Raw genomic sequence first — 140786 nt, forward strand, 5'->3', positions numbered from 1 at the left:
GTTGTTCATGCAGCTAATGGCCAAAGTACCACTATTTTCTATCGAGACAATTTGCAGCAAGCAGAGCATCTTCTCACTCCCCAGCCAAGAGCAGCATTGCGTGAAATCTTCAAAAACAAATATATTATCAGAAGTCTCAAGAGCAGAGCTCAGAGGGGGTTGTAACAGCCTTGATAGTTTTTAATTCTTCTCACCCCACCGCCTTTCCTTTCTGTCCCAAGTAGCTTCTACTTCAAGCTTTGACTGCACGTTGCTGCAGCTGAGTTGTGTATCTCGCACTTAATGGCATAAAAACTTCTGCTGACTACCATCTTTGGAGAAAAATCTGCTCTAAGTTTGTTTACTAAAAATCAAAATCAACTGTCCATCTCCATTCCCTGTCCTAGAAGCCTTCAGTCTCACATCCAGAGTCTCATTTCCCAGGAGGAAGCCAGGATACGCTCAAACCGTACACAGAATCTGTGCCACTGTTACCAAAGTTTCGTCATTGGTAAAGACCTCTGGGTCCAGGTCCACCCAGTCTCTCACGCAACAAAAGCTCAATGCTGCAGCAGGTCCAGCACAGTCCCAAACCTCTGGCCCATCATGGTCAACTTCTCTCCCTCCTTTTATCCATGGGTCTTCTCCAAAAAGCCAAGCACCTGCCTTCTAAAGCCTGCCCAAGTTTGAGCTAGAAGGCACTCTCCTGTGCTGTGCCCTTAGAAATAACGGATCTAACACAGTAATTAGCGCAGCCAAACCAAGAGGGAGATTACTTTAATGGCAGATGGTCCCATGGGGTAGGAAGGAAATACCAGAACTTTTTCTAGAGAGATGACGAATCTCGGGCTGGGGGCTGATAAGCAGCTTGTACCAATGATGGAGAAGACAGGGTGCAGCAACTGTGGGGAAGGAAGTGATGAAGCTTTGGAAGTAAGGGAACAGGAATGCTGGTGCCCTTGATAGCTCTCCCTCCAAGGTTGATGGAGCTGCCAGGAGGTACAGCATGTTCTCTCCTATTGATCTATCAATGTCTGCTTTACGGAGAAGGGATTACTCACTTCTGATAACATAGCAAGGTTGCCACTGATGAAAATCAATGGATCTGAGCTACCCAGCCTTCATTTAATTAGATCACACTGTAAATACGTCGGGAGCAGAGGAGAGACATTCTCCACGACCACCTCTGCTCTGTGTTCCTCTCATCAGTTTTAGACAAGTATCTTCCTGGGATTATCAAGATAAACGGACTTGATCAACAGACTTTTACTGTCTGTTCTGTAGCCAAAGAAAGGAAAAGTGTACTTCCCCGTCACCTTGGTCCACAGCTCGTAAAGCCAGCCAGGAAGAGAAGGACACTAGAGATCTGCAAGCAAATTACTGGCAATTAGCTTTGTGGGAAGGCGGATTGGATTAAGACTGAGTGCGAGATCAGGCAGCTTTTTACAAGCTAAATAAGCAACAAGCAGTTTGAGAGATTTTTTCCCCCTGTTTGCAAGGCCAACCAAGGCCAGGTTAATTAATCTCTCTTTCCAGTTGCCCTTCTCACTAGGGCTTGTTCTCCACTTTGAGCAAAGCACCCGAGACAGCTGCTCAGATCTCTCACATTGCAGGGTGATGAAAACAAAGGCACACATGAAAATTGCTTTAGAGCTTAGCCTCTCAGAGAAAACAAACGTGCCCATGCTGTAATTAGGACTAGGCATGCAAAAAAGAACCAGATCTTTGACTGGTGCTTAACCAGAAATAGTAAACAAAAATAACAGCAATCCCTTCCCACATACGCACACGCGCAAAAAAACAGGCAAAGAAAAGGCAGGCCTATTTTTCTGAAGCTCACATAAGGGGTTGGTTCATCTCTCTTGATCCTCACACAAAGGCAGATCCCAGGCACAGACTGGTTCTGTGCATGCTAAAAACCAGCAGCAATGCCCTATCAAAACAAGACATTCAAACACACACTTCTCCCCCTGGGGAGAGCTTATACACAGCACAGACACACAGTTATAGCGTTTCATGAATTGCTCAGAGCTATTCAGATCCAACAACCAGGGCTGCAACACAGAACATCATCTTAAAGTGGTGGCACAGCCCCCTGCAATGCTCCCAGCCAGCAGCAAGCAGCTGGGTTAGCGACACACTAACGCTTCCATTTGGAAGCTGCCCTTCCCACTCCTCCTCCAGACACGTTTTAAGGCATTTAGTAACAGTGATAAATTCTCACGTGTTTGTTTTAACGAAAAGGTTTCTAGCAATGTTTAACTTGCCATTAACAGCACAATTAGAGCTGCAAGGCTGAGCTGAACAGTGCCTCGGCCAGTCCCCTCTGCACAAACACTGCCTCCATCCTCTTCTCTTGAAAAGGCGGCACATCTCAGCTCCTTTCCTAGTACTTACGCAGAAAACAGAAGGCAAAAGTTCAGCAGGCACCAGCACCAAACATTTCCATAGCCCTGCAGTAGGCCATGAGTTAAACCGATGAGCTGTGGTGCTCTTTTAACACAGCTGGTAAACATGTATGTGCAAGTCTCCCATCGACGGAGGACTCTAGAGAGCTAAAAGTCTCTGAGTTTGCTGGTGGTTTGGTAATAGAGTCGGTGGGCAGCGTGATCTACCTGGCTGCCCAGAAACATCAGTCAGCATCAGGATTTGCCCTGTCCCAAAAGAACGTCTCTGCTCTCACAAACCCCCCAAAGGACATAATCTGCAGAAGGCCAAACAAAACAAGCAGCGGGGCAGAGGGTTGCAAGAGCTCTCCTGGCACAGCTGCCTCGGCGGTAGGAGAGTCTGCAGATACGGCACGGCTGGCAAACCTTTTCTCACAAGAGACAGGCGACCAACCCTGCTGTCTTCCACCTCTTTCAAGGTCTCCCTTCCAAGCATGTCTTATCTGTCAGCCCCAGCACAGCTCCGCAGCACTGTGCAGTCAGTCTTTGTGCAAGAGGCAGGTGCCAAAGTCTTGAGTCACCAGGCTCACATCCCTGCCGCAGCCTGGCAGGTCCCTGCGAGCTGGGGACGCAGGGAAGGAGCACAGTCTTCATGTGTGTGTGCTGCTCCTCAGGATCTGGGCATGATCTCCAACCCACTTGCTGAAAGACTGATGCATTCCAGGGAGGAATAAGACACCCTCAGGAACAGCTCTTCCTCCTCAGCAGGGGTGACCTAGAGGAATTGCTAAAATATGCTTTTCTCTGGGTTTTTGTGAGGGCTCTGCTGGCAAAAGGACAGGCTGCAACTCCAGGGAAAAAGGCTGTGGAGTGAGGCATTCATCCTACAAACAAGGGGGCCGAAGGCAAGGGCTGCTTGATCAGGAGCTGTCAGCAGTTTTTAGTTGGAAAGATTATGGCAGTGATTCTCACGGTAGAGAGCCTAAGGGCTCTCTAAGAAAAAAGGACGGGGTGGGGGGGAATACCCTTATTTCTAGATTAACTTATTTCTTAGACCCCTTGTTATCAATTGCTTTGAGATATGGCCATGGATGTCAGCAGGCAACTAGTAGTCCTGGCTGCAGAACAACTCTAGAACAGGAAAACTGTTCCTGTCCCAGCGACCTCAGCGATTGACTCCTCTTTTTCTATTGTCAACACAAAGACTGAGTTAAGTTACAAAATAGCACGTCTCCAAGACCTTGATTCTTTTCTCAAATGTGGTTCAAATTGGCTAATGTGTTAAAAGATTACTGGGGTAGAAAGGGTAGCATAGATGGACAGAATGCAATCACAAGTGACTCATTTCTCTCAGAAGCTCTATTAATGGACAAGAAGCCCTTTTGCACGTAGATAAGCCCAAAGCAAAGGGTAGCAGTAAGGAAGGCAGAAGGAAAATGCCTTCCAGGGTCGATGCCTTCCTGTTTCACTGGCAGCTTGTCCCAGGCCTTCACTAGGCTTCCCTGCACCAGCATGCACACAGCCCTCTGCAACAAAGACAACATCCCTGTCACACACACATAGCAACAGCTGATCTGTAGTTAATCATAATGCCAACTCAGCCCTGAACTTTTTCCACTCCTTCCATGTTAATTTCTTTAATTTATTTCTGTAATATTGCTCGTCTCATGACTTAACTTTTCTCCATGCGATTGTAAAGGGGAAAGATCTGGAAATAATTGCACAGCCATGTAAGACAGGAAATCGTTTCACACATCAAGTCCCAAAGCCCACTTTGATCTGGGGCTGCTCATGTAAACGAACACAAATCAATTGGCTGTGGTATTGACACCATAGGTGGGCGACAGGTATTCTCCTCCTGTTTCAGGCAACGTCAGGACCCACAGCCACAGTTCCTGGAGCCTCTGTACTGGGAAACACGTCCCTTGTCCTCGCTGACTTTGATGGAGGTATGCCAGCAGGCATCAGGGAAAGATTTATGCCTTGTCACACAAGCCCGTCCTGTGCAGAGCTTGACAGTAGCACTGGGAACACTAACACCCAGGAGCAGAGTTTCCTTAAGTGGATTCAGCAGACCTGGGCTCAGTTCTCAGCTTTAACAGCCTCTGGGCTGGCCCAAAACGTGACACAACCCAGTCTGACTAGATTTAATTCAGGGCTCCACACTAGCACCCTCTGCGATGCTGCTTTCTTCCTCTGAGCTCTTCCAGCCAATGCTTGTTAAGCCTCATCACAAATTGTAAACCTCAACCCAGAGTTCCCATCACCGCCTCAAGCATGCCACCCAAGCGTTGTTATATCTCCTGCACGACGCAAGCAAATCATTTCATCTCGGTACCTCGTTTCCTCTAAGGGATCGTTTCTCCATCTCTGGGATAAAGACTATCCCCAGCTTTAGGTACAGCGTCTGGCACCGAGGGTCCCTGGCCATGCAGATGGGGTCTAGCTGCGATGGCGATTCAAATGCTCTCCCTGCTCCCAAGCCTAGACAAGCCAAGATGCAACAGCCATCTCCCCACAGGAGCTGCACCAGCAGCCGATTCATTCCCAAGTGACTTTTACATGAGATACAGCTTCCAAAGGCTAATGACAGAACACGTGCTGCTGCAGCACGCGGAGCTGACCAAATAGCTTATCACCTTCCTCTCAGCTTATTACACCTCGGCAGCTTTGTATCTGGGAAAAAGGAGCACCGAGAAACCTTTTCACTCCGAGCTCTCTAGCAGGGCCCGGCATGGCTTTGAAAGCAGAAAGCTCAGATAGACACAGGCACAATTTCCTCTGGGTCAGGTGGCTGCTTTATCTCCCCAAGAGGTCTGTGCAGGCAGTGGCAGCACAGGAGCCCCACACACATCTTGCCAGTGCAGTCACCGGTCCATTCAGTTCGGCTTTTCACAGGGAAAATGCAGGGCCTTTGAAAGATTTCTGATTACCAGCAAAACGGTCAGGCAGCCCATCAATACTTTGAGCAGGCATGATCCAGGGAGCCATGCAGATGCTCCCCCATGCACCCCAGGAGAAGAGCCAGCATCCCCACTTGCACAGAGTGGACATCGACAAGGAGTCCGACTTTACCCCTCAACTGCTTCTGATTTCCCTGAAGTACCATCACCCGGTTTTGGGGAGGTGCATGCACAAGGGGAGACTCTTTGCCCTGGGCAGGGGGAATAATAGGGGTGCAAAGCTGGGGCACAGCAGTTTGGCTCAGGCCACTGAGCAGGGGAGTCAGAAGCGGGACCAGGTCCCTCCATCACCCGCAGGGCACCACGCAGGGAGCGAAGCCCGGCCTGTCGCATCCAGAGCGGCTCCTCCGTGCAGCAGAGCTGTGCTCTCTCAGGCGGAAGAGACTGCAGCTCCCCTCCGCACACTGAAACCAGCTCTGTTGCCAGTTCCTTCCACTATGTAAAACAAAGAGATGTCAGCTCCCGGTGACAATGAAATTACAGTTTAGGGGAGCCCTGTACCTGTCAGGAAACAAAGCCCTGACCCTCCAGGCTGTCTCCAGAGCTCTGCAGATTGCTCAAGCACCATCGTTACAGATTTTGTTTCTTCTTGCAAATGTGGGAAGAGAGAATCATCCTCAGCCACCAGCAGCAGTAGACACAGACGTGGTGGAAACAGCCTGTGAAATTAATGGAAATGGCTTCTTTCCTCTGCGAGGAGTAGAGGAGCCTTCAGCAAAAGGGCTGGAAACTTGAAGAGTCTCCTGCCTTCTTCAGCTAGAGTGCCATGACCTCCAGCATGTCGGGAGAGGAGAGAAGAGGCTGAGCTGACGCAGCATCAGCCCTACGTCCTGATCTCCAGCTCTGCAGGTCCCCACAGGACATGGCATACACCCCAAAGGAGAAAAAGGTGAGAAATGCAACGCCATGGCAGGCGGGGCCAAGAGCCCTCCCTGGTCCAGGGCAGCCCTGAGAAATCATCTGGGTCTGGTGCAGCAGCAGGGATGGCCGGGAAAGCGAGCTGGGGAGACAAAGGACTTGGATTTAACTCAGGTGGGCATCGAAAGTTCAATCCCATTCAGTCCTCAAAGGGGGTGAACTCCAGTTGCCAGCTCAAATTAAGCCCAGGGTGCCTGGCTTTCCTCTTCTTTTAGCTCAAACTCAGTACAGACGGTTTTTTTTTTCTTCCCCTAGTGCAGATCAATCTATGGAAATGAGCTCAAAGACAGGATTGCGTTGTTTGCGTGTGCTTTAGAGATGCAATATAAGGCAACTAATGGTATCCTGGAGCCTCAGGCAAACTCCCTGCAGAGAAAACACCGACGTGTTGTAAAGCAGCTTATTCATTTCGCGACGTGGACCCCCCTCGGGCTGAAGGAAAGCAGTGAGGACGGGCCGGGCAGCGGCTGCAGGTGGCACCATGCGGGTGGGCTCCCCTGCTTCACGCTAGCAAAATGGCTGCAGCGTCAGCATGCAGGTAGGCTTCCCTGCTTTGACAGCAAGAAGCTGGGCTGCTGTGGAGCACGCAGAGGGAGTTTCTAATTAAAATCCCCCAGGAAACCGCTTTGGAAAGAAAGAAAAAAAAAAAAAATCACAATTGCAGAATTCCTGACTGAACCATTTCATTTATACTACAATAGGAGGAACGCAAACAATAGCTGAAAGGAAACACTCTGATTGTCATGAAGCAAAGTGCCACGTTCATTTTTCATCAAACGCGGATGAACCCTATTAAAAAAAAAAATAATCTATTTCCTCACTTCATTATCTTCCCCCCACAGAAAAACCATCCCCTCAGAAAAGCTCATTGCCGGCTCCAGTCCCAGCCCTACCATCCTTATCCGCGGTCCCAGAGCTGCTCTGGCTTCTTTCGTCCTGCCTGCCTTCCTCCCCAGACCCGAGAGATTTGGGAAGGAAAGGTGCAAGAAAGGGCAGGTCCCCACCCAAGGAGTGCACCAGGCTGCCATTCCCTCAGTGCCAGCACCACCACAAAATGGCTGCCTCCCCTCATGAGGCCCGGCCACGGCGCCACAGCTTCTCCCTGTCAGCCCAGCCACGTCCAGCTACCAACAAAACGCTCGTCCCCCTCCACAGTGGCAAAGAAGAGGAAAATGAAGAAAATTTTGGCTGGCATCACTGCCATGAGGACCAGGAGAGCCTCCCTTCCCACCATGGCGCCTGCCTGGGGCAGTCCCTCGCAGGGTGACAGGGCTGGGTGACACTCGTTCGAGGGGGATTCGCCCGGCCGTGCTCGCTTACACTGTTACCGTGGTAACACCCACTCTGTACAGCGTGTGAAACACTCCATTCGCTTATTGATTGAGCTGCCGTCAAATTCAATCACAAGTGAAAATGGATTTTTTAATGCGACTATTAGCTGCTTTTGAAAGGCAAATTGAGTTCAGTTATACCGAGTCAGCCATCAAAAAACAATTTGCCGTCAGCCAGACGGTCCGGCGAGGTGCGCAGCCCAGGGAGAGCCGCGGAGGGGAGGAGAGGCCGCTTGCCCACGTTTAGGGAGGCCCGAGCCAGGAATGGAGGGGAAATAAGGCTTTTTTCGCCCCTCAATAATGCACTAGATGAGGAAGATGAGGTGCAAAGCTGGGCTTTGAGGACCTAGCATGGACACTGCCTCACATCTCTGCGATGCAACAGGGCTGGAAAGCCGTCACCTGCCCCGGGGGGTTCAAAGACGGCAATATGAATCATAGAATCATTTAGGTTGGAAAAGACCTTTAAGATCATCGAGTCCAACTGTTAACCTAACACCGCCAAGTCCACCATTAAACCATGTCCCTAAGGACCACATCTACACGTCTTTTAAATACCTGCAGGGATAGTGACTCAACCACTTCCCTGGGCAGCCTGTTCCAATGCTTGACAACCATTTCGTTGAAGAAATTTTTCCTAATATCCAATCTAAACCTCCCCTGGCACAACTTGAGGCCATTTCCTCTTGTCCTATCACTTGTTACTTGGGAGAAGAGACCAACACCCGCCTCGCTACAACCTCCTTTCGGGTAGCTGTAGAGAGTGATAAGGTCTCTCCTGATCCTCCTTTTCTCCAGGCTAAACAACCCCAGTTCCCTCAGCTGCTCCTCACAAGACTTGTGCTCTAGACCCTTCACCAGCTTCATTGCCCTTTGGACACACTCCAGCACCTCAATGTCTTTCTTGGACCTCACTAGGGGCCCAAAACCAATCACAGTATTCAGCCTTTTCCTCATCCTTTGTCACTTTGTTTCCTCCCGCATCCAATAAAGGATGGACAGTCTCCTTAGCCCTCCTTTTGTTGCTAATGTATTTATAGAAATGTTTTTTATTGTCTTTTACAGCAGTAGCCAGATTAAGTTCTAGATGGTCTTGGCCCTTCTAATTTTCTCCCTGCGTAACCTCATGACATCCTTGTAGTCGTCCTGAGTTGCGTGCCCCTTCTTCCAAAGGTCATAAACTGTCTTTTTTTTTTTTTTCCCTGAGTTCCAGCCAAAGCTCTCTGTTCAGCCAGGCCGGTTGTCTTCCCTGCCAGCTCGTCTTTTGGCACATGGGGACAGCCTGCTCCCGCACCTTTAAGATTTCCTTCTTGAGCAATGTCCAGCCTTCCTGGACTTCCTTGCCCTTCAGGACTGCCTCCCATGGGACTCTGTCATCCAGTCTCCTAAACAGGCCAAAGTCTGCCCTCTGGAAGTCCAAGGTAGCAGTTCTGCTGGCTCCCCTCCTTACTTCTCCAAGAATCAAAAACTCTATCATTTTGTGATCGCTATGCCCAAGACGGCCTCCAACCATCACAACACCCACAAGTCCTTCTCGCAAACAACAGGTCCAGCGGGGCACCTTCCCTAGTTGGCTCCCTCACCAGCTGTGTCAGGAAGTTCTCTTCCGCACACTATAGGAACCTCCTAGACTGATTCCTCTCTGCTGTATTGTATTTCCAGCAGACACCTGGTAAGTTGAAGTCCCCCATGAGAACAAGGGCTAGCGATCGTGAGACTTCTCCCAGCTGCTTATACAATATTTTGTCTGCCTCTTCATCCTGGTTGGGTGGTCTGTAAGACTCCCGCCATGATATCTGCCTTGTTGGCCTTCCCCCTGATTCTTGCCCATAAACAGTCAACCCTATGGTCACCATCATTAAGCTGTAGACAATCAAAACACTCCCTAACATACAGGGCCTATGCATGTTAGGGCCTCTCCTTCCTTGCCTATCCCTTCTGAAGAGTTTATAGTCATCCATTGCAGCACTCCAGTTGTGCAAGTCATCCCACCATGTTTCTGTGATGGCAACTATATTATAGTTTTCCTGCTGCACAATGGCTTCCAGCTCCTCCTGTTTGTTGCCCATGCTGCAGGCATTGGTGTAGATGGGGAGATGATGGGGCAATTGGTGATCATGGGGTTCATCATAAAAACCTAAGCTGGGCTTCAGGATAAGCAAGATGGAGGCTCTCCCCAAACATCAGGGTGTATGAGAGAAGCCAAAATGAGAAGGACACATGACCCAAGCGATCACAACAGGCTCCTGTCCACACTGAGAAGACCAAAGCAAAGCCAAGCCGGCATCACCCACCTCCGTACCACTCCACATCCAACACGATTCAACAAAGCTCATTTCCTTCTAGCAGCTGGAAAATAAGATTTTTCCCTCACTGATTAGGGAAGCAGATTCTCATTACTATGTTAAGTGAGGATCAATATTGCAGCCAAGTCTGAAATCAGCCCTGTCTGGCGAGGTGCTGAGCGCACCAGTTTCCCCAGTTCGGGGTTGAGCACCATCCCTGGGTAGCACAGACAGCATTGCTCCAGGACAGCTTCACAGGGACCAAGAGGTGGAAATGGAGGAAGGTGGCAGGACAGGACAGAGCAGCTTTTTTACAAAAACTTGAAGTTCAGACAAAACTATGCTAGATGTAGCTAGATTTGCCTGTATACACATATCTATATGTAAGAAACCTCTATATGTAAAACCCACTTAAATATATATACCTTTTTTTTTCCTACAGAGCTCAGGAACTATAATATAGTTCATTACTTATAAATGCAATTTTTCAGAAGCCCTGAGAACGTAAAAAAGCAGAACTCAAATAAACAAAAATCCAGCTTCACTTTGGGGTGTTAGCCTTTCCGATTGCCCTCTCAATCCCGTGAGCAAATGCTCACAGGCATTATTACACACTCGCAAAAGCAGTCCAGGAATTTCTATAGTGGCATAATCCAAAGAGATTCTGCTTTCAAAAAGTCTGTGCTTCCTGCAAAGCTTGTAGTCTCAGCTAATGAGAGCTTAACCACATGTTTGTGGTGGATGAAATAGTATCATTTTGCAATTATTATCATTCAAACATTATTTATTTAACCTGCAGCCACATTATATTGACTGCAGAATTGCTGTCATTTTTACTTTTGATGGCTCTCTTATTGAGCTGAGCTTGAGAAATTGTGCTTGGTGTTCCCAGCACGGGAGACATGTTTTCCCTACGCGCTCATCCTCCCCGCGGCCAAACCTAAGTCTCTGCTCCAAAGCTGGTGGTATTTGGTGCTGGCATCCCCGAACAGAGGGCCATTTACAGGTCTTTTCACGTCTTTTCCTCTGCCCCACCTTCCTCTACTGATCATATTTGGGGAGTTAATCCATTCTTACCATCAATACAAAGCACCATGCAGCAAAGAGTTCCAGGTGCTGAAGGACAGAAAGTGGACTTTATCAGAGAATCATAGAACAGTTTGGGTTGGAAAGGACCTTTAAAGGTCATCTAGTCCAACTCCCCCTGCGATGAGTAAGGGACATCTTCAACTAGATCAGGTTGCTCAGAGTCCCCTCCAACCTGGCCTGGAATGTTTCCAGACGTGGGGCAGATGCCACCTTTGCAACCTCCCCAGCTGCTCTGCAAGCTCACATACAAGAGCTGCGGAGGTGTGGCAGCAGCTGAGGGGCTCTGTGCACCCCAGAAAGTCAAAATGCGGAGGTAATAGCCTGCCTTGTGCTAAAAACCCTTCTCCAGGGGAGGCTGTAGGGAAGCAGCAAGGTGGGTCCCAGCCACCGTTCCTGGTTTTTGCAGCAAAATAAGTACCAAGGGGTGCTTTTCTCAAGATCTGAATGCCAGCAGGGTAAAAAAAAAAAAATCTGCCCGCCCTCCCTCTCCTGGCCCTGGTTCTTCTCTCACACGTCCCTCCCCTGAAGCCTAGTGAGATGTATTCACACAACAGGAAATTCAACATTCTCCTTCGCCTTTTTCTTTTTTCCTCTCTTTTAATTTTCCCCAAATGTAAAGGATGAAGTCATCTCTCCTCCGGTGATGAAACATCTGCCTGGAGAAGCTTGCAGTGCAATGCAACACATTTTGATCACTGCTACATCTAATTACAGAGAAGAGAAAAATCACAAAGCAGGGTTTGGAATTTTTTTCCCCCCCAAAACACAAGGCATCTGAAAACTAATAGAAAAGCAGCAGCACTGACAATCAGACCAGAGGCAGCTTCCCCATCAGCCTTGAAAAACAGCACCAGAATACAGAGCCCACTTGGAAAGAGAGGGATTTCAAAGAGTGAGAACAGGGAAAGATTAATTGCTCATGCCAAGGTCACATGAGAATCAAATCAGAATCTCAGTATCCTCAAAGCCAAAGATCACTCAAGCCAGGACATGGCAATAGGCCTACACGTCCATCCTTTTGGGTTCACCAACATTTATTCAAGGTCAAGTTCTTGCAGATCCCTCACACCTACTCCAATGCACAAGGAAAGGAAGGACGGTGGGGGGGGAAGAGACATCTGCAAGAACAACATTAAGCCTTAATGACTGACTCATGTTCACAAGTTTCAAGACCAACCAAATACTTGATCTTCAGGAGCCAACATGCAGAGGGAGCAAAGGCTTGCTCTCAAAACTGAGAAACACTGGCTTACCCTAGACAGAGGCAGCAATACTGCTCCAGAAGGAAGTCCAGGTTGTTGCAGGGAAGCTCTGAAGGCATTCAGATACAGCTTAAAGCAGGCAACAGCAGTGGCAGAGCCCTCACGTTGGCCTCGATTCCTGAAGAAAACATGCTGACACAACGGGAGAGGCCTCAAAGGCACAGTAGGCATCACCACCCACATTCCCTTGATATTCAGGAGGGGCTGATTGCTTCCCTTGTTTATCTCTGAAAATTTCACTGTGAAACATTAGTGGGGTGCAGCCTCCAGCCACTCTAGGATGTTGTTCGCCGCAGGAAATAGAGATTTTAGAAGTTCAAAATAAAGCCCTAATCACAATTGTTGCTATTTCCCTGTCTTGCTCTTCAAGCTCAAAGGGAGTCCATGGCTAACCAGAAACAAACACCACCTCTAACAAGACCTTGCATGGCAAGGAACCAAACACAGACACCTGGGGAGCCTGCTCAACTGCTTCACTGGAGATATGATGACAGGTTGTTTATAGCAGCTTACAGAAAGGCAGTGCAAAATAAACAGAAGGCTACCTTCCTTCCACCCCTCTCCCCACTGAATTTCAAGGGAAAACTTGATTTCTTTCTAAACGTTTCAAGTTTCTAGAAGAGGAAAACAAAACACTGTCTGTGATGAATGGAGGTTGGCAGCTGTTCGGGACAGGTATGGTGCTTAAAGCCATGGGAAACTGGCCCAAAACCTTCAGACGCCGCAAGGAAACAAACGGTTGATGGGAAAGATGCCCGCAGACAGGCAGGGAGGTCCCAAGTCCCCATTTACCCTTCACAGATATTTGTCACCAGCGTTCTGCTGGCAAACCAGCCCCCATCCATTTTGCCAGCAAGCTCTCTTCTAAAACAATTGCTCAAAGGATCACATTTACCGCTTCTTATCTTGCTTGAGTGTGAAGACACATGAGTGAGCAGCAGGTGCCTGTCTCAAGCAAACAACGCACGCTGATTTAATCCAAGTCCACGTACACGTGAAGAACAGGCTGAAATAGCTGGAGCATACAGACCTCATCACCACTGTGACGGGAAAAAAAAACCCAACAGATACACTTAGAAATCATGCCTGCCATAGGTGTTCTGGGCTGCTCCTGAAAGGTCACGTCCCTTCTATGTTGTAGGTTTCCATCAAATCATGTCTGTCAGGGAGAGAGAAAAGCATGACCCTGGGGCTCTCCAAGATGGAATTAGTCCTCCGAATTCTCCCCTTTGGGCATGTGCGTGGAGGGAGCGTGTAGTCATGTCTGCAGAGCACCATGCGCTCCCATTCCTCAAGCAGCCCAGATCTAGTGTTGACAAGGTCAAATGCAAGAAGAAAGCTCACCCAGGGCTAATGGGAGGCAGAGAGTTGGAAGATTAGTCACCATCCAGATGTCTGCGTTTGCAGGGAAAGAGAGAAGTGCTGGAAAAAAAGACCAGCTGACAAGGGGTGGGGGACATGAGAGATGCAAGATGGTGTGAGACTCAGACTCTGGTATTCAGTCCCTGGGTCTGAATCCAACCCACACAGTGTCTGCTTTCCTCTCTGCATGTCTCCAATTCACCTCTTGGTCTCTGTCTCCTCTCAGGGCACTGGAAACTCTCTAGGGCTTGCAAAGGCAAGTTCTTCCAAGCACGACCAAAATCCCCAAGTCCCAAATAAGCAGAGTCAAAGGGAGAACTGGTCCTAACCCTTAGCAGGACAGCCCTGAAAGAACGAGGTTTCTTCTCAGCTGTTTCTGCTGTTTTGCAGGACACAGGAGAGTGTTCCCAAGCTGATCTGCCAGTCTATTTGGAGCATCGATGTTTGCCTAAGCAAATAGCTCGGAAAGCTCCACAAATAGCAGGAGAGTTGGCTAATTGGGAAGAAGTCGGAGAATCATAGAGAAAAAACACGCATGCAGGCAGCACCGAAGGCAGCAAAGAGTATGGCTGAAGGGGTCTAGACACCCCAAGAGCACATTTGCCCTCCATAAATTGTTATTCTTGGTCCCAGTGCCTCTGTCAACAACACTTTCTGCATATGCAAATAGGACCATACTCCTGCAATTACATGGCAATCAGAGGCAAATTACATTCTTGCTGTTTACTTTCAGTGTCCTTAATTAATCCGGTTATTAGACGATTAATGAAGCTTGTTTGGTGAAAAACTCATAGCATTTACAGCAAGAGCTCACACATGCACCCGGCTGGCATCTGGCTCTGCAAAACCGGCACGCTGGGCTGGAGGCAGCAAGTCCAACCCCAATCCGCGAGGCCAGCAGAGCCGGGGTGACACCGCAACCTGCCCCATGGCTCAGAGGGGCTCAGGGCTTCGGTTTTCCAGCCAGCCCTCCACTCCACCACTGCCCCACAGCGAGACAAGGAGCTCGGTCCTTCTGCTCAAGCTAACCATGCAATCTCAGCCTGCTGCACGTGCAACCACGCTGCTGAGACCCCAGCATTGTGACAGCCCTCTCCAGGAAGGCTGGGGCAGTCTGGAGACACAGACCCACCCTCGCTTGCTGCTCCTCTCCAAAGGCAACAGAAACCACCCCAGCAGCTCCCGCCAGTATGAAAGCTGCTAGAGAAGATTCCCAGCTCCGTGCAGCCGCTGGCCTCCATCTTCCCTCCGCCGCCAGCCAGCTCCCAAGACACCCTGCCCTCCCCAAAGGTCACCCCAGCTTGTGTTTGGTTAAGCTGCCGATAATTAAGTGGCATGTTCATCTAATGATCAAATTGCTGCACCAGGAGCATGAAAGACTGAGGAGAACTAATTAAGAAGCTCATTTGCATACTCCAGCATTTCCGGTGCATGTATGGGGTTCCCATAGCAACCAGTACAAAAGCTGATGATGGTGTGTGGGTTTTATTGGGTTTTAAGTGCTGTTCCTTCCTTTTGTTATCCCCAGCAGATAACAAAGGCTCTGCAAGGAAGGTGGCGTGACACCTGGCTCAGGAAGGGGATTTCTGAACAGCAAGGAGGAATGCGAACGTGCTGCAAGCGTAGCGGGGGACTGATCCTACTCACGATGCCATTCAATTCAGACACCTGGAGAGCAGGTATTTTGGGGGCGGATGCACAGCCTGAGGACACACTTGAACATAAATCCCTGACCTGATACTGCTCTATCAAAGAGACTTTCATGAGTCATTTTGGCCCCAGCTTCATAAAAGGCAGACAGCTCCAGAGAGAAGTTTTGCAGGGGATTACACCGAATTTCCCAGCATACAAGTACCCTGCGTTAGGGACTGGCTGCAGGGACCCCAGCTTGCCACCTGCAGCATCCAGGACATGTCAAGCACTGTGGGACTGGGCAAGAGCCCCTAAAGACTGCATCCCAGTATGGGCAAGAAGGCAACTGGGCATGTGCCAGTGAGGATGTCAGCTTAAGTCGCAGCAGGTTCCCAGCGCTAGAACGCAGTCCAGCGCCATGCTCCTTTCATCATGTCACTTTTCCTAAGCATCAGGATTTTTTTTCTGCTCTGTATTTCTGGCAAGAAACCTTTGCATTTAGATAAGGAATAAAGCCCGGGATCAGATCTGAACTCTGCAGCAGAGAAGATCAACATTTTAATGAATTAAATATATTCTAAACTAAATGTAACCTCTTAGCGCTCAAAAATTTGAGCAAGAATAACTTAAAGAAAAAGCCAACAATCCAACTCATTTCAGCTCTCTCTGGCTGTGAACTGGCCACAGGCCAATCAATTATCTTGAATTTATTCGTTATTCAGCTTCCCTCCAACAGCCAATTTCCAGGCTGTGAATTGTCGGTGAGCAGTTCCTCCTGCAATGGCCACACTCTCATTTCAGACCAGTTTGCAAGGAAGCAGCTTCGCTGGGCTGCCCAGGAACAACGCTTGGCCCAGGGCCATGCACAGCATTACACGGGCTGGAGCAAGGCAGGATGCTGTAGCTGGCACGTTCAGCGTTAGACAGTGCCGGGAGGATTTGGAGGGACCTGAGTTGTTTGACATCCAGCAGCAGCATTTACAGATGCAAAATACAGCCCAAGCTGCAAGGAGCATCCCCCAAAGGCTGCGCAGTCCTGCCAGGCCTGGGAAGATACATTTAATTCCTCCCCATTAATTTGTTATTGTGCAGGGAGGACGTATAGTGGGAGCTACGTAGCCCTGCATCAGCAAAACACGTTTTGTTACGGAGACCAGATGCCTGCAATTGAAACACGAAGACCCAGCATGCATGCAGATGTTCGCTAGGCTTGGCAGGACAGTCTTGGGAGCGGGGGGCTGCAGGGATGAGACCTCAGCTGTTCTGCTCCAGGCTAAGCCCATCCTGGGCTGCCCCCACTTCAGCTGCCCCAGAGCCTGCAGGCTGGGGTGCAGACAGAGCAGGGCTGCCCCCCTCTCCCAGGGCACTGGAAGGAGAATGATGCTGAAGACCACAAACAAGGCGGCAGAGGAAGCAGCGTTGGTACTTCATGCAGCCCACACACACACACACCCCGGTTATGCTGCAGCTAAAACACGTGCAGGCACGATCAGGGCTTGTGGACAGCCGAAGCCCTCACACCTCCACTTGAAACACTGCACCTTGCTATTACCCACGCTAATACAGAAGGAGCCCTTCCTCTGTCTCCAGTCTACCCAGCATCCTGGAAAGATCTCCTAAGCCTTCAAGCTGGAAGAAATCCCCCTTGCCCATCCAAAGCCTTCTCCTCCCCTAACATTGTTTTCATTTCCCCCTCCCCCCCCTTTTTTATTCTCAATAAAAACATAATTACAGGCTTTTAAAAAAAGCAAATTATAGTGACATACTTTAATTATCTCCAAGCAATGGAGGACTAAATTACACAGTCAGGGAATCAGAGGTTACCTAAAAATAAAAGCAAGAAGCTTCATTAAATGCTAATTGCAGCTTTCGCCGCTGAAGTGAGATTTCAACACAATCTGCCATTGACTCGCTCGGCCATACAGGAGAACATTGGTGCTGGGGAAGAGACCCTCGCATACATGCCACACGCACACCTCCATCCACAGCTGCGGGCTCCAGCCGCACAGACCGCTTCGCCGAGGGGAAACCAGGCAGTCGGCATGCCCAGCTCCACTCCACCACCGGTCCTTCCCCAACCGCAGGGCTGGGGTGCTTCCACCTCCCTCTGGGGCACCCACTGACCCCCTGAGACCACTCAGAGGCATCACCCGTCTTCTCAGCAGCACTGATATGCTCATCACAGCTCTCCAGCCTCCATGCTGGCTTCCCACAGCCCAGGAAAATTAAGTTCAAGGTCTCCATTTGCATCTTCAAAGCTCTCAGTGGCCCAACAAGGGCCCAATGCTCCAGGCCAAAGGTTTCAGCTGGCAGCGGGTCTCGTTGGGAGAAACGCTTCGTAGCGTAGAAATTAGCTCAGCTTGCTCGCTGCAGAGCTGGTCCCCCACTGCGTAATGAACCGCAACATCTGTCACAGGCTTTGCTGCCTTCTGCTCTAAATGCAAGTCGCACCTTGCTCTGAGCAGTGCTCGGCTCTCCTGCGGCTAAAACGGGACTCTGGGGCTCTCCCTGTGGGAGAGGAGCTGGATAGAGACCCGTCTCAGAGCAAGGAACAAGCCACTTTCTACTCCAGCCCTGCTCTTTCCGTCCCCTTCCTCCAGATTTGCTTACTAAGGAGCTTTGCTGTGGCTTCAACACGTCTCCAGACCTAGGTGGCAGAGGAGTGATTTTTCCCAACTCGGTGCTACAGAGAAGCAAGGGACGAGGTGGCAGGCAGACAGAGAAATTCGCAGAGAAATTATTTTGTTTTTCCATTTCCTATCGAGTTGGCCTAATTGTGCTGCTAAAGTCTGTAATTTGCCTCTCACAGAAGAGAGTTAATGACAGGTTCCACAGTGCTGCTGCTCCGTGTGGGGCTGGGGAGATGAGCCCGCACACAGCTCCCTGCTCCAGTCCCGGGCCGTGCTGTGGAAAGGGCAGTAGGACCCCAAAAGCTCCTGCTTGTCCCTGGAGAAGGGAGCTCAGGAGGAGAGCTGGGGATTGGGAACGGCAGCCAAGGCCAACAGAAAGTTCGAGGAGGGGGAGATACGAGCAGGCGATGGAGGGAGACGGCACCAGCCTGGGTTTCTCCCCCCCACTTCTCACATTCCCAGAAAAAGTGAAAAACATGCAGGTCAACCCCTCAGAGAACTCAGGCAATTATTGCTATTTAAATTCAACAACTCTTCACAGAAATAAGGGGAAAATCAGATAAGTGCTTTTAATCTGTAAGGGAGGCGAGCAGGAGAAACAACAGCACAGATTTCAGGACAGGTGCCTCATTTAAAAAAAATAAATAAATAAATACACAGAGTACCAAAACATAGGAGTCTAGTCTCTAGAAATCAGTATCTACTCTGCTCTTCTTCTGCTCAGCCACAGGCAGCAGAACTGCCCTCAAAACTGCTAAGCAAAGCAGAAACCCGATCCTAACATACACTAGCCAGCTCCCCAAACTGCCCCAGCAGCAGCTATCACCTCTCTGCAGATATCAGCACCAGAGCCTGCCTAGATCCACGTCGCTCTACATCCATCTCAATTGCTTATAGGCTGCTCCCTTTTAATTAGCTTTCATAATCAAATAAGTGTCTAGAATTAAACAGCACCGTATCATGAAATGCCATATAAAATTAACCAGCCATGTTTGGAGGTCACTGCATCCGCCGCTGAAACACACCCGGCACTGGGAGGGATACTGGTCTAGTTAGCAGCACAGAGTAATGGTGCCAGTAAGTGTAGGTTTTAGCTGATAAAAAACAGGACCCATTAAAATTCTGTTTCGGGACCAGTGAGGTTAGATTTAAACAGATATGCAAAATATTTGCACAAGAGCATCTTTATGTCATTTAAGCGAAAATCTGTAAGGAATAAGACTGAATCACTGTAAAGCACACTTACACCAAAATAAGTACCCACATGAGGACTCTTTTGATTTAACACTCCACCAGATCCATCAAGAAATCGGGGTAGCTATTGTGTTTAAATAGGGTCTGATGCAGGAGGGGAACACGAATCTACTTGAAACCACGTTCAAAGTCTAGCCAAGTGACTTCTTCCCCGAGCACCAAGCAAGCATCAAAAGCACTCCTTTGGGATGTGCCATCCCAGCCATGGAAGCCCAGACCCCACCGCCCAAAGCAACAGCTTTTGGAGCTGCTGTGCATTGGTGGCTGCCAACAGCGGGAGCACAACTCTCATTTCTGCACACCTTTCTGCTATAACACCCCGCAGCAGCACAGCCCGAGCGGCTAGCAGGACGCACTCCAGGGCTGGCTGCATTTCTAGGGAAGCAGTTTGAAGGCAGAAATGTTTGAGAACAAGAGAAACGCGGAGCAACACCTTGACGAAGTATTTGCACGTGAAAAAAATAGTTCATTCAGCTACTGAAGCAGAGCAGTTAGATCAGCACCGCTCTCTGCATCCTGCCTGGGTAGGAAGCATCAACCCAGGTAGACCACCTCGCTAGCACAGGTCTTCTCTTTCCCACACCCTGACCAGCTCCGGTGTCTGCACCATGCCCTGCAGAACTCCCTGGACCATCACAGGACAGATGAGCCTGGAAGATCTGCTCGGTGGCCACATGGTCAGTGCCCAGCCACAGCCTCTCTGGAGGACTCAGAGCATCCCTCTTCACAGATACTGCAAGAGGAGGGAGGGGGATGCTGTAATTAAGGTAGAATCAGCCTTTCCAGGCATTATCAGGCAGAATTTGGGGTGGAAAGCTGCTTGTAAAAACAGTAGAGCAGTATCTCAGAGCTAGAAACAGCACCAGAGACTTCAACTCGGGTTTTCTGGGAGCCCTCTGAACCAGGCAGCCTTTCACATCCGATTCGACAGTGATGGATGCGGTGGGAACAGAGCAGTTGTTTTCTCCTGAGAAGCTCTTTTGACAAGTATGATCTTATCAAAGTTTCAAGCTTTTCATTACACTTCTTTTTTCTTTTTTTAACTCCTGCCTTCAAGCCATGCTCTGTCCTCTCCGTGCCGGCAGGGAACAATTGCGTTTCCCTTCTGGCACTGATCAATGGCTGAAGCTCCCAGCAGCGCTCAGCACAGCACCGAGGCCTCCCCTCCCCAGGGCACGCAGCCTGGGTGACCCACTGGAGCGAGAGCAGAGCTGCGATTAATACACCAATAGGTCTAGAAACACGCAAAACACGGGTGTAAGTTCACTCAGGCTCAGAGAAGGGAATACATGGGCACCTTTGGGCCGGGAGGAACACATGCAAAGGGATGGGGAGACATCCCAGCACCCTCATTGCCTCTGCGAGGTCAAGACACCACCGCCAGCTCCAGCGCTTTTGCTGGGCACCTAAAGCAACAACCTGCCCAAAAGCTGGAGGCAGCTGGGGTGGGCAGTAGCCCCTTCCTCTGCCTCCTTTCCCCACCTCCCATCTGCTCTCCAGAAGAAAGACAAGCCTGGCCCATCCTCTCCTTAGCCAGCAGTAAACCAGCACAGCCACCCGCTTTCCAAGGGCCTTTCCCAAACCACAGGGACAGAGACACCGGCAGCAAACACACCAAACCGCCCCAAAACAGGCAAAACCAAGACTCTTTGAACAGCCACATACCTTGCACACCAGGCTGTGCTATCCCAAGGAGCAGGCTGGAGTCGGGAAGAGGAACCCTCCCTCCAGGAAGGGCAGAGCTGCTTTTGTTAGCTGGCAACTCCCTAATTAGCCCAGGTTGGTCCTGATGGGGAGGGTGGAGCTGGCCCTGCTTCTGAAGCAGGTGGGAAGCCCTGGAAAATCCCTTCCTCTCTGCTCCATCCCTCCAGCCTCAGTCCACACCTTGGGGAAGAGCAAACGAGGAGGAATCAGCCCTTTCCACCCCGGATCCTGCCCCAACCCCTGAGCACTGGTGCAGCGGCAGGCTACAGCGTGCGCCCCGATGCACTGTGCCAGGGTGTGCCACGCTGAGCTCTCCTTTCCCTGTCCCATCCCCTCTCACAAGGACCCCGTTCGCAGCAGGATGGCCTGGAGAGGGAGGACACCAAGCCCCATGTTGTCCTGGAGCGCTTGGCCACCCAAAACCTTCCCCGTCAGCCAAAACCAAGTCACCTCCTGGAGCCTGGAACGAACAGTCACCAAGAGACAGCAAACGCTGAGTGCAAAACCATGGTCTTTTATTAGAAATCTCCTCGTATAAAAATGATCATGCTCTACACAGTCATCGAATAATTCATAAACATCCAGGCACTGAACTTTGTTTTTTTTGTGTGTTTTTGTTTTTTGACTGGTCAGTACATAAAGCAGACATATTTCAATCCATATGGTCATCACATACATTAATTAACCACCTATAGAAATCAGCACTTTGAACACAGTCTAGGTTTTATTTTATTTTATTTTGTTGTCTGTTTTTTATTTAAATTTTATGTATTTTTATTTATTTTTCCTTTTTGCAACATATAGAATTTGGTAGGATACGGGAGAGTGAAGAGGGACGGAGGAAGACAGGAACAAAAGAAAATGGAGGATTAAAAAAAACGAAAGAGAAAACAGAAGGTTCTGCACAACCACAAACAATCTCACAAATTCCAGAAAAGGGAAAATGTTGGGTCTCTTTTTTTTTTTGCCAAGATACAGAAAAAAAACCCCAAAGACTTGCCGAAGTCCGTCACCTCTTCCCCGCGCTACGTCCCCCTTGCTCAACTGTTCCTCTTCCTCCGTGGGGAGGCATGCATTGTCACGGTGGTCGGTTGGTCGGTGGTTTATTTTTATTGATTCTTTATAGGTTTTTTTGCTGCTGTTGATCGCCATCTTCCCCGAGAGCTCTGCCCAGCGGCCCCACCAGGAGCGTGTGTCCCCCCCGCTGCCACCTCCCCGTCCCATCCGGCTCCCCCTCCAGCGTCCTGCGACGAGCGATGCGACTCAGCTCCCTCCCATGTCGTGGCATCTGCAGCCTCCCTCTGTGCCAGGCAGTTGCGATCGCTGGAGCTAAATCGCGTGGTTGCTATAGCTGACGTAGGTCTGTTTGGTAGCCAGTGCTGGAAAGAGAGACAAACTTCACATGTATCATTAATGAAGTCCACCCCCCCTTTCTGGCTCCCGTCCCGTCCCCCTGACCTGACCGTCATGCAAGGAGATGCTGGTGGGGATGTGACATGGGGTTTGCTCACGGATCCGGCCAGCACCGGCACTCGGGATCGTTCCCTGCGAGGGCACTGAGCCGTGGCAGAGGGGCTGAGCCCCACGGCAGCCCTTGGGGGCTCACTAAAGACAGTTCATCCCAAAGAGAGACCCCAGGACGTGACATGAGCCACAGGGAATGTGCTCTCAGGCTCCCGTTCACTTCCCTCAGCAACCTCTTACAGACAAACCCGCAAGTGCTCCATGTTCTCAAAAGCTCAGCTTGCCCCAGCCCTGCCAGAGCACGATTTGGGGTCCAAGCTGGGTGCCCCGCACCCCTGCACGCCGCTCCATGGCAGCTGGGAGCTGAGCAGCAGGGCACTGCCAGCGCCGGCAGCGGGTGGCACGAAGGCTGCATCCCTCAGTCAAGGATCCCTGTGCCCGTGCTCGGGTGCTGGAGGAGCAGAGCACGTAGGCAAACCTGCTGCCACCTTCCAGCTTCCCCAGCCCTCGGGACGGGGTTGAACACACGAGGAGAGGAGGCAGCAATGGCTACAAAGCCACCACGCGTCCCAGACTGATGCTGGGGGAGCCGCAGCAAGGCCCAGCGCCAGGAAAATGCCAGATAGCAATAAATCCTCCTGCTCCCCACAGGGTTGCACCGCTGTCTTTGGGCTCGGAGGCTGCAGCACATCACTTGCTTTTAGCAGCAGCCACAGCTCAGGGAGAGGTGGAAGCGGCAGCTTGCAACGCCCTGGCTTGTCTCAGCGCTTCAGCTGGGCACGATGTTCTGCAGAGATCCCACCATGAGGTCCCCAGGTACCATGGGGCTCAGCAGACACACGGACACCCTCCAGCCAAGGACATGGATGAGCGCTGGGACACAGAGCAAAGCCCAAGACACCACAAGCAGCACAAACGTGTCCTCTGCAGAGACCGGCACCACGCAGAGGGGACGCCCGGCAGCTCTCCCTCCATCTCGGTGCCTCGCTGACAAATGAACCTTGCTGCAGATTTCCGACTCGTATTCCCAGATAACAATTAGATAGGCCATAAGAAATTAGAGCTGACAGAGCTATTTGTTAGCCGCAATGTTTTCATAGCCAATCTGCCCATATCAAAGCCTTGCGAATTATTTATTCTGTTGTTTATTTAAGGATACGTGACCCGCCAGTGACAGAGTGAAAAATGGCCCCTCGGTCCTGCGCTGACAACCCCACCGTGCCTCCTGCCCCTGCTGCCGTGCCCAGCTCCCCGCCTTGGCACACCTCGGGAGCGCGCTGCCAGCCCCGTTCACACCGAGCTCCCGTATTCCCCATGCGAGACACATCGGAGCCGGAGATGCGGCAGACAGGAGGCTCAGCTCTCCCTGCTCCCAGCACGTACGATCCTCGGAGGCTCCTGCTGCGAGTCCCACGGGGGAGAAGGATGCTCAGCACAGCGGAGAGCATATGGAATGTTTGGGTTCAGGTCCCGGATGAGGTGCTCGCTGCATCCAGGCCTCCAAGCCCCGCTGCGAAGGGGTATTGGCCCTTTGTGCCAGCAGAGCCCCGGCCAGGAGCTGTGTGTGGCTGGAGGGAGACAAGGTAACGCATGCACTGCATCACAGCCTGTGACACCAATGCCATGGGGAGTCTGGCACCAGGTGGCTCCCCAGGACAGGGCTGGCATGTTCCCGGCGAGCCCTTACTGCGGGGAGCCCACAGATATCCCCAGCCTTGCATGGAGTAACTCTGCACAGACAAAAGGGGGGTGAAAGAGGGACCCCTACCAACTGCCACGTTGGGGTAGGACCGCAGACCACACGGATCTGCGATAGCGGCTGACAAAAGCCACCTCCAGCACGGGCGGCGAGGGGGGTCTGACCGTGTAGCTGCCCTTCACAATGCAGATATAGGTAGATGAAAGAGTCGATTATGCAGAGAGACTGCCTACAGAGAGACATCGCGTACAGAGCTACTGCCAGCGAGAGCCATTACACAGAGCGATGTGGACACGGAGGTTATACAGAGATGCCAAGGGATATTAAATAGCTCAGGCTGGAAAGACAGCAAGCGTGGGATTACAAAGACAATCACGGCTTTCCATGGAAATGCTGTTTGGTCTCCATCCCACTGATGCTGGAACCCAGAAACTCTGCTGGTACATGAGGAACATTTGTATTTCACGGGGTTTCTTCAGATTTAGCCCAAATGGGATTTCCCTTCTCAAAGGACCCCAGCAGCATTGGCTCCAACCATTTCTTCCTCCTGCAAGGCTCTGTTTTTGGAAATCCAAACACAGAACAGGCACGCACCCACTTTCCCAGCGTTTTCTGAGCCCCCAGCCTCTCTTCCCAGGGGAGACCGGTGGCTCTGTCCCTGTGTCAGCCTTAGCTCCCGCCTGGCCCCCAGGAACAGCCCACAGGCAGACACCGAACGCCTTTCCCTATCAGCCACACGAGAGTCTTCCCGGGAGCAGCTCTGGGCCCCAGGGTGGGCTGACATTAGGATCCTTCTCCAGGTGTTCGAGCAGATTTCCGTACGCCCCAGCCAGCATCTCACCCAGCAGTAGCACGAGCGTGTCTCCAGCATCATTTCCCCTGCCACCCACCCAGTAGCATTTCCCACGGGATAATGCCAACAGGCCTGTGGAGGGATGGGAGCGCCAGGAGCAATCCCGATCAGAGGGAGGCAGGACACCTGTCTCACTCACGTGGCTGCGGTGATGGAAAACAGCTTTTCTTGGGTTAAATTAAGGAAGGGGGAATCTTGCCTGCCCGCAGACAGGAGATGAGCCTGTCTCCCCTTGCTGAGAGCCAGGAATCCCTGCTCGTGTCCTGGCTGGAGTGCAGATAACCGGAGCACACCTCCCTCCTTGGGGTGGCCTTGGGCACGGCGGGGAGCAGAGTGGCCCCCAGCCTGCGAGATGCATCCCTTCCCACGCTGCCCTTGCTGCTGCGGGATGGTGGGCCAAGCCATGGGGCAGGAGGGACCTGAGATGTCCCTTTGCCAAGGAGCAGCGCTGCCGGCATTGCTTGTGCCCATGGAGAACAGCATGGCTACGGCCCACCAGCGAGCCAGGGCTTTGGGCTCCCCAGCACCATGTTGGTCCCTGGCAGGACCAGCTCCCCAACCCCATGAGGAGCCACGTTACCTTGTGTTTCCAGATTTTCACAGAGCTCCGATTTGGCCTCTCCATTGGGGCGGAAACCTCCCTTCTGAGAGAACTTGTTGGACATGGTGGCTGCCGTCACCACTGCCTTGAGGCTCCGCTTGCGCTTGGGGACGTTCTGCTCCGGGTGGAAGAGGATGATGTACACCTTGGGCATGTAGAGCATGCCCAGGGACACCGAGGCACTCAGACTCACCGAGATGGTGAGCGTCGTGGTCTGGATGTACATCTGCAAGACACAAGGGCACGAGCTGAGACCCACCACGGCTCTGTAGGATCCAGAAAGGGTCAGCTGGGAAAGGAGGAGAGGAAACAGGGGAACATGGAAATGCTGAGGTTAAATAAATGAAGGGGTGGGCAGCCAGGGTTGGAAATGTTGGCAGTATTGGATCTTAAACATCAGACTCAACTTGTAGCATGGGCCAAGGTGCACCCGGAGAGGCCTTCGGCTCACTTTTGCTGTTTCCCCACCTGCAAACACAGGGAGGCTGTGCGGTGCCCTCACCCGCATTTCGGGGCCCTGGCACAGCCTCCCTGTGCCAAGCCCTCCCAGCACTCACGCATGCTCCGGCAGCAATCTGCCAGCACCCCAACTCAAAACCATCACCAGAGACGGAGCCCCCATGCCCTCTTCACCCTCCCTCTCTCCTCCCCAGCACTCGCAGCGCGCTCCTCTAGCCGCAGGGCCGAAGCTCCGATGCTGCGGTGATGGGCACAGCAAGGACACCCACTGCCAGGGCCTGGCCCGGGGCACCCCCCGCTCCCCCCTCTCCCTTCAACAGGTAATTCCCATTCCCCAGCTGGCTCCCTGGGCCGTTGTCATGTAAGTCACATATTACACACCGACGTTGCCTTTCTGCAGTCAAAACTAATTTCACGCTCACTGTCCAGGACTAACAGTGACAGATGTTTTGCAAAATGAAAGCCCATTAATCTGACTGTAGAATAATCCATTTTTCTATGGAAAGCGTTTGGCAGGCTCTTCACAAGCCGGGGGCATCTGAAGCAGGCGGCAACGAGAGGCAAAGAGACCCCCTCCCTCCGCCCATCCCCACCTCTCACCCCTGAGCAACACGAGAGGCCGGGCAGGCAAACCCCTCCATGAGCATCCCTGCTCCATCAGCATCCCTGCTCCCAGCACAGGGCTCCGTCCTCTCCAGCATCCTCTTCTCTACCGCTTAGCTCACGTGCTGGGTCTCCCTGGGCTGAGCAGGGAGAGGGCTCTGGGTCTTTGGGTGCCTTTGCACGCACCTTTTTTTCCTTTTCCAGCTGTGCTCAGATGCCGGGGCTGTTTTGCAGGTTGCTAACAAGGTTTCAGAAGGAGGCTTAAGGCAGTTTCTGAACTTTATCCTATGGCTCAGTCACAGCGTGGTGTCTGGGGTTTCTTCTGCAGTTGTTTCATGCGTGGGATTTAGTGCCGTGCAAGGTGGCAGGACCTGGAGGAGCCAGGGGAAGCCCGGGGGCTGCAGCATCAGTGAGGGCAGGGGGTCCCCACCTCCCCAGCTGCACACTCTTAGCCTAGGGGCTCATTTTCTGGAGTCAACAGAGGAAAAAGGTGATTGAGGACAGAAGCTGAGCACAGAGGCTCTACACAGCTCCCTAGGGAGAAGGAGCATGGAGGCAGCTCCATCCCACGAGGGAGAGCTGGCGGGAGGCAACGGCTCCCGGCCGGGGCTGTCATCCCACCCTGTGGGTCCCAGCTGTGACCGTGCAAAGAAAACAAATACATGGGCCCAAAGCGTTCCAACTCAGCCCAAAAGGAAAAAAGCAACAAAACTTGTTCTGAGTCAACTGAAAAGTTTTGTTTGAACCCAGAATAAAACCTCTTGCTGTCACATGCGCTCGTTTGTTTATTCCACCTTCTCTCTATATGCACGCAGAGTCAATCTAGGCAGTTTTTGGAAATAAAAATGTCATTTCATCAAGGAAAGTCAAAACATATCTCTGTGCCAGAATATCTGCCTTTTTTTTTTTTTTTTTCTTCCTTCCCGGCCCCGAAACTCTCCAGACTTTGCCGCAGGTGCCCTGGACTTGCTGGGAATGAGGGCAGCACTGGGACGCCAACTGCAGGCACCCCAACCCCTGTCCAGGGGACAGGTACAACTCTGCTCGGCACCGGCGTGACACCCCGTGGGGCACGGCTGAGGCTCAGCAGCCCTTCACCTCCCCGGCTCCCTGCCTGCCCGCCCTCCTGGTCCTCAGCAGATGCCTTTTGGAGGAGCCTCACTTTGCAATCCAGCAATTTCCATATTTCCTGCCTCTGCAGCGACTCCCACCCGTGCCTCGGGACTCGGAGGCGTTTTGGTGAAGAGGGAGAGAGCAGCTGAGCTCGAGCTCAGACAAGACGTCTCCGTGCACGCTTCCCCCTACGCGCCTGGGTCGGGGCTCCATCCCCCAGCACCGCCGGGGACTCCCCTCCACCGAGAGCAGCCCCAGCGGCACCAGCTCCAGGCTCCCCATGCTCCCCCCATCTCTTAGCCCTCCTTAAACCCCTGCAGCACTTTACGGGTCTCACAGGGCCACCGTGGCTACCTTCACCCTAACGATGCCTTTGCCAGAAACAGCCCCATTTTCTGCAGCCCGCGCTGACCTCAACAGCTTTGCATCACGCCGCAGCAAGCCCCTTTTCAGCTCAGAGAGAAATACGTTTAGCCTGGCGTCTAAGCACAGCCATGAAGCACAGCACGGTTAACCTTTTGCCACCTCAAAAAATGACCATTTCTCACGATTTTGGTTCCTACTCGCTTAATTGGTTTCCAACCCAGGACCCCATTTTGCCCCTCCGTTAATGACACTTGAGCTTCCTCCAGAGCCCTTTGAGGTGCGCGCTGCAGTTATGAAAGAAGTTACAGCTCCCGGTTCAGCAGCATCCGCTGCTTCGTGGATAGGATCAAAGAACACAGCCTGTCTCTGACTCAGGACGATGACGCTGCATCGAGGGACCGCAGCAACCCTAAATGACCCAGCGCAAGTTCCCAAGCCCAACGCTGCGCTCAGCCTTTGCCCCAGGGCTGGATGAGCTCGTCCTGCCCCGAGGGAGCAGCCCAGGCTCAAGGCACAGCCCTGCACAGCTTGTGTTTGTCCCAAAGCAAATCTCTGCCATTAATTGGCAACCCCCTGCCTCTAAATCCAGGCCTGGCCCATGTACAAGAGATTTTGCACCACCATGGGTGCCGGGGAAGGGAAAACCCACTCAACCCTCATCCAGTGCTGCTAAACAAATCACTGGACAGTCCTTCTCATTCCTTCCTCTCTCCCTCTTTTCCCTCGCTGAAAGCAAATGTGATAAACAGAGAACCAGACAATGACACCGCTGTTCAGCTGCCGCCTTATCAGCGCAGGAAATTGTCTCTTTCTTTAGATCCTCTGTTATTGCTATTTCTGTAATCCACTGGGATCGGCAGGGATAAGAGGTTCTTTTGAGAAAAGGCTTGGGGGACTTGTTATAATAATATGCCGCCTCCATGCAAAGTTGTAGGCACGAGGTAAAGCAAAATAAAATAAAAATGGAGATTTTTATCCAACTCCTCCGGACCATGAGGCAGCCTTGGCCACAGGCTCAGATGGGGTCGGAGCAGAGGTGCCGGGCAGCGTTTGGAGGTGTGGGTCTGCCCCGTGGCATCCTCAGGACTCGAGTGAAACTCCAACCGTGCTCTATGGGGAGAACAACGGCCTGGTCGACGCTCCTGGCTTTTCTTTTCCCAGGTGTGCTGATCCTCCATGGAGCCCAACGGGGCCTCGATCCCAGCAGCAACGGGGCGAAGGCAAGGGGATCCCTCCTCGCACGGCCTGGGGATGTCCCGCCGAGCATCCCGGGCAGCACCAGCACCACCACGGGGTGATGCCAATGCCAACAGCCCCAGTTTTCATCCCAGGGACACGCTCAGAGCCAGATCCTCTGTGCAGGCTGCATAACAACACCTTTTTGACCTTTTTCTCCCCAAGACTGCAAACCAGCAGCTAAAGCATCAAGGCGGTACCGAGCACCCGATTCCTCCGGCTGCTCCTTTGAGCGCATCCGTCGCCCTTCAGCCACAGCCTGGAGACGCTCAGAGCTCACATCCCACGGCGGCACGGCCGAGCGCCAAGCTGAAACACCACAAACCCCTCCTGGGATTGCTCAACGGACGCCGTGGCAGTGGCAGGCTTTGAGAAAGAGAGCTGTGTCCAAGGGGAGTTGGGAACATCACTTTTTCTGCCTCTAATCAGCTTGTTAGCAGCCTAATAACAGAGAAGCCCTGCACATTACAAGCCCCTGAAGTGAGGCACAGCCTATTGTCGAATTGCTGCTTGACAGCCAGCTTTCGGCAGCCCTAAATTATCCCATGACAAGCTGCAGTGAAGAGGTGAGCAACCTTGCGCATAATCTACAATCATTATCATTTCCATCTTTATTACCCACAGTATGCCGAGCACATTAAGGAGGCTTTAAGGGAGCTTTTGTTTTGCAATAATTTCTTAAAAAACCTGCTTTCTTGTTAGTATCTCCCCTGCCATCTCATCAAAATGGAAATGCTGCAAAAGGCTCCATTTATTTCCTTTAATTCTCCTTCACACTTCCAGCCAGTGCCAGCTAGCTTGGTAGAGACTTTTTGGTTGAGTCAAGGTTAAAGGTGTCTGTGCAGACCCGGCCTCCTCGAGCTCCGGGGTTTGATGCTCTGAGCAGAGACAGCTCTCCAGGACACATCGGAAACTCTGGTGTCCACAGCAAAAGATGTCTCAGCAAACCACCCCTGGCCCTTTTCCAAAAGGAAAACCCCTGGTTTCCAAAAGCCGTGGCGTCGGCAGCTCAGCATCGTGGGGGACACGCTCAGGGGAAATTATCCCAGTCGTGATGGGTCCAGAGAGGGAATCCGGGCGGTGGGTCAGCCCGGGGATTTCCAGGGAATAGCAACACTGAGGTTTATTTGTCACAGGCAGCTCTGGGCTGGCAGGCGTGAGCTGTTTGCATCTAACATAAATGCGATTCTTGTTTTGGCTGGCAGGCAAAGGGGATTTGGGTCTCATTCATGAGACTTTTTCTTCTTTGTTCTCGCTCCCGCTCACTTGAGCACAGAGCTTCATCCTCGGCGCCGGGACCACCCTCCAGGAACCGAGGACGGGGAGAAGGACAGACAAACGGGTTGTTTCACAGCACAAATCCACCTCTGGGATTATCTGGCCTGGCCTCGTCTACACTGTGTGCAAAGTCACATTCGGAGTCGCAGGGGATGCTCCCTCCCCAAACCCCTCAGCGAGACGGAGCCGCTCTGCTCCCCCGCAGCTCTGTGCCACCCTGCCCACCGCAGCCCACCCGAGCAATTTGTTCTCGGTGCCGTGTTGCCAAACACACAGGTGTTAATTAAAATCACAGCAAAACGGTAATCGAGTGAGAAGCCGCAAGCTGCCACACGCCCTGGCAAGGGAGGGGACGCGCTGAGGGGTTGCTCTGCTCCCTCTGCTTTGACCTTGCCCTCTGCTGCTTCCAGCTCTCGGGGATTTCGGAGGGCAGGTCCGTCTCTCCAGCCTCCATCACTGACTCAGCACCAGGAAAAGGTGCCGGCTGGGCAGCGCTCGGTCCCTTCTCCAATGGTGCTCATGACACCGGGGACCTGGATCTGCCCTGGGGACTCATCCTGCCCCAGCCCACGCAGCAGCAGCCTGTGCTGCCCACTGCTGCCCCATCCGGAGAGGGGCAGCGGGGCCAACAGGGCACAGAAAACCAGAGGGAGAGGGAGGAAATAAAACAGGAAAGTCTCTGTTCCCCAGTAGAGCAAGAGGTTTGCAAACCAGCTCTTCCCACCACGATTCCCAAGCTGGCAGGACCGCAGAGAAGCACCCCTCCTTGCTTAGGACATGTCAGCCTCTCTCAGCCCCCTTCCTTGCAGCCCACAGGGCCACCAGCCAGACCTCTCCCCTCCTCCCTTACCTTTTCCGCCGACTGCGACGTCCCAAAAAATATAGGGATGAAGGCTAACCACACAATGCAAGTAGTGTACATGGTGAACCCGATGGGTTTGGCTTCGTTAAAGGTCTCCGGGACCCCGCGGGTCTTAATAGCATACACAGTGCAGGTGACCATGAGAAGCATGCTGTACCCAAGCAAACAGATGAGGGAGAGGTCCGAAATGTCACATTTGAGGATGCCCCGGGCAAAGTGGGGGTTTGTAGTCCGCTGGTCCTCGTAGTCAATGACAGAGTGGGACGGGTCCACGATGAACCAGACGCAGACACCCACGAGCTGCAGCGAGATGAGGCTGAAGGTGATGACCAGCTGGGAAGCAGGGCTGATGAACCGGGGGGCACTCACCGACTTCTTGCCCTGCTCGAAGATGCGGTAGATGCGGTTGGTCTTGGTGAGCAGGGCGGCGTAGCTGATGCTCATGCCGAGCCCGAGGAAGATGCGTCGCAAGGAGCACGTGCTCAAGTCGGGCTCGGCGATCATGAGGAAGGTGGTGGCGTAGCAGAGGAAGATGCCCGTCAGCAGTACGTAGCTCAGCTCCCGCCCCGACGCCTTGACGATGGGCGTATCGTTGTAGCGCACGAAGGTGACCACCACAAAGAGGGTGGCGATGATGCCCACGATGGCGATGAAGACAGGCACCACGGCCCAGGGCGAGCTCCACTCCAGCTTGATGATGGGGATGGGGGTGCAGCTGGTGTGGTTCTCGTTGGGCCGCTCGTTGAAGTGGCACCGCTTGCAGTGGAACTCGTCCAGCTGGTACTGGTAGCCATCGCAGCGCTCGCAGTGCCAGCAGCAGGGAATGCCCTTCACCAACTTCTTCCTCTCGCCCGGCTTGCAGGGCAGGCTGCAGATGGAGCTGGGGAGCTGGCTCCCGCCCCCCGGCCACAGCATGCTCTCCACCTGCGGGGTGAGACGGCACCAGCCCCACTCATGCTCGAGCAGGGCATCTGCCAAGCATCCCTGGGGCACGGGGGGATGCCCTGCCTCTGCTCACAGCAGTGTTGCCCCAATCTGGCCCCTCGCCCCATCAGTACACCCCATGAAGGACCCGAGCCCTACCCAGCACGGGGACAGGGAGGCAGTGAAGCTCTCCATCGGCCTTTTGGGAAGATTCAACACCAGAAACCCAAAACAAAGTTCCTCCTTGCCTGGGAAAACGCCCTCTGCTCTGTTCTGGCTTCTTCTTCCCTTATCAGAGCCGCGAAGTCGGATGCCCAGAGCCCGTGGGATGCTGTCACACACGCAGATGGTGGGTTACCGTGGCTGAACCACAAGTGTGTACTCGAGGGACACCCTCCCCTCTGACCTCCCCCATGTTTGGTTGCCTAACTTTGCACCCATGGTCTCTGTGGCTCTCAGCCGGGTTTGCTACACCCTACGTGGCCTCGATGGGCGCAAGAGAAATCTGCAGGACCTTCCCCTGGGCACGGACCATGCACGGCCACGCCGCAGGCACCAGCCAGCCCCCAGCCTTACTTTTAGGTGGAGGTGGTCAGTCCATTGCCCGATGACTTTGTACTCAGGAGTGGAGTTCCTGATCTGATATTGGTAGATGTCGTAACGCCCCGGCGCGTCTCCGTTCTCGTTGAATGTCACAGGAGTCCCAGCAATGCCTGCAAGAGAGGGAGGGCTCAGCACCTGCAGCACCCAGCAGCATGGGGTGCCCTGGGTGATGGTGTTGAAGGGGGCTCTGGTTTGATGCTTCCATCTTGGCGTGGGGTTTCTCACTGCTGCGAGTGCCGCAAGCTGCCAGGACGATGCCAGCATGGGCACAGGGCGGAGGAAGCAATCGGGGAAAAGAAAACCAACCCCAAACCCAAGCTGGTGCAGGGACCTCAGGGTATCGACCCACCGACCCCCCCAGGAGCCGGAGCTCACTGAGCGATGCCAGGCACCAAGCGCTGTTACACCAGCCGGTTTACTGCTTCTTTTAAGAAAGAGGAGAGAAGCAGCTTTAAAGTTAAATCAAGTGAACTATGCAGATAAACACTAATGAAAGGAAGGAAGAGAAAAATCAAGCAAGAGGGAAAAATAAATAAAAGAGACACTGCAGAGGAGATCACAGAGTGGAGATAAATAGAAGTAATAAGGAGGACAAGACAGGAAATGTTTATTAAGGAGATAGAGCAGAGGAAAAGATGCATTTCCAGAGGAGATCTGAAGACAGACAAGGACACAGCAGCGTGATTCAGCGGGACCTCTGCCAGCCGCGATGCGAGGAGGCGGCAGGGGGGAGCGGGTGAGGGGAAAGGCCAGGCAGGCAGGACAGCAGGGTGAGGGCAGGATTGCTGCCGGGTTACTCTCCAAAGGCTCCCAGGAGATGTGGAAGCTCAGATCTCCTCATCTGCTGATCTGCTGCAAAACCACCCCGTCTTTGCACCCAGCATTTGCAGTGCGGCGGGTGCCAAATGGTAACACGAATGAATCGTGGGTGCTGCTGCGTGATCCATAACGAGGGACAACCTGAGACACCCAGCCCCACGGGGCCGTTCCTCCCCACCGCCCTGGGGACGGACAGACCTGAGAAGTTGACGTTGCGGATGTACTTGAGCAGCTCCACGCCGTCCACCGGGTCCATCCTGGGGCACAGCCCCACCTTGCCAGGGCACAGGTTCTTGTGCATGTTGTGCAGAGCGTGCCCCATGGCGTAGACGGCGTCGATGACAAACTGAACCTTGCCCTCCTGCTCGTACAAGGAGTCCTGGCCGATCCGCTCTCGGTCTGCGGATACACGTAAAGCAGGGCTGCCATCTCCCTGCCATCCCAGCCATTCCCCACAAGGACATTTCTGCTGCAGCCAAACCCTTGCAAACAAGCCCGCTCTGGACTGAAGCAGCTGGAAACTCCAACCCCACTCCCAAAACTTTGTAACCCATCAGCCAGATGGAGCACCTCTTTCCCAGCGGGAAGCTTATGCTACCTAGGCATGCCTCAGGAAGGAGCAGCCGGGCAGAAATGCATCTCAAACACCACCAAACTCCTCCCAAAACAAAACGCACGTTGCAGCTGTATTTCGCAGTGCCAGCCCAAGGCATCGGCTGTGTCTGCACTGCCAGGGCTCAGGGCTCGAGCCTCTCTGCCAGCCAAGAGTCCTCCCGTCGCCTGCGTGTCCCTTGTCCGGAGGGGTCAGGAGGGACAGCCGGGGGGACGCTGTGGCTCTCACCCCACTCCCTCTGAGCAGCACGCCGGGAAGGTTTGGGGTCCATGAGCTGGCCTCTGCAGGCAGGAGGAGGGTGACATGCAGCGAAGAAACACATTCACTGGGGAAATACCTAACCAACCTCCCTGCAATGTAGTTCTGAAAATGTGGGTGCTGGCAACCAGCTGTGCTGCCAAGAGCCCTTGGGATGTCACGTCCCAGTGCCACGGGACATCCCCATACTCCCAGGTCCCCAGGTCCCCCAGTGGGACGCAGGCTGGGCCGTGATCGACGTCCCATCCTCACCCCCGCGGGCTGACCTCCTTCATCTTGCCAGGAGCTCCCACCGGCTCAGTCTCTATCAGCAGCGTTAAGGGACCGCCCAGGCAGTATCCATCACTGGCTGCGTGTCCTCCATCTCATCCCCGAAGCCTCTCACTCCCGAAGCAGGGTGACACCCTGCTCCTCTTGTCACCCCCTGCCACCCTCCCACCCCAGCCTGACCCCGCAGTCCTTTGCAGCCTGCCCGGCCATCCCAGCTTGCAGGATCCTGCAAGGATCCAATAATTACTAGCGACAGCTGCCTTCCTCTCCTGTCATAACCGCCCTTAATGGGACTAGAAACATGTTAATCATTTAGCAAAAGACACCGATTAATGTAGCACGCTGTTAATTACAGCTAAGAAAGCGTCTCCCGTGGGGCGATGCCACGACAGAGAGCCACGGCCTCTGCACCTCCATCACTGCCTCTGCGGCATGGCCGGGCACCCCGCCAGGCCACAGCACCTTCGGCAACAGCGAAAGGGAAGGAGGGTTCCTCAGGGAGCCGAAGGCACAGCCTTCATCCTCCGGAGAGGCAGAGGCATCCTAGAAAGCCATCCAAGGGTGTCCAAAATTAATTCTGGCTCCACCATGCATGGATGCTCCCTGATGCAAGGTAGGGATTTATGGTGACTGCAGGGGACCAGGGCACAGAGCCTGTGCAGTTGGGGACAGAAAAGGCACAGGCAAGCAGCGGTTGCTGATCCTCTCCCTCGCCGCTGCGGGAAGGTGGGACGAAGCCAGTGCTGGATGTGGAGCAAATCTCCGCCGAGCGGGGACGGCTCCGAGAGCCGCGCGCCCGGAGGTCCCTGTGCCGGGACAGAGAGCGAAACGTGCCACTGACAAGACACTAAAGCAAATTGATAGCGAACTGACCAACAAGAAAAGATGATATCAAGGAGGTGAATTTATAGCCCATCCTTCAAAGTTATAAAAATGCTTTCGGACTACGTGGAGATTACTCATGCGAAACCCGTCAAGTTATCCTTTCTTCCACGTTATTGACAAGAGCTATTAATCTTCTCCCTCAACTTCGGGCCTTTCCCTGCATTCATCTCTCAAGGCACAGACAAGCCACTCTATCTTGTCAAGATAATTACCTATTAAAAAAAGGGTCTAATAGACTGTCCAGGGGAGCTGAGCCTGTGGGGATGTCCCAGCCCCGCTGCCACCCCCGACACCATCCTGCCGCCCCACAGAGGACACACGGGACGCAGGACTCGTCCCTTCCTGGCTCTTTGACTTCCTAGCAGACACCTCAAATCCCACACAGGTCCCAGCAAGTAAAATACAACCCGCTGTGATAACACAGGCTGCGGAGGCTGGATTTCCCTCCCAAACATCCCTCTGGCTTGCAGCAAGCAGCATCAGCCCAGCGCAGTGGGAGAAGCCGGCTCTGATGCCAAAGCTGAGCCATTGCAGATAAGCAGATGTCCCCGGGGCTGTCGGTCGGGCACCTTGCCCCAGGGCCCAGCTGCTTTTTGCAGACGGGAATTAGGCTGGTGCACAGAGGGGGCAACGCGGAGCAGAAAGCCGAGGCTCATTCCCGACACGGAGACAATAAATCTCCGCCAAACTCGCAGTAGATTAGGGCGCAAAAGGGATGTGACCCCGCTGATTATAATAGCAGGGTCATGCATCGTTCTACAGGGCTGATAATTAATTTTCAAGTGCGTGATGAGCCTCCGCGGGCACCCCTCGGAGGACGGACACAGCTATCTTCTCAAGCGGTGGATGAGACGGGATTAGCATCAATTCCCATCACATCGCCGGCGCGGCTTTCAGTGGGAGTTAATCAAAATCACTCACAGTGCTGCTCCAGAGAGCCGGGGGACGGTGTCGCCTCTGAATCTCCAAATCTCATGGGTGCTGGCAGCAGCACCCAGCACCCATCGCCACGTTTTTGGGCTGGGTGAGCCCATCCGGGGAGCAAGGACTGTCCCCCTGCGAGGCTTGCTCGCTGCAAACATCTCTCTGCAACGAGGGCTTGAGCTGCCCTCGCAGCGAGGCTGGCAGTGCCCGTTTGGACAGCCGGTGGATCTGAAGGACAGGCAAGCAGAGGCATTGCCGGGACACCCTGCCCGCTCAGACCCGGCCTCGGTCAACAGGAGCCTTTTATCATCTTAACTACCAGGCGAGCAGTGCAAATCCTCCCCCGTTGGCCTGGCTGGGGCACGCTGTGCTGGAAAACAGCCAGTGCCACAAAAAACCAACCCCGTATTAAGAAAAGACCGGAGAGAAGCAAAACAGAAAGGGAAAAGAATATGAAGAATCACAAATAAAGGAGGAAAATCAAATAAAAGCTCCTCTCCCCTCCCCGCGCACGTTGCTGCTCTGCATCTATTTGCAGCCTGGTCGGCGGAGGTGAGCACGCAGAGAAATCCCCAGCCCTGCTTCAAAGCAGAGTTACCATCCAGCCCTGCTAAACGAAGGCCATTAATTAGCTCTCCTGGAAAAAGAGTAGCCCGTAGGGCCTGGGAGCATCCTGCAGTCCCCATGCGGGTGGCAGAGGGGAGATGGACCCTCAGGCCATGACCCGTTCTCCTGCCCTTGCCGCCCCATCGGCCCGGCAAACCCGGCGCTGCCATCGGCTCCTCCATCTCCACTCGCAGCACCCCAGCACCTCCCCGTCTGCATCCGCACGTGTGTGAATTATTAACGAAGCAGCAGCTAGCAGGATCCTTTCCAGCCCGGCCAGCCAGGCACAAGCAGGGCCTGGGTCCCCTGTGGGACCCTGCCCAACCTGGGAGGGTCGGGGACACAGCCCGGCGGAGGGAGCTTGGAGGTGAGGAAGGATGCTGAGGAAATCCTACTGCAAAAGCAGCTGGGAGATGGGTCCTGGCCTGATTCTGGTCCCAGCAGGACAGCCCAGGGATGGAGCACACAGGTCCTGATGGGTGCTAGGGCTGGTCTTGGGGATAAGCTGCCAGTGGGAAACACCCCAAAACCTGGTGCCCACTCCAGCCCTCGCCCCTCACCTTCCTCCCAGCTCCCCCATGCATGAACGAGAGCCATGAGCTGTCCTGTTAGGTGGTAGGACCCTTCGGTTTGGTTTTTGGGATGCAAAAGCAAGCAAAGCCAGCATTTCTCTGTGCATGTTGGGCTCTACCCAAACTTGAAGCTCATGGGGAAAGTCAGTACCATTCCCTCTAGAAAACAGCCCCAAACGGGACATTTGCATAAGCCGTGCAAAGCAGGAGCACGGAACTGCACAGGCAGGTTATTTGCTTCATCGTGCTTTATTTCCTGTCTCCATTTATCTGCCAAGCAAACGTTTAGGAGATAATTTATTTGCTGACAAATTCAGATAATTTAAAGACAGTTCCTAGGACATTTGCCATGTCGTGGTTTCGGCTGCCTCCACTAATACCTTGGCCCTGAAATATTGCTTGTTTAAGTGCTACATTACTATGAAGATGAAGAGATCAGCGGTTTGCAGGACCTGCTCATGCATTTCCTGGTGCTGGAGATTTCTTGATGTGATCAGGAAAGATGAGGAGCTCTCAGCTACCCAAGGCCATGGCGACGGGCAAGTTTTCTTGCATGCCCTTGCTGCTTACCAAGCTCACACCTATGCATTAGCCACAAGACTACTTGGGGAAGCTGCAGCACTGGAAAGCCCTTGCAGGGACAGAGAGGTGTCCCCAAATCATCAGCTGAACATTTGGGGAATGCCTGCAAGGGAGAGGATGTGGAAGCACCATCCCTCTCATCCTCAGCAGTGAAAGCAGGGAAAAAAAAACCCTTAATGATCAAACTTCCCAGGCACAGCCAGGTCCATCCGCCCGCCGGCACACCACGGCTTCCACAGACGTCCCTCCCAAGGGGACAGGGAGGACACGCAAATGTCCCCAAGTCCTGCCACGTCGCAGCCTGTGAGCCGCCACGTTGTTATCTGTCTTCAGCCGGTGCCAGGCAGGCAGTAAATCTCTCCCATCTCTCAGTAAACATGTCACCTCCTTGAGCCTCCAACCATCACCTCGGCAGCAGCGCTGTCAGCAAGACGGATCCCCTGGTTGCCTTGTTTACTGCATTAATCCCTACAAGCCTCTTTTAGCTGGAAATGGCTAAAAACGCACAGCGGGGGGTGAGGAGGGGGCCTGGGATTGGGCTCTGCTGGGACGAGGTTCCCTGCCTGGCGCAGCAAAGGCGCACATCAGCAAAGCAGTTTGCAAGGAGACACGGGCAACAGGGCACATCAGCAAAGCAGTTTGCAAGGAGACACGGGCAAACACCACTCCAGCACGTGCCCCGGGGCGATCACCTCCTCTCCGGGCACCCCTGCACCCTCCCATGGGGCACCCGGCAGCACCCTCCCTGTGCGCACGGGCACGCTGCGGCCGCAGCCTCAATGCCGGCCAAGCAAGAGCCGGATCCTGACCCTGCGCTATTAATTGGCCTCATTTCTCTGCAACCACCCCAGCTTTTAGCCTGCTCGGGTGAGACAGGAGCTGCTTGCAAGGGAGCAAGGATGCACCGGTGGCTTCATGCCTTACACAGGACAACGGTGCTTCTGCCAAGCACACGATGAGAAAGAGGCGGTTGTCCAAATGCTGCGAAACAATGCAGAATTCAGCCCCATGTCCCCCAAATCTGGGTGGTTTTGTATCCGCAGAAGACGGGGCCAAGGGAAGTGAGATGTGCAAGAAGCCTGCACGAGAGGGAGCAGCCCTGGGAGCTTTGCACGGGGACCATGCCTTCGCACACACACAAACCAAGCAGGCTCCACACTTTCCTGGATCGCACACAGCACACAGGGATGCACAAAAGCATTTGTGTGCAACACTCCTGTCCACTTTTAAGCGAGTTGCCACCAGCACGAGCCCAGCGGACACCTGAGTGCCCACGCAGGCGAGCAGCTCTGCATCGCCCACGTTCCCCACGCTGCAGAAGCGCCGGCGTTTCTCCAACCTTCCCCAAATTCCCACCTGGCTTTGCTGCCTAGTCCAAAACAACCACGCTCACAACTGAGACGGCCACACACAGAGCATTAATTGCCACGTAGCTGCCTTGAGCCGAGCTGGCAGCCGCAGAGCAGTAAGGATGTGGCTGAGCTGAAAGGTCATAAGGGGAAAGCAAGCGGAACTTTTCTAACGCCTGTCCTGGGCTCTCTGCCATCGCCTTCACGTCCCTGTGCATCCCATGCCATACAGCACCACATGCCTGCGAGCCTCCGCTCGCCCGCAGCAGCCCCACAGCTCTTACTGGTGCACTTCTTGATGCTGCTGCCCTTCTTCAGCGCGTGCCGGCTCAGCTTGCAGTGGAAATTTTCCTCCCAAAATTCAGCAAACCAGATGTTTCGGCGGTTGTTGTCCAGCGTCCTGCTGGAGAAGTAGCGGTCGAAACCTGCCCGGGGAAGAGGGGACGGAGGGGATAAATCTCTGGGATGGCAGAGAGATGCTTAACATGGCCCAAAACTCCCCAGGCAGAGGGGAAGGAGAGTCTCGTGAGCGATGGGGTCTAGGGATACATAAGAGTGCAGTGGGTTTGTGTCTGAGCTGCCACTGGAGCTGCTGTTCCAGCTGCATGGCCCTCAGCTGCAGGCTGGAAAACCCGCTCAGGGAAGAGCTGCAGGCTGGAAAACCCGCTCAGGGAAGACCCGGGGCAAACCGCAGAGTCTTTCACAGCCAAAACCTTCCGGTTAAGGGGATGCCGTCGGTGGGGACAGCCGACCCAGCGGGGAGCCGAGGGAACCCACCGAGCGCAGCCCCTTACCTTTGACAGAGACGCGCTTGGGCAGGATGGTGACGGAGCCCTCGGCCACCTCCTCCAGGTGCAGGACCGGGGAGATTTTGGAGCCCCAGCTGTCCGAGCCCATCCAGATGAAGTGTCCCGTCTGGTTCGCCCTCTTGGCCGCCTCCAGCACCCTTCTGCGGAGAGAAGCAACAGGCGCTGGCGCTCGCCGGCACCACGGGGCCAGGGCACCGGCTTCGTGCCCAGCCCTAGGGAAGCAGGGACGCTGGCACGGGGCAGGGCTCAGCGCTGTTTCCATCTCCTGCTCCAGGCACTCGGTCGGCACCAGGCACCATGCACAACCCGGTGCATATGGATACACGAGAGCAAACCGTGCTGCTCAGCTCCCGCACCCTCCGCTCTCCCCAGCCCAGGCACACAGGCTGCTTCTCCCACCTCGTTTGCATATTTGCTGACTGGTAATTGAATTTCCCTCTTAATTACCCAACATTCGGAAAAAAAAAAACCAGGTTATGCCGCAGCAGGCAGGAAAAGCAGCAGCACTGGAGAGCGTGCGTGTGCTCTCAGCATTGCAAGCTACGGGAGAGAGCCAGCCAGTGCCGCCAGTGCTCAGGCTAGAGCTAAACTGGGCTCTGCTGGGCTCAACTGGGCAGCTGAGCAGCAGTGGGGAGCCAGAGATGTCATCCATTCTGCCGAGCATCCCTCATCATGGCCAGACACTCAGCCACACACACTTGCGTGCTCGACCGGCGCCAGCCAGTTCAGAAAATCTTAGTAGGTGGATGGGAGCTTTCCTGGATCCGACGCTCCGGGCTCTGTTTTCCCAGGGCTCACTGTCCCCTCGGGGGCTTGTGTGGGTCCCCAGCCCTGTGGGAGCAAGGCTTAGGGCAGCTTTGTCTCCCCGCCTGCCCGTGTAGCGAGGAGGCAGGTTTGTGACTCACCCCCCGCCGTCGGGAGCTGATCATTTCAAGTCCAGATGGTGTTTGAAACGCGTAATAAGGAAAAAAAAAAAACCCATACAAATCGAGCAGAGAGTGGAGACAAGACGGGAAGAGGCAGGCATGCTCTGGGAGCCACGGGGCCAGCAAGCAGCCGGGGAGCTGTGCCGGCTGCTCCGTGCTTATCCCAGGCTGCCCCGAGCTCCCAGCGCATCCCGCTGCAGGGAGGTCAGCAAAGCCCACGTCCCACTCCGAGCACAAGCAGCATCTCCAGCTGCCTGCGGTCCTCGTGCGGGGCAGGATCGCCCCGGGGCAAATCGAGGACGTTCCTGTGAGATCGGTGATTTATGCCCGATCTGAGCCAGGCAGAAATTCGAGCAACAACCATCCCCGGACCATCTTGCTCGGCAGCATGGCCCTGCACATTTTGGAAGAGACAGCACACCATCTTCCAGGCTCCGCAGCCCAAGCTGGCACAAGGGTCGGGATCACGGCAGTCTCCGTGCCCGGGCTAAACCCACGCTTACCCGGCGTGAGGTGGGTGTGCATAAACCACTGTTCATGGCATGTAATCCTATTTGGATGGGTAAATGTTTACAAACCCCAGTTAATGGGGCTTGCCATTTACACAGCGAGGTAAATCCCCTGTTTCTCACCACACACCCGCGTAAATGTCAGGTTTGCAGACATTTCTATTAAGGAAGGGAAAAAGAAACTCGGAGCGTTTGCACATCTGATGTAAACTGATTTAAAATCGCAGTTTACCCACATTTACATAATGTTTGCTGATTAATAAATTAGATACTTAGGAAATCAGGGGTAGTTCCATGTGAATCATTCTGCTCCATAAACAACGGGAGCTGCAAGATGTCGCTTCGCCTGCAGAGCAGCTCATCACCTCGAAGCGTGGCTGCATCTCCAGCCCCGCCGGGCAGGCCAGGCAGCAAGGGGGGTCCCCGAAAGGCCCCCCCAGACCCATTCCTCTTCCACGGTGGGGGCTGAGGCTGCACAGCAAAGCAGAACCGGCGCCTGGATCCTACTACGGCCGGTGCTCAGTGAGGCCCCACGCCAGCTCTGACCCAGCCCATGAGCCGGGTCGTGACAGCAGGGGTTTCCAAAGCCAACAGAAAGTGGGTTTTTCCTCCTTTGAGCTCTGTGTTGCTGTGGTTTGATGGCAGCCATATGCCAGGCGGCCACTCTGAAGTCAGTTCTGGTGGGTCCCCGCTGCAGACGTGTCCGTGGCACGCTGCGAGGTGCATCCTCTCCCCGCTGCAGACACATCCGTGCCACGCTGCAAAGGCAGCTACGCAGGCACAATCTGCTCCGCGTTGCAGACACATATGCACATTGCAGGCGTGATCAGCTCCTGTTGCAGCGCCCAGCTCCTGCCATTAGCATCCCACATCCCACGCCCCGGCCGGCAGCATGCGCAGAGCACAAGTCGGGCTCGGTGCGGGTGCCCTGAAGTGCATTCCCTCCTCCCAGTCTCCCCTCCCAGCCAGGCCAGCCCCTCCACACCTGATATCGTCTTCATTAGCGAAGATGATGACGGCCCGTGCGTGGGAGGTCTCCAGGAGGCGGCGGATGATCTTGTCAAACTCTCCCGGCTTGGGCTCCCGTGGGATCTTGACGGACTGGGCCACGCACACCGCCCCTGCAGCAGAGAGAGCCCCGGCACTGAGACGCCCCTGCGAGTCCCCATCGCCCGGGGACAGCCCCTCTCCCAGGGCTCCTCAGCCCCACAACAGGCAAACAGGGGGTCTCCCCGGCTCACCTGCACTCCCACCCCGGTAAGGGGCTCAGCACTGCGCCATCTCTGCAGGCCAGAGCCCCCTTCCCACCACCCAGCCCCCCGGGACACGTTCCCGAGCCCTCCCCTCACGCCTCCTCTCCCAGGTCGCTGCCTTCACCTCTCCTCTCCCTCACAGCTCAGCCCTTCTGCGCCGCCTTCCCTCCCATCCCACATCTTCTCTGCCTTCCACCCACTCCTCTTAGTACCTGTCATCTCGAGCCACAACCACATCACGCCCCGTCCCCCCGACAGACACACGGTCCCATCCCAGCGGCTCAGAGAGGGTTTTCCAGCCAGCTCCGAGCACCAGTCCCTCCCCAGCCCGGAACTGGGTTTTGCAAAGGGCTCTGCACATACAACGGTCAAATACTGGCAAAAACAGCCCGTGGGAAGAGGAGACGATGGGCTGCAGCCCCGGCACAAGCCCTTCGCCCCTGAGACAGCAGCCTGGCCCTGCAAAGGGTTTTATTCTCATCCCTGCGGCACCGGCCGAGCTCCCAGCCCAGCTTTCCACAGGGTGATTGCAAAAGCAGCTAATTAAAATTAAAAGAGACAAGGGGAAGCTGGCAATTGGAAGAGTCCCCACACACGGCTGCTGGGCTCCCAGCCTCCAGCTCCGAAAAGCCAGAGCCCTCCTGCTCCTGCATTTTTGCAGATGCCAATAAAAAGAGAGATGGGAGAGAAAATTAAACAGTGCGGGACCTTCTGGATGTAATTGATGGTCTCAATTTGCATAGTAAATGACACGGCTGATACCTCGCCTGCCACTAAAAGATCCCCGCTTAAGCAAAGGTCAGAGTAATTAGCACACGGTGGCAGGGAGAGATTTCCCAGCTTATGGCCCTGGAGAGGAGCAGCGGGAGGATGGGATGGGGACAGGCACCGAGGCGGAGGCCTCTGGGACGGGAAGGTTCGCTCCCTCCGGCAGGGCTGGAGGAAAATTGGGGTAATCTGGTCAAACGACAGAGAGAAGGGGGGATCTGATGGGTGCTGAGCACGCAGCAAGGGAGGTTGCAGGGATGGGGGTAACAACAGCATCCCCCAGCAAATACCCGCTGGCCGGGGGAGCATCGCCTGCCCCTGGCCCCACGCAGCCCAGCCACGGAGAGGGGGGGGTTCGGGGTTGTTTTTTTTTCCTATGGTAAGAAATTGGGCCAATTTGCTGTTTGTTTCCCATATGGGGAGCCAGATGGATGGAGAGGAGGGAGTTGGATAAACAGACTCCCGGACAGACAGATCAGCCAGGCGAGACAGGCAGCAGCAGGCAGTGCCAGCAGGACGGGCACGTCCCTGCCCGGAGGGCACGTGGCCCCGGTCACCGCCAAGCCCCCGGCTAGGCCAGGGTGGCACCGGCTGTGCCGCCAGAGACGGCGGCTCCGGCTAAGGAACCGGTGCCAGTTAATTACAGTTTCCATGGCAATAAAAGGAGAAAATCCAACAAAAGCAGCAGTTTGCAAACACGAGAACCTTCCAAAAGCCCCGGCGCAGTCAGGCGGGTGCGTGCACATGCGAGTGACAGCTCCGGGCTGGCACAAGCGCACACCCGCGTGCCACCGGGCACCAACACTGCGAGGCTCCCGTGCTGCGTGTGCTCTGCTCCGGGCTCGTGTGAGTGTAGGAAGGCACACGCCGTGACATGTGTCCCACCACAACGCGTGCCCCTGAACACACGTGCACTCGTGAGTGTGCAACGCAGGGACACGGCAGTTCCAGGCATGGACATGGCACCTGCAGCACCGGCCCCTTCCCAGCACGGCCAGAGCAAAGCCAGCTTTGAGACTTTCCTGGGACAGCAGCAAGGCTTTGCATTGGGGTCCTCCACAAGTGTTTTTTTCCCCTCGCCCCGAGCAGCGGCTTTAAGCATCCCCAGGATCCTGTGGCACTTGCAGGCAGGGAACTTGTGGCAGGGACTGTCTTCTTGTACGCATGCGAAGAGGGGGTGGCAGAGGAGATGGGCCCATAAATAAATAAGAAAAGAGACTAAATCAATGGCAATTCAGAAATGAGCAAGTTATTCGGCAGCTCCGTTAAATCAGGCTAACGAGGAATGTAACAAAAAAGGGATACGGGCAATTAGGATGTAATGAGGACCTTATTAACACAGTGGCTGGAGAGCGCGGAGCACGTGGTGGGGATGCAGCCAGGCCAGCGGGAGGGGAAAGCAGGGATGGGAACCCAAAAAAGTGGCTGGATGCTGGGAGAAAACTGCCCTGAGGATGGACACGGATGTCTGCAACCCCTGGCTGCACCGCCTGTGCCCTACAGTTTACTATAGCTCATTGGGGCTCTCCAAGCTTAAAAATAACACAAACCCAGCCCAGGTAAAAGCCCCCGATGGGTCTGGGAGCCCCACATTCCTGCAGCACCCCCCTCCAGCCCACACACTGATGCTGACACCGCCGCTTAAGGTTTTTATCTTCTTAATTAAAGAAATCTTCTTCATAATGAAAAAAAGAGGTCAAGGGGGTCGGGTCGAGGTGGCTGGGGTGGGCAGAGCTGTGCGTTTTGGGGCAGCCCTGCTCACCTCCAGCAGCCCAGGCTCTCAGTGCCTGCATTATTCATGGCCCCGGGTGCCGCGGTGGGCAGGGGGATTTGCCAAGCGATGCTCCTACTGTCTTCGCACAAAAATCCATTTAGTCAAAACACTCCTTTAAAGCAAGAAATCAAAGCGAGGAAGTGGCAGCGATGGGAAGGAGGCGGCCGCTCTCCCTCCTCCAGCAGGACGGCACAGCATCGCTCCCCGACTTGGACCAGGGTCTGACTCTGGGAGAAGGCCGGTGAGGAACAGGATCCCCTTTCCTCCCCCACTTTGGAAAAGAACCAAAGAGGAGCAGTAATAGTAGGGAAAGCCTCCAGAACTGGGGCAGCATCCCACAACCAGCTGCTGGAGACAGCTTGGAGACAGGCACCCGATTTAAGGATGCTCAGATGAGATCTCATGCACGCCATCACTGACGGATGGCAGCGCAGCATGCAGGGCGCTTGCAGCAAGAAACAGCCTTGAAAACCCAACTTGAGCCCATTTCCAAACCTCCCACAGGCTGGGGCAGCAACCAGGCACCCAGAGCTGCAGCCCCAGGGTCCGGGAGCACCCAGAGCTGCTTTCTGCTCCTGGTCTGAGACCCGGTCCCACGGTGGCAGAGCCAGCAGCTTCGCAGGGAGGCTGCTGGGAAGAGCTGAGGATGAAATATTCAGCAGCCTGCATCCAGGGAAGCAGAGACTGACAGGGAGAGTGAAATGGTGGGGACGTAATTATGGGAGGTGGCCAAGCATGCCCAGCGCTGCACTTGCAGCCCTTCCTCTGCCGCCTGCCAGGGCTCACCGTAATGAGCCCACCCCGGTTAATAAGCAGCGGCTGCCCCGTCCCACCCAGACGGGTCTTGGCACAGACGCTTGTCAGGGCAAGAGGGAAAATCTCCCGTGCAAATCCGAGATGTGCAGCCAGAGCAGCTCTGCAAAGGGAGGGGTTTGCTGCGGGGCTCATTCTCCGGCAAACCACCCACCCTCCTGCCAGGAGAGCCAGGCCAGCGGGGATGTGTCTGCACCCGATTGCCACCTTGGTCCCAGGGGCAAAACTGCAAGGGTCTGCACCCAGTGCCACCCAACAGCCCTGTGCACCCATCCCAGCCGTGCAAAGCTCGCCCGTGAACCTATCACCCCCACCCCGGGCAGGGCAAAGCCCTCCGGGAGCAAACCGCTGCCTGCACCATCCTGAAGCACGTGGCCGTGTCCCTCCCACCGGCATCACCCCCGGCCCAGTGGGATCTCAGCCTCCCCCGGCATCCCCGCGGCTCTGCCGGCCACTCGCCGGGGGCCTCAGGGACTCTCCTCATTAAGGTGGGGTTAACGCGTGTTGTCAAACACAGGTCAGGGTTTAATCTCCACCATTACGGGCTCGGTGGGAGCACAGCTGCTCTGGGAAGCGCGACGCTGAAGTGCCCTCTTGATTGCAGGTAGATAATAAGCTTTTGCTGTCACTAACGTACACCATCAATCAGGGAGTGCTCTGCCGGGGCTCCCCGCAGAGCCGGCGGCTGCCAAGTGCTGGGCGAGCACAGGCCGGGTGCGTTGGAGAAGGGGGTCCTGATTCAACCGTGCTGGGAACAGCGACGTGCTTCCTGGGCAGCCCTGGGCACCCCAAGGAGGTGATCGGGCTCTGCACAGCCCGGCAGCGGTGGCCTTCTGCAAGCAGCACTTGCACGGCTCCCCTGCATGCTCCTGGCCTCCCCTTCCTAACCCCAGCCATTTAAATGAGATTCCCAAGCCCAGAGTCTTAATTGGCGCGCGGCAGGCTGCTCCCCTGCCCCGGGATTCATTATTCATGTCACTTCAAAGCCTCCAGGAACCGACTCATTAGAGGAGAAGTCATCAGGGACACGGCTCTGTGCCCTCGCAGAAGCAAAGCTCCTGCGCCATCGTGAGACTGGTACGCTTTGGTCTAACCACGGAGCACGGGATGCCCTGCACAGGGTGAGGGCTTGCATCATCCGTCCATCCGTCCGTCCGTCCATCCATCCGCCCACCCTCAACACTGCAGCAACGAGTGGCTTTGCAATTTGGGGAAGGCTCCCTACATCCCGTGGGTACCCGCACACAAGCCGGCCTGGGGAGAGCGGCGTGATGGGGAAATGGCCCCGTGCCACGGCACGAGCCAAGGGATAACGGCAGTGCTGGCGAGCCGCCCCGGGTCCCATCACACGCGGCTGTAATCTCTCTTTTGCTGTGGTGGAGCCCTAATGACAGCGATACCCAGATTATCCGGCACGGAGGCTGCTATATCCCATAAGTGCCAGTTCCGCTGCTGGCAAAGCGCCTCCACTACCAGCTTGGGTGTGCTTGGGGACACCAGCCTGCCTTTGTCACCCAAAACCAGCCCCAATGCATCCCCTGGTGCAGCCAGATCTCAGCTTGTAGACTCCTGCACTTCACTGCGAGGTGGGCATCTCGCCCCTTCCATCCTGGGAATGCAAAGCAGGGAGTGATGGCAGCTCCCTGATCCCCGCATTTTTGCAGCCTGGTCCCACTTCAGGGATGGCAGGTCCCTCCGTGTGTGTCCTGGGCTCTACACCACGTGTCCCCATCACTGGAGGCTCCTGGCACTTGCCGCCTGCCTCGTCCCTGGAACCGGCTCAAATGCTGCTCTTTAGTGTTTTGAAATCTCATCAGACATTATGAATCTGAGCAATTTGAGTCTGCTTTTCAACTGCCTGCATTGCTGGGCTAAATCAGTAATTAATGAATTTGCAATGGGGAAAAGAAGGGAAAAAAAGCAAGTCTTCAGCTCAAACCTAGGGCCCTGGGCAGGACACCGGGGAGCAGAAAATTCAGGTTTCTCATGTAGGTAATAACACCACGGTCTGTGTCCACAGAAAGATCTTCTGCTAAAGACCTAACCAGGGACTCGGGTGAGTCAAGCCCCCCCCAGCTCCTGCAGCCCCGCTGTGGGCGAGCTGCCCCTTGGGCTGCATCTCCTTCCCCCTCACCCTGCTCCAGCCCTGAATCGGGAAGAGCCAGGAGACTCTGGGATTTTTGGGGAGGTTTATAGCAAGATTTTGCAGTCTTTCCCCTGTCAACTGCTCTGCAAAGGGAGCATCACTCTGCAGTCAGAGGCTTGAGTTTATTCCCTGCAGCAGAGACCCCCCACCCATCACAAGACTCCAGGAGCTGAGGCTTGAAGTGCCAGATGAGTCCTGAAATCAAAGACAGCTTTTCCCTTCATTTATCATAATAATTTAGCTCATCCCTCCTAACCCAAGCCCACATCACAGAAAACACCGACGCTCTCTGCTTCACCACTCCCCCAGGGCTGCGTCTCCCATCTCACCCCATCTCGGACCGGACCTCACCGGGAGCTCCACGGAGCCGCCGGCATTTGCCTGGCATGACCCAGCCCGGGTCGCCAGCCTGCGGGCACCCCCCAACACACACCAAAAATATTAAAGAGCAAGATATTGATTCGGGCTGCCTCCAAAGCCCAGGTTTGGGCTGTGAGCCAGAGCCCGCGCGCCAGCCTCGACCACAACTAATAGCTCCTCTTTGTCCGGCCCTGCTCGCCTTCCTCCCCGCTTCCCCCGCACAAAGGGAGCACAGCGAGACGTGAAAACAAGGAGCAGAGTTAAGAGGCGACAGCAGCGGTGCCCAGTAGCCCCAGTCAAGCTCTGGCTCTCCCCAGTCCCAGCCTGCTGGACACTTTGCATCCACCAGCAAAGAGCTTGAGGGCAGGGAAGGTTTTTAGGTGGGGAAACCGAGGCACGTCTCCCTTCAGGCTGTATTGGGGTACACAGTGTTGACAGCAGCAAAAAGAAAAGAAGCAGTGAGGAAAAAGAAATGGGAAAATAACCTAGGAAATGTGGTTTCTGCCTCCGAGGAGCCTGCAAGAGTTTCAGGACCCAAAGTGGCGATGGCAGCAGAGCCTCGGTGACCAGACCTGTCCCTGCGGCTGCCCATCCAGCAAAAAGAGGTGCTGCATCCAGCAAGAGCTGGGGCTAATTTTTGGGCAGGGGGTGGGATGACAGAGACCAGCACAGAAGCTCAGGGGATGGGTATAACCATGATTTTGGCCCGTGGGTGCCAGGGACCCTTCCTGAGCCACGCTGTGAAAGGACCTCTCAGAGATGCTCCGTTTGAGCCCCAGAGGGGACAGAGATGACACCACCCTCGGTGTTACCAGCCAGAAAACACCTGCAGGAAAATATTCACCCAAAACCCAGCCTTCCTGCAGAGCAGGGATCCTTCAGACTTTCGGCATCGTGCCATAAAAAAATGCCCAGCTCTGAGCCGGCTGCTGAATGGGAGGATTTGGCTGGGGAGCCGAGACGCCGGCAGCAAATAACAGCCCTCCGGTGAGCCGCAGTAATTGAGTGCTGACTGCACAAGAACAGCCGTCCTCGGGGATGAAAGGGAGCTGGATCGCCAGCCCTGCTCTGCCCTACCGCTCATCACACCTCGCTGTCACGGGGCTGAAGGTCACTTGCTTGAACTCCTGCACGCTTTGCTGGGGCGGGGGGAAACTCCAGGGGCAGGTACCCAGGGCAGGTACCCACCAGCATCATCCTCCCGGCCATCCCAGCTGTCCCATGGGACCCAGAACTGGGCACTCCCCAGGGCCAGCGAATAACAAGGATTAGCAACCTCTGGGATTGCATATACAAATCCATCGTAAAGTGGTGCTTGATGCTTGCTTATACCTTAAGACTTGGGAGCGGTTTTTTGGGGGGTGACATCCTGATGTATCAACCAAAAGTAACGAACCCAGCTAAAACCAGAAAGAGACAACCATGAATGTCACATGGGGATGAACAAATGCATCACAAATATATATCAGCCTCTTAACTAAAAATACAGAAAACTCAGTGAAGGATAAAACAATAGAGGGGGGAAATGACAGTGTAAAATTGATCCAGACACATGACTAAGGAGTCTTGCGTTTGGCTGGAAATATTACCCTCTTCACAAAACCGAGCGCTGCACATTACGACGCATGGCATAACATGCCGTGCTCACCAGCTAAATTACATAAACATAAATCTAATACTTCATCTCCAAGAGCTCGGCGACAGCAGAGATGTCAATGCACACAGAGCCAAAGGGCTGCAGACGGGTCTGTCTGTCCACTGAAACAATGCCACGGATCAGGGTCAGGGGGAGATGCTGCACAAGAGGGGCTGGAGATGGGGACACTGGGGACACCCCGATGCTGGCCCTGCCTTGCACCTTGGTGCCAAATGTAAATACAGCTGACACCAACTGCCTTTGCAGGATGCTTTGGGGGAGCACTTAAAACACTTAAAAATGGCCAAAGAAAATTCATCCTTTGCAGACGTAACATCTCTGCAATGCTAGCACCCAAAAAAACATCACTCTAGTGAATAAGGACTCTCTGGCTACCGGTACAATCACCAGCAATCGCCAGGGCCAGCATAATTGCCAGAGTAATTGCAATATATAAGATATAATGGCCCACCCAGGTCAGCCTGTCTCGGTAGCCCAGGGCCAGCCCCGGCTGCAAGAATAACCTGTCCCCAGGGCGAGTTTCTTCTCCCCCCGCCAGCGGAGGGGGTCGGTTTGTGCCTTGAGCAGAAATGCTTTCCATTGCGACGGCAAAGGCTTTAACGTGAGGCTTTGCTAAAAATTGAAACTGAAGGTCAAGTTGATAATGCATCAGAAAGCAAACAGCTTGAATGCTAACTGCTAACTACAGCAATGAGCATTATTGCCTGATAGAAATAAAAACCGACTCTGAAGACTCAGGCTTGGCATGAAAAATGAAGCGGAGCGCTGTTCGGGAGGAGAGCGGGGAGATGCTCACCCTGATCCCGGGGTCAGGTGAGAAACCCCCCGGGCAGAGCCAGCGCTGCCCCTGCCGCTCTCCATCCCGCAGGGCAGGGGCTGGCTCTTTCCCCCAGCATAAATCATAAATACCCCCGCACGGGTAAACTCCACCGCTTGACAAACTGCTGGCAAGCCCTCGGCAGAGGCCAGATCCTCAGTCAACCGATAGCCCTTTTACATCACTTTGACAGGCTGGAGGCACCTTGGAGCAGCAATAAATCGCAGGAGCCTTTATGCTGCCGGAGAAGTGCAAATGAGAGCCAGGCATATACAAACAGGCTATAAAAGAGGGGACGGATCCTTCACCCATTCCCAGTGGCTCTGCGCTGGTGTAAAGGTATTTGGTGTCAGCAGAGCTGTTTTTATGGGGGAAGACAGAAATGTGAAGCAGGCACAGCCCGGCTCTCCCTCCAGCCTTGCAGTTGCCACCACAGGGGGCAAGGCTGGGGGATTTTCAAATACAAAAAAATAAAGAAAGAAAAAAAAAAAAAAGAAAAAGAAAAAGCATGTTCTTGGTCCAACCTCACCATTATTCATGGCTGTGGAGCTATCTTCCATGGGCAAAGCAGTGAGGCCGACCCCCAGCGCTCTCTCCCAGGGGAGATGCTTTAGGGAGCAGCTCGCAGCCCACCCAGGCACCCAAGCGAGAGCTGCTTCCCCGGGGCCCCGTGCTCGAGCTGATATATGATGGCTCTTATAAATAAACGTATTCCTGCAGCGCAAGCAGGGAAGCGGCGTTACTGCTGATAACGCACGGGCTGCACTTACGCCGCTGTTATACTGCAATTACAGTGAAATTATGCTTTTTGATAACTAAATTATCACTAATGCACATAATCGTTGGGTTATGTGGATACACAAATTACAGGACTGCCTCAGCCCCGGATTAATACGCGTGCATTTCGACTCCATGTACACTCGTTTACTCTGCAATTACGCTGTCGTATCATTAACCATCTGGTTATAAGAATTTGCGGTAACCACAGGTATCTCAAAGAAGAAGTGCTCATGCTGCAGTGGGACCACTAGTCACGACAACTGCTCCTTACTGGTGCTTAATGGAGGAGGAGCATGGGTTTGAATCGTGCCTGTGCATCAACCCACTCCTCCCGGCCACGTGCAGCCTGGCACCCGGACCCCCAGGGGAGCAGCGGCCGTGGTCGGGGCCGCAGAGCATCCTCTGGCCATGCTTGCTGCAGGATAAGTGCACAACAGGGCCAGGCATGGGCTAATGAAGCTGTTTAACCCAGTATTGCTGTCACCTCCCCGTGTCACCCAGCGGCCCCATCAGCCCTGCCCTGGGCACCCTGCGGGGCAGGACGTGACAGCCCAAGGTGGGCAGGGAAACTCTCCTTTTTGGGTGGAAAAATGCTTACGATAATGCAAAATATCCCATCCCGTCCCCCCTCCCCCAAAATGCTGCTTTCCCTTATTCCTCCTGTAGTCAGATGAGAATCTCATTATCCTCACTAGCCAGATGGGGCTGCTGTTAGCATTTACAAACCCCGGTTGGGCTAGCGTCGAAGCTGTTCACAGAGCCATAAACGCAGCCCTTTGCTCGCAGCCCTGCAGCCCTTCCATGGAGCACCCCATCCCACGAGGCACCCCATCCAGCTCCCCCAGACCTGCCGGGCACCACACATGCCCGACGGCACCTTCCCATCTGCAGCCCCGTGTACCCCCTGCAGCAACTCGCCATCACACCCGGCTGCGTGCAGACACAACCCCAGCTCAGCGCAGGCACCCCAGCACCGCTCACACCCGCATCCCCATCACGGGGCACGCAGGCAGCACGCCCCGCGCCCAGCCGTACAACAAACATCACACCCGCCTGCTCCGAAGCATCCCCACGCACTCCTCCTTGCAAAACCGCAGCCCCGTGAAAATATTCTGCTTTTCAAGTTAAAATCCTGAAGAGCAGTTTCCAGGTTGAATCCCCAGATGGGTTTCTCTGCATATTAAAAGCACAGCCAGTTCCCCGTGCCAGGGCGCGCGCGCGAGACAGAATTAACGCTGTTCCTATTTATAGGGCTTTGATTAGGAGCTCGTCACCTAGAAGTTTTTATTCCCTTTATCCATTTATAAGGCCATAACACAGTTTGACTAGCTCCAGATAGGCTGGTGTCCCACCGATTTTGCCAGAACTTAATGTGCCATTCAGATACAGTTAAGCCAGTAATAGGCAGCAGCCTGTGCGCTGCAGGGTTTTAACTGCCTCGGAAAACACTCTTTAGCTCCCGTCTCGCCCTGTGCACGTGATGCTGCGGAGGCGAAGCGATGCCAGAGCCAGGAGGGACCCTGGTGCTGTGCCGGTCCCTCCGTGGGGTCTCAGGGTGGCTCTGGCTTCATGATAATAGCACCCACAACAGCAACACCCGGGGTCCTCGCCCATCGCAGCCAGTCCAGGGTTGATGCTCGGCCACCAGCGGGTACCCACGAGCTCCTCTCCACCGCTCCCGAGGCTGCTAATCCCCCCTAAGCATCCCAGCGCTCCCGTCAGCAAAACGCTTTCTGGCTCCAGACAAATCCTCCCAAAGAGTTTTGCTGAGCACGGACTTTCCGCCTGTCCAAAGCCTATAGACAAGTTAAAGCACCTGCCCTTGGGGATAATTCCACTAGAATTGGGCGAAGCACGCGTTGGTGCCAACTTTATTTTCTGTTAAAACCTGGGAGTATTTGTAAAAGTCTTTTCTTCTGGAATGCGCCTCAGCCACAGAGGGAGGGGGTTAGACCAGCTTGGCAGATCTGAGGTCTCCTGGTGAGCAGGGAATGGGATCTCAAGATGCTTTCCAAAAGGAGCCGGCAGCAATAAAGCAGCCTGCCCTGCAGAGCGGAGGCAGCTTGCGGTTGCTGGTCCCGATCCTTGCTGGAGAGCTTGGATCCTTGCTGGACACCACGTTGTCCTTGCAATCAGCAGTGCAGCCCCAAAACCCGCACTGCCCTGGGATTGTCCCCCAAACCATGCCATCTAACCCTGCTCATGCACCGCAACCACATCCCAGCTCCGGCCAAGAAGCCCAGCCAGACGCATCCCTCCATTCCCATCCATTGCCTTTTCTCCTCCAGCCCCAGCTGCTCCAAAGCCCACGTCGAGCTCCCATCCCAGGAGAAACCCACTCACCATCCTCCCTGGACTTCTGGATGAAGGCCTCCACGCCGCTTTCACCGTAGCTGCCCTCGGAGGCCAAGGTGGAGACATAGTTCCACTTGAGGGCTTTGACGATGTCCACCATGGCTTGGGCCTGGTAGGTGTCGGATGGGACAACGCGGGAGAAGAAGTCGTAGCGGCTGTTGTCGCTCAGGTCCGGCGCGGTGGAGGCATAGCTGATCTGGGGGATCTGGGATGGAAAAAGACAAAGCGTCAGGAGAAAGAGGTGATTTCCACCCCACTGCGATGCCCTCACCTTGCCCATGCTCCCAAAGCCCTGCTCTGGAGGAGAGGGAGGTGGAAATCAAGGAAGACTATGGGTCAGGTGGGAGCACATTGCCACCAGACAGACGTGGGATGCTCCACAGCACCCAGGAACAGCAACTCATGGAGGGGATACCACAAAGCGGAGGGTGATCAGCTCTACTGGGTCTTGGTGGCAACCCAAAGGCTTTGATCTGGTGATTTCCATCCATAATTGGGTACGGGAGACACAAAACCACCCCAACCCATGCCAGGACACACATCTCCTCTGCACCCTCCAGACCAGTCTAAACCCACACACACCCATGTCTGCAAAGGGGGAAAATAAAACCATCAGAAAGCCCAGAGCTGCTGCTTTACAGTTCTGCCCACAGAAGTGCCTGGCTGGGCAGAGCCCAGCTTGTCAGAAGGACTCCGGGATCTCCTGAGGAAGAACAGAACCCAGCCCCAGGACAGAGCAGCCACCAGTAAGTCCCTTCGAGGTCCAGACGGCTCCCTGCCCGGAGCCGGGCAGCCCTGAGCTTTGCAGGGAGAGGTTAGAGCATCCCAAGCTTTCATTTCTGCATGTAACACGCCTGCCTGCCTACTTTGATCTCCCCTCTGTGCTCCCCGGGTGCTGGCCAGAACAAGAGCTGTGGGTGCGTCTGGGTGCTGCCTGGGCAAAGGGGACCAGCACCATCTGGGGAAAGCAGGTACCAAGCCTTGGCCATGTAGGCTGGCCCAGCCCCTGGAGATGTTGGGGCTCGGGGACCACCTGAAGCTCAGGGACACCCTGCAGGACCCCAGAAAGGTTTCCCGAGCATCAGAAGTGCCTGGCATGGGAGAAGGCAAGAGAAAACCTTGCTCCTGCCCCAGACAGCACTGCTAAGGTCTCTCTTTGGCTTCCTGCCCCAGGAAGGACAGATCCAACCCCACCCCGCCATGTCCTGTCCACCCAAGCCATAAATAAGCCCTTTAAATTAACCAGAGCTGCAGCACCTCGCACAGTACATTAGAATGATTTAGCACCGGAGGATCATGCGATGCTTAACACTTACACAGCACTTTACATCTCTAAAATACACCACAGATGTTAATTTATCTTAAAGATGGAAAAGGCTTATTAAATTATCAAGCCCAAGTTCTCCCCACTAGCATGAAGCTCCCTACCAAAGACGCACCGAATACCCGGACAGCCCCATCCGTCGTCCCCTCGTCCCACACCCAGGCAGGTACCACACACCTCTCCTGGGTGCAGCCCAACACCTCCCTGGCACAGTGCAAGGGCTGGCAGAGCCCTGCCCGAAGCCTGGGCAAGGTTTTCAATTCAGCAGCGATATAATCGCAGGGGCCGGAGCTCAGCCAGCTGCCACAGTACAGCCTCACCGTGGCTACAGGGCTGCAGAGACAGCGACAGCCCTACCTGGAGCCGGCACAGCCTGGGGAAGGGTCCGGTCGCCTGCTGCCCTCTCGCCTTCCCGCAGATGCTGCTTTACTGCCAGGACAGAGCAAACAGAGAAGGAATAGCCCAGGGCATCGCTGATCCCAAACCACCCCATGCCTCGGGGGCAAGTGGGTGCAGAGCAGCAATCCCCAGCTCTTAGAGGACTTTCCCCCTCTCCTGCTCCCTCTAATCCATTTAGGAATAATTCAGTAATTGCAGCTTGCAGGAGCACAAAAGCTGCTGGAGCCACAGGGAACTGCAATGGAGCCCGGTAATCCTCCGGGCTCAGCAGGCACCTGGGTCGTGCTGGATCCCCAAATCAGGTCAGGCTGCCTTCGGCCTCACCCATCACCACTCCCCATTAAGCAATTAGCCAATTCCCAGCAGCAGAGACACGTGCGTGGGCTCGGAGGGGATGGGGAGAGGTTTGGGGTCTGTGGGAATCCTAGTTTGTGTTATAAGATCAAGCCACCTTGCTGGGAGCCTGGCTGGGTAACAGCATCCCAAGGATGGGGAGACTTGCACCGGCGCTACCCCGCAGACCCTCCCGGGTCTCCAACCCTCTTGGCCCCCATGACCCACTCCATCCTGCTCCGCTCTGCTCCCAGGCTGCATCTCACAGTTTCTCCTTTGTTTCTCTGTTATTTTCCCCTCTTCCACTCCCCCCTCTCTCTCTCTCTCTATTAAATGCAATACTGGTGTTCTAAACCCACGACTCCACCTGAATGCTAAAAGGCCCCTGGAAAGGAGCAGCCACCCTTCTACCTACCTGCAAAATATAAGAAGAAAAAAGGGAGAGATGGAGAAGGAGTGGGAGAGGGAAAGGAACGAATCTTTATCAAGGCACGAATAGGATTACTCTCTGTGACAATCTTTGTGCTCCTTTCCGAGGGGCTGTGATCTGCTCGTTGGGTATCTGTGACCAGGAGCCGGTGCATGAGACTCCATTAAAATTCTGCTCAGCAGGCGAGGCGCTCGTCTGGCAATCATTCATCCTGGGGAGGGAATGGGGGGGGGGCCTGCTCCGCGCCTGCTCTCCTTGCCTCCTCCCTGCCTTGCCTGCTCCCTGCCTTGCCTGCAGCGGTGCTGGCCAAAGGATGGACACGGGGGCTTGGGGTGGAGGCGATGCATGTAGCACGCCCATGCGACGAGGGCAAGTGGACGTGGAAAGCAGCGGTGCCCACGTCAAAGGAGGTTTGGGGCAGGGATGCAACCCTGCCTTTCCAGAGCATCCTTTCCCAACTATTTTTTCTCTGCAAAATGGTTTAGTTTAAACACATCTTTGCCTCCTCAGCAGGGCGCTGGTGATGGAGACTTCCCAGCTATTCCCTCGTGCCACCGCGCATCCCATCCAAGCTCAGATGGCCGGGCACGTCTGGGTTTAATCCCCGGGCTGCCCATCCTGCTCGAACCCCTGCTGGAAAATGAAGCCTAGAAAATACCTGTTGATCTACAGGCTATGAACTGGAAGCTGTGTTTTAATAAACAAAAGGAAAGAGCTTTTCTCTGTCACTCCTCTACCTTGGATGGAAGTGAAAATAAAACACCAGTTCCCAAATGACCGTTTCATAGACTACTTCTGCCATTTTCCCCCTCTGCCTTTTTGATCTCCTGATCTACAATAGTCCAACTCCTGGCACCAGCTATTTTCTCAGATAAAAGACAAAAGTCCTTTTAGGTCCATAAAAGCAAAATGCAGGCAGGGAATTCAAGGTTCTTAGAAAGAAGAAGGATGTGGTGGGGAGGGGGAGATGGAAACGTTATCTCAGCTGCATATTTGGGCACCGGCGGTACCTTGCCCAGCTCATCTCCAGCCTGGGATAAATACCACAGTGGTGGTGGGGAAATCAGTGGGACCAGCTCTCCTGCACCCCAAGGCTCCCTTGTCCCATCAAGAGTGGGCAGTAACCCCAGGGCAGGGGGTAAAACCTCCTTCCTCCCTTTTTTTGAACCAAAAACCAGAGTCAGCATCATCCAGAAGCACCCCCAACCTGGAGAAATGTCCCTCAGGGTAAGAGGGCAGGCAGAAGCCAGGGTTGGGGGTGTCATCCTGCTCCCCCAGCCCCCTGGGACAACGGACTGGTGGGATCGACCTCAAACACACTGCAAAAGCACCTGGATTTCGTACCCATTTCATTAACACCAGCTTACGAGCTGGTGCAGCGTTTTCTCTACCGGCGCCGGATAGAATCCCACCAGATTGGGGAGAATTAGGCAAAGGTGGGGATTTCAGCGTGGCCCCAGCTGAGGCTTAAACCATCAATCTGAACATCAGTCGGAGCAGCCAGGAGGGAAGGAGCTCAAAAACGAACGGGTCATTGCACAGCCAGAGCCACGCACACCGGTCGGGAGCATCCCCGTGAGAAGGGGCTCCTGCACCGGCCCCGCTGCTCCTGGCACCGGCCCCCCCCCCGCCAGAAACGGGGTCAGGAGCAGCTAATTCCCTAACCATAATTATTAATTTCATGCATATCTTATGCAAACCTCTGGTTCACCGACAAGATGGAATTGATTTAATTAGAATTTCCATCATCGAGCCATTTGGATGGCAGCTTTTAATTAGGGAGAGCGTAAAGCACCGCAGGGGCTGGAGGAGCGAGGAGGCTGAGCGGGGATGGTCAGACCTTGTCATTGGAACAGAGTGAGCTGCAGCCCCTGTCCCGCAGGATCAGGCCCAGTGCCAAGACAGGATCCAGCCCTCGGCATCTCCTCGGAGAGTGATAAAGATCCCACACCCCGCAGACCCTGGGCTGCTTACAAGCTCTCCGTGCCTTAGTTTCCCCAGCTGAAAATGGGGGGAACTGCTCCTACTGCACAGGGCAGGCAAATCGCTCGGGGATTGCGATGCACTGACACGACACGGAACCGATAACAAATTCCTCTGTTTCCCAGCTCCGGTGCCACCGAAAGGCAGCCGCTCCGGGGTGACACACAACAGCCGTGCTCGAGGGGACACAGCTTGGGGCAGGGAGCAACGGATTCCCCGACCTGCCCGCTCCTTTACCATGACCTCTTAAACTGAGTGTGTATATCAGGCAGCTCTGACGCTGGGGCTGACGCCAGCCAGACACAGGCTGCTCGGTCCCCTTCAATAAATCTGGCTCTTGTCAAGAAATAAAGCACCGGGAAGCGCGGCAGCTGCGGGCGGATCTCCCGGCCAGCCCTGGCACAGGCTTACACTGAACGGAGACAGCTCGTCCGGGGGTGCCGGCGCAGATGTAAAACCAGTAATGAGAAAGAAAACTTCTTCTTAATTGCCCGTGGACCCGGCTTCCCGCACTGGGGAGGCAGCTCCAGCAGAAAACCCTGGTGCTGCCAGAGGGTGGCTGCATCCCTTTTTCCAAAAAACCAGCTCCCATGCCAGCCGAGAGCAAAGCACAGGGGTGCAGAGAGCCACAGATGCTGCCCTTCAGCATGCTCCTCGCCGGACCTGCCATCCCCCCTGCCTTCAGCCTCCCGCTCCTCCTCACCGAGCCATGCCATACCCAGGGACCGAGAGTGGAGCCACCGTGGCCGGGGGCTGCGGAGCCTGGGGCAGCCCGGGGGAGCCAGGCAGCTGCAATTTGTTTTAATAAACCCAGTGAAGAACAAGGAAATGAAGTGGCAGGAGCGGGTGATTAATCAGAGCGTCCCCCGGCCGATTTCCACCTTCCTGGCTTCATGAAGGTTATTTACCCACTAAGTGGGGAAGCGTGGTCCCGAATGCAGCATCCCTCCCGTCCCATCGCCCCCAAAGCCTCGGGGTATCCACCATGGTGGGGAGCAGACACAAGCCTGGGGGGCTCAGCACCGGGGGCCTGATCCAGCTTTGCACACACACACACACACACACACACACATCCCCGCCGGCTGCAGCAACCCGGCCCCAGGCAGCAAAACCTCGCGTGCCTGCAGGTGCTGAGCACCCCCTGCTCCCGCCGCACACACGACGGGCATCGTCCTCCGTTAGGTGAATTATTCTTGCTGTACAACACCCCTGCGCTAAAAAGAGCTGCTGCACTCGCTGCCACGAAGAAAACAAGCGCCTCAAAGTGTCCGGCACATGTCGAGTCCATCCTCTCACCAGGGATGCTCCTCACCCCGGCTGAGCACTTGAGCTTCATCACATCCCAGCTCTTTCTGGATGGGGTTGAAAAATGCACCCCAGACCCTGACGCAGCTTTTCAGGGATCACATTTGCACCTGGTTCCTTTTACACCATCATCGCCGTGGTGGTTCAGGAGAAAGTGGGTAGAGCTGGGGCTGGAAAGCTAGCAGAAAGGGGTGGGAAGGAGCTGGAGCATGCCAGAAAGCTCTCGCAGTGACGCCAGAGAGATGCTATCGCAAGGAGCCGAGACCGGGGATTTGGGGGAAGATTTTTCTGCAGGCAGCGCTACAAGGAGTGATGAAACTGGCTTGGACAGAGGATGCCGCATCTGCAAGTTGTTCCACTGATGTACAGCTTTAATTAGGCAGTGGCATCTAATGAAGGACACGTTATTTATTTATGTAGCACGGGAGTGACAAAACCCCTGGCAGGGAGGGGCAAGGCTCGCCGCCGGTGGGGAAGGGCTGGTGGGCTGTGGGGAGGGGAGCAGGGGTTGAGCAGCAAGAGGTGCACGGGAGGGGAGCGTGGGATGGGCGCAGGGGTGTGAGCGCACACCCAGACGCTGGGGCGTGCAGGGGGGGAAGCTGTTTGCTCCTCACCTTGTTGAACTTTCTAATTGATTTTGTGCCGGTGCCGCTTGCTGGATGTGCTACAACCCTCCCGGAGAACCACTTCAGTGATTTAAAAATCGAAGTCCTTAAAGGGCACTTGAAATGCCCCCGCGCTTATCCCCGCCCCCCCCAGCTGCCCACGGGGAGGGGACACCGAGCCCCATCCAGGGCAGGCATCCCCAGTGCTTCCCCCAGCATCGGGAGCGGGTCTCCCTGTTTCAGCTCCCAGCACTTTCCACCAGCATCCCCTTGGTGGGGGAATGCCGAGGGCTCCTGGCACGGGCGCTGAGGGGGACGTCAGCAGTACTCGCCTCATGCTATGATGCCATGGCAGGAGCCAGAGCTCCGGCAAGTGTCATTCCCGAGGGAATGGGCAAAGGCAACCGCCTGCGCAGCAGCGCCTTGGAAGGCAAACGCTTTGCTGAACCTCAGAGCGGAGTCACCCGCGCTTAAAGGTCAGCAGCGGCACGAAATGGAAGTCGCCTTATTTTCATTTTAAGCATGTCCCTGCCATAAACCCACTATTTGAATAACAAAGAGCGGCAGCAGCTCTCAGGTCATGGTGGGGCGGGGGGGGGCAAGAGCCCTCCCGAGCCTCCCCGAGCCCCTGCCGCTGCAGGAACGTGAGTCCCAACGTCCCACAGGAATGATGTCCCTGTGCTGGGGACCGCCGGGGAGTGCACCCACCCGCATGTACATCCCCTCACCCACGCACAGGGATTCGCTGCTGCCTAGGAAGGGTTGAGCTCGTCCTGCATCCTCCCCTCCCGGGGGTTTTGAGGTCTCCATCCTCTCCCTTCCTCTCCACCGATTTGCATTTCCTCACTGTCACGTTGGGCTGAGATTGTAAACTCTGCATTGTAGAGCTGCTGGGGACACGCAGGGCTCTAGGCATGCCCTCACTGGGCCACCAGCAGCACCGGTGCCCGGCTGCAAGGCTGGGGCATGGGTGCATCTGAGCTCGGTGACATCCTTCCTGCACAGGTCACAACTGCTTTGCCCAAGGATTAAAATTGGAGGAGAAGGGGGAGAAAAAGAAAATAATAACCTAGAAAGGATGTAGGTACCCCCCACTCCTCCGACTGTCACTCTCCTGCCTCCTTTCCTGCTGCCTGCCTGCCTCCCTCCTCCTCTCCGAAGCAAGCATTCAATCTTTTTTGTCTCGGCAAATAGCTTTTAAGTTCCTCCCGCTCCCTCTAATTTATATTATTTTAATTATTGAATAGCCCTCTCACTCATCGCCTGGAACATTAACACGTTTTAAAAAAAGGGACCCAGAAAAAAAAAAAAAATCAAACTCCATCAGCGATCTGTTTTTTCCGTCTTCACTAACAGCTTCCAGCCCTCCCAAGAGGGCACCCGGTGCTCTCAGCAGGCCGGGCTGGCGGAGGAAGAGGAGGGGGAAAAGAGAAAAAAGGAAAACAGCATCAGCCCTGCAGAACTGAGGGGTTTTGGGGTGCTGGGAAGGGAGGCAGAGCTGGGACCCCGCTTCGGGGGCAGCACAAGGCTCCCACCGCTGCTGGGTGTGCGGACTATTTACATTTCTCCCTGCCATTTGCTGCGGAGGGGGCTCTTGTTCAAACTCTCTAGCCCAGGGACTTTGCTGCGGAGAAATAAAGGCACAGTGAGGGGGAAAGTAATTATAAACTCCGTGCCTGCCGCAGGCAGCGAGGAGAGCTGGAGGGAGAGCCAGCCCTCATCCCACCCCTGCCCTGAGCACCCTCTTCCCCCCTGCACACCCGGGCCGGTAGCACAGGACAAGTGTCCCCAGCCTGGGTGATGTCCCCTGGGCTGGAGCAGAGAGCGGTCACAGCCGTCCTTGCACCCCTGTCACAGATAGCTGCCTCCATCCCAGCAGTGAACGCAGCGACCCTGCGGCTCCCCAGCCGTTCGGCTCAGGTGTGACCTTACATTTTGGGGGGTATAACCCACACCCCCTTATCAAGCCATCCCCCATAACTGGTGTCAGGGGGGTCCATATTGGAGTGCTCCCAACTATCAGCTGCTTGCAGGCAGGCAAGTTGACAGTGTTAGTCTATAGGTGACAGCCACAGGCGGGAGGTGCCCGGTGTATCTTATATGATGGCAAAGGGTATCTTACACCCAGAGTGCTGAGCAGGACGGCCAGGGTCCCCTGGGCTCACCCCCCCCGGGTGACACAACTCCCACAGACCAGCCAAGCCCCCTCAAGTAAGCAGCCAGGGAGCAGGGTGAGGGCTGCACCCCAGAAAACCTCAGGGAGCTCCCAGGGAGGCTGGACCCTCTCCAGCCTCAGAGGTTTTCAAGATCCACCGCAACCAAGCCCTGAGCAAACCGGTCTGACCCCAGAGACAGCCCCAGTGGGCACGGGTCATGGGCTAGGCCCCCACGGTCCCTTCCAGCCCGAATTATCCCACCCCACACCCATCCTCAGCCCACCTCCCCACCCATACCCTGCAAGGCGACCTCCCTCCCGCAGCCCCGCCGACGCCAGGAGCATCAGCATCCCCCCTCGCCACGAAGCCGGGGGAGAAGAGATAAAAATCCTCCTGCTAAAAGTGTCGTCACTGGAGGGGGATGGAGGAAGGGATCCCTGGGGACCTGGGGGAGGCAGGAGAAGGGTTTTAAAGACAGTGGCTCCTGCCTACCCCCAGCTGCAGAGGAAGAGGCACACGTGGAGAAACACTGCAAAAACACCCGTGGCGGTCTCGCTGAGTGGTTATTTTTACCCTCGCCAAGCCCTACCTTGAAGAGCCGCAGGATGTTGGCCACCATGATGGAGACGGAGCTGCCCGAGGCGCCGATGACGCCGACCACCCGCTCCGGCTTGGTGATGATGGGGGGACCGCCGTTGACGCAGCGCACCTCGGTGCTGTCCTTCTCGATGAGGGCTTGCACGAAGGTCAGCGACTGCTCCAGGGCGTGCGTGTCCCGCGAGCACGTGTCCAGGATGCGGGCGCCCAGGGTGATGTTGGGGAGCAGGTCGGGGTCGTTGTTGATGCGGTCCAGGGCGAAGAGCATGGCCTCCAGGCGATGGATGCCCTTCTCCTTCTTCAGCTCCCCGCAGGCTTTGCCCTCCACGCCCCGGCCATGCACGGGGAAGAGCCCCCCGAGCGTGATGTCCCCGTCGATGCGGATGGAGTTCATGTGCGGGTAGCCCTGGCCTTTGGGCTTGGCGGCACCCCCGGGCGCCCACCCCCAGCTCCAGGCACTCAGGAGGAGGCAGAAGGAGAGACGCTCCATGCAAAAATAACCCCCGCTCATCGCCAAAGCCGTGCTGGGGCAGAGCTCGCAGCCCGAAACCCGGCAGCGGTCAGGGAGCGAGGCTGGTGCGGGCGGGCAGCATGGCTCCCGGTGGGCTCCCGCTCCCGGCACCGTCAGTGGCTCCCACCGGTGATGCCAGCCCCGGGGGAGCAGCGGGCAGCCGGGCTGCAGGAGGGCACCGGGGTCTGCATGGCTACGCCGGGAAGAAGAGGTGGTGGCGGAGATGTGAGCCCAAGCAAAGCTTCTGGTCCTTCCTCCGGAGCCCTTGAGAAGGAGAGGAGGGACAGGAGGGAGAGAAAAAATTAAGCTGATGTCCTTTTCATGCTCCTGCTATTCTGAGCCTTTCATCAGGGAGCCCGGCAGAAATTAGCACTGGGGGTTATTGCAAAAAATAGATTTGGATTTCACTTGATTTTTGATTCACGCCAGCAGCTTTGGCTCAGCCCAAACTGCATCCGTGCAGAGGGGCTGGTGCACAGGCCCCTGGCTCGCTCTGCCCCAAGGAGCAGGACGGGGTTGGTGGCCAGCTCAGGGCTGGAGGGAGGTCCTGGGACCCCGTTCCATCCTGTCCCCTCTTCAGGGAGCTGCCAGGATGGGACAGGCCCCAAGACAGTGCTCAGAGCAGGGCAAACCCCACATGCACCCACAGCCCTGGTCCCTGCCTGCCCTAGAGCATCCCTCCTGCTCCAGGGCACAGCCGGGCACGGGAGCCAAGAGCCGCCTTAAAGCTGAGCTTGATTTAGACCCTGAGCTGATCTGGGGAGAAACCTGCTCTTTAAACAGCCCCTCTATCGAGTGGCGAGTCCCCTCCTCTCCTGAGCATCCCCTGCTGAACCCACCTGCCCCTTCCTTGTCCCCATCGATGGCCCTGCCAGACGCAAGCTCCTGTCCCCAGCAAAGCAGCCTGAGGCTGAAGATCTTCCCAAGCCTCCTCCGAGGTCTGCCAGGCACGCGCCCTGGGGGGGGTCAGAGCCACAAGCCGTCCCCCATCCCCTGTGCCACCGAGCTCAAGCAAGGAGGTGCCGAAGGAGCTGGGGGCTGTTTCCCAACGGGCTTTTCAATCGCCTGCCACGAGTCCCCACGTCTCGAGCGCCGCGCTGCAAACCGAGCGGGCGGGGAGCTGATCTGTGTCTTAAGCGAGAGCCGACACGGCCAGGCACTGCCAAAACCCGGTGTTATGGATCTGAATCGCTACCCTAAGCATTGCTGCTCCTGCTGCTCTTCCTTCAGGCCACTGATTTCTGAAACAGCAGCTGCTTCCTTGCAAGCATCCGTTATCGACAGCTTCCAGCAGCAGATATCGACAGCACCGAGGGCTCGCCCGAGCCGCGGGGGGAGTTTGGCTTTCTGGCTGCCCCAGGCAAGCAACCCAAGGGTCCGCTCAAATTAAAAGCAGCAAGGATGGTCAGCTGCGTGCCGAAAGCATCGGGCTGCAAAGGCCCTCGGACCCTGAGCTGGGTGCCCACGGGGGAGGAAGGAGGGAGTGAATGGTCCCATGGGGAACTAGGGGCAAAACTGGTGGTGAAGACACTGGGAGCGGTGCCTGGGCAATGCCCGCAGGCTGTGCCCACGGACACACGCTGCATCCCGACCCGCATCCCAATGCCTCCCCGAGGGCCACGGGGCATCGGCAGCCCCGGCACCAAGCACGGCTGTGGGGAGCGTTTCGGCATCGCCAGCGGCTCTCCCCTGAGAGGCAGGAATCGAAGAGCAGCCCTGCCCTGCAGCACAGCACGGCGAGGAGGCACCCTCGGGTCCTGATTAACCATCCAACAGCATGGGGTGAGACTTGGTTCTTTCACCAGGTGGAAAAAAACCCACCCGCTCTTGCTAACTGCCACCTTGCCCCGCTGCCCCAGCGCACCAGTGCCAGCACTGTATCTCGGAGGTGCTGGCTCCACCAGAACCAGCGCTGGAGCTGGCAGAGGGCTCAGCCCACCCCAGCACCTCCATCCCGGCCCCATACCCTCGCAGGAGCCTCCTGCTCACAGCTGGGGGGGAGCCCGGGGGGGTCTCAGCTCTCTCACCAGCCTCCCGCAACCCCTTGTGCCCTCACCTCCTCTCTTGCTTTCACTACAGAGCCCCTCGAGTGGGCACAGGGTGCTGCCACAGTCTTGGCTCTGAGATTGCTGCAGGACAGCCCTTCGTCCCCCTCCCCATGCCCCGGAGCTGCCCCTGCCCAAGCAGCACAGCCCCCTGCCTCAGTTTCCCCTCTGGGGGAAGGCTCTCCCTTGCAGCCCATCCCTGCTGTCTCCAAGCAGCCGCTGATGGATGCTGCAAGGGCAGCGCATGATTAATGCAAGCACCAAAAAGCAGAGGACAGCCGAGCAGGCAAATGCATTCCCCAAGCAGGACGGGCTACAACAGCGAGACCAAAGAAACAGCTTAAATTAATCTCAGCTCAAGCGCAGAGCCCAGCATCCAAGCCCACACCTGCTGGGCCGGATCCTCAGCCGGCCCCGAGGGGTGCTGCCCGCCGGAGCCAGCCATGTCGAGCCCCTTTACACCACGGAGGAGGTTCCCAGCTCCGCAGCCACCCCAGCCAGGAGGGCCCTTGCCTCAACTCACCTCCATAAATTATGCACATCCCTGCCCGTCGGAGCCACTTGAAGGCCCATCTCCAAAGCGTTTCTGACAGCCAGGGCTTTTAAGCAACCAAAATTACCCACTGCCGAGCTCTTTACTTCAAAAGGCAGGAGCTTGGGAATGCTGCGGCACGACACCCACCCGCCCTAGCCTGCCCCGCTGCCGAGAGAGCCCCCGTGAGCACGGTCCCGCTCGGATGGGGATCAAGGACAGGGATCAACCCTCCGCATGATCCCATCTCCTTTGCAAGAACCATCCCGTGCATCGGCAGCGGGAGCGGGGCAGGGGAAAGCGGCGCCTGCTCCAGCCTGGAAGCGGGTCAGGCTCTGCCCGTGGCAAGGAGGCAGATGATGGGGAGACCCAGGGATGCGCATACACCACAGCAGCCCCACGCCAGCTGAAATCAGGTCGTTTCTAGCATCCTACCCCAGAAGCTGCAACATTTCTGCCCGTCGGAGAAGGTGCGATGGGTCACCACATGGACCCGCTCCCAAGAAAATCCGCCGAGCCCACGGCAGCTCCCGTGGAGCTGGCAGTGCCCCAGAGCCCACAGCCTCTCCCTTTCTTCTTTTAAGCTTTTTCCTCTCTGTTCTCTCCCCTTTGTGCCTCCTTTGATCATATAATCTGAACGAACTGAAGGTAAAAATATCACGGCAGGCAAGAAGAAAGCGCAAATAATGGGGAGGGGAGCGGGGAGCTGGTTTGAATCCCTCGCTGAATCATTAGGGCAGATGCAGCCTGAATTACCCGATGAGCTGCAAACAGCCTAAGCGTTTGTCGGGAAGGGGCAGGAGATGAGCATCCCCTTTCCCCCGTCACCCTCCACCTGCCCCAAGCATCCCCACGGCCGCACACAAGCCGCTGCTCCCCACACAGCCCAAATCTTGATCCCACCCGTACCGGGGATGCGCCCAGCCCTGGGGTGCTGCCCGGATGGGTGGGCAGCATGTGGGGTTGGGCGAGCAGGCAGGAGCCCAGGCCTTAAAGCTCAAAGGCAAGAAGGAGGGAAACCCATCCTTCCTCCAAGGTGTGGGACCAGCCTCTGCATCCCCAGGGAGCCCGGCTCCTGCGCCTCCCCAAAAATAGCCCTTCCCCTGGAAGGCCAGTCCCGCACATCTGGAGGGAGATGCACATCTGGAGGGAGATGCCTGCCTATCAGCAGGTGCTCATGGAGTGGGGAACAGCCTTACCCACACGCTACGGGCAGTGAGGGGACGCAGCCGCCCTCCTGCCCCATCTGCACAGCTCTGCAGGGGCAGCACCGCTCCGGGGGAAGAAATATTTGCAGATTTGCAACAAGTCAGGTGCAGGTACGCACCCCCGAGAGTGGTAATAAGTGGGGTGGGATAAACGCCCAGCATTGCACTTAGCACAGCACCAAAGGAAGGAGCAATGCTGCTTCCTCCCACTTCCCACAAGCATATTGTCGGTGAGGAACGAGCTTTTCCATCACCCTCATTCCGGTCATGCAACAGCCGGATCCACTATCTGGAAAGTAATGCAAGGACTAATCAAACCGAGCGGATCTCCAGACCCTGGGCACACGTCATTGCCCGGCCTGAGCCAGATTGATCTAACGAGGGTCGGGGCTGTAGAATTGGGTGCTGGGGCTGCTGCCACCCTGGGACAGGAAGAACCAAGGGGGTCATGGGCAGCGCTCAGCTCCTGGGCTGTGCCCCTGCCCTGCGGGTCCCCAGCACCCCAGGACGCGGGGCCGGTCCTGCATGGTGGCATCCTGCCCCCCTCTAGTGGTGGCCGTGCCACCGAGCCACTGGCCAGCACTGGCATCGCCATCCACGAAGGCCCCTGGATGGGCCAGGGCTCAGCTGGGCAGGAGAAATCAAACGCTGATTAAAAATCCCCCTGCACCACGCAGAGCTCCTGCTGCAAAACCATCTCCAGTGCCCAGAGGAGGGACCGTGTCCCAGAGGCAGGGAGTGACCATCCCGGGCTTCACCTCTGCAGCTCCTTCCCACAGCTCCTTCCATGCATCCCTGCAAGCACCGCACTGGCCGGGGCTGCACCAGTGCCCGCAGGGCTGCGGCAAGACACAATCCGGGCTCACCACGTCCGCAGAGCCCAGAGGTGCTCACAGATGCCGGGAGGCATCCCCGGCTGCGTCGTCACCGGCTGCCACCGGACACACGGCCCCGGAGCCGGGCAGCCCATCCCGCCGCAGGGATCTGCGCCCCAGGGCTTTGGAGCCAAGGCAAGCGCTCGCGGTCGCTCTCCGGGGCTGGTGCACCTCCAGGAGAGGCAACTGGAGCCCCCCGCACACATCACACAGGTTTTGTTTGCAAAAATTTCCCTTCCCCAGACTGATGCTGCTGGAGCCCTGGGAACAGACAGCCCAGAGGGACCCCCAAATCACACCGACCGATCCTGAGAGAGCGGTCTCCCAGCCTGACCCCCAGCCCCAGCGCCAGAGAAGACCTGGCCCATCATGGCTGCACAGCACAGGGGGGCTCTTTGCTGGAGCCCCCCAGACCTGCCCCTCAACGCAGGGATTTTGCAGCAATGAAAAAGCTCCTTCCCGGGGGGAAAATAAATAAACAAGGAAGGAAATGGCCCATTTCTCTCCCTCGCTCTGCTCCCTGCAGGACTCCCAGTCAAAACCAAGTCATTTTACTGCCATTAGCTTCATGGAGCCCATGCCGCTGCAGGCAGGCGAGTTCACGTCTCATGTGCCATCAACCCAAGCGCCAGCTAAGCACTAATCACCGCGGCTTTATCACCGCCGGCAGTGGGCAAAGCCGAGAGGCAAGTCATTCAGATCCCAGTCAAGGCTTATCGCAGGGCAGCCCGAGCATCCCACCCCTCTCCGAGCAGACTCCACTCCCATGGACTGCAGAGCTCTGCCTGCAGCAGGACCGGGCTCCTTTGACTGTGCAGGACCTGTTGGCTCCCAGTTCAGAGCCAGGGCACTCACTGGTTTTGCGCCGAGTCCTCCCAGTTGCATTGGGGCTTGTTAAAGCCAGGAAAAGGCTGAGCCGGTGATGCAGGAATAAGCGGCCAAAAGGCTGCACCCAGCACTCGCCCCCTCCCTGGCTGCCAAGGAGCCGACCGCCCATCAGCCCACCACCAAGGAAACCTCCCCAGCCCAGCCCCAGCACTGGGAAGGCTGTGCCGGCTTCTGCCGCGCTGGCTGCCGTGAGCTCACCAGCATCTTTTTGAAAATCAAGGCCATTTCTTTCCCCACCTGCTATTCCTTCGGCAAGCAGGGCCAGCCGGCACACAGCACAATATCCCAATTAGCACACACTCCCTCTTCCCCACTTGCAAGCGATTACAGGGAACTTCGCTTAGGCTCCTGGTTTTTTTAATTGCAAAAGCTCCATGAAGTACAGCAGAATTTAGACACGGAGGGAGGGGACACCAGGTTAAGTTCTCTCTCGACAGGCAAAACCTTAAGTATTCAGGTCAAGTACCCCAGCGTTCGCTCAGAGGAAAAGCAAGGCCACGGCTCAGCAGGCAGCGGCGAGCAGAGACCCCAGATTTTACCATCAAAACCCACCCGATGTGCTCCGAGACACAGCCCCCCCAGCAATCCCTCAATCGATGCACAAACCGGTATCGCAACGCTTGCATAAGCCCAAGCCCATCGCCAGGGTGCCGACTCGACCTCTCTGCAACAAGGTCCAGCCAGCGCCCGGCTCAGAGCCCCACAGGGAGAAAAGCCGGGTATCGCCACCCTCCTTGCTGCCCCGGAGCATCCCCCAAAGGATGCTGAAGTCCAAAGAAAAATGCTCCCACTGGGCACGGATCAGACCCAGGGAATATTTATCACACGCTATATACATATATATATATATATCTATCTCTCCTTAACTGCAGGCAAGCTCTCTCCTTCCCCCTCCCTCCCCACTGCCAAGCAGGCCAGGGCTAATCCCTCACTTTGAAGGATCGGATAGCGCGGCAAGGGGAAGAGGAGCAGGATCCGGCCGCAGAGCAAGCGGAGATTGCAGCAGCTCACCTTGCGGGAGGCAGCGCGGGGTCTCTGCCGGCAGCCAACGTGCACAGAGCTCCAGCCGGGAGAGGCCGGAGGGAGGGAAGGAGCCGGCGCTCATCCCCGCTCCTGCCACGTGCAGCGAAATCCCGCAATTAATTTTTGATCACCTCCTGCAAATTGGGACGGCGCTGGCTCAGAGCAAGAGCGTGGCCTGACTGCTGGTGCCCAGCGGTGCCCACAACACTGCCCGGCGTTTCTGCTCCCCATCACACCTACGCCCCAAGACTGCGGTCCGGCAGCACGAGCCCCTGCGCATACCCAGCCTGGGAAAAGCCCCGGCAGGGGCAGAGCCCCCCATCCTGAGCCGGGCTTTGTGCAGGGCCATCCACAGCACAGGGGCACAGGGAACCAGACCCCGCAGAGGAAACCCTTCCATTAGACGCGAAGCCCGAGAGGAAGAGATGGTGCCCGCAGCGGGCGCGAAGCCGGGGAGGGCGGCAGGAGCGGGCTCGTGTATGTTATAATTAGGACCTGCCACATCTTCAAGCCGTTGCCTTTCTGGGAAGAGCTGGAAGGGGGTGGCTGAGCTGACAAATCCATCCTCCTCCTGCCTGATGCCAAAGTTGAAGCACGTGACACTCTTTTTTGGGGAGCCGGCAGGCTCCTCCGCAGGGCGATGCTGGCCCCTGGGATGCAGGGCCGGGCCACGGCTGCCCCCGAGCTTTGGTTCCCACTGTAAAATCCCCTTGAAGCTCTCCCTCCGCTGCCCCGACACCCCGGGGTCTGCCCAGCACCACCAGCCCAGCGCCTGCTGCCCTCCCCAAAATGGGCTTGCCTGTGCCCCCCCCCAGCCCGGGGCAGCTGGAGCCCGCTGCTGCCCGCAGGGACCCACCACCCTCACAAAAAGACGGACCACCCTCACTGCAGCCCCCAGCGCTGCATCCCCCCGGCTCAGCCAGGCTGGCCAAAAGCAGCCAGGATCTCTGCACATCCCATCGGACCGTGGCTCTCAGCACGGAGGCGGCAGGTCACCGGGAGGAGGGTCTCGCCCTGGCTCTCCCCCCAGCCGGAGCCGTGCCCAGCACGTCCCCCCACACCCCTCGCCCGCTGCCCTGGTGCGGATAAAGCTCTGCTTACAGGGAGCAAAGAGAGGGAAGGAAATGAGCTATTTCTTTTGGCACTTCTCTTGGCATTTTCCCCGAGCTCCTCGCTGCATTCAACAGATCAGCTCAGTTCCCTCCCTCCCCAGGCCCTGCCTCAGTGAGCGGCCAGTGCCACTGAGCTCCTCCGGTCACCCCAGCCCAGCTTCGTGCCATCCCCCCCCATCAAGCCCCGAGCCACAGGTCACCCGGCAGCGGCAGCGATGGCAATGACTCACTCCGCAGCCTCTCCGTCGCAACCGCCGCTGAAGGCGGTGGGCATCCCCCCCCCCCCCCAAACCTGAAGCAGCCCACAGAAAAATAACCTGGCTGGCAGAGCACGGCAAACTCATCACACCAGGAGAAGGAGGAGGAGGAGGAGGAGGAGGAGGGTGGCGGGGCTGCGCCTGGGAAGGCGGTGGGAGAGTTCTCCGTTTTTTTCCCACGGCTGCCAACTTCCCCAGCGGCTCCCGAAGCCACGCAGATCCGCTCTCCCAAAAAGCGCCGAGGAGCGGGAGAGCGCTCCGGAGAGGAAAACAAACCTGGGAGCGTGTGTCTGCACAGGGAGCGGGGCTCCCTGCCCCGAACCGGGGATACCTCCGTGGGGTCCTTCCAGCTCCGGGGAAGGGTCTTAACCCCCAAAGCCCCTCAAAGCTCGAAGGGGCAGCCCCTTCCCCACTGACCTGGGCAAAGCACCGGCTCCCTCTCCCCCTGCCCTGCCCTGCGGCGGGCTCTGCGGGCCCTGCCCGCTGCGGCGAGGCGAGGCGAGGGCAGCCACCCGCCTGCGGCTCGGCCACAGCCACCAGCCCCTGCCCGGTGCCTCCTGCCCCCAAAACCCCTTCCCAGCCCTCTCCAGCCGGACGAGCCCCCCAACTCCCCTCCCATAGCCCACACCGGGGCGATGGGCACCTCTGGGGACAAAGGTGGCAGGCTTGGGGACTGGGGCAGGGGGGTGTCCCGCCATGCCCCCCACGGCGGGATGCAGCGGGGCGCTGGCAGTGCTGCGGGGAGGCGAGGGGCAGCGCTCCGCAGCCCCACAACTATGAATAATGCAATGAGTGAGAGAGGGGGGAGCCGGGGAGCTGCCGCGGGAGGGTGGGGGGCAGCCGGGCTGGGGCTCGGGGGGGGGGGGGCTCCCTGCTGCAGCCTCCGCTGTCGCAGCCCCCCTAAAACAAAAATAAGAAGGCGGAAAATTTGCCGGGGGGGGGGGGGGGGGGCGGGGGGGCAGCAGCGGGGCTGCAGGGAGGAGGAGGAGGGGGCACCCCAGCCCCTCGGGGAAGGTTTGGGGGGGGACCGGGTGTCCCGGGGATGCTCCGCGCCCCTTCCGCGCCGCCCCGCACTTACCCGGGGGCAGCGCGAAGTTGGCGGCGCCGCCGACCCCGTCTCCGCCCGCGGCCGCTGCCCGGTGCCGCGATTCGCCTCCGGCCCCGGCGGGGCGCGGGCACCCCGGGGGGCCCTGCGGCATGCGGCGGGGGCAGCCCGCCGCCGCCCCCCCCCCCCAGCCCCGGCCCCGGCCCGGGGAGCCGAGCGAGCCGCAGCCGGGCGGGACCCGCCGCGCTCCGCACACCGCAGCCGCGACGAGGAGGAGGAGGAGGAGGAGGAGGAGGAGGAGGAGAAGGAGGAGGAGGAGAAGGAGGAGGAAGAGGAGGAGGAGGAGGGTCGGGGCCGGGGAAGTTTTGCATGAAGAGGCGCTGGGAAGCCCGCCGCCGGCTTTGCCAGCCTTTTAAAGCACTAGCGCACCGCGGCGGGGAGGCGGCGGGGGACCCCGCACCCGCCCCGGCTGCCCCCCCCCCCCCGCTCCCGGCGGGGGCGGAACGGCTGCAGCCCCGCAAGCCCCCCTCCGGCGAGCAGCACCGGGCACGAAGGGCTGCAAAAGCCCCGGCCGGCGGGAAGGGGGATGGACCTGGCCCCTCTCATGCCCTGCTGTCCCCAGCACCTCTCCCCTGCTGGTCTTTGCATCGAGACGTATTTTGCTCGTACTTGGCCTTTGCCCATCACCTACAGCCATCATCGCGGCCATGAACACAGCAGCAGGACTGACAGGAGTCCAGGCCTCCAGCCCCCGCGGTGCTAAAGAGCTTCCCACAGGTCACATCCTCTAATTTCAGGATTTGCAGCAGCAGAGGCCCACGACAGCTCCCGTGGGTGCAAACGCACCAGCCTTTGCCAAGCCCTGCGAGACCCTGCAAGGAGCACAGTGCGTGGCAGGGGCACAGGAAGGGTCCCCCACGCCAGGCTGCTGCGAGGCTCCCACTGCGCGCACTAACAGCCGTCCCCAAATTTCCCCTCCCGTGGTGGGAGCAGCTCCATGGGGCAGTGACAAGGGAGGAGGCTCTCACGAGAGCCACGTCACCCCAAACCATTGCCCTTCTCTTCAGCCTCCCATAAAATGATGCCAACACCCCGCTCCGCACACGTGCCCGCGGCGCACGGCTCGTGCATCGCCTCCTTTCGCTATCAAACCCCCCCCCCAGGCCCCAGCAGCTCCGAGGAGCCCGTTGTGGTGTGTCAAATCATTAATCCAGAGAAAACACAGCCCCCTAGTAATGGCCATTGACACATTAACTGCTCCGATCCATCATGGTAATGACTGCGAGATAATCGGTCACCGGAGCGATTAGGGAGTACACCTGCCGGCATGCCAGGGCTGCGAGAGCACCCAGCCCATGCAGGGATCCCAGGGGGGGTCTGGCTGTGGGGAGGGCTCTCTGCAGCTCCACCTGCCCCTCCGAGCACCAAAAAGCAAAGCACAGCCCTTCCAACATGCATTTCCAGCCTCATCTTCCCTAAGGGATGATTTGTGTTGCTTGCTTGGAATAGCAAAATACCAGCCCTGGTGCGGGGTCAGCCAGGTCCCGGGCAGGAAGGGTGCCACTGCAAAGGGCTCGGGGCTGGCGATCGCAGCCCTGTCACCCAGGTCCTGATGAGGAGGCTGGAGACGAGCTGGTTTTTCAGAGGCACTCAGGGCCGCCCTGCTCCCAGCGCAACGCCCTGGCCGGGCTTTTGAAGGAGCTACGTGCTCTCCAGCGAGGTGCACTCGCCTGAAAAGCTGGCCAGCTGCCCTCCTGCCACTAAAATAAATGGCGAGATTCCCATGGATTCAGATGCTCACGGGATCATGCCCAGAGCACTGTCTCCTGCAGAGAGACCAGGCTGTTGCAGTGATTTCGTTTACAGCGAGAGCCGGAGCGGTTCTCGTTGTTATTCTGCTCTGGTGCAGGGGAAGGCAGCCCCGGGAGGGGGACAGCCCCATCCAGCCCCGCCACGCGTGCACGCACGGCGTGCAACCCTCGCCCATGCCAGCACCCATGCCAGGAATCAAAGCAAAAGGACCTCTGCGCTCTGGCTGATGGGGAGGGGACACAAGGATGGATGATGGTGACAGCCCGGCTCTTAGCTGCGATCTGTCCCACCAGGAGCAACCTCCTGTCCCCAAGCACAGCTCCAGGGCAGCCGCTTTCACCCAGCGTCTGCCCGTCTTGGGGGTCCGTGACATTTCCAACAGGCTTTTAGGGTGGCAAGGACTCACCCAGGCCCTTCTGCGTGGGGAGCAGAGCAGCCGGGGGGGGGGGGGGTTCCAAACATCGAGGAGCCACGTTGTCCCCACCACAGACAGCAGCTGAAACGCTGCAACAGGGTTGGGAGAGCCCCCCAGGACCCAACCAAAGACCCACATCTGGGATCACCTGGTGACCAAGGGGGCTATTTGAACTGGCATGATGTAGGGCAGAGAGTCATGGGCAGGAGAGGGGTCTGTGCCCACCGGTACCCAGGGCCACCGAGCCCCTGGGAGAAGAGGAGCCCCTTGCCTGTCCCAAGCCCCAAAGAGCCTCGGGGCACACCAGAGGCAGCAGCCACTGCCCCGAGCTCGTGGGTCACCCACAAGCCAGGGCTGAGGGGGCTCCAGCCACCGTGGGATATGCCGGGCACAAATCCCTTCACCAAAAGCAGCTCTGAGAGGCACCCTGAGGTCAAGCTCTCTGCTCCGGGTCGGGTGAAGCCCTCAGCTCCTGCGGGATTTCCAAGACACATGCTCTGCCTTCAAGGAGAAACAAGGGCATCCCGCTCACAGCCTGGGGTCTTGCAGCACTGGGGCAGGGCTGTGCCCCCGGGCACAAGGACACCGGGCCAGCCTGCTCCGCTTTGCCCAGGTCCTGAAGAATCGCCGGGGGAAGATGTCTGGGCTAAATTACGCAGAAGTTTGGGCTGAAGCATCACCTGAATTGCTCCGGCAGCCTGCTCGCCCAGGGGTGCTTGGTGCTCGCTGCTCCCCTGGCTCTGATGGAAAATAATCGTCATCCAACCCCACCACCCCGTCTTGGGGACCTGAGTCCCAGGGATTTGGGGGATGCTCTTGCCACCATGGCTGCAGCTGGCAGTGTCTCTTTTCTTTTCTCCAAGCCTCACGGACTGCACACCTCCCCTTCTCACACCCCCCTCCCTGCCATCAGCCAGAAGCCGAAATACCATCAGCACTCGTGTCACCACTGAGAACGCCCAAACACAATTAACATTTGGAAGCCAGGCTCAAGCCGATGCTGCCGAGCTTCCCCCAGCACGATGGGAAAGGCCACGCTGTGGTGGCTGAGCAGGACGGGCAGGAGGGCACAGTGACGGATGGGAGATGCCCCAGCAACACCGGGGAAGCAGCCCGTGTACGGGGTTACCCCGAGAGCGGTTCAGCAAATCCCACAAAGGTCGCTGCTGCTGTGGCCAGGGCTCCTCCTCGGCGCGCGGGTCAAAAGATGATCAAATACTCCGGGAGAGTTCAATACTGTCAGCAAATGGACGCAGTACCGTCCTCCGCAGGATCAATACGGCCTCATCAGGCTCAAAACAAGAGGAACCAAACAAGTTGCTGCCTCTCCCGTTCTGGAGGCAGGGTTGGAGGGGTACACCCCGAGCCAATTCCCAGCTCGGTGTTCATGTCCATCCAGGGATTGCAGGGTGCTCCACCATCTCCAGGGCCACCAGCAGCCTTTCCCTGAACCTCCAGGGCTTGCAGACCCCCGGGCAGGAGGCTCCAGCATGCCCCGAGCCTGCGCAGCCCGTGGCTGTCTCCCAGACAGGCACAGCTCCGGCCACGTAGCATCCAGCTTCCCACTGCCCTGGCCCCTGTCCAGTGAGGAAGGTCACCGTGTCCACGGCTAAAGCCACCGAGCACCACCAAGGAGACATGCTGCTTGCAATTTTTTTATTAATATAGGAAAACATGAAACCGCATCTTATGGACTGGACTTTCCAGCTCAGCTCTGCAAAAGGGCTTTGAATAATTTACGGCCAAGCCACCACCTCCTCCTTCCTCTTCACGGGTCACTCACGTCAAAGAGAGAGCGGCTCAGGAATCACACACGGTCCTTTTTATCTGTGGGTTGCGTTGCCAGCGCCTGCCGTTGCCTTGGGTGTGGATTTAATTCCCTCCTGGATAGAAGGGTGAGGAAAATAAATCTTTAATTCAAAGTGAAATATTAATAGAACTGTAATTAGCTGTAATATCTACACAATTAAAAAGCAGGAGTCCCAGCAAGAGCTATTTTCATGTGTATTTAAAGAAAAATAAGTTTGCAGGGTAAGGGGGGGGGGGAGCAGAGCTGGGGATGTTTTTCTGGTGTCCCACTTGTCTGGGGAAGAAACGTGGCCGGGAGGAGCAGAAGCAGAGGGACACAGGCTCCAGCAGGTCAAGGGCTCCTGGCTGGTGTCGGTGACGCAGGAGGAAGCAAAAGGCCAGTTTGCAAGAAAAGAAAAGAGGAGGAGAAGGATTTAAGAGGGAAAAATAAAAGAAAGAAGAACACGTCGACACTTTTGTCCTGCTCCTTGGGGGTTTTTTTTGCAGCAAAGGGAAGGTTTTCACTGACGTCAGGCAGAGAAGAGCCTTAGCAAGAGGGGAATGTGAAAAAGTCTCTGCTGGAAGTTTGCAGGGTGTTTCAGGCTGGGTATTGAGCAGGGTGACCCGGGCTCAGCTCCCCACAGCTGTTTGCCAGCAGAAATTGCATGAGCTGCTTGCAAAAAGCCATCAAGTTATCCTGTGTTGGGCAACTAGAGCCAGAGACGGGAGTTACCAAAGGAATAAACAAAATTGCAAAACAAAAACAAGCAACAAAATAATTTGGCTTGTCCAAAGAAAAAAAACAAACACCCCACCCCTAAATAACAGGCCCAAGAAAAAAAAACCCAGCCTTGGATTTCTTTCCACAAGAAAGAGACTCCTACACACAAACAGCACATGAATATGGGTAATAGATATGGATATTTCAGAGAGCAAAAATGGTACTGACTGCGCTCTTATTGGATCAACATTCACACATCGAGTCCATGTTTCTCTCGAGGAGTGAGGATAATGGGATGCCGAATGTCAGACCATTTTAAATATACATAAAACTCATTATACGCTTCATGACTAACCAGATTTCGATGGAAAGAGTTGCAATTTAAAGAAATGGGGGAAAAAAAAAGCCCATCCGGGCTTGCGGGGAGGAATTAGCAATGAAGGAGGGATGATTCGGCTGCAGGCTGTGAGCGATGACAACTCCTCCTCTCGAGGAAGGCTGCCGCGGCCGTGCTGGCTCCCTGGCAGGCCCCCTGGTTGCCCCTCGCCCGCATTGGGGGCTGCCAAGCCCCCACCAGCGGCTTTCCTGCAGCTCGGAGTCCTGCCAGGCACCCACATCCCACCCGGCTGATGCGGGACCCCCAGCAAAACCCCGATTGAAGCCAAGCAGCCAGACCTGCCTCTTGGAGGCCATCAAGGGGGGGGGGGGGGACACTTTCCCTGGGCTTGCGGGCTTTTCCCCCCAAAAAGCCCCATGCCAGCACTGAGGGGATGGAGCGCACGCTGGGGATCCGGCCCCGCTCCTCTGCAAGCGGCCGAGGGCAGCAGCAGGCACCGCTGCTTCGTGGCAATGCCCATCCCTGGCCAAACCTCCTCCAGCTGCAGTGTCAGAGCCTCTTGTCAGGGATTTATTCCTCTCTCCTGGGTATATCCAGCCTAAAAATTCCCTTTTGTACCTGACTGCCTCCCTGTTGCAGGAGGACAAAGGACTCGTGCCTGGCTTTCGTCGCTCTCTGAGCCTGGAGTCAGGCAGCACCAGCGCTCTTCTCCTCTACAACACTTCCACCTAATGGCAAGAGTGCCGGCAAGGAGACAGCCCTTGGCACCAGGGCCACCAGCCCCATGGCACCCACATCGCACCCTCAGGTGCTGAGCAGAGACCGGCACAGCTCAGTGCACTGATGGATCCGGCCAGGCTCACACCTCAGTAAAGAAAAAGCTGCCAGCTTTGGCCCAGGACCAACCTTGTGAGGAGGTACCGGAGGCTCCAGCAACGGGGAGTTTTGCTCGATTAAATAAGCAAGCCAGCTTTGTGATCGAAACAAGCTGATCTGGCACAGGTTGCCTGGACGGTGTGACATTTCACCGCATGCTTTGCAACCATTTGGCACTCCCAGCATCGCTTGGGCTGCATTTATGCCCCACGCAACCCATAACTTGTATCCCCACGTTACACCCATCCGGGGCCAAGCCCTGCACTCGCAGCCCATCCCCGGGGAGCCGCAGCAAAGCCGTAACCCGCACAAATGGGGGTTTTCCACCCCACTGCTCCAGCCCTCAGCCAGCTCCATCCTCTGGGCGATGTCCTGCCTCCCTCTTGTGGCTGCTGCTCCGGCACGGCCACGCCGGGAAGGGAGAGGAGATTCGGGAGCCTTGCACCCTGCTTTGCTGCTCGCTGGAGAGCACCAGGGCTGCTGTTGGCCATGCTCTCCAGTTTGACCCACTCAATGTAACTGGTGAATTGGTCCTATCCCAGTTAGAAACTGTTGCTTATAAATGAGGATGAAAAGGAACCGTTGCCTAATTCACCGGGGCTGCCCCAGGTCCGAGCTGCCAACCCAAGTGCTCAGCAGCTGGGCTGTGGCGCAAAAAGCACCGAGTTCTTTTACCCACTACCAGCGTGGGACAGCCTGGGACATCTCCAGACAGAAAGCGTCAGAGTTGTCCATGGGCACACAAACAAATGCTTTGACAAAACACATTGATTTAATTTTTATCCCCTCCCTACTGGGATCCGCGGCTGAGCAAGATGCCAGCCCTCACCCGGAGGCAGAGAAAACTGGAAACGGACCTAACTTTCCTCCCCTTCCAAGTTGCTCCCACCCTCCTGAGAAAGCTGATGGAGAAAAGAAGGGAAAAGACGAATTTCTTGTCCCACGAGCAGCTCTCTGCAGCAAGATCCAGCCCTGGCATGAAACATCATCGACGCTTCTCCGGCTAACGCCGAGCAGCAGCAAACGCCCCACAGCACCTTCCTGCTCTCACCACCCGCTGATATCCAGCTGCCCCTCCTCAACACTAAAACCCTTTAAACAGTCTTTAAAAGCAAACTAGCCGTGACAGACTCAATGGGTTCAGAGGAGTTGCTCTGTGTCGGAGAGCTCAGGCTCACGTGGCGCAGGCCCAGGGATGCAGCTGGGCAGCGAGAGGCTATTTTGGGCAAGCGATTACTCCGGATTCTGGGTCTAAACAATACAGAAACATGAAGAGCCGAGGCGCAATGTTACATTGGAAATCTCTCGTTGTGTACCTTCAGCACCTTTTTTCGCTGGTGCTCCAGAGAGCACAGGATCTACACCTAAACCAGCACAGAGATGGCTCAAACTCATCACGCCCATGCTCAGATCACCCCACATCCCGCAGGAGCACAGGTCTGGGGATGCTGGTGATGCAGCTTTGGCCAAAGCTGCCGTCCTCCTGCCACGGCAGAGATGCACGGCCAAGGAGGGCTGTTAAACCCTGGAGGGACGCGGGGCAGGACCTGAGACATGGAGCTGCCTAACAAGGCGGCAGCGCTGGCCACGCTAGTGTCATTAGCGCAGCCGTGTATTTTAGGCGAAATATTGCGCCAAGCAGAAGCCACTTCCACCTGCGATTGAAGCAGGGCTGGGGGGCAACAAGGTGGGGCTTTTATTCCCATCCTGTTTTTAAAGCTTCATCTGGCAGCAAGAGCCTGGCACAGCGCAAAAGGCACCCCCCCATGTAGCCTCAGAGGCACTGGGGTCCCGGCAATGCTGCCCTGCTCCCCTGGACCAACCTGCCTTCTCTCTCCCCCCCCAATTTTCTCTTCAAAGCCAGAGGTGTCCCCCTGTCCCCAGAGCAACATCCCAGGGACATGGCCCCGTCCCCCAACCCCGGCATGGGATGTTTCCCAAGGAAAGGGGGGCAGACAGCTCTATCTGCATTTCCATTTGGCTGCAGGAGAGGTTTTTTCCACCCGCAGGGATCATGGGCAGCTGGAAATGCTTTCTTTAAAGAAAAAAAATAAAAGAGAAAAAGGAAGGAGAGAGCACATTTGGTGGTAAAATTAACTGTGACAGCCAGACAGCACATACTCCCTCTGCACCAACAGGACAATTAGAGGAAAATCTTTACGTATTAACTAACACGAAAGCCACTGATGGTGTGGGGAGTTAATCCCCTTGTCCTTTCCGACCGGCCGTGCTGGAGCAGAGCGGCAGCAGCGCCCGGAATGCAGGACATTGGCAGGGGACAGGATGGACTGGTGAGCAGCACATTGCCAGCTCCCAGCCAGAAACAGCCACGAGCTGTCAGGGAAGGACCGGCACTGGAAGGCAGCAGGATGCTGCATGGGCCCAGCACCGAGCATCGGCATCTCAAGTACCCAGCCAGCAGCCAGGAGGATACGTAGGAGATGGGAGAAAGCAAGGAGGAGAGCATGGAGCGGGCCAGTGAGGCTGCCATTGCCTTGCTTCTCCCCTCCAAGCACCCAGGGAAGCCGCCATATGCCTCTCAAAGGCCTCCAAGCCAGCAGCTAAGGCACTCATCCCATCTCCGACCCCGTGCAAAAATTGCCCCATTCACCCTGCATGCACCAGCCTGCTCTGCTGGAAAGCAAACTGCCCCAAACTGGGATGGATTTGCACCAAGGGCTCCTCCAGCACTCCCTGCCTGTTGCTGTGGCGGGGGGCGAGGGGCAGACCTTGCCCCCCCACCCAGGGAAAGGGACCTTGGGCAAGCGAAGCCCCACAGCACCAGGGCAGCCTCCACCATGGAGCCGATGCCATCATGAAACAACACCCGTCTTCTCCTCCCAACTTTTCCATAATTCATGCAACAACCTCCTGAAAGAAATATCCTCCTCGGGCATAAAATATTCATGGCCTCATACTTTGCAAGGAAACACTGTCTTCCTTGGAGCGCAACCAAGCAGTCAAGGCCGGCACGGATTTGCCTTTGCAAGAGTAATTATGTTCCTCATCGATCGGGTGCTGCAACGAGAGGGGCTGCGCCAGGAAGGGCCCCCCCGGCCGGTATCGGGGTGTGTGTCCCCCGTGCAACAAAGCGGCTTTTGGAAGAGGCATAAAAGCGCTTGGGAAGAGGTGGGATGGATCCTGCACCATGAAGTGGCATCCCAAGAGATTCCCCATCCTCATGGCTGCATCTCTTTGCACCACTCCAGAAAGGACCATCTCCCCCAGCATCACCCCGGATCCGATCCGGCCCCATCCCAGTCATGTCCACCACCCCTCACACACACACAGCCTAACATGCCTGTGACTACACGCCTGCCTCCGGCAGCCCCCCAGCCCCTACCTGCTTCTTTCTGCTCACAATTTGGATGCTGGTCAATTAATTAAGAGCTTCTTCATATTTTACTCCATTTGCAGAGTTCAGTGGAGGGCCCGGCCCCATTGAGCTGCTCAATATTCAAACCCTTTATTATTATTATCTTTTTTCCTTGCTTTTTCTCTTTCTCAGCACAGGCAGCACCACAAGCTCCAGTCACAAGAGCCCAGGAGGGCATGGGACCAGGGGGCTGTGCTACACAGGGAGCTGCCGCCGTGAAGGAGCTCACTTCTGAGCAGCATTTCAGGGCAGTGAGGGTCCCATGTCCCCAGCCCAGGACCCTGCTCGTGGCACAGAGTGGCATCACCTCCCGCTGGCTCCGGTGCTCAGCCTGGCAGGAGCCGGGGAGCGTGGAGCAGCCTCCCCACAGCAGCGCTTTTCTCCTTTGCTGGCACCAGCTCAGCACGAGCCGCTGGCGGTGGCTTTGCTGAAGCCACAGCAGATGAAGCCATAGCCCTTGCAGGGTGCTCAGCGGCACTGCACCTGGAAATTTAGGGATGGCACCATCAGTCGAAGATGCTTTTATTGCCGAGAGAACAGCTTCCCACAGGGAAAGCTTTTCTGACCCAGCTATTAAAATTAACTAATTACGAGTTCTCACCCATGACCCGATCAATTCCCAGGCAATAAGCCAAGCCCCTGCTCAGGCCAGGCTCCCACGGAGGTTCTGGCACCCAGATGTGCTCAGCAGCCATCAGGCACCAAACGCCCAGGGCAGGCAGGTCCAGGGTCCGCTGGCATGGAGGGGACATCTCCCCAGCCACTGGCATGGTGCACTGGGGCACACGGGGACACCCACACTGAAGCAGAGCCCCCAGCCTGGTGACAGAGGAGTCCTTTAACTGCCACCACTCGGGGACAAGCCCACGCTCGAGCAGGGCCGAGCAGCAGCACACATTTAATTACTCCTGTCTTGTCCAGTGTAATATGCACTGTAATAAAACATGGCCCAGATTTCATGGTTCCTCACACCATAAGCAACTAAAAGAAAAAAAAAGCCTTGCCACCAAGCCTGCCTTCAGCAGCCAAACCTCACCCCAAGCTCCCAGGCCGGGCACTCCGGCCATGCCAGGGCGGCACAGCTCACTGCACCCCGGGCGAGGGGTCCCAGGGGGGTTCTCCTGTGCAATGGCTATAGCAAGGTTCAGCAAAGCCCCCATCCCCTGGGACAAGGAGGGGGAGACGAAGGTGGGTGCATCGCTCAGCTCTGAGGGGACTCAGTGGTGGGGAAGGAGAGGAGGGGAGCTGTGGGGTCCCAGGGAGAGAGGGCACCCCAGCAGCAGGGGACAGGGTTTACAGGGAGGGGGGCTCAGCACGGTGGGTTGATTTTCACTGAGCGATGAAAAACTATCCGGAGAAATCTCTGCAGCAAGGATCAAAAGCCAGCCTTGGCCAGGACCGGGAGCAGTGACAAATGGGTCCCAGGGGAGCGCTGCCAGCCCCCGGGACCCCCAGCCAAGGCCACCCCATACCCCAGCCCACGCTCCCCACACCAGCGCTCCCATCCCAAATCCGGACTCAGCATCTCACATCCCCAGACTTCCAGCAAAAGCCACCAGTGCCTTCCTGTGGCAGCCGTCCTCACTGCAGCCATGCGGCGGGACAGATCCGGCCACGCCGGGCTCCCTTCAGGCTGGGGGGAAAAGGGAGGAAGGTATTTGGGGCAATTCACTGGCCTAACACCCCACGCACACATGGCTGCGGTGGGGACCGTCCCCTCCTGCCCCATCTGCAAAAGGTGTGGCACAGCATGAGCACGCAACTCCCACGCAACCAGTCTCCCATCACCCCTGTGCAGCGGGTGAAACACAAGTCACGTCCCCAACACCCCTCTCAGAGCCTTCCCTAAATCTTCGGGGAAAATCCCCCTCCCAGCCGATGCACCCCAAGCACTCTCCCCAAGGATGCTGTGGAGCAGGGACCCTCCGGGCAGCCATTAAAGAAATCCTTCTATTTAAGGGCAACGCGTGGGTGCTGGCTAGGGGTGGGCTGGTTCAGGGGTGTTCTCCTTCTGCAGGGATCCTGGGGCTCTCATTGGGAATGGGAACGCTGCTGTCCTCCCCCAGCTCCGAGTCACGCTGAGCCACCCTCCCAGCCCGCGCCATCGTGACGCTCCCCTCCGAGGGGAGACACGCGTGCACCTCTTTGGGCTTCAGCACCTACGTACAGATTAGCAGTTGCTAAGTGAGCAATTAATCAGGCCCCGGAGCCGGCTGGGAAGGTGGGTGACAGCCTTGCAAACTCCCACCAAGCTGCTCTCGTGATGGATGGAGGGAGACCGGAGCACCCGAGAAGCCTCGTGTCCCCCACAACAAAGCTCTGAAGGTAGCAGGCGCCGTGCAGGACCGCTCTCCCAGGCAGGGGCCGTGGGGGTAACCACAGCCCGCTGCGCCCCACCATGGGTTTGGGAGCACAGAGGGATGGGATGCTCAGCCCCACGGTGACTTCCAGCCTTGTGGAACTCCCCCCCAGCCCCTCACCCCTTCCCTTTGTGTGCCCCCCCCATAGGTGCCCTGCCAGTGTGTCTGTGCCATTTGAAAGATGACCCCCTGGCATCGCCAGGCAGCACTCGGGCCAGGCGCCGCGTAACCGGAGCTGGGAACGACCAGTGACCACCCGGCCCGTTATAGCCGGCCCTAATCCTCTGGCCAGGCTGGATGTCACGTCCCCTCCTGGGGACAGGCAAGCCGCGTCACAGGGTCAGGGACGTGCCACGTGCCTGGGTGTCCCCTGCTAGGGACAAACATGCTGCCCCTATGGTCCTTGGGGGGCAAAGCAAGAAGCCTGTGGAGGGCTCAGCCCTGCAGTCGGGGTCACCAGCATCCCCCTGTCCGTCCCTCCCCAGGGGACCAACAAAGCCCCCGTGGGGACTGCCACGGGCAGGCTGCCTGCTGGGAGAGGCAGTGACACGTTTCAGCCCTGCCCAGCCCCACTTTGCCCTGCGCCCACCCCAGCAGCTCCCCCCCACCCCAGCACCATCCTGCTCCCCAGTGAGGGACGCTGAGACTCACCTCAGGGACAGGCAGATCCTGCCTGCAGGCAGGGGAAGGATGCAAAGCCCTGCAGGACAGGATGCAGGGCAAGGACTGGCCAGGACCATCTCCTGCCCACCCTGCCTTTAAGGAGCAGGGACCAGCTGCGGGCGCAGCCCCAGTTCGCACCTCTGTGGGCTCCCAGCTGGGCTCAATCCGCTGCTCCCGCAGCCCCAGCCCCAAGGTGGGTGCAGCTGACGCAGCCGGAGGGTGCCCAGCAGCACCCACGCGTGGTCTGGGATGAGCACCAGGACACCCGGGTCCCTTTCCAGCCACAGTGCAATCAGCCCCTTGCGTGCCTCAGTTTCCCCTCACCGCAGAAGGACAAGTTCCCCCCAACCCCACAGCTCCAAGGTGATGCTCCCTTTGCACCGGCGTGTCCGACCGGCTGCAGGGAGGATGCAGCCCTCGGGTGACCTGCACCCCACGGCAGCGTGGGCCCACCCCACGAGGAAGGAGGGCCCCGGGAAGGAAGGGACTTCCCCCCCCTGCAGCCCGCCCCGCTGCCGGGGGGCCTGTCCCCGTTAGGTGGCAGCAGGGAACCGCTGTGCCACCGCCGGGCTGGCACCGCACACCGGCAGCGGCCCCGGGATGCTGGCGGGGACCCCTGGCTCCGGCCCCCCCCCGCAGCCCTCCACCCCCAGGAGGATGAGGCCGCATCCTGCCCGCTGGCGCTGAGGCCACCACCTCGCTGGGCACCCAAGTTTGGCTTCCAGCAGAAAATAGTTTTCCAGCCGGAAAAATCCGCTTTGGCAAGGTGGGAGCGTGTTCCCCCCAGGAAAACGTGCCGGTTACATCTCAGGATGCCCCGTCCCACCCAGCCCTGCTGCCTCTTGGGTCCCCATAAGGTGCTGCATCACCCTGCTCTGCCATCTGCCATCACCCATCTCCCTCAAAGCCCGTTAATTAAACACCCCAGCCCATGGAGGGGGACACGAGTCACAGCATCCGCAGCAGAGACCGGGGCTGCTCCGGCTCCTGACTCCCTCCTTTACACCAGCAGCCAGCTTGGCCCCATCCCATCACCTCCGGCATCGCCTCCTCCTCCCGTTTCCCTGCCTCTGCGGTCACCCCGGGCCCCCCATGCCTCCGGAGCGAGGGACGCTGCCAGCGGCTGAGTCACGCGTGACCACCACCTGAGTCACTGGGACGGAGGGAAGTCCCTCAGTCCCCGATGCTTTTCCAACCGGAGCTGAGTAAAAGGGAAAGTGTCAAGGAATTTGGCTGGGAAAAGCGTTATCTTGGAGCCCCGACAAGGAGCAGCCTCTCCGGTGCTTTTTCTGTCCCCTTTGCCACAGTGAACTCGGGTCACCGGCAGCGAGCGCAACCCCGGGGCAAACACGTACACGGTGCCTGTGTCTGCACACCCACGCGTGCACGGGGGGCAGTGCCGGGAACACCCCTCCGAGGGGGAAAAGTGGAAGCGACAGCGAGCAGCAGCGGCTCCGGACATGACTGTCCCCTGAGCTGCGTCTCCTGTCCCAGAGGTACCGGGGATGCGGCTGGTGGGTGTCCCCTGGGGTGCTGCCCCGGGTGAGAGGATGAGCTCAGGACATGGCGCCGCACACCACTGGGTGCTCGCTGGGGACAGCTCAGGGTGGCCTTTGCATGTGGGGCGGTGGAGCTGCCGCCTGGCCAGGGAGCGGGGGGGGGGCTCCTTCCCCATCGCACGGGGCCTGCAGAGACTCCAGGGGCCGGAGGAGCCAGCCCTTCAACTGGGAAGGGCAGGAAAACCATGTCCCCTGTCCCTTGCACTGCATGTCCCCCATCCCCTTGCACCACACGTCCCCCAGCCCCCTGCAAGCCCCTTGCAGTGCATCCCCCCACCCCTTGCAGCATGTGCCCCCACCCCTTGCAGCATGTGCCCCCCACCCCTGGCACCGGCTGCCCCCCACCCCTTGCAGCACCTCACTCCCACGTTGCCCCTGCCCCCCCGCCGGGATGCTGCCGGCTGCCGCCAGCTTCTTTGCTGCCCTGTTTAGTTTTGATATGCCGCTTGCAATAAAATACCTTGATTAAAAAAAAATAAGGCAGCCAGACTCCCCTGCAAGCCGGACAGCAAGTCCTCAACGAATGACCCTTCGCATTCTCCTCCACCACGTCCCCCGTTAAGGATTTACAGCGGTTCCTCCTCAGCCTTGTTACCCCCTTTTGTTAGCCCCCGGCCCAGGGCAGGCTGGGCTGGGGCTGCAGAGGGAAAAGGGGCTCCGGGGAGGGCCCCCAAGTATTTTCTCACCCACTGGCACATGCCCTGGGTACCCCCAGGGAAGACTGGGGAGCAATGGTGGGGAGCTCTTGGTCTGTTGAGGATGAGGAGCCCCGGGTGAGGAAGGTGCCGGCCCTCCCACCATGGGTCAGGCACATCCTTGCACAGAGGTTCCCGTGGGCACGGGGACGGCACATGGCTCTGTTCCTGGTGCTTCCCTGATTTATGCCACCCCCTTTCTAGCAGGAGCCATGCGATGCAGGACCCCGGCCTGGCTGGCGGCCACCCACCACCCACCGGAGCCCTAACACGCTCGGTGCACGTGTGCCGAAGTGCAGGGGGAGCCAGGAACGGGGCCAGAGCTGCCCCCCCCCCCCAGCAGCCCCAGGCTTTGTGCTCCAGCAGGCAGCCCCGAGGAGGTTTCATGTTACTGGGAAACTGGGATGGTGGGATGTTCCCGGGGCAGCCCCGCAGACAAAAGGCCATTGTGCACCAAAGCATGGCTGCAGCCCCAGAGCATCCCAGCTCCCCTGCCAGGGCCAGAGCCGAGCAGCCCACCCCGGGCCCCGGGAGCTGGCATGGCCGGTGGCCGAGGAGCACGAGGCACCTGCCTGCGGGACACCAAGCAGCTCCCCGAAGATAATGGGATGCTCCACCTTGGGGTGCCCAAGCCAAAGCAGCCCCCCGCACGCCCCCTTCCCCATCCCGCTGACAGCAGCACCCAAAACACATCCTTGCCATTCCAGGGGACGGGAGAGGCACACGCTGGGCTCAAGCGGGTAAACTGGACCCTGCCGCAGCCGAGCAGGAGTGACAGGCAGGGACACATCCCCATGGGTGCCGGCAGGTCGGGGCGTGCAGGCAGGGGGTGGCTGCCCGGGCATGGCAGGAGCGTCCCTGCCTGAGCCAGAGCCGCTTTCCAGCCCCACCGGCTCGTCCTGCTCGCCCTGCGCCATGTGGGCTGCCACGGCTCAGCCAGCGCTCTCGGAGCTATATATTAGGGGGTTTATGTATATAGTGTTATATATATTACAGACCCAGGCAGCACTGAGCTCGGGGCAGTGAGCCCCTCCAAGCCCGGCTCCTGCTGGCAGGGATTTAAAAGCAAATACCAATTTTTTTTTAAAGGAGAGGGGGAATTAAACCTGGCTTCTGGGATCGAGGGGGGATGAAGCCCAAGCCCTGTAGGGTGGAAAGCAGCAGCTCAGCACCCAAGGGTGCTCAGCACTCCTGAAGCCAGTTTTTTTAGGGACTGTGAACAAGAGGAAGGATGAGACACAGCGTGCGTGGGACAGGGACAGGTTGGTGGTCACTCTGGCTGATCAGGGCATCGGGGGCCCACGCCTGCCCCCAGCCTCTGTCCCCCCCTCAGGGATGTTGTGCTGTGGGGATGGGGGTGGCTTCATCTCAGGTTCCTTTGGCATGGCCGGAGCTGCCTCACACTGTGGCCAAGTGGACAAGCTCTCCTCTAAATCCCCAGCTCCTGGAGTCAGGGGATCCAGCCCCCATCACCTCCCGGTTGCAAATAAAAAATGCCGCGTCCAGCAGCGTGGCTGGAGGGGCAGGCGGGGGGGAATGCCTGGCGAGCGCCCGGCAGCGCCAGGACCAGCCTCGTGACTCTCTGCCCAGGCAGCCAAGCCGTCCCAGGGGTGACTTCCCGGCAGAGCTTTCAAAACAAGACAGCACCTGACATGCTTGGCTTGGTCCGGGCAGATTCAGCCACTTCTTTCCAGGCACAAACGGCACCCATGCTCTTCATCAGCCCGGGCCCCTTGATGCCGGAGGGTTGGGACAGGTATAAGGTGTAATTATCCCTTCTTTCCCCTCCAACTTTGCCCCAAGGCCGGCTCCACAGAGACCCACACACACCCATGGCAGCCCTTCTCCCCAGTGCTCAGCCCCCCCATTTCCAGCCCATTTCCCCCCCCGGGTGCGGATGGGGGGCAGGCCCTCAGCAACCCTCACGCCTTGGCCCCATACTGCCCTCCAAAAGCAAGCGGAGGAGCCGGCTGCCAGAAATGTCTTTTTCTGAGGGTTAATTATTGATTGCGGCCAGTAATAAATATTTCAGCAGGGGTTTGCACGCAAGCTCCGAGGTAACGGCAATGGGAGGAAGGATGGGTGGAAGTGTGGGGGTCTCCACTCATCCCTGCAGCAACTGGAGGGACGCTGGCTCCCGTAGTGCCATGAACGTTGATCCTGGCCACGCAGAGCTCAGCTAACTCCTGCGCTAGAAGAGACAGACACAACCGAAGCAGTAAGCCCAGACCTGGGTCAGACCTCGCTACTGTCCTGTGCCTCCTGCGCCTGAGATGTGTTTTCCCAGCTAAGACATGTCCCCTTCCCGGAGACACTGGGAGCATCCGAGAGGCTGCAGGGAGAGGGGTTCCTATACAGAGAGGAGCCAAATACATGCTCCCCCACCTCCATCAACCCAAGGATGCTGGAAATGAGGAAACTCAGCTTCAGAGCCAGCCAGGTCCTGCCTGTGGCTTTGCATTTTGCAAAACTGCTTGCGCAGAAGGAGGATCTTCAGCAAACGCTCCTTGCGACGCAGCCAGGGACTGGGCAGTGCACAGGGATGATCCAGGCACAGCACGAAACCTCCCTGGCCAGCAAAATCCTGACAATGCTGAGTAAGGGCATCTGCGAGGGACGCGGTGCAGCCCGAGCACCGGACCAGACACTAAGACTGGTGAAACGTGCTCTTCACCTGGCTTCAAACAGGTCTCACCACCTCTGATCCGCACGTTTCCCCATCTGTGAAACGAGGGTAATGACACCCGTCTCTGCAAGGCCCAGAACCATGCAGATTAATTAACTGTTGTTCAAGAGGGCTTTGGAGGTGACAAACACACCACGCTCTTAATTAGTCGGGTAGCCCTTCCAATTACCCAGCAACCTGGGCTGAGATTTTTTCCAGAGCTGCCTTAGAGGATCCGGTTTCCCCTTTCTCAGGGAAATTAGCAGGAATTAGGCACCCAAATCCCAAACGCAGCTTTGCAGGGGCTCGGTGGCAGTCACCAGGACGCAGGGCAGAGCGGGACGAGATGTCCTCCCCCTCGGGGCCACCCTCCGGTCCCCCCTGTCCCCCCCAAAAGGCGGCTGCATTTTGGGGGCAGATGATCAGCGCCTGCAGTTTTGCAGAGCCCTGCTGAGCTGAAGAAGCAGGGAATGATTTCAAGCCCCTTCTTTTCAGGGGACCTTGCAGAGGTGCAGCTTTTCCCAAGCACTGGGCACCCATTTCTCCATCAGATCGCCTCCCAGGCCTGAAACATTGGCTAAAAAAAAATAGGGATACCCACTAATTCATGTGTGCACCCCCCCATCTGCAGCACATGCATCCCACAGTGCCGGCATCACTGTGTCCTGCAAACTCAGGGCTCGCGCTCTCAAAAGCGGCGGCATTAAGCCTATAATTTATCAGGTGATTTAGGAATTTGCCCTCGGAATAGGGCTACGGGAAAATACTGCACTGGTGAGTGTTAAATCCACCCTGCCTCGGTGGGTGAGAAGGAAAGAGCTGTTTAATCAAATTAAAAAGACGGTTTCGGGGTGGGTCAGGGGCTGTTTGGCCACATGGGGCTTCATCAATGGGGCCATCGGGAAACAAAGCTGGGAGGAGAAACAAAGACCCCGTCCCTGTCCCTGTCCCCTCCCGCCATGGCCAGCCAGCCCCGCAAACACCCCGACCGGGGACATCCCCCGCCTGCGTCCCAGTGGGTTTCCCAGCTTGTTTGGCTCACTGGGATAAAGCAGGGCAGCACCGCTCAGTGCGATGCCAACCCCGGCACGGCGCAGGCTGCTCCTCCATGCCCTGCATCGGGCTCAGCCGCGATGGGGGCGAAAAATAAATCGCTTCTTGTTTCCCTGTTTCCAGCCGTTTTCACTTTCTGGTCTCACTGCAGAACTGAACTGCAGGTTGGGTGAATCTCGTCAGTCCTGCTCCCAAATCCGCACCGGCCGCAGGCTTTTAACTCAGGAGAACTGCAAAAACAAAAGTGAAAATGATCTTCCCGGACTGAAGTGCTGGGCCCAGCACTGGGCTCTGCTCGAATCCAAGCAGCCTTGCACTGCTCTGCATCTCACCTTGCTGCACAGGCATCGCACACGCACAGATTTCTTTTCCTATTTAAAGCGGGGGGCACTGCCCTGTGGCCCCCTCCCCGCGGGTGCAGACCTCACTGCCACGCATTGCCAGGCTATTTCCAAAATCCCCAGGGTCCTCCTGTCCTGGCAAACACACTCTGAGCACCAAACAAATCCCGTTTCCCCAAATCCCAATTTTTTTTCCCCGTTTCCCCTCCTTGCATGCAGTTGTGTGCCAGTTTCCCATCGAGGTGTTCCTCCTGGCTGCTGGGAGCATCTCACCACCACTCTTCAGTTTTGGGGGACCATTGCAGCACTATTTTGCTTTAAAGACCAAAAGCGGTCACCCCACGGGTGAACCTGGCTTGGGGAGGCTCCGGCGTGGGCTTGGTGAGCAGGGAATTGCCAAAAGTTTCAGGGATCAAAGCAAGAAAGAGCAGCCCTGGTTGTTCACAGCAATCCGGTTACAGCCATTCACCGCCGCCGCAGAATAAATAACGAGGGATATTAATAACAACGAGCCTCTGCCAGGAACAGAAACCAAATTCCTCGCCAGGCTCACGGCAAAGGGGGGAAGCCCGAGCACGGCCGTGGGCAGGGCTGGGGCTGCTGCAGGCAGAAAGCACCCTGGCATCTCCAAACCCAGGCAGAGCTGCCTGCAGCCTGGGGGAACAGCAATTTTAGCCAAAAAAAAGATACTCAGGGTCTGCAAACAACACCTTGCCTGGATGCAAGGCCCTCGGATAGAGGAGACCCACCACCATTCCCGGGTCGGGGAGCTGCAGCTGGGCTCAGCCCCAAAACGCAGCGGTGCAAGCGGGGTGATGCCTGCTCTTTTTGCAGCATTGAAAACAGGTCAGCCTCTTACACGGTGGTTTCCCCCCCCCGCCCTTTGCTTTCATTTTTTAGTCGTCAGAAAGGGACACTACTTTGATTGTGTTTTGGTCGGGGGAATTTGCAGGGGATTTTAAAAATCCCAATAACAATTAGCAAAAAAAGTGCCACAAGCCTGGCTCGGTTTGATTTGCTTCTTTTTACAGCGTAAATCTTCCCTGCTGAAGAAGTTTTGCACATGCAGATATTGATACTTCCAAGTTTCACATTTTTAAAGGTGCTTTTTTTTTTTTTTTAAATAAAAACTTGCCTGAAATGTAAATGCAGCATCAGCCAGTCTAAAGTTCAGCTCCTAACTCCAGATTTTTGACCCTTAGGGTCAGGATGGTCAAAAGCACCTAAATCGGAGTTTCCATTAAATTTTTCATTGGAGTTTCCACAGGAGTTTGGGGGAATTTTGCACAGTCCTGTCACTGAGAGGATGCTGAACTCTGGATTTCCTTGTATCCCATCAAAAAAACCCACCATGAGATCCCAAATGCCTGACATGCCTTGGAAAACCTTGCTCCTGACACAACGGGGCTCTGGGTTTTGGGGTACCTACCTGGAGAGCTGATCTCGGCTCCTACTCCAGACTGACCTAAACCACTTCCAAAACAGATCACAGGAATTCAGAATAAAGCTCTTTTACTGCAGACCAAGCCCATCATCTGCTTAAACCCCGGGAGAACCTCATGGCTGCTCACGAGCTCCCGAAACCCCACCACACCGAGCCGTGCAGGACTCGCTTCCACACCGGCCTCCAGTTTCTGCAGCGGTGCTGCAATGAAAAATAAAATAAATATCACGACAAAACCCAGCCGGCCCTGGGAGGCCCCGGGGATGGAGCACCCACCGCTGGTGCCTCCAGATGGGGACCGGAGGCTGTTTTTGGGGGGGGGTTAACCTGGCAGGGAGGCAGCAAAAGGAAAGAGCATCGTGCTTTGCCCATCGGTGCCGGACCCGGTGCATGGCACAGCCCCGGCCGGTGCTTGCCCCCACCGTGATGCCAAACCCCTCCACGCCAGCCTAAAACACCGCTGCCCGCTCTGCGAGGGGGGCAGCCGGGGGTTTACCCAGCGGGCGAGGCCGGGTCGGGGGCATCGAGGGGTACCCACACCCCCACCCCACCCCCCCCAGCCGGGAGCATCCCTGGAGCATCCCGGCGCGGGGGTGGGGGGGGTGTCTCCATCCTCCCCCGGCGCTGCGTCCATCCGCCCCCGGGGGGGGACGGGGGACACACGGACCCTCCGCCAGCCCCGGGGCTCGGGTCGGGGGGGGGAGCAGCCGCCGCCCGCCCGCCGCAGCCCTTTGAACGGACCTATCGCTCCCGGCCCCGCCGCCGCCCGCCCCCGCCGGCCGTGATGCAGCCCGGCTCCTCCTCTCCCCGCTCCGCAAGGGCTGGAAGCTCCCCTTAGCCTGTTTGCCCTTATTTAATTTCGAGTGTGATTTTGCTATTTTTAGCAGCTGGATCCCCTCCAGTAAGGCTGGGAGCTCGCTCCTTCCCCCCTTCTCTCCCCCCCCTTTTCCTTTTTTTTTTTTTTTCCCCCCTCGTTCCCTGCAAATGATTTTGACCCAGCTTCCTTCCTCCTGGAGCAATTTTTTTTTTTTTTCCTCTCTCTTTATTATTTATATAAATAAGAGGGGGGCCTGGCTGAGCTGTGGATGCGTGTGTGAGTCGCAGCCTCTCTCTCTGCCTTCTCCTTTCAGATCCGCATTTGCGAGCAGCAGCAGCCGCCGGGAGGGGGGGGTTTAATTCGCTTCACAACACAGACACGCCAGGAAAAAAAAAAAAAACCAAAAAAACAACCAAAAACCCCCAAACCACCCCCAAAAAACCACCCCAAGCACCCAGCTCCGAGATCAAGCTGACTGTGAGTGCCGGCCTTCCTCTTTCCTTTCTGCTCTGGGGGGTGCGGGGGTGGGCTTGGGGAGGGGGTGCTGGGGGGGGGGGGGTCGGGGCTCTGCTCCCCCCCTCTCCGCATGCTGTGCACGATCGCCCCCGGTTTGCTCTGTATTTGCAAGGACGCGTGTGTGCGTGCGGCGGGCCGGCTCTGCAATGCCTCTCTTTATTATTCTTGTTATTAATTATTGTTATTAATAGGGTGATGCACCTGGCGGGGCTGCCCGGGCCGTGGGGAGGGGGGGTCGGGGGGTCCCCGGTGCCGGTCGCTCCCGGCACGGTGGGACTTTTTTCTCCACTTCCTCGGTTTCGGGTGATGCAAACGCCCCGCACCGCCCGGGGCGGGGGGGGGAGACCCCGCACGGCCCCGGGGTGCAGCCCCCCCGCCCCGGCCGCCGGCACTGGGGACCCCCCCCGTGCCCGGGCTCGCAGGGTGCGTGGGGGGCCGGTGTAAGTGTGCGTGGGGTCGGGACCGTGCTTGGGGATGGGACGGTGCAAGGTGCGTGGGGCCGCGGCCGGTGCATGGCGTGGGCGTGGGGTTGGAACGGTGCAAGGTGCGTGGGGCCGGTGCAAGGGGCCAGGCCAAGCCCGGCTCAAGGCGGGAGTGGGGGGGTGAGGGCACACCAGTCGGTGCAAAGTTGCAGTGCTGGGGCTCAGCCGCCCCCCCCCTCCCCGGACAGTGCCCACGCTGGTCCCCACTGCGAGACCGTGGGGCCCCGCACCCCCCAGCCCCTGCACCCAGCCCTTCCCCGGCGGGGGGGTGGGGTGGGGTGGGGTGTGGGTGGGTGATGCCACACAGGGCTGGCTCCACCCGGGGTTTTATTACACCCCGCAGGACAGGGGCTTCACAAAGCGTGTGATGATGCCCTTCCTGCCTCTTTTCTTTCTTCCCCACCTCCCTCCTTCCTTTCTTTTATCACTTCCTTTTATTATGCATGCCCAGGAAGGAAGGGGGGGAGGACTTTCCTTAATAGCAGGCCTGGGGGGCGGGGGGGGGGGGGCTTCAAAGCAGCCCCATGGAGGGCTTGTCCTAATGAGGAGCCGCGCACATCCCTTCCCAGCCCTCGCACCCCTGCCGAACAGGCTCTTCAACTTCTGCTCCACTATTTCTTCCCCTCCTCCCTCTCCCGTCCTCCCTCTGCCCGGAGGTGCGGCCGGGATCCTTCTCCAGCTGCAATCAGGCTAGATTTCCTGGGCGTGAAGAGATTCTTTTTTTTTTTTTTTTTTTTCTTTTTAAGATCTAAGCCACCGCCTGCCTCCCTCCTTCTCCTGGGCTGGTTTGTTTAATCTAAGAGTAGGTGGCAGGAGCGGGGGATTTATGGGGTTATTTGCATGGAGAGGTGTAAGCCAGCGCGGGCGGGTGGGGGAAGGCAGGAGCAGGCCCAGGGGCAGCGAGGAGCATCGCTCCGAGGGGCCAGGATGTCTCTTTTGCAACCCAACCGTCACTTGTGCAAGAGGTGGCTGCTGAGAACGGCCCAGCTCGTGTTGTAGAGCAGAGGGACCCGATGGGGCTGGGGGAGGACTGTCCGGCAGCTCACCATCCATAGGGATGGAGAGGGGAGGAGTTTTTCATCCCCCAGCTCCATCGATCGAGAGGCAGATGTAGCACCTCCACCTCCAAACCTTGCAGAGATTTATCCCTCCCAGCGTCGGGAAGCCCAGCAGTCCCCTGCCCTCATCTCCGACCGATTCCTCCCTGCGTGGAAAGGTTTCTCTCTCAGCTGCTTCCTTTCCTCCATGGCAACACAGCTGCTCCCTCCCTCCTATACGGCTTTGATGCATGCGAGCGGGGCCGGAGCTGCTTCCCGCAGCGTGCCCAGCACCATCCCACAGGCTCGGGGGGCTCCCGGGGCCAGGCAGGTGCCCCCAAGCTGGGGAGCATCATGCCGAGCTGGGACCACTCTTGGGAAGAGGGGTGTTGGCTGGGAAGATGCTGGGGAGGGGGAGAGGAGCATCCCCTGTCTCCCACCCAAGCATCCTCCTCCTCATCTCCCTCTCTGCCGGAGCGGGGCATGGAGCCCTCGGTCCCCCGGGTGGTTTCAGCTCTGGAGCGCCTGGGGAGAGCTCGGAGGTGGTGGAGGGACGGGTGGGATGTGCACGTGCTTTCCCCAGCACCGACAACTTGGTGGCGGCCGGCTCTGGCTCAGGGGGACGTACGCGGTGGCATCCCCACGGCGGGGAGGGTCCTCTCAGCATCCCTGGCCGGAGCCACGGTGTGGGGCCCGTGCCCATCCCCGGTGGGGTGGAGGAGAGCGCGGCAGGTGGGGGCCATACTGGGCCCATCTGTTTCCAGCTACGGGAGAGGGTACAGCACGGCTCGGAGGCTGCGTTTCCTCTGGCAAAGATTGACTTAAAAAGAGACAAACCCATCCCAGCCCCCGGTCAGCCGGCCGGCGTTTTTCTTTCCTAAATCTAAACCATACTTTTTTTTTTTTTTAAGAGATCCCTTGAAGGGCGCTGGGATGCTGTGAGTAATATTTTCGGGGTGTTTACACGACAGCATGGTTTCTGTCTCCCAAAAAAAAAAAAAAAAAAAAGAATCCGAGGGTGGGTTTTGTTGTTGTTTTGCACTCGTGAGTCACTTCCAGAGGGGAGCGGGAGCTGACGCGTGTTTTTTAAAAAGCCTCGAAGGTCTGAGTGCGGCTCCTCACACCACATGTCTCACCCGCGCCCGCTCCAGCCGCCCCGAAGAGGCTCAGCGTCCCCGGGGGGGCTCAGCACCCCGGCTGCCCCCCGCAGCCCCACTCTCCCCGGTAGCCCTGTCCCGGCTGCTCTAACACCATCCAAATTGAAACCAGTTGCTCAAAACTAAGCGTTATTTAACCCTGTAGGCAGAGGTAGGGAGAGTGCCTCCGTCTTTGCACGCAGACCGGGCACACAACCTTTTACCTGCAGGAGAAGGCGGGCCAGGGGGCTGCCTTGCTCTGGAGACGTGGGTCAGACCCAGGGCAGGGGTGCAGGGACCGTCCCCCGAGGGAGAGGTGGCCCAGGGGATTTGCACCATCCATCCCAGAGCAACACTGTGATTTTCTAGCGAAGTCTCCCAGGCAGCTCCGAGCCCCGCGCTTACGGGCAGCGAGACCGGGACGCTGCTCTCGCCGCCTTATTTCTGCTGGGAAACATCACATCGCCGCTCTGAGCAGGTGCCCCCCCCTCTGCATGGCCACGGTCGCCCGACCGAGGAGCAGAGCAGGCGCCCTGTGCTCTGGGTCACCAGTAAACGCCGGGGCTGTGGTAGCAATCCTGCTCCCTTCCAGCCCGGAGCCCATCCTCCTGGCTCCCGGGCTGGGAGCTGGGTGTGGAACCGGCCCCATGGCTCTGGAAAAGCAGGTTTTCCCTACAGCCCTGGGGAAGCATCGAGGTGGAGATGGGAAGATGGAGCCTTTTCCTCTGTGGGATTTCCTCATGAGCAAAGAAAGCCATCCAGCCCTTTGGGACATGCACAGGGGAGGGGACAACCCAGCGTCCCTAGGACAAGTGCCAGGCGGTGCCTGTCCCTAAACCCAGCCGGGGTGGCAGGAGCAGGGTCAGGGGTGCAGCATCCTGCCCTGGGTGCAGTGGCGCTGGGTTTCAAGGTGGGGGGGGGTGAGGTGGGGGGGAGCAGGGCTGTGGGAGCCTGCACCGCCCTTCCAGGGCCCTGGGACCCCTGTGGGGATGCCCGGAGGCCCCCAGTGCCGTGCCACCGCTTGTCCTGTTCCAACTTGCCGGTGCTGACAGAGTGTCTGGGATTTCAAGGACTCCAGATTAAATCTGGAGCTGCTCTCCTCCTTTTGGGGAAAGGGGACGGGTTCTGCAGGAAAGGCTGGCCAAGCTGCTGCTCCCCAAATGCCTGCTGGGGACCCCGGGAGCTGCCTTAGCACTGGGGCACTGGCTAATTCAGCAGGGTGTCCGTGCCGTGGGCTCGGGGCAGGATCCTGCCTGGCAGCCGGTTCATTTTGCTCCCCAGTCTGTGATGGGAGGATGCAGGTTGCATCCCCGGCAGGGATGCAGCTGCAAACCCACCCTGGGGGCAGGCAGGGAGCAGGGGACAGGTGAGACGGGGAGGTCCGAGCACCCAGAGCCTCACCCAGCTGGCGTGAGAGCAGCAGCCACCACGTGGGGCTGGTCACCAGGGCCACGAGAGCGGGGAGCGGCACCGGGGTCCCGCTGCCAGGGTCCGGCCCTGCAGCCTCACACAGGTTGCTCCATCCCCGTGCGTCGGTGCTGGCCTGGGCTTGTTGCACCGCGGCACCGGTGGTGCAAGGGGACGCGCGGCAGGAACCGGCACAGGCCAAAGGTCTGTTTGCAGGAGGGACGTGGGTGCAGCAGGGGCGGTTTTGCAGATACCAGTTTTGCAGCAGCGGGAGGAGAGTCGCGCCTGCCCGAGGTGCTCCGCATTTCTAGGGTGGAAAATCCCTGCACCCTGCGGCGTGGTGCTGCCGAATGGGCTTGGGGGGTTAAAAAATACAGATGGGGGTCTCTTCTAGACATAGCTCTTAGTGATGCTTTTGGTTTCTCCCCCGCGGCCCCTGCCAGCCCCAGCAGTGCCCTGGGCACGGGCTGGTCCCTGCTCCACACGGGGAGAGGAGCAGGATGCGGGCAAGCCTCTGGGAGGGGCTGGAGTAGGGCAGAAGCTGCTCCTTTCAGCTGAATTTTCATTCTAAGGGACATTCTTAGAGGGGGGAGCCTGGTCCTTGTCACCTCCTGTCCGTGCTGATACCCCACCAGCCACCCCCATCCCCACAGAGGGGCCAGGCGGCAGCTGGGGGGGCCAAGCATCCTTACCTGGGGGGAGCGGGCGGCAGGGGCATGGCCATGGCCGGGCTGACTCCGCGGGAGGCTCTGGTGGCTCCGCTTCTCCCTCGCAGCCCCGTGAGTCGCTTCCGTGGCCTCCAGCGCCCGCCTGCCCCGGGGCAAGGGCTGGGGGGAGCAGCACCGGCCGGCATGGCGAGCCATCGCTGACCGACCTTCCTCCCCCTCCCACTCCTCCTCACCGCCACTGGAAGGACGATGAGCGAATCTGGCGCCAAATCCAGCCAGCCCCTGGCCTCCAAGGGGGAGAAGGACGTGTCGGAGAAGAGGGGCCGGGGGCGGCCCAGGAAGAAGCCGCAGGTATGTGGGGTCCCCTGGGAAGGGGGGGGGGGGGAGCACCCCACTGGGCAGCTCTGCCTGTAGTGATGCCCTCAGGGGCTGGGCACCCCCAGGCTACAGGGCAGCGGGAAACCCCCCACTTGCACCCCGGCAGCATCCCCTGGGCAGGGATGGGGATGCCCACGGTGCAGCCCCCATCACCTCCCTTTGGGCAGCACCACCCGGGTACTCACAGGCAGCCAAACCCTCCCGGGGGGCTTCAGAGCCCCCCCAGCCCTGCAACACCCCAGAGCTCCTCCACACCCAGGGAAGGGCTCGGGGCCTCCCCTTGCTCCTCCCCAGGCTGCTGAGCTGAACCTGCCCTTGCCGACGGGCTAATTAAAGCCCCATTAGCAAAAGCTGCTCAGAGGGATAAGATGCTGCCAGAGCCTTTATAGTGCCACCCCCCCACCCCCCGCCCCCCCCGGGCAGGTGGGGTTTGTGCACATCATTTTCCCCCAGAAATGGCGATTTGCCGGTTCCCCGACACTTTGCCAGGCGGCGACACCGGCAGTGAGCCGGGCTCCGGTGCTGAGAAACCGGCAGGGACTGCCCGGCTAAGCCGAGCGATTAAATACCGGGGCGGGACGGGTCACGTACGCGCCCGGCTGAAGGACGCGTGGGAGCCTGTGCCTGGCGCCTGACCACCGATCCCAGTGCAACCAGTGCTCCCAGTACCACACACAAGAGCATCCCTGCCCCAGCGGGGTCTGCTGGGGAGAACGGGGCTCCCAGCCTGCAGCATCCTGGGGTGCACTGCTGCACCAGGAGCTGCTCCAGGCATGCATCCCTCCCTGGGGACCCCCAATCCGTAGCGATCCCCCTCTGCTCTCCCTCCAGCAGGAGCCCAGCGAGGCCCCGACCCCCAAGAGACCCCGCGGACGGCCGAAGGGCAGTAAAAACAAGGCCACCCCGAAAAGCAGGGTAGGTGGCTGGGGACGGGGGCTGCTCCGGCCGAGCAGCCATGCACTGGGACGACAGGTCCGTTTTGAGCTCAATTATAGATAATTCAGGGCAAATCTACCCCTGGGGGGAGGGGGGTGTCTCGGCGCTGGCACCCAGGGAGGGTGTGGGGGGGGGGAGCCGGGGACCATGTGTGTCAGCATGTGGACACCCGTGATAAACCTGTTTGCAAAACATGCGACTCACATCCTGCGCCCGCCTCGTGAGTCAGAAGGCCGGGGCAGTCCTGGTGCTGGAAGCCGGCGGTGAGGGGGGCCGGGGGGGGCCCTGGCTGCGGCCCCGGGGCCACCTGGGTGCAGCAGCCCAGGAGATGCCACTGGGGTGATGAATTTGGCAGTCATGGATGGAAGGGGAACGCTGCCTGCCCCCCGCCAGCATCCTGGGGACGAGGGAACAGCCCCAGCCTGACCAAAATGTCTTTTTTTTTTTTTTGCTCAGAAAGCTGCAGTCACACCAGGGAGAAAACCTCGAGGCCGACCCAAAAAATCGGTGAGTGGCCTTTTCCCTTCCTCCTCCATCCTGGCAGGGTGCTGGGCACTCTGGGGGCATGGCAGACCCCTGGCTGTCCCCACAAGTGTGGGGTAGATGCTGCCGGGCTGGAGGAGAGCAGAGCAGTGAGCAAAAAGGGGACGTGGCATGGCACAGGATGGGCTCCGAACCTGGCCGTGCCATGCCCCGGTGCCGGGGGGACTGAGCTGTCCCGGCTCCCCCGCCTCCCTGGGAGCAGCACGCAGGAGGCGGCTGGTCCTGCCTCGGTGGCATGCTGGCACACGCCTGCCGGGGCACCCGCTGCGTCACCGGCACAGCATTCCTGCAGCCTGCGTGTGCACCAACCCCCCCCGTGCACTACAGCCACTCTTATTTTGTGCTTTCCCTCCTCCATTTCATTTTTTCCTCCCTCTCCCCTTTTCTCCCCTCGATTTGCAGCCCCGTGGGAGCTCAGGCGGCTGCCGGGCACCCACGAGCATCACCCGGACGGTTGGGAGCGGGTTTCATCTCCCTTCCCAGCATGCACGACCCACTGTCCCCAGTCCCAGGCCACGTTCCTGTGCCCAGGAGCTGCCACCAGGCACTGGGACACAGGAGCCACCCAAAAGCATCCTCAGGGTGCGGCTGCTCTGCCCCATGCAGGGTTTTGCCCCTTTTCCCACTTAAATTCCTTGCAGAGGGCGAGGGGCTGAGACCAGCCAGGGTTGCAAAGCAGGGGGTCGCATCCTGGGGTCTCCTGCACCAGTGTCACAGCACCAGGGACTATTTCGGGGACCCCAGGGCAGGGAGTTGGTTCGGCGGGGTGGGACCGAGCCCGTCCCATGCCGGCGGGGCCATGCCGGGGACACCATGTCCCACTTTGGCAGCCACCGGCCGCGGTGGCTGTTTTATGAATGAAGCGGGAGGAAGCGGAGGCCGGCGCTGACTCACGCTCACACTCAGCCCTGACTCACGGCCGCGTGCGGGGCCACGATGCTCACGGCCGCCCACCCCAGCGCACGGGGCCGGACACGGACACCCGGACACGGACACCCGGTCCTGCCGCCACCGGCACCCCTCTGGTGGCAACTGGGGACATGGCAGTGGCGCGGGGGAGCGTGGTTTCACAGTTGCAGGGTGTGCATGCACCCAAGGGTGCGCGGCTCCCCTCTCCTCGCTGCGAGCCCACCCGGGGGGTTTCTTACCTGGGATTTAACCCATAACGGTTAAACCTGGAGCAAGGGCCAGTTCCCAAATCCAGGAGGGTGCTGGTGCCTCAGTTTCCCTCTTTGCACAAGGGGCGTGATGCGCCTGGTCAGCCCTTCATCCAGGGACGACGGGGGGGTGCCTGCAGCCCCTGGCACCCCCCGACCACACTCCCTTGCCTTGCAGCAGCAGGACGAGGAAGAGGTGAACATTTCCCAGGAGTCATCCGAGGAGGAGCAGTGAAACATCCCGAACCGGTGCTACCTCATCACCTGACGGTCCCGTGTCCTCGGCAGCCGGGGGAGAGGGACGGGGAGAAACCCACTGCGCCGCCCTGGCTTTTTCCTCCTCCCTCCTCTGCTCCTTCCTCACCCTCAGACAACGGCAGCACTGGAAAATGGCCCAACCCAGGCGGCCCCCGCAACCCCCTGCCCAAGGCGGGGGGGGGGGGGGGCACCCACCCCGGCTCCCCCCTCTCTCTAGTGCTGGGTTTCAGGGCAGCCCCACTGGCAAAGGGGGTGCCTGGCAGAGAGCCAGGGCTGGGACCCCCCACCTTTGCTGCCCCTCTCCCCCAATGCAGTGATCTCACCCATCCAAAGCGGGTGCTGGTTGCCCCCCCAGCACCGGGCTTTGCCCTGAGGCCTCTGCAGGGAAGAGATGGGGGGGTCAGCAAAGGCGAGACCCCCAAATGCATTAGACCTTCGCTCTGGCCTGCTGCTACCCTGGGCAAATCCCCCTTGTATCCCCCCCCCCCCCCCAGTCCTGGGCGACTGCACTGTGCGTGGGAGAGCAGCTCCCGCGGTGATGCCGGGGCTCGGTGCCCGTCCCCGGGGGTGCCGGCTCGGGGCGGCCCTTTCCTCATAGGTTCTGGTATATATATATATATATATTTTTTTTTTTTTAGTACTTTTTTTTTTTTTCCTTTCATTCACAACTACCTCTGGATATTTAAGTTCCACTCTCTGAACTCACAGACGTGCTGCTGCTGTGCCGGCCGCCGGGGCATTGTAGGCTCCGTGTTTCCTTTTTCGGGGTGTTGCTGGGGGCCGTGGGGTATTTTTTTCCCTCCCCTTTTTTGGGCTTTTTTTTTTTTTTTTTTTTTTTTTAAATTGTTATTCTAAGGTCTAGGTTGCTCTGCTGCTCCAAGGGATAGAGGCTGGCAGGGTGGTGGGGTGGGGGGACCCCCTGCCGCGCCGCCCCCTGCACGACGGCTGCAGTGGGACCGGAGGTCGGTGCCAGGTGACCCCGGCGGGAGAAAATTGGGGGTTTCGGGGTTTGGGTTTGTTTTTTTTTTTGGTCCACTGTTAACGACCTTTTGGTTTCCTATTTGCAGTTACTTGAATAAAACATTTTATGGACATTTTGATGCCTCTGCCCTGGACTCTGGCTGGGGTCCAGCCCCCAGCAGCAGGGTGGGAGCAGGTTTTCGCCACGCAGGGAGAGCCCGCAGGCACGGAGCGGCCGCTCCGCACGGTACCTTCTCCACAGGGACATCCGTGACGGTGCCAGCCATCTTCCGTGGGGACAGACGGGAGCTGCCGATGGAAACAGAAACAGGCAAAACCCTGCCGCCCCCACCCCAAACTCCCATCCTCGTGCCTTTTTATTACTAAACCGAGTCACGATGCTGCCGAGGCAGGGATGCGTCATGCTGACCCTGTCCAACGTCGGGCTGGCCCGTGGTCCGGCAGCGCTTGTGCTGCTGAAAACCCTCCCTGCCCGACGCGGGAGGCTCTTGGCCAAATGCAAAGAAACAAGTTTATTTGCTCCAGCACACACCACGCTGCTCCTCCGCGGGCATCCTGCCCTCCGCACCCGGCAAAGCCCTGAAGCCCAGCTGCTCCCTCACCAGGGCGCCAGCCCCGGCCGTCCTGCTCGGTGCATTTTAAGGGGCTGGCAGGGCGGTTCAAGCAAAAAAAAATTGGCAAAAATAGGTGCCGAGGTGGGAGATAACCTGTTACGGTCAGTGCTCGTGAGGTGGGATTGCTCCCGGGCAGCAGCCACCGGCATCGCCACGCTACCGCGGGTGCATCCTGCCCTTCCCGGTGGATGGCGAAGGCAGCGGCGCCGGTGCTGACACCGTCCTCCCTTGCCTCCTGCGGGCAGGATTCGGCCCCAGCTCTCCGGGCAGCATCAGGCCTTCCAGTCCCCGCGTGGGGGCCGATGGGGCGAGGGCCCCCCCCAGCCGGGCACCACCTGCAACAGAGAGCGTGCCCTCAGCACGCCGGGCAGCTTTGGGAGGGGACGGCGAGTGGCCCCAGCCCAGACCCCCGCCGGTGCCAAGCAGGGGGGCAAAGCAACCCCAAACGGCATCACGGTGGGTGGAGAAGCCCCGGGCTCGCAGGCACAACCCTCCCAAAAACCTCTGGATTATACCCAAACCCTCGCCTGGCTCCCAGAGCCCTGTGCTCCCTCGGGGCAGGCTGGCTCTGTGGGCTCCCACCCGGGCTCAACAGCCCCCGTGGGCTCCCTAACAGGGGTGCTGCTCAACGCTAATTTTTTGTGCAAAAAACCAGATAAACAGCAATTCCCGGCAGCACTGTGCATGGCCGGCAAGCGACCCACGCAGCCACCCCACCTGTAGCCGGCCCTGAAACCAAGCTCCCGTCCCCAAAACGCAGCAGGTCACCCACCCGGGTGTCCTCTGCCTCCACCAGCAGCTCCTGCTCGGACTCCTGCAGCTCCTCAGCCGGGTCGTAGCTGTACATGGGCAGCAGCCGGTGGCGCAGGCGGTCAAACCTGGCAGGGGGACGGCAGCTGAGCGGTGACCGGTCCCACATCGCCCCCCCAAACTCAGCCCCAGCCCCCCCACGCTCACCTCCGCTTCTTCTGGACGTACATCACCTGCAAGGAGAGCAGGGGAAGGCGTGAGCGGGCGCGGGGCTCGGGAAGGTGTTTCGGCCCCTCTGGCCCTGCCCGCCCACTCACCGCAGCCAGGAAGGCGCCGAGGAGGGTGACGATGAGGAAGGGTCCGAGGACGTAGCCCACCAGTGAGTCACCCACTGTGCCCGGGGCCGTGGGGGCCGTGGCGTTGCTCATGGCCCAGCGCCGGCTCCTCTCCTCATGGGGACGCGGGTGTCCCGCCGGACAGGACGTCTGTGAACCCACTGCCCTGATAATAACCAACTACCCCGGTAATAACCCACTGCCCAGCTAATAACCAACTACCCCGGTAATAACCCACTGCCCAGCTAATAACCCACTGCCCCGGTAATGACCCACCACCCCGGTAATGACCCCTGGGGCCGGCATCAGCCAGCCAGGATGATGCTCCCCGGGACACAGGCACCCCCGGGACGCGGCAGAGGGGTGCCCAGCGCCCGGGGAACCCCACTCGGGACCGTCACCCCGCACGCCCCGCCCCCCGCAGAGCTGGGGCCGGGGGTGGGGCTCCGCCTCCACGAGCAGCAGGACCGGGGGGGGGGGGGGAACAGGCCAAGCGGGGTGAGCGCCGGCGGCACCCCCATACCAAGCTCTGCGCCCCACCCGGAGCCCCACGCGGGACACTCCGCCCGCGCGGCGCCGCAGCCCCCCCGCCCCCTGCACCCCTTCCCTAATTCCGGCCTCGCACCGTCCCCCCCCGCTGCATTCCCCCCCCCCGTTCCGCCCGTGCCCCCCTGCACCCCCATCGCACCCCCGCTGCACCCCACTGCCCACCCGCGCCCCCCCCCCCCCCCGCGCATCCACGCGCGCGGCCCCGCCCCGCCCCACCTGCGCGCGCCGCGCACCGCCCGCACCCGGAGCCCGCGCGGCGCGTGACGGGTGCGGCGGGGCGGAGGGCGGAAATGGGCGGGGCTTTGGGGAGGGGCGGTGGCAGCGCGGGGCCGGCAGGGGGCAGCAGAGACCGGGCCGGGGGGGGGGGGGGGGCGGGGGGGGGGAGTGAAGGAGAGAAGGGAAAGAGGGGGGAAGGGAGGAGAAAAAAGGGAAAAAGGGGAAAAAAAGGGGAAAGAAAAGCGAAAAAATCGAAAAATGAAAACCAGGGGAAGGGAAGAAGGAAAAAAACGGGGAAAAAAGAGAAAAAGGAGGGGAAGGACACGGGGGGGCACAGGGAGGGGCGGGGGGGCGAGCCGATGGGTGGGCGGACAGATGGCAGGATGGAGGGAGGGTGGGGGGACGGGGGGGACACATCTGGACGGGGGTGTGCACACCTGGGGGCGTGGGAGGGTGAAAAGACGGACAGACGGACAGACGGATGGGTGCACACCAGGGTGGGTAGGTGCATCCCTGCACCATGAGCTGGGTGGATGGACAGAGGGACCGATGGACGGAGAGATGGCGATGCAGGCACAGGGTGAGACGACAGACCCGTGGGAAGGCCGGGGTCCCGGTGGGTGCTGGCACACAGGCTGGCCGGGCAGGGCCACCCGTGGCAGGGGCTGCCATGGGTCCCCTCCCTGACTGGGGGCTCATGCTGCGGCTGATCCCCCCCGGGGCCGGACCCGCAGGGACCCCGGGAGCCCAGGCAGGGGCTGTCATGGTGCCGGTGGGGCCACCCACGGCAGAGCCCTGGGGTGGTGGCAGCATCCCAGCCCTGATCCCCGGCCGCAGGGCTAATCCGCTTTGCCCGCACGGGGACCAGATGGCCCCACTAAGTGGGTCAGGAGGGAGCGGGGGACACTGGGGAGCAAGGAGCCCCATTTTGCTTCCCAGTAGCTAAAACAAAAAATAATAATCAAGTGAAATGAGGTGGAAGAGAGGAGCCTGGGAATGGCGGAGCTGGGGAGACACAGCCCCTGGTGCCCGGGCTGGTGGCGGGTTGGGGCTCGGTGCCACCGCAGATCACCGAGAGCATCCTGCGCCAGCGGGATGGCAGCGTCAGGGAAAAGCAGCTCCTGCTCTGCAGCCCCTGCGATGAACCTGCCCAGCGAGAGGCCAACCAGCCACGCAGCCGGGGTCCTCCTCCTCCTGCCTGTACCACCTGCCTGTATGCCTGCCTGTACCGCCTGCCTCACCCTGCCCAGCCCCACTGGGTTATTTTCGCCTCCTGGTCCCTGCGCCAGCCCAGGGACAGGGCTCGGGGACCATGCCGATGCACCATGGCCACAGGGGACTCTGGGGACGCAGGAGCAGAGAGGCACGGTGTGGAGTGGGGGATGCCGGAGCCCCTCATGGAGGTGGGAAGGGGTCAGGGTGGCTCATCCCCACGCTGAGGGGATCCCCCCGCCCCAAAAAGGGCACCAGCTGTCCTGAGAGCACCTGACGCCTGCTGTCCCCATTGTCCCCAGTAGTCCCACTGGCCCTGGCAGCCCTGCTGTCCACAGCACCCTCGCTGACCCCACTGTCCCCAGTGGTCGCACTGGTCCCATTGTCTGTGTTGACCCTCCCTGCCCCATACAGTCTTCCCAAAACAGCCACAGCCTCAGCCCCTCCCCGCCCCCCCACGTTCCCCAAACCCATCCCCGCGCGGAGTGGGAGGAACATCACCTCCATCCCAGCGCCCGTCTCGCCACCGGAGCTGGGGCTTTGGTAGCACCGCGGGAGTCAGATCCGGGGGTCAGCGCTGGCGAGAGGGGTCTGGGGGAGCCTCGCACCCTGAGCGGGGCATCACCCCTGCGTGAGCAGCAGCAGCTCTCCTCGCAGCCCATCCTCATCCCCTCCTTCATGCCCAAAGGGGCCAGGATCTGGCCAGCACCGCTGCAATGGGGGAAACACGCAGCGGGGCTGGACCCCCCGGACCCCCACTGCCGGGGCAGGAGCTGGCCGAGGCGGCGGGAGGACATCAACACTGCCCACTCCGCCGCTGCCCGTCCCCTCCCAGCCCGGCGCTGCCGTGCCACAGCTAAAAATAAATCCAGCAATTTCTAGGAAAGTTCCTTGGAGAGAGCGAGCGAGCGGGAGTGAGCACGGGCCAGTGGAGCGTGCAGCCAGCCCAGCCCGGCTGGAGGGAGCATGCAGGGTCCTGGGGGAAGCAGCATGCCTTGGGAGCAGAACCAGGGGGGTCACCAAGCCCCTCTGCATGGCCAGAGGCAGCCCTGGACACTCGCAGTATCCCCAAATCCCAGGTGAACATTTTCTCCCCATCCACTGCTACCCAGAGCATCCGGATGGGGAAAAAGAGGAGTCGAGGCTGGGGCAGCGCAGGGGCTGCTCATCCCCGTGGAAATCTCCCCGTTACTTACCCCCAGGGTGGGGGAAGGATGCCGGGGGGGCTGAGGGCAGCATTGCCACCCATCCTGGGGATGTGGCACCTTCGTGACCTGGGTGGGAGGGCGGTCAGCCAGGAGGGCAAATTTTTAGCAGGCAATGAGAGCTAGAATAGTGGCACAGGATATTTCTGCTCCAAAACTCGCTGTGAGAGACATCGGCCCCCTCTTCTCCGCTGCTCGGCCCCCAGCAGATAATTGGGGACAGCTTTGCTGAGCCGCTAAGCTCCCATTTAAGCAGCTAAGCACAAGTGGCCGGATTTCCAGCCAGCGCATCCCTCCCGCTGCTCACCCGGCCAGAAATACCAGGGTGGGGGGGAAGCGCCGCCGCCCACCCCCGCGGGGCACAGCCCGCTCCGGCTCTGCCTTGCCGCTCGCCCGCAAAGGCGTTAACTCCACTGTCAGCAGAGATTAATTTTGCCCTCGGCTCCGCGCCGCAGCTGCAAATGCGAGGGCGTTGTGCACGAGCCGGTGTGTTTTCCCTCGTCGCAATAATGCGGTGCAGGAGGAGCCCGGTTGCATTCAGATCCCAAAGGGAATTTGCAAAGCAGGGGGGGGTAAGAGATGGATCTCCAAACCAGGACACATTCGTTTGCAGATAAATGCGAGAGCTCCCATGGCTGTATTTACAGCCTCGCTGCTGTGATCGGGCTGCACATTAGCGGATCCTGCCCAGCATTTTGGTTTACATCCCAAAAGGAGGAGAAACCCCCACCCCAGCTGAGCGAGGGCCAGACCAGAGTCCTGAGAGTTGGGCAAAGCTGGTTCACTCTTCCCCAGCCCCAAGGCAAATCTGCTGCACTGGGGCAACCAGCAGAGCCCGGGCCCCAAGCTGGGGAGAAATGGGGGCGTTTGGGGTAAGGGATGGCTCCGAGGGGCCGCGTCGGGCACCCATGGGGCCGGGAGCTGCCCTCGGCACACCCGGCTCCCCCCGCAGCCGGGCATGGCGTGGGCAGAGGGATGCGGCGGCTCTCGCCGGAGCGTGCGGAGGCCGAGGAAGGTGCTGAGCAGCCCATCCGTCCCACCAGCGGCGAGGACAGCGGGACCTGCCGAAGGCAGCCTGCCGCAGTGCAAAGAGCCCTGAGCGTGCCCTGGCACCGATCCCACATCCCCTCCGACGGTCTCCGAGCATCTCCCACTGCTCCTTTCTCAGGCAGGCAGGGAAGGCATCAAACCTCCAAAGGGTTTGGGATACGCTGAGCCTGAGCATGGGTTTTGGGAAAGCGGTCAGACTTTGGTAGAGCATTTGTGTGCACACACGCGTGTAGAGCACAAACGCAGCAGGTATTTGTAAGAACTGGGTCCGAAGCAGCTCACGTTATTTTTCCTTGACCTACGCCAGCACCTCTGAACACGTTTCTCACCGTCTCCAGCCCTCGCTGCTCCCCTCGCCGGGGCGGCAGCAACAGCAGCAGCGATCCGCAGCGTGCTCTGCCGAGGGCTGTCACCGCCAGCTCACGGCGGGTGCTGGTGGCACCCAGCCTCTTCCACACCAAGGGGCTATTTCCACGTGAAGGACTCTTGGTAAGGCCTTTGTGAAATAGGTGTGAGCAGCTTTGGCATCAGGACCGCTTCTGCTCCACGGGGATCTCAGTCAGGACCAGAAACATCTGAATGAGACTACGCCGTGCCTCAAAATTCACCCCGGTTTTATTGCAGGGTGCCCTTCCCGCTCAGACAAGCCCGTCTCAACATCAGGCTGTTGGTGTCACCCTCCAAATTTTCTTTTCCAGACCGTGAATGTACCAAGCCACTTCAGGGAGGGCTTTCTCCTCCGGTGACACGTTATTGCCCAGTCCCCAAGAGTGTGAAGTTCACATACGTGGGTAACGGCGCCGGGAAGAAGAGAGACCACGCAGCAAGCAGAGCCGTGTGTGAAATACTGGCATGTTTATTGGTTGGCACTAGATTACAGCCTACACTCTTGTCAAACTTGCATCCACAAATTTATTTTTTTTTTTACTTTTTTTTAATCTTTTAAAGACAGTGAAGACCTCCCCCTCACACACAACTCAAACAGAGGAAACACCTTGAGAAAGGAACCCGACTGCCAGCTGCCGTACAACAGCGGAGCTTCACACCGTCTCAACGTCTGGCTCAAAACACACCCAGACTCACTGCAGAAGAGGGATGGGGGTTTGTAATGATACCAGAGCTGAGCGTGGAGTGGACAGAGAGCCCCCCGGTCTTTCTGGGAACACTATGGATGAAAAGGTCAAAATTACATAGGTATACGCTATACCTGCCAGCCAAGACTAAGCAGGAGCAAGAGAGCACCTGCATTATTCATAGGCTCCAACTAAGATCTGAGCCTCAAAGAAAACAAAACATGTTTTCTACTGAATGCATTTGACTTTGAACAAATGTCTCGTAAGTAAGAACAAGTCCAAGTCAGTAAGAAAAAGCATCAGCTGAAATGCTAGATTTCCAAAGTGCCCTTGCAGTTGCAAAGTGTTTTTGCAAACCATTTCAACTTAATATATCATAAAAAAACCACGTTAACTTTACCAGAAGATTAGAAACACAAAGCACTGGAGTGAGGAACAGAAGCCTGCAGCCAGAAAAATAAACCAAAACAGATTATGGGAATTACAAGTCCAAAACCATCTAGAATTCACGGAGAATTGAGTACTTAACTTACTTACGATTCATTGAAAATCACTGACAATCTCAGGTTTCTTTTCATTCTAATAAATGAGCAAGTTTGTTCTCTACATCAGCGTTCCTCCTCCAAACTCACTGACATTTCCATGCGAAAGGCGGGCGGCAGCAGCAGCACAAGAGCCTCCACCGGGATATTCCAACCGACACCACCACGTCAACGCAGGAGCAGGAAACCCCGGGAGATCACTCACCACGCTCTGCCGCTGCCATCGTCCCCCTCACCCCAGGCCTGGACACTTGAATGACTCCGAAAAGTATCTGCAAGGTTTAAAAAAAACCATTTTCCATAGGGACTGCACACACTGGCGCTGCCAAGCGAGAGAGGTCGGTGCAGGTCGGTACCTGGATCGGTATCAAAGTCTTATCCTTGGTCACGAAGGTGAGTTCGAACGTACCAGCTCATGCACGAAGAGAAGAGACAGTCAAAGCCCCGCAGCTTTGATCTTGGAGGTATCTCGGTTCGATAAGGAATGGAAAAGCCTAAGGCAGATATGCTCATACCCACTGACATCCAGCTCGTGCCGTTCGCAGGGTGATGTACCCCTGGTTATTTGTCCCGCTGCCAGGCACACGCTCTGAGGGGGTCTGGGATCCTGCTCTCCCAGCTCGGGGGTGCTGCCAGGGAGTCTCAGGTACAGAGAGTTCATGAAAAGACTGAGCAGAAAATGCAAAGTGATCGTTCCAGATCTTCTGATTTAATAAATAGAAAATAGGACATACAGGAAGTTCAGCAAACACTCTTGGACCTCCCAAGGTTAATTTCTGAGGCAATTCTAGAGCCAATTTCTCAAGTATAACTTCAAAATTCTCACTTTCCCACCAAAAAAAAAAAAAAGGAAAAAAAAAAGAAAAAAACCCCTATCAACTAGCACCAAGAAGAGATTTTATAAATCTCCTAAATACATCTTCAATCCAGTTAAGTGTTCTTTTTCACCCATCTACACCTCTCTCAATTATGTACAGACCTCCTGACGCTATACCCAGTAAAACACTACACGTATCTACACACCACCTTCCACCACTGAAGAGTCCTCTCTAACTGTATTAAATTCATTCTAACATTGAGAAAAGTGAGGATCATATATATATATATATATGTATGTGTATATGTATGCATGTTATAGTCTCTAACACTGAGACAAGATGAGAGAGTACACCAGAAGCAAGGTCACCTGCAGCCCCAGGCTGTGATGTAGCCACTAGATGATGCTATCTTATTAAGCAGGAAGAATAGAGCCAGGAGGGAAAACCGAGTTATTTAAAAGCAGGACCAGAGCAGCCGGTGAATTACACAAAGCTGTTGAGTATAAGACAAAAGCTCTTCACACCAACAAGCGTCTGCAACAACTTCATTTCTTGGTGCAAGTTTGGCTAAAGAGACCAACAGATTTCGATGCTCTCCCGAGAATCCGCACCGGCCGTAGCTTCTGCTCCGGGAAAGTTAAATATTCAAACCTATCTTTCACAAACTCCCAGATCACCCACGTTTGCTTTTACTGGGTGCTTTGCACAGGTACAAACATTGCATCAGGCTGCCTGACAAGCACAAACCATACTAATTTGGGATAAAACAGCGTTTCTGAGAACGAGCAAGAAAAACTAAAGTTGTTATAATCGGGAGAGGCAAACATTCAATCTGTACAGCTTCAAATATTTTGCTTTTCTGGAGCAACCAGCGTGTTGCAAAATGGTGAATGCATTTTCTGGATGGAAAAGTTGAGGCAGAGGCCCGAAGTCCGTGCTAGATCTGGGAAAGGAACCGAGGATTCCTGACATTCCCTACCCACATTTTTAGCCAATGAATACTATGTGTCTGCACAAGGGAAAAAGCAACACTAGCAGATTCCGATCCCTTTTAATTTTTTATAGAGTTTGCTTTAAGGCACATTCAAGACCATGCTGAATTAAACTGCCTTCTTGCTCAACAGACATCTAGGAAGCGCACACAACGTCCATCTGCCAAGTAAAAAAGCTGATGTGAATGCTTAAACTGCAGCTCCTTTCCAGCCCCCAAACCAGAGCTCTTACCTTCCTCCACAGCAGCGAGACTGAAGGCCATCACCAGAGGAGATGCAGCAGGTTGTTTGGGTGCAGCCCTCCACAGCCACCCATGGGTGCAGGAGCTCTGAAGTACAACCCCCCCCCCAGGGTAAGGCTCTGCTCCTGCCCCACCAGCACCACTCAGCGCTTGTATTTTGCAGCACGGCTGTTAGCGAGCCCCCCTGCTTTGCTAAGCTGGCACCAAATCAACCCAAGAAGGAACCATGCCCCAGAATGGAAGAAAAAGGAAACAAAGCCCAAAGGATGTATTTTAAAAAGACGCAGAGAGACAGCACGTGCATTCACCTGTCCGTGCCACCTTCCGACGGCAAAGCAAGGCAGGAGATGTTATCTGAGGAGAGCCCTGGCTGGGCTCCCTTTACCTGTAAATCTAAGTTTCTTATAGCGTAACATACACAGAAGAGCTCAGTTAAATCACAGCAGGTTTACTATCAAGACCGAACGGCCACTCCCAAGTATTTCTTCTATCTTACCGTACTGAACATGAGCAAGGGATGGGGGGAAGAAATAGCAAGACTTTAACAAGTCAGATATACTCTCGCCATCTGATCCACGCAGCAGCTTGAAAAAACTCATTATGAAGTGCCCCTCCCTTAAAGCCCATATTTTTATCCCCTTCAATTCAGTTTTAATTACAGTTACTGGCTAATGGAGTTTATCAGTAATACCAGTCTACGGCTTCAGCTCTGTTTAACAGCATTAAACACAAACAAGTGAGCTGACCATCAGCAACTTCTGAATCATCCTTTTGCTACAGGTGATGCAACTGCCCTGCGCTTCCTGAACAGCCTCCTTCCGACACCCTCTCTTTGACAGATTCATCTCACGATATTTCAGCTGTAAAATCACTCAGAGGCTACACGCCTTCCTCTGAGAGTTCAAAATCACCAGCAAGTAATACGTATCCTACCCAGCGCTCATGGCACAGCAGCTGGTGAGAAAGACTGCCCTCATGTCCTGCACCCTCCCAGCTGTCGCTGCCTCAGTCCTAAGGAGTTTTTTTTACAGTTCAAAGCCTAATGCATTTTCAATTTGAAAAAAATATCTCATTTTCAGTTTGCAAAGCAGCCATTAACTCAAAGGAATGTTTTGCCAAATGATATACCTGGAGAGGCAAATGCCAAACACTCGTACTTTTAAGAAGTCACTGCAGTTCCGAGCAAGGGTTTGCTGAGCTCTGCCAGAGCAGCTCTGGCTAACCCTAAGAGAGCACAAAACAGCTCGGCCAGTGCTGGTAAGAAGTAGAAACACTGTGCAAAGATAAAGGAGGTACAAGGCTCCCCTGGCTTTGTAACAATACCGAGTTTCTCTATCGCCAATAAACTATTGTCTAGAATTAAACAATCCATCTTTGTGAAGAAACCAAAAGACATCTTTGTGAAGTGACCAAAAGTACTTCAACAACACTGAATGCCGGATTTCAGGAAGAATGGAAAAAAAAAAAAAACCACAACCCCTTCTTTCACTCTTCTCTAGGCATCTCCCAGGAAAAGGCATCACCTCCTGGGCCCGGCAGTGTCGTATCACCGCCTCTGATAGCCAGGCGGGAATACCAGCACACACAGCCGTGTGGCACGCCTATTAAATACTGCGGGAAAGCTTCACCAAATAGAAAATGATACGTGTTACTTTTAACTGAAAAAAGGTTCTTCCTTTTGAAACGTGCCTTTGAAAAGCCTCAACATGAGCAAAGTCAAATTTGAAACCCAAAAACCATCCTACAGTAACCACTTCAAGACAAAGGTGCTGTACGTTTTCTGCCACACACGATTTCTAAGCTGACGTTAACCAACGCATCGAAATCCCTCTTCCACCATACCAAAACCTCATTTGAGAGAGACTTCCTACAGCTCAATATGTACGATTTCAGCTCCACTAAGTTTAATTACACTTGGCACTCTTCTGCAGAGGGACGTCCACCTGCCTCGAGTTTTACGCATCATTTAAGATCATCAGAAAGGTACAGGATCTGACAAATCCTGCTGGAAGAATCAAGCAGCAGTTGCTGGAGACACAGGTACCCCGGGGGTGTCTTCCTTTTTTTCCTGCTCCCATGCTGGAGTCAACAAATGCCAGTATAGCCGCTACCCAACATCGGCTTAAACCACCAGCTAACATTTTCCTGCCACAGCAGTAATCCAAGCTGGTCTGTCAAACGCTTCCAGGGACAGAGATCCAGATTTTTGTAAGTATTTTGAGGTTTAAAAGATCATCGCGCTAATAGGTGGTGCCTAAGTGCTGAATGCACTTCTCTGCTCCCATTAAGGTCTCAAATACGTTTAAAAATCCAGATGGCAGGATGCAACTCCGCTATACGAGGATTTCTAATTTTGACAACGCCAGAGGAAGTGAATCAACGTTGAAGAGTGGGAACTGCTCAGAGAACCTTCCTGCACTGAGCAGCGGGTCTCCCTCTTCTTGTTCCTTCATCACTCATCTCACAGCCCTGAGGTGACACTTAGGTGCAGAGAAATCCAGTACTCGAGTGTTTCAAGGGCCAATAATTTTCCCCCTCTTCCTCGTTGCAGGCAGACTTGCTTCTTGATGTATCAAGAGTGAGGTGTCCTTGTATATACCACAAATACACGTATGAAAAGCAGCAAGGGAAAAAGTAATCTTCTTAGTGAAATTACCCCTAAGAAGTTGCAGAGGACACGGGAAGTTTTTCATGAGACCCCAGGGTTCAGAGGTTGCCGAAGGGTAATTAGCAGTGCATCATCAACACGCCTGGCATTTATCCCAAACCGGATTTGAGAGAACCAAGACAAGCATCTGAAACCTGCAACTTGAAGGTGCCTTGACAAATTTGCCGCAAACTTGCAGGATGTTTAACTGAAGCATTGGAATTCCTCTGTTTCACCTATGAATACACCGCTGCCAAGTAAGATGGAAGCTATGTTGAAAGCTAAACTAAGAACATTACTCTTCAACTGGAAGCAGAGACACATTGTAATGCTCGATTTAAGGGGTCAGGCTAGACACTACATCGTTTGAGGTAAGAATCCCACTATCTCCAACACTAGCTCAATATAGCACCAGTTTTAGCAATGCTGGAAGTCCGAGTCTAATCCTACAGGGTTTTTTAGCAGTTGGTCACGACAGCAGCCCGAAAGCAGTTTAACCAAGCAGGCACTAATCTGTACTGCGAAACCCAGAGCACGCGCCGTCCCTAGAACAACTCTTTCGTCACTAATAAAGGTAGTTTGATTGTCGGTCCCAAACCAATTTAACATCATTTTGGATAAAATCGCTTAAACTGCTAGGGCACGCAGCTATGCTAGTTACTGGAGAAGAGCCTCAGATGCTGAGGAAGACAGGAATTCGTGTGGTGCAGGGAGAGATTCAGGTAGCACAGGACTAAGGCCTGTTCTGAAATCCGCGTCTGTTGAATAAAGGCTATTTCTACCCCAGGAGCTATTTCCAGTTAAGAAGGCAAAGTATCAGCCGCTCGATGTTACCGTGTTAACAGCATCAATTCATGCCACATTAGAACACTTTCTTGGCACAATTTATTTTTCTGACCCAAACAAATAAGCCATTAGCAAGTCATTAACAATATTCTACCCTAAATTGTCAGTTTAACAGCCCTGTAAAAACATTTTTAGTTTAAAAACAAAAGTGTGCATGCTGTTGATATTAAAACTGCAGTTACTCTTTCAGGAGTACCAGCTGTTTTGTTGCAAAGCATTTTCAACATACTAACCTGTACAGTAAAGACAAAAACTCAATTGAAGGCAGTAGATGGCTGTGTTAGGTGCCACTCACGGCTCGGTAACAGCGGACTGTCTGAATTTCTTGTACGCTTCCAGATACAATATTCAAGCCCTTTTGAGAGTTTGGTTCAGGCCGATCAGCACAGAGTAAGAAAGTATTGTACATTCGTCTCTAAGTTGAAGTGAACTGAACTGGTGTAATGTAGGCTCAATTCCAGATGCTCGGTTTCAAGCTACTTCTCGAATAATGCCTCTCAGCTTTTTCTTATGCATGGTTTTTCATGTTAGCGATCACTGGCACTGCTTTTGGCCTTGCTACTCCACACCGATGAAAGCAAGGAGAACAAGTAAAGGAACAGAATAGGATCTTAAAATGAACAGCTTCTTGCCAACCAGCAAGGATACCATTCCCCCTTGTCCCAGGCTCCATGGATATTTCTATCAGATTTTCATATTGTAAGCGCTTCTCGGGAAGAGAGAAAACTCTGGAACAGTGAGTATTTATTAGAATATTTTTTGTTAAATAAAGAGGAGGGGAGGAAAAAAAAAAGAAGGGGGAAAAAAAAAAAAAAGAGTACTGCAGATTTAATTTCACATCTTGGCTATGCTCTGACAAAGGAGAAGCTACTGAATTCAGCAACCACTTCTTGTCCCAAGCCAGGGATTAATTAATGCCCCTCCCAAAACGTGTACCTGTCCCAACCCACCCCCCAGCCCCAACTCTTCCCATTTTATTTCCCAACTAGACAACACTGTTGGCAAATCAAGACAGCATGAAACTTACATCAATAAAAACAACAACAACAACAACAAAAAAAGTGAAGCGTGCCAATGCATCAGGGGAACTATCCTATTAAACGGTGTACTTCTCCAACTAGCAATTCTGCTCGGGAGTCAGCTGTACCTTTCACGGAGGGAGAGGTTAAACATTTTGAGCATGCTCCATGGTGCAATTGTAAGTGCTGCAGAACCACAGGACAAGAGATTGAACACCTGAATTTTTCCCCCAGGACTTCTTTTCAGGGACACACATGGTTATCCAACCGAGGGTTTGTGCAGTAACACTCAGTAAGTACAATCCGATGCTTTAGCACAAATTACAAGTATCCAGTTCAGCACGGTATAAGGCATGTGGACAAGAAGAGACATCAGCAGAACGCAGCAGGATCAGCAGAACAGCATTGGTGATTGACGCTCCAGTTTGTCAGACTTCGACCCCACTTCGAATCCCTGATTCCTACCACAGACAATGAAATTCAGTTTCTATCGTAGCGTTTCTGAGGCTATTTATTTTTGGCCAAGTGTTAAAAGACCAACTCCTTTTTCTTTCCTTCTGATGTAAATGCAGAAACATTGGCGGAAGCTGTAGGAGAAGCAACGGAGCAGCAGGGATATCTGCAGGTGATCAAAACTCTGCCCTCAACTTCAAGTGTCACTGCACTAGATCGGGAGATACTGAACGGGGAGTAAACTGGCCCAGCCACTAGCACTGTCACAGAATGTGTATTTTTTAAAAAACAGAACAAAAGGCAAACAGATTAATTATGAACCTTTCTTTTCAGAAGCAGACCAGGATTAAAAAAAATTCCCACAAAATTAAAATGTTAGATTCTCCATCTAAAAAAAAAACTTTATACACATGTGCTGAAAGTGACCACCACACAGGTCTGAACAGCACCGTACAGTACAGACTAAGACTTAAAGAGCTGATCTCACATTTGAAGTCTTTTAATTAAAAAAAAAAAAAGTGGCTATGGCTGGGATGACACAAACGGGACACTTCAGAACACAAGGCAGAGGCGAAACTGGCAGCCTCGCTCGCCAGGCCATGGAAGCGGTGTAACGGGAAAGGGGCACTTCATGCACAAAATGTATTTTACAAAATACATATGCAAAAAAGCAAAAAAAGCCAACAAAAAAAAAATCCCACCTTGCACTAAATTGCAGCACTCTTAACACTTGCTCTGCCACAGGCTGCTGCCCATGCCTTGTTTGATAGAGGAGGCATGTGAAAAAGGGGAGGGGGGAGGGAAATCCATGTTTCAGTCTATTTTTCAAAATTTCTCTCATAGGGACGTCTTCAGTCATCTGATGTCAGACACAGAGCTCTCAGAGTACGTCGTGGTCATGACAGGAGTGCCGTTGTTTGCCAAACAACCTTGCCTCAAGGTTTCAAAATACGAGGCCTGCACTGGTTTATGATACTGCAGAACTTTTATGGCATCTTCTATCTTAAACCATTCCCTTTTCCTTCCTGTGGGTAAAAAGAAAAATCAGTGGATGCAACGAAACGATGTTACCCTTTCTATGTTTAAACATTACTGTTGATTGGCTTTCAATCATTATCACGTGCACTAATGCCGTGAGAATAATTTCACCGTGTAGCAAAGTGTCAGTTCAAAAGACACTGGGAAATTTTCTCTCAGGATCCTCTGACCCCGAGGGCCACCTACTGCAAACACCACACTGATGGCTCCTCTATCCCCACAACAGGTATCTGTTTCGGGCAGCACATCCACCATGCAAACCAGCCGGTCTTGCATTTCCCAATTTAAAAAAAAAAAAAACACAACACATTTATTTTGCTATTTCCGCATTTTCTATTCAAGTCAGATACTCATTTTAAGACAACCCACAACAACACACACCAACCGTCATCCAATTTCCATCCATTTGCAACTGAACCTCAATTTTTGGTGGAGAGCACTCACTTCTTACTCTTTCCATTAAACCTCTTCCATACACAGCCTGAGGAAAGTCAAGTTACAGGTGCTGCAGTGCTATTGACAAACCTCACGCAGAACACCACATTCATTTTCATTTGGGAATCCGATTTAAACGCAAATATTTCGAAAGATAATGGGGAATGATTAATCCACACTGCCCACATGTATTTTCTTGTAGTCTTAGAAAGGACAGCTCTTCACGCTCTTTGCTTAGTATCTTAAAGTGCAAGGATTAAACACAAAATTGCTGTAGAGGCAGCTGTACAGCTGAATTGACTTCTCTTGGGCCACAGAGGTCACAAAAGCATCAATTTGACCACAATTTTTTTTTCCCGAGCAACCAAAGGACACACCACTGCAACTTTTCTCAACCGCCCTCACAAGGATTCCAGCTCCCAGAGGGATGCTAAGCTGACGTGTTCTGTCTGCATCAAACCAGTTAATGCTAGCAAGCACAAAGAGCTTACCAATATTGACAGAGTCCTCCCAGTCTTCCAACACTTCTGTGACGATAAGTACGTAAACATATGTCCTGTGTTTCCTGTCCCGATTCTAGAGGGCAAAGGGAACAGAATAACAACAAGGCTACCAAAGGAGATAAGGCAGGCGGGCACATGGTGACTACAAGTTGCAAGCTGCCTCACTATGATGCTGCGGTACCTTACACGCAGTTTCTCTCACATTATAGCTCATTCTTAGCTATTCAAAATTGTTGTGTTTTAAATGACAGGTCTGAAAGTATTAATAGGGATTGCAACCAAAAAGTCTAGTTCCTAATCTGTACGGCAGTATTTGGTGGATGGATATGCTTATAAACCAGCTCCTCAGCTGGGGGAAAAAAAAAAAACCAAACCAAAACACAGGAAAGATTTTTATCTATTTCACACAACTCTGAAATAGTGAAAAAACAACTGTAAAGAGAACTGTGCCTGGTACCTGTTGACCACGCGTCTCACTAGTAGTCATCAGGTCTTACCACACTCCTAATAGGAGCACACACGCTTCACCACGTTGCAGAGGCCAGTTTGGCAACGGGTGACGGCAGGTGCTACAGAACAAAGGAGAGCCACTGCTCCCCGGCCGGTGGGTGGCCTTTTTTGGCAGCAAGAAAGCTATGGAGGCACCGAGAATATTCACTGTTACACTGGCTTACCACTCGTGATTTCAACTGAAGTGGAAATTGCAGATGATCAGTATCGCTGAAAGGATCAGCATGCATTTTTATTTAAACGAGGAGTTTTAAGTTTTCCTTCAAACAAGTTATCTAGTTCACTTCACAACAAACTAGGAAGCACTTTTACTCCAAGACAATTTTTTGCATCAAAATTTCACAGCCTCAATGTCTGAAACTTACCTCAAAAATTCCCACTAATCTTCCTAACGTCCCTTTCACTCCAGCCTATGAAAAGTTAAAAGAGAAAAAAAAACATGCTTTAACAACAGGTCAGCACATATTTCCTTATTTGTTGTGCAGGAGCAGTTCCTCCAAACAGGAAGCAAATGTTGTCAAATTCTGTTAATCTGAAAACAACATGGTCACAACAAAAATGACACAACTGTATCATAAGCTCTAACCATGCACGCATTCCCAGGAATTTTTTTCTTCTTTTTCTATATTCAAACCTTTTTGGATTCAATCTGGAGGGGAAAAAAAAAAATTATTTGATGAGTTACTAATTGCATACCGATATACCCTGAACGACCAGAATCTCCTCTAAAGGTTATTATAGTCTAAGCATGGATAAAATTTGCTTTGGGGTTTCGCAGTTTAACCTCTTTAAAATTATAGTTTACGAAAATAACTTTAAAGTATGTATAAGACATCCACTTACACCATCAAAGCAACACGACAGCTACCAGGTATTTCAGGGATGTCCTGCATACATTTGAAGCAAGCTAATATAAACATAAAATACTTCCAATGTTGTAACGTGGCCTCTGGAACAGGAACAAGACTATTTTTGATATAACACAAAATGCAGATGTGCATTGAAAGAAGACTTTTGAACCAAGCACAGACACAAATCAACAGAAGATCTAAGCAACAGTTTTGTCTTCTATTTGAATACTACTGAGGATCTACCCACTTCATCTCATTTGCTGTCACTTTTTATACATCCACTCACTGCTGTGGCTCAGTCACTTTCTCGAAGTGCTGTTTCTCGCCTCTGCTCTCTGGTGTTGCATCATGCACGCATGCAAAATGCCATCCCACTCTCCTGCCCCCAGACCCATCCTTCTTTCCCAATAATTTACATTCCCTTCTTTTTACAACGGTAAATGGTTGGAACTCAAGTGCTACAGACAAGATGAGATTTTGCTCCATGACTTAATTGGTTTGAAACAACACACACAATCTGGCATACAACCCAGCCACGTTTGGAAGGTAAATTCGGCTGCTGTCTCTGGCAGCTGGAACACATCCTGAACAGTTCAGGAAAACAGTGCCTCTGCTCTTGCAGCCGAGATATATAGATCTGATTATGTCAGGCTTTTTTTTATTTAAAAAAAAAAAAATGTTTGGGTGAGGACAACTAAATATTTAATGGTAAGACCAATTCTCTGTCCTGAGCAGCTGAGATACACTGTTTTCCGCTTGTTCAGATACTAACCAGTTGCTGTAGAGTCATATGCTTTAGAAAGGAAGAACTTTTATTAATTAAAAGATTTTACTGGTTAAATTCCCAGCCTACTAAATGAACACACACAGATACCAAACAACACAGCCAGAGCACACCTCACTACTGCTTCTAACGATAGCTGATGGTAGAACTGCCCCCAAAAAAAGGATTTGTAGCTCCCCCTACTACAAGCATTCATAGAAATCTGTAATTCTTTCTGTAACATGCTCCCTGACCTCTACTTCTAGGAAGGAGCTTTTCAACCGAATCTTTTATGTTGGTTTTGGATGCAAAATTTATTGTCTCATCAGTATTTCTGACACTCTGCTCAGCCCATAGGTGGACCACTGACTATTAACCACAAGGCTATTTCTGGAGTCAAACAGCAATTCCATGAAGGTCAATGTACGCGTGTGTGCACACACCAGCGTGGCTAGGACAGATAACTGGTTTTGACCTTTGCAGATGAGTGATTTTACCTCATCTGCAAAACTGTTGCTGCTAACGTGGACTAATCTCTCTCAGAAGTGAACTGGAAGGCAAATACTTCAAATGAATTTCATTCAAAGAACTCCTTCAGCAGCCTCAAATGGTGGGACTTTTTTTTTTTTTTTTTTTTTTTTTTTTAGATAAGCAACCACATCAATCAGCCAGCAATAACACACAGAGGAACACAAGGTTTCCACCTTCGCAACATACATACATAAATATATTAAAAGGTGAAGTGTATATCAAATGTTTCAGGTAAATAACTACCTTAAGCCAATTTTCTTCACTTGTTCCTGGAGAAACCTATTGAACTTCTGCTCTCCTTACTTACCTGCAGAGGCACTGAATCAAAAGCCAGGGATGTTGTTCAGATGGTTTAGTGAACTCTCAAGCTTGACTAGAAACAAATTTATCTCCAGGCAACCAGCCAGCCTGGAAACTAAGCATGAATACTGCACAACCAGCCTCCCAAGCAGTTTATCCCCAGCTCTAAAACTGTGCTTGAAGTAATACAGGCAGGTGAGGAGCCCTTCCTTCTGTTCTGGTTAAACAGAGGCGACAGAAATAACGCTCTGTCTGCAAACTATGATGATTCTTCTCTGTTCTGTCTAGTCTTATTCACCCAAAAAAGGCACAAAAAGCAATGCCAAGACAAACAGGCGCTGTAGGAAAATCACGTTGAATTATCTCTCGACAACTCAAAGAAGTGCTAAGGTTTTCTTCACATATGAATTTATCACATGCAGTAGCAAATGGCGACACAAATTAATGGTTTGATTCAAACAAATATTGGGCTGATTTTATAAAGAGAGTCCTTACCAAAGGCTGCAAAGCACATCAACCATTACATCCTGGAGTCTAATGGTGCTCTCATCCTATTTTACTGGTATATACAGGACATCCAACGCAGACCAACTGGATTGTTTTACACCTATTTTTGATAAAGCACTTAATTCACACAGAAATAGGAAAGTCATAGTCTCTGTACGATCACGTACTTCGTTTAATGGAACAAACAAACGTGGAAGTGGAATTCACAGTACCACACAACTTTGTAACATAAGAGTTGCCCAAGACATCAGAGAAAATCATCTATAGCCGTTATCACTACCAAAGCAAGGTAGCTAACGAGCAACAAAACTGCCAGGCTCCTCTTTGGGCAAGCTCCCCACCTCTTGCTTTCCTATGGGCCAACCCCTCAGCACCCTGCCGACTCATCCTCGCTGCAGGACAACGAGCATTTTCTTGGAAAGTTAAAAGCATAGTCACAGGCTCATCCAGGACTGAAGCTGGATATAAATCTTAATTTGCACCAGATGACTCAGGAATCTTCTCCTCGGTAGTAAATGGACTGAGAATCCTCCGCCCTCATGGGCCACAACAGTAAGTGTCTGGCAGAGACAGCACAATTTATTTGGGCACACATTCCCCCACCAAGCATTAGAAGTGCTGCACATAGAGCCCGTGCTGCAATCCTCAAAATACACGCACGTCCTAGGAGGACGCTACTAAACCTACCAACAAGGGGTAGGAGAGCACCAGCACCAACTGTTCCATCTGCAGGTGTGAACATAAAGCAAATCAATCAAACGACAGTATTCCCCAGGAAGAGGCACACTCAGGTATAAAAGAGGACAGACAGAGCTTGCAAAATGAGCTGCTTTTTCACTGCTCTGCAGATCCAAATCCATTTCCATGTCCAAGGTAGTCCTCACCGGAGGAAAAGATAGATCTGGCAAGAGTGCATCAATGTCATAGCAACAGCCAGCTGCCCCAAAACAGCACACAACTTCAAACCGCTGCCGCACGCCCAGAGGGGTGGGCTGGGCGTTCAGGACAAGGAAGAAAAATCTGGAGGAAATGAAGCTTTACTAGTTCTGCTGCTCATGGAACAACTTGTTTTAATAAAGAAAAACTACTGAAGACATCCAAGAACAGCAGGTTCAGGTTTCAAAGCTGAAAATAAGTTCGGGTCAGATGCAAAAAGCAGCCTGCAGCAACACCATCTGTTCCTAGGGACAGCTTTTATTTCCTTCCATCTGAGCTAAGGAAAATGTGGGTTGGAATTTCAGCTATTTTACTTTGCTCTATTAGGCTCAAAGCCTGCATCTACTACAGATTACTGCTGGGCAAGAGGACTGTGGCAGAACACCCAAATCTTTGCTCTAATACTTGCAGTATTGACGGCAGTAAATCACACCCATAAAGACTGCTAGCTTAGACAAGTTCTACAGACGCCAATTACAGACCTGCTAGGCAAATTTTCTTGCTGTCTCTACTGTGTCTCAGAGAGGGTTATACTTACTCATCTAATTCTTTACTGCATTACAACCAATATATGCTTTTTACATTTGTGAAATAGAAATGAAATACCACGACAGAGCAAAGAACTTTAAGACACTGCACTCATTTTTATGAAGTTTGAGTACACAGGGTAACAGATGGTAGTGAACTTGGTACCACTATTTGCACTAAATATTACTAAATCTAGGAAGAGTTCAATGCCATCATCTCAGTCATTCATCCATGGTCCTTGCAATATTTAAAAAAAGTCTTCCTGTTTTAGCGCTGAAAGATAACAATATTCATATTCTAAATCACTAACAGAATACATGAAACAGAAAAGATTTTTTATAAAGCATGTTTAAGAGGGGAAAAGGAAAAAAAAAAAAAAAGAGGTCTAGCAACCAGATCAAAGTACTATCACGATGGACTATTTTTGATATTGGCATCAATTGCCTGTTTGATCACAGATCAAGCACAACTTCTCTGGCTTTTGATTCCCATGAAGAAAGCACGACTAACACTCCCATAATTTTATAGAACTTGACATTTACTAACTATTTAAAGGTCAGGATGTGAAAGATGCTGTAAGTGCAAAATGAAATGCCTTTGGGTTTAACAGATGAGTGTGGAGGCTTTTTCAAAGTCACTCTATAAGTTTAATTTAAGGCATCTATTTCTAAAACATGTTCTTCACCAGTTGCTCACACTCATAAAAAACCCTTATTCCTAACATAAAATTAATTTTGTGGAGAGAATGCAACAGCAAAAAAATCCAAGAATGAAGCAGCAAAAAATATACTAAATTGCCACTAACGACTGTTTTAAAACAGCACACCGTTTTAAAAGGTGAAGGTGAACCTCAGAACATACCTGGAGTTTACAGCTGCGTAAGACTGACTACATAATTTTTCAACAGTCTGTCAGAAATAAATGGTTTTATTCTGAAAAGGCTGCTCTCATTCAGAGCTAGTGTGCTTGTCTACTGCCACTTTGCCTAAAACCAATGCCCAGGAACTCAATTCACTTCAAATTTTATGCAGACAACAGCAAGCATGACAAGTGTTGGTACCTGTCTACTTTAATACTTCTGCTCGTACAGATTAATATAGATAAGGACTACCTGAAACTAGGACAAGGACTTCTAACTCAAACTGGGCCAGAGGGATCACAGGTTTCACTCAGAATCAATGTTTCATTTTCAGAACGGTCTTCTAAAATTTTGAAAATCAGAAAGAGGGAAAAGTCAGATTTCTATACATGACAATTATTCCAGCAATAACATGGATAAACTCAAACACATATGTGGTAAAATTAAAACAGTGAATGCAGAAGTTAAAAATCTTAGTTTAGGGAAGCATATTTTAAAAAGAAAATGCATACCATACAAAAAAGAATGAATTGAGAAAAACCAGCCTATTGTCATCTTCAAAGACCACAAGCAACTGAAAGGGTAATGAGTCCTTACAGCTCTTCCAACTGTCTCTTATTAAAATGGAAAAGGCATACCAAAGTCAGTGAAAGAAAGTCCACAAATTTCTTCCACAACTCTGACCAGCACACAAACCACCTTCTTTTAGGATAAAAATTACTTTGTGTTCATCGACACGGAGGAAACTGGATTTTCCCTCTCCCAACACAAGCAGCAGAGCCTGCTCAGCTAACCTCTTGTTTCCTTGCGAGTGACAGACATGCCTGTCCCAGGAGAGAAGCAAAGACATCAAACCTACTCAGAAATCAGCCTCAGCTACAACCTACCTGAAAAAGCCTAGATTCACATGAAAGGATGAATGAGGATTACCAGCTAGCATGCACACCAGTTGCCCAGCAGTCTCCTAAAACACCTCCTCTGCCAAATCAATAGCATAAGCTGGGCGCACAAGTCCTTTACAGCTGTAATATAACAAACATTCCCCTCCCGCATGCACATTCCCCAGCAACATTTTACAGTAAACAGCTCGCTGAGGTTAAGGCTGTTGATGTACATTATAATTTTGTGTGCGGATCGTAAGCAGCGTACTGGAACACAAACCTATTTGAGGAAGGCCTTACACACCTAAAAGCTCGCCTGTGTTTGCCACCTGTGTCAGCTAGCCTAATCATTAGCTGTAGAAGCACTCAAGCAATTTTATACACGTGACAGGCTGCTCTTCTGCAAGACGGCTTTCAGGAAAGCCTTTATCGTAACAGCATCTGATAGCTCCATTTCAGATTCCCCCCCTGCATTCACATCACACACTACTAGGTGTCGTGGAGGTTAGCCGTTGGGGTAATCCTGGAGCTCTCGATGTTTACTGTTTGTTGAGCGGCATTCAAGCAGATAGGTGCTTCGCTGGGAATGACTCAACCCTGCCAGGCTGCCACAGTTTGAATTACATTCTCATTCGGCACCGGTCCACGTGAGCGAGGGAACACCAGCTGAGCGAGAGGGGATTATCTCAGCCAGCCCAAACCAGTTCCTTCACTGCAGACTGAGCCCATGCCAAGGCTTCCTTTCAGCCACCGAGCTGTCACGGAAAGAGAGCGACTCTTCCAAGGCGCTGCTCTGCCCAAGGAAGGGAGGGTCGATACAGATTTATTTTAAGGATTTGAAAGGCGAGGCCGTGCACCTCCTGAATGAACCCTTGACTTCTGTATCAAATAACTTCATTATTAATAACGATTGGGTCGTAAAGCAGGAGTCTGAAGCTAGAAGTATTTCTATTGTTCTGGTTAAACTCACTTTGGCTTGTAATGTGTTTGAAAGATCGCCGAGTCACTAAAAAAGCAGGAGCTGTATTACAAGCTGGAAACTGAATTTGCAAGCAGCAATCCCCAGTACTAGAGGGACCTAAAGACACTTAAAAAAAATACATCTTTGACTGTATAATCTGTCATATCTTTCTGATAAACTGCTAGATTATAAAAACATCCAAAGAGAAACACACAACTCTGGAACTGCCACATTAGGTTCATCCAAAGGCCAAAATATCCAGCATTTTCTTAGACAGCAGCAGGTACTTCCAAATACTTCAGAGAAAAACCTTCATATACCAGACAATTAAATAAAGCAACTGCTTCCTCCCAAGTCCCATCAATTAGCTCTTGATTTCTGTTCTGCAGCACAAAGATTTATAACCCTCTTGAATGCATTTTTAATCCTGCCTTATATAACTGTGAACCTACTTGGTCATCCATATATAATCATTTAATCGTTTCTGAATCCAAGCATCTCTCCAATTTGATAATATTCGGAAGCAAATTCTAAAGACATGTTTTACATGCAATGTAGTCAACTGCCATTTGCTGTCTTTAAATTCCTTATGAAGAATAAAATTGTTCTTTCAGCTTTAAGAGAAAAATATGCCTTCTCCATACAGATCATCAATCTGTGTTTGATCTGCTGTTTGACCTCCTTTCTGAAATAGCTTCAAGTAAAAAAAAAAACAAACAAACAAAAAACATGAACACATTAGTAATTGTTGCTTATAACTCTTATGATCAACATATCTTACTCACATAAAAGTGAACATATGCACTAGACCAAAACATATTGAGGTCCCTGTTTTTGGAGTGCCTTTAGCGGCTCATAAGGTCTTATTTCTACCTTCTACCCAAGTATTAGATAGCTCCACAAAAACACAGCTGTTTTTTGAAGTTCTCTTAAGAAACTGTTCTTCATACAGAGAAAACAAAACGGAGAATATCATGGTATGTATTGAAATGACTATAGCCTAATTTTATCTATTTTCAGTTAAAGGTATCGGGCGAGGAAAAGTTCATTCCGACCGAGAGCCTTAATTACATTCCTATGCTATCTTTATTTAGGACTCCGGTTTCCCTCCCACGTATGACGGGGATATCACCAGTGACCCTATATTCCTCTTCACCTTAAGGAAAACAAGCAAGAGTGATGAAAACAAATCCACAAAGCCTTGGCTAACAATCAGCAGCGAAGCTCCAGGAGCTCCTGTTCTTGTCAAACACTCACCTCTTCACAGACTTCTCGCACAGCGGCCACGTTGGGCTCCTCCTCGGGCTCCATGCCACCCCCAGGGACAATCCATCGGTCAGGATGACGACTACTGCTAACCAGCAGCACCTGCGGAGAGTAGAGCACAGCTGATGTCTAAACCCAAGGCAACGCTCCTTTCCAGGGCCCAGCTGAAGAGAGAAGTTGTCTTTGCATCTCTCACACCTCCAAACACCACCAAGACAATGCGAGTCCTTGAAAATACTCCACTGTTTCCATGACACTTTCCTTAGCCCCTTTCAGACAGCTGCGCAAACTACATTATCAGTGACACCAAGGTACTCCAACACTCCAAATTATTTCAGCCATTATCTTCTCACTGCTCTGACACGTCGTAGAATAAATTATGCCTCTGCATACCAAAACGATTTGCTATTTGATACAGCATCACAATACTTACAGTGAACTAAGAGTTCACTGCTGTACTCAAAGTCACTACGTAGTCTTGACAGTTTGGGATACACATCACGCAACAACACAAGATGGCACAGAAGCTGCTCAGCGCTCTCACCCTTTGCAGAAGCAGCTTGATTTAACTTTATTGGTACCTTTGGCCTTGTCTGCCTCTGCAGTTACACTAACGACACACACAAGTCAATTAACTGCCCACTAAAATATTTATGCGCAATTGTTTTAACAGAGATTTTCAGCTTCCCTGTTTGCCTCTTCTTTTGCAGGAGGCACCAAAGAGTTCAGCTGTGGAGCCAGCACTTGGTTACTTTTGGTTTGGATGAGGTTGTTCAATGAGATATAAGCAAAATATAAGCCTACATTAAACCACTTAAAAACCCTAGGAAAAGGCTGCACAGAAGGACAGACTCTTTTGAATCGGGAAAATGGCTCAACCATTTTCACAGGAGTAATTTTTCATAAGCATGCTTTCTGGCAGTTTTTCTTGAAACATGTTTTATTCCAGTGTAATTCTGCTCTGTACAAGTTCGGTTTTTGTTTTGTCGTCTTCTAGAAACAAAAAAGCTAACTAACAATCTCAACTGGCTAAAAATTTTCCCAAAGAATATCGAGACACTATGCTTATTAAATCTACTTGCAATACATCCACGAGCAGAGATGGAAACTAAAAACAAAACTAATACTGTTTTTCAGCTCTCTAAACAAAGCTTGTTCATTAGAGTCATCATGCTATACTTCATCATTTCACTGGCACAAAGCTTAGAGCCAAAGCAACTTGCTCCAGAAACTTTCCAACATACCAGTCCAATTAGGTTACAGGCCAGCTGTAACAGTTTCAATCAGACATTTCGAAGTTAAACTGTGCGGGACACTAAAATCCCCAGCTTTACTGTGTAAATGTTGATTTACCAGTAGGATATGAAAAGATTTGCACTCATTATCAAGAGGAAACCTACCTACAGAATTCAAAATTAAACTTCTGAAACAAAAACAAGCGTAAGATTTCCAGGGTTTCCCAGTTCTTTTATCTTTTGAAAATTCTCATCTGCCAACCGACCACCCTGCAAAGTGATTTCTCATTTTCCAGGGCCACCCAGACCACACCAGCTCAGCACAGGGAAAAGAGGGGGGCCAAGAGACTGGAGCACGCCAGAGTGAGGAGACAAGGGTCAGTTGTGGGAGTCCAAACCACAGCTCTCAAATGCAGGAGTAGCAAAGCTTAAGGCAGAAACTGAAGAGGGGTCACAACAAACGTTTTGGCAACTGCTGGTCTAACCTTTCCTAAGTCTGGAACTAAACTCGGTGTTCTCAAGTGTCAGCACTCCTCTAATGAGCAATTTTCTGTGGATCCCACCAATAATAATGTCTCAGAGCCTCCTCTTCCTGCTTCAGTCAGAACCCACACCTCAATCCTGCCATGCATGAAGATGCATCATTTACCAAACAAGCCCATTTAAATCCCTGAGCACTCCCCAATCCGTCTATTGAATTAGGGCAAATGCATACTAGAAACAAATTAAGCTGAATGGGCTACCTTAATTCTGCAGTTTCCTAATGGAGATGCTTACTACCTGACCCATCTTCTGGCTTAGGTTGCAATGGAATAGCATTTACCTTACAGTAACATCCCGTGGTGTTTGGCCTTCTTCAAGAGAAAGACAGAATTCCTTTCCCTCAAACATCCAATCCATATAAAACGCCATCAGTAAGCCATGCCTAAATAGGAATGTAAACTGCCTTCATCCTCAGAGCCTTCAAGGCTCAGGGCAGCAGCCAGGTACTGTGGGCTGGGACTGTAAGGCCGTCACCAGCAGCCACCTCTGGTTTGCCAATATTTGGCCACTGCAGGCTCAGCACACAACGCACTCCACTGGCCTGTGCCATCTTATCACGGTACCTTTTCCTATTACGTTACAGGACTTTTACTTCGTCCTGACTCATTACCAGTAGCGTACACAGAAGAGCTTGGACTGAAGTTCCTAACTTCAGGTCAGCAGGTGATTCCGAGGACAAAGTTAAAAAAAAGTAACGGACATTTCAAGTATACATTTTCTTGCCAGGTAAGGAAGCATCATCTTTGTTATTTCCAATTTCAATTCAGAGTTCCAACTCAAAGGGAAAAAAAAAAAAAGATGAAAAAAAGCTGCAGAAACAGATCTTTGAAACTCAGCACAGCACACTTCATGCCATTGAACTCCTGCCACCTTCCACTTGTGAGAAAAAGTATCTGCTAAGAAAATCCCTGTACAAAGACTTCTACAGGAAAGCCTGCTGGACTGCTCAGACTAAGACAATGCTTTAGCAACACACTAGTAGGAACTTTTAGGTGTAAACAACAGTTTTAGGCAAAGTAAATTAACTTCAGCTGCTCTGGCAGTTGAGCATTTTCTGAATAGGATTAACATGAACAACCTTCGCTGGGAAGGAAAAACCTGTCATTCTCACACTTTAATGTAATCAGACTATTTCCTGTTTAATAAAAAGGAAATCCCATCAAGAGAGAGCAGGAAACATGCCCTACAAGGTCATTCTTTTAAAACAACTTTAAACAGGATATTGCTACCAATGAGATCTCCCAAGACAAAGGGGCCTAGTTCAAAACGAGGGTGAGACACTGCTGTGTTTTAAAAAACCACACATCTAAAAAAGTCCTGTGTCCCAATACACGCAACGCATTCAAAGGGATCAAGTAAAAAGGTCGTTATAATCCAAATCATAGAACAGTTTGGGCTGGAAGGAACCTTTAAAGGTCATCTAGTCCAACCCCCCTGCAGTGAGCAGGGACATCTTCAAACCAGATCAGGTTGCTCAGAGCCCCATCCAACCTGACCTTGAATGTTTCCAGGGATGGGGCATCTACCACCTCTCTGGGCAACCTGTGCCAGTGTTTCACCACCCTCATTGCAAAAAATTTCTTCCTTGTATCTAGTCTAAATCTACCCTCTTCTAGTTAAAACCATTCCCCCTTGTCCTATCGTAACAGGCCCTGCTAAAAAGTCTGTCCCCATCTTTCTTACAAGCCTGCTTTAGGTACTGAAAGGCCGCAATAAGGTCTCCCCAGAGCCTTCTCTTCTGCAGGCTGAACCACCCCAACTCTCTCAGCCTTTCTTCACAGGAGAGGTGCTCCAGCCCTCTGCTCATTTTTGTGGCCTCCTCTGGACCCGCTCCAACAGGTCCATGCCTTTCCTATGCTGAGGACCCCAGAGCTGGACACAGTACTGCAGGTGGGGTCTCACCAGAGCAGAGTAGAGGGGGAGAATCCCCTCCCTCGACCTGCTGGCCACGCTGCTTTTGATGCAGCCCAGGATACGGTTGGCCTTCCAGGCTGTGAGTGCACATTGTCACCTCATGTCCAGCTTTTCATCCACCAGTAGCCCCACGTCCTTCTTGGCAGGGCTGCTCTCAATCCCTTCATCCACCAGCCTGTATTGATACCAGGGGTTGCCCCGACCCAGGAGCAGGACCTTGCACTTGGCCTTGTTGAACCTCATGAGGTTCCCATGGGCCCACTTCTCGAGCTTGTCCAGGTCCCTCTGGATGGCATCCCGTCCCTCAGGCGTGTCAACTACACCACTCAACTACACCCTCTGCAAACTTGCTGAGGGTGCACTTGATCCCACTGTCTATGTCATTGATGAAGATACTAAACAGTACTGGTCCCAGTACGGACCCCTGAGGGACACCACTTATCACCGATCTCCACCTGGACACTGAGCCGTTGACCATTATCCTCCGGATGCGACCATCCAACCAGTTCCTCATCCACCGAACAGTCTACCCATCAAATCCAAATCTCTCCAATTTAGAGAAAAGGATGTTGCGGGGGACCGTTTCAAAGGCCTTACAGAAGTCCAGATAGACAACATTCATAGCTCTTCCCTTGTCCACTGATGTAGTCATTCCATCATAGAAGGCCACTAGGCTGGTCAGGCAGGACTTGCCCTTGGTGAAGCCATGCTGGCTGTCTCAAATCACCTCCCTGTCCTCCATGTGCCTCCATAGCTTCTAGGAGGATCTGTTCCATGATCTTCCCAGGCACAGAGGTGAGGCCGACAGGTCAGTAGTTCCCAGGGTCCTCCTTTCTACCCTTTTTAAAATTGGGTGCAATGTTTCCCTTTTTCCAGTCACCAGGGACTTCACCTGACGGTGCCATGACTTTTCAAATATCATGGACAGTGGCTTGGCAACTACATCAGCCAGCTCCCTCAGAACTCTGGGATGCACCTCGTTAGGTCCCATAGACTTACGTATGTTCAGGTTCCCCAGGTGGTCACAAACCTGATCTTCTCACAAGGCATATTTTCACAAGGCAACATCATTCAAATATTTTACAAACTGCCCCAAAGCCAGTAAAAAGAGATCTGCTGAAAAACAAGCTCTCTTTGAAAACCATTAATATTTGGGCGGAACAGCCTGAATGCTGTTTCCAAGATAAGAAACGCATTCTGCAGAAACCTTTTCCCCTGATAGCTGGATGGGAGAACATAAAATACCTGGGGAAGCGAAGATACCAGCTGAGCAGGTTGCAGAAGAGACAGCAGTAGTTTATATTTCTGCCATAACGAGGTCAGAATTATGTTCTAAGTTTCAGAACAAACATGTTCATATACCAAAAGGCTAACTTACACCAAAAAGCCAAGACAGAGAACAGCAACTATATATTCATTTTACAACATAACATGACAAAAAACTGTTACTCAACTGCTCAATTAGACTGAACATTTTCCAATACAACCGAATTTTACAAAATAAAGAGTACAGTTCTTTTAAAGGACCACCTCGAATGTTCTTGATACCTAAATTTTTGCTCATTAACTTCTTTATTACATAGAAACATTCATTTGAATATATACTAAAGAAGATATTTTAATCAAAATAGTCATAAAAAATACGCCAAAAATGACCTGACTTATTTTATTTTTTTAAATCAGGCCAAAACACAAAGGAAGGTTGACATTTTCATTTTATTCTTGCCAGGCAACTGTGTTTAAGATGGCTACTGAGACTCTTGGCCTACTAGGGATTCTGGGGGTAGATTTCGGAGCCAAGTCTTGCAGTCTTTTTGGAAAAGCATTTGCAGGTATCACGTTGCATGGCCAAGTTCTGTTTTCCAGGATTTGAAAGACAATTATGTCATTTCAAAGCAGGGAAATGAGCAACACAAGCCTCCTTGGCAATGCACAAGGCAGCCCTGAAGTAGCTCTCTCACACAATCAACGAAATAAGAGAAAGGTTAGAAAAATAAGCAAAGTTTGAAGTCTACAGCAGGGGCTCCTAAACAGTGCTAGGCTGTAGCCCTCATGGTAAGCAACCTTCAAAGCAGCATGCAAACAAAAAATCCAAACAAATCTAGAGCAGCCTACCAACTTTCCCCCGGAGGAGACAGGAAACATGCCGAGACATCTAAGGCTGCCTGGACCGCCACACGCAGAACTAGGAGCTCCATGGGAAAAGGGGAAAAGAGCTTGTCACTGGAATAAATCTGGGAGTCCCTGATACACAATGCTGACCTTAAAACAACCCAATTACATACAAATCTGTTGTATTCACATCAGGGTTTTTTTTCTCCCCCCCCCCCCGAAATAATGGTGCTTTGCAAAGCAAAAACTAGGCAACCAAAATAAGGCAGAGAATTAATTCCCAGTTAACAAAACAGAGATTGAAGGATTCCCAGGTTCTTTCATGCTATTGTGGATTTAAACAACCACCACCACCACTCATAAATAAAACAAGAGTAGCTACACTGTAAGGAACATGATTCCTAGAAAGAGGCTCCATAGAAGCATTACAGCACAGACGAAAAGGGCTATAGCATTATTGGAAGCTGGGCTACAACGTTATTAGAAAATGAGCTGTGAACCTTCCAGGCTTCCAGGAAAAGACAGTCCTACCCACGCGCGCCAGCCTAAGGACAATCAAGCTGGCAGACTTAATAAGAAACAGCAGACAAGATGTTAAATACATGTTTTTTGGCCCAGCCAGCATTCTGCTGCCAGAAGCCAATCTATAGCTACTGGCTACTGAAACAGCCTCGGCACTTTCTTTCATGCTTTCTATCAATATTAAGCCACAAAATCATGTATTTTGCATAGCAACTTAAAGCACAAACCTCCCGACATTTAAACTCATTTCACACTTTAGCACTACTTATCAGAACACAGACTACAAGAAAATAACATGTCTCATAACACACTGTACTGAGACTGGTGGAGAAGATGGCTGACTTCAATGATTTTTGCCTGTACAATCTCTCTTTGTTTGAAAGTTTCAATTTAATAAGAGTCTCTGTATTCAGGGGTTTGCAGTTTAGCTGTGCTAGTGACTCTCCGATTTGCCCTACGACCAGGCAGGATATTGTAGCCGGTGCAGCTCTGTGTCCAGCATAATAAAGACCTTTTATGCTCTACTCAAAGTTAACAAACGTTCTCACAATCCCAATATATTACTGTTACTGTACTTAATGCTTTTATATCTGACAAAACCAGGATCTCGATTCGACCCCATCAAACCACCTTTAAACACTAAGAACAGCATACACTGACAAACGGAGTTGAAGAGGAGCAGGAGGGGAAAAGAGACACTGTAGTTAGCAAAAATTAATCCAATTTAACCAGCAGAAACACGGCCTCAATTACACTACAACAAAACACGCATTTTGCCAAACTACTAACGCAGGATGGTCTAAACACGCATGCCAAGGCTTACAGGAGGGCTTCTCCCACCCTCTTGCTATTCAGGGCACGTTACGAAGTTAGCACATAGTAGTAACAAGTACAGCCTGTGGTCAGCAAGGCTACAGCCGGCTTTAAACATGACAATGTCTTTAGCTAAGACACACAACCTCAACAGCAAGCCACAGAAAAACCCTCTCCTGACCATAACAGCATGTCCTCACAGGAGCAGTACTGTTCCTCAACAGTATACATTTCCTTAGACAAGTGTTATTTTCGCACACACACCCGCACCTTGCTCCGGAGCATAATGCGATTTAACCTACAATGCAGTACCTAGAAACTGGAGGCAGAAAATTAATGGCAGAAAGCTAGAAGGGGAAAGTATTCACGCTACAGAACTTGACAAAAGTAAAACACAAGTCTTGAAAAAGGAGCAAGAGGTGAATTGGAAGAAGTTCAAGTCATTTCAAGTGTTTGGATAGCACCTACAGTACTATAATCATAGAGGAAAAAATAAAGAAAATTCTGTTGGTTTTTAGGCTACTTCTTAGAATAACAATAATAAATCATCACGTACTGCACTGCTACTCTGGCTTCAAAATACCAAGGGTCATATTACTGTTACTACAGTTTTCTTGTGACTTTAGAGTGACCGCTTACTCTTACCGAAGAGGAACACAATCCGGAGTCCTCTCCCTCCATCAAAATTATGTTTTAGATAACCACAAAAATTATCTGCAACATGCCTTTCACAGCAGGGACAGGACAGGGAAAACAGCTGAAATGCCTGAACCAGCAGCCGCTTGTTTCAGAAGCAAAGGGCTGATAAGGAGGCACTCCCAGTGAAAGACCCCAAAACCGATAACCTATTTCTACCTGTCAAAACCAGTTTGTTGACCAGTCGGTACTTACACAACTTGTCCAGGCAGACTTTTTCCAGAAGGAATGCTAGCTTGTAAACCGCCTTTTTTAATAAGAAAAAAAAAAAAAAGAAATGAAGGGAGTATTTTGGCCTTTTACACAGACCAAATGATTCCGGATGTCAGCAGTTGCATATATATACACTTACTGTTTTGATTAACAAGTCCTATTCATAAAATAAAGCATGCAAAAACCCTACAGCCATGAAAACTCTTGAGAAGCTTTTCAAATACAAGCAGTTAATTCTACGCATAACATCAATATATGTTATTTACACAAGAAAAAGTAACCACCCAAGTCAATACGAATGAAAATAACATCCAAACCATCTGAAGCATCTTAAAAAAGAATCTACCCAGTAGGTAATTTTATCCCTCTGAATTTCACATGTTAACATGAAATTTCTGAGAACAAAGAGTTAGTGTGCATTATCCACTGCACAACAAAGACAGCTACAGAGAAACAACTTCTGATACAAATACAAAATTTGAAGGATCTTTGACTAGTCTGTGCAGTCAGTCTCTCAGCTGGACTGAAGAAGAACTACTGTTTAAAGAAACCGAGTACCTGCTTCCCAACTGCTCGATATTATATACAGCATCTGAACACTGATGTTTATTATTCATAAGGTAGAACAGAGTTTCTTAATTTTGTTCCATCCAATTTTTCTGGGCGACCCCATCACAGAGGTATGCAAACCAGGATAATTTTCCCTATTTCAAAAAAAAAAAAAGATGAAATCCAAGCACATGACCATTTTTCTTTGACTGAGAAGGGAAAGAGTTGTTTTTCCAGACCTTGAGAGACCATCCATGGAAAGATTAGGTCCTTTGGCAGCAGTCCCAGCTGGGTACACCCCCCAATTGCTTGTACCTGCCTCCACGCTTGTCTGAAGGGTGCTGAGACGAACCAAGTCAGGGAACTGATCGTGAGTTTTAAGAAAAAAAAAAAGGGGGGGGACGGGACACAAAGAGTGAGGAGAGAAAGGTAGGAAAAACAGCTACAGCCTCTGGTCAGGCAATAAACGAATCGGAGATGAAAGAGATTTCAGAGAAGCCTTATGCAGAGGAGAAGAGACAGCGGCCACCGCTGTTGGGTCCTTCTCAAGAAACCTAGGGGTGGAGTACACTCTCTCCTCTTTCCATATTCACCACTTTCCCTGAGTTGCAGCAGAACAAAACTGACTCAATTCATCAGTTTCACAACAGCTTACAGAGCTCCCAGTAAATTAAGTGAAAACTTAACAATTTTCATTCTTTTGTAGTTTGGGAAAGTACAAGAGACCATGGAATTGCTTGTAAAATTGTTTATGAAAGCTGCTTTTATGAAAGCGCTAAACACTTTTTAAGATGAAAGCTAGGTTTTGCAGAGGTTTATACTCTTGATCTTGGAGAAAACTAGCTACAAGCACAGCTGAGAGGGACAGGAGCAGCACAAGCAAGAGAACTATTTCTAAACTGGCCTATATCCTACTGGAGACGTGTTAGCAACAGACAGGGAGAACTTTATTTGGTTTCAACCACAACCCTTTTATGTAGCTGAAGGGAACGTACAGAGTCAGGCCGAGCCATTGGAACAGAGGTTCTGAGACTATATTCCATGGCAAGTACGATGATCATATGACGCTGGGCTCCCTTTACGTCCCAACAGTGAAGTACTCCAAGTGGTTTTAGCTATTATATATTGAAGCAAATGCACAAAGGATGGCCCAGGAACACTGTGTGATCATCAACGTAGTCTACAGTTGAAATTTGAGAACTGCTGTATTACATCATAGCTTGGTTTAAAACTGACCCAAGAGAAGCAAGAAGAAAAAGGTTAGTTTGCATTCAAATTACTTTCCCCAACCGAGGCTGTTGTGGGGCTACATCAGCGTAGCTTTTGGTGGCCGTATTGGCTTGGCACACTCATAGAGCGGCAGAGCCAGGGCGCTTACCAGACGCTGTGTGAAAGTTCTGTTTTCTCATCTCAATTTAGACTTCATTCACAACTAAGAAAAGACGACCAATCCTGGATCCTATTCTTTCCGAAGCATTTCCTCCAAAAGTCTTTAAAAATACCAGTTGTTAATGAGCAGCCTGTCCTTTCACCAGATACAATGCAGGCATGCTTAAACCTGTAGCTACACCAGTGCAGGACTTAAAGCCAAATGGATCCTTTTTATTTCTGTTAAAATATAACACAGAGATGCTGCCATTCAGCAGGCTTCCATCTGCTTCTTAATAGTAAGACATTAGTGAAATTTTCTGGAACATTTCCTCATTGAAACAGCTGGTCTGCACAAAAAATACTTGTGTTATTTAAAAATAACACCATAATAGCAATATTGAGAGGCACAGACATCACAAGCAATAAAATGAGTGATTTCGGAGGTAACACAAGACCTGGGATCTCCTGATCTGCACGCTCTCCTTCCCCACTTTTGCAGCAGGAGCAAATATCAAGGGAGTTTACTCCATTTGCAAAGATGAAAACAGCAGAGTCCTGGCGTTCGGCTGCCGAAAGGTCCTTTGAAGTCTGTTCACACTCTCTTTGAGTTAATCCTGTCGATTGCCCTGCTCTCCCTCCTGCCCAAAGAGACATCACTCTGCGGTGGCTCACTGTTTATGAGACAACACAGCTATAGATTTTTTTTCCACACAACCCAATTAAGAAATGTAATTTTTGCTCCATTTGAGATTTATGTTTAAATGAATTCCCTCTGTACTGCTTTTTAAAGGAATATGTAACAAAGACATCTTGTCAGCCAACGTTTGGTCTTCTAAAAATGTTCTGGAGCTTCTTTCACATCCAAAAGTAGTAGCTTCCAAATGCAATACAGAGAAAATGTGCAAGCTCGAGCAGCATAAGGAAAAAATAAATCACTTAAAAACTAAAAAAGAAACAAAGCAAGTATTATTATGTTAAGACTCTATTTGCAAATTTAATGCCTAACCAAAGACATGCTGGTTTAGCAATCCCCTTGATTGCTAAGATTTTAAAGAAAATTAAATCAATTAACTGAAGAGTTAGGGGGTAAACACCTAAAAAGAAAAAAAAAGTAGCCTCCTCTGTAAGTGTAAACAGAATTTTTTTTATTTTTTCTTGTTCATCGACAAAACTGTTTAATTCAGGAACTAATTAGGGATTCAAAAAGGGAGAAAACTTGTTTTTTTAAATTCATAGCAGGAAATGAAGAAGAAATGTGAGAGCTAAGATCTACTATGTCTTAAGCGCTTAAAAGAAACAGTAACCAGAAACAGCCAGTCCTACAAAAAAAAAAATATTTTAATACAGCAAGCTTAAATTATTTATCAAAACACGCTTTTTTTTTTTCCTTTTCTTTTTAAACAGTAAGCTTTTAATATATCTTTAACTAACATACTTTGGTTCTGTTTTTTCTCCCCCTCCCTGGAGAGGCCTTTTAAACAGATCTCAATTTCCATTTAAATAGAAGTAATCAATAATAAAATATGTCAGTAGCACAAAAAAAAAAGTATTATTCTCCAAGAGAAAAAGAAAAATGAGAAATCTTTCACAGACACGTTAAACTGTATAATTAAATGTGTACAGATAAGACCTATC

The 140786-nt window shown here is 54.4% G+C and overlaps 4 protein-coding genes across 4 annotated transcripts in view; 1 reads left to right on the top strand and 3 right to left on the bottom strand.

The window, feature by feature from the left end:
• Nucleotides 1-22026: 22026 nt before the first annotated feature.
• GRM4 (glutamate metabotropic receptor 4) lies at nt 22027-73416 on the bottom strand. The gene is made up of 11 exons (XM_050911254.1): nt 73364-73416; nt 63827-64609; nt 54691-54907; nt 42965-43100; nt 40530-40684; nt 40020-40160; nt 33875-34075; nt 32831-32967; nt 31319-32254; nt 25393-25639; nt 22027-22175 (listed from the first exon to the last, which is right to left on the bottom strand). The coding sequence occupies exons 2-11, from the start codon at nt 64343-64345 to the stop codon at nt 22126-22128; spliced, it is 2739 nt and encodes a 912-aa protein (XP_050767211.1). The 5' UTR covers nt 64346-64609; nt 73364-73416; the 3' UTR covers nt 22027-22125.
• Nucleotides 73417-94651: 21235 nt separating this feature from the next.
• Nucleotides 94652-102914, top strand: HMGA1 (high mobility group AT-hook 1). The gene is made up of 5 exons (XM_050911523.1): nt 94652-94729; nt 99744-99849; nt 100711-100791; nt 101269-101319; nt 102691-102914. The coding sequence occupies exons 2-5, from the start codon at nt 99748-99750 to the stop codon at nt 102745-102747; spliced, it is 291 nt and encodes a 96-aa protein (XP_050767480.1). The 5' UTR covers nt 94652-94729; nt 99744-99747; the 3' UTR covers nt 102748-102914.
• A 1334-nt stretch (nt 102915-104248) lies between these two features.
• Nucleotides 104249-105597, bottom strand: SMIM29 (small integral membrane protein 29). Its single transcript, XM_050911475.1, has 4 exons — nt 105433-105597; nt 105323-105348; nt 105138-105243; nt 104249-104700 (listed from the first exon to the last, which is right to left on the bottom strand). Exons 1-4 carry the CDS (start codon nt 105541-105543, stop codon nt 104638-104640), a joined length of 306 nt encoding a protein of 101 aa, XP_050767432.1. The 5' UTR covers nt 105544-105597; the 3' UTR covers nt 104249-104637.
• Nucleotides 105598-118354: 12757 nt separating this feature from the next.
• Nucleotides 118355-140786, bottom strand: part of NUDT3 (nudix hydrolase 3) — a 24986-nt gene continuing 2554 nt past the window's right edge. The window contains exons 2-5 of the mRNA XM_050911335.1: nt 129175-129285; nt 121166-121210; nt 120279-120363; nt 118355-119339 (exon numbers count right to left, since the gene is read on the bottom strand). Coding sequence (XP_050767292.1) covers nt 119170-119339; nt 120279-120363; nt 121166-121210; nt 129175-129285 — 411 coding nt within the window. The 3' untranslated portion in view covers nt 118355-119169. The remainder of the gene's footprint in view (nt 119340-120278; nt 120364-121165; nt 121211-129174; nt 129286-140786) is intronic.

This window comes from Gymnogyps californianus, chromosome 27, assembly GCF_018139145.2.
Source record: "Gymnogyps californianus isolate 813 chromosome 27, ASM1813914v2, whole genome shotgun sequence".
Lineage (NCBI taxonomy): Eukaryota > Metazoa > Chordata > Aves > Accipitriformes > Cathartidae > Gymnogyps > Gymnogyps californianus.

Bases quoted from the DNA above. Each gene is read 5' to 3' on its own strand.
- GRM4 (XM_050911254.1), bottom strand. From the start codon at position 64,345: ATGAGCGGGGGTTATTTTTGCATGGAGCGTCTCTCCTTCTGCCTCCTC. The intron at 40,685-42,964 runs GTGTGGAGGGGC...TTCTCTCCGCAG, and splicing joins GCTAATGAAGACGATATCAG to AAGGGTGCTGGAGGCGGCCA. The intron at 34,076-40,019 runs GTAAGAGCTGTG...GTGTATCCGCAG, and splicing joins CAGCATCAAGAAGTGCACCA to ACCGAGAGCGGATCGGCCAG.
- HMGA1 (XM_050911523.1), top strand. From the start codon at position 99,748: ATGAGCGAATCTGGCGCCAAATCCAGCCAGCCCCTGGCCTCCAAGGGG. The intron at 99,850-100,710 runs GTATGTGGGGTC...TCCCTCCAGCAG, and splicing joins GGCCCAGGAAGAAGCCGCAG to GAGCCCAGCGAGGCCCCGAC. The intron at 100,792-101,268 runs GTAGGTGGCTGG...TTTTTTGCTCAG, and splicing joins AGGCCACCCCGAAAAGCAGG to AAAGCTGCAGTCACACCAGG.
- SMIM29 (XM_050911475.1), bottom strand. From the start codon at position 105,543: ATGAGCAACGCCACGGCCCCCACGGCCCCGGGCACAGTGGGTGACTCA. The intron at 105,349-105,432 runs GTGAGTGGGCGG...CTCTCCTTGCAG, and splicing joins TCGGCGCCTTCCTGGCTGCG to GTGATGTACGTCCAGAAGAA. The intron at 105,244-105,322 runs GTGAGCGTGGGG...TCCCCCTGCCAG, and splicing joins TACGTCCAGAAGAAGCGGAG to GTTTGACCGCCTGCGCCACC.